At 44.0% G+C, this 144,179-nt stretch overlaps 2 protein-coding genes across 2 annotated transcripts in view; one reads left to right on the top strand and one right to left on the bottom strand.

The window, feature by feature from the left end:
• ADCY10 (adenylate cyclase 10) overlaps positions 1 to 69,482 on the top strand; it is a 73,637-nt gene extending 4,155 nt beyond the window's left edge. The window contains exons 6-32 of the mRNA XM_036076754.2: positions 1,085 to 1,181; positions 5,278 to 5,366; positions 7,770 to 7,961; positions 10,090 to 10,208; positions 11,244 to 11,320; positions 13,278 to 13,467; positions 16,140 to 16,195; positions 19,793 to 19,946; positions 22,060 to 22,252; positions 22,790 to 22,876; positions 26,578 to 26,852; positions 28,234 to 28,370; positions 42,194 to 42,319; positions 43,727 to 44,005; positions 44,125 to 44,415; positions 50,323 to 50,392; positions 50,656 to 50,887; positions 52,821 to 52,928; positions 53,432 to 53,607; positions 57,071 to 57,227; positions 60,777 to 60,981; positions 61,061 to 61,157; positions 61,816 to 61,931; positions 62,788 to 62,905; positions 64,656 to 64,851; positions 68,209 to 68,397; positions 68,961 to 69,482. Coding sequence (XP_035932647.1) covers positions 1,085 to 1,181; positions 5,278 to 5,366; positions 7,770 to 7,961; positions 10,090 to 10,208; positions 11,244 to 11,320; positions 13,278 to 13,467; positions 16,140 to 16,195; positions 19,793 to 19,946; positions 22,060 to 22,252; positions 22,790 to 22,876; positions 26,578 to 26,852; positions 28,234 to 28,370; positions 42,194 to 42,319; positions 43,727 to 44,005; positions 44,125 to 44,415; positions 50,323 to 50,392; positions 50,656 to 50,887; positions 52,821 to 52,928; positions 53,432 to 53,607; positions 57,071 to 57,227; positions 60,777 to 60,981; positions 61,061 to 61,157; positions 61,816 to 61,931; positions 62,788 to 62,905; positions 64,656 to 64,851; positions 68,209 to 68,397; positions 68,961 to 69,122 — 4,188 coding nt within the window. The 3' untranslated portion in view covers positions 69,123 to 69,482. The remainder of the gene's footprint in view (positions 1 to 1,084; positions 1,182 to 5,277; positions 5,367 to 7,769; positions 7,962 to 10,089; positions 10,209 to 11,243; positions 11,321 to 13,277; positions 13,468 to 16,139; positions 16,196 to 19,792; positions 19,947 to 22,059; positions 22,253 to 22,789; positions 22,877 to 26,577; positions 26,853 to 28,233; positions 28,371 to 42,193; positions 42,320 to 43,726; positions 44,006 to 44,124; positions 44,416 to 50,322; positions 50,393 to 50,655; positions 50,888 to 52,820; positions 52,929 to 53,431; positions 53,608 to 57,070; positions 57,228 to 60,776; positions 60,982 to 61,060; positions 61,158 to 61,815; positions 61,932 to 62,787; positions 62,906 to 64,655; positions 64,852 to 68,208; positions 68,398 to 68,960) is intronic.
• Positions 69,483 to 80,384: 10,902 nt separating this feature from the next.
• Positions 80,385 to 143,668, bottom strand: MPZL1 (myelin protein zero like 1). Its single transcript, XM_036076759.2, has 6 exons — positions 143,445 to 143,668; positions 102,407 to 102,573; positions 97,426 to 97,639; positions 96,564 to 96,696; positions 93,712 to 93,814; positions 80,385 to 82,816 (listed from the first exon to the last, which is right to left on the bottom strand). The coding sequence occupies exons 1-6, from the start codon at positions 143,533 to 143,535 to the stop codon at positions 82,715 to 82,717; spliced, it is 810 nt and encodes a 269-aa protein (XP_035932652.1). The 5' UTR covers positions 143,536 to 143,668; the 3' UTR covers positions 80,385 to 82,714.
• Positions 143,669 to 144,179: the final 511 nt, after the last annotated feature.

Raw genomic sequence — 144,179 nt, 5'->3', positions numbered from 1 at the left:
GTGGAGATCTGGGTAGCCGCTGGTGGAGGCCAGAGGCCCTCCCACATTGTGCCTCAGTCTACAACCCTCACACTCACCCACCACTCTCCCTGCAATGCTGCCCAGGCTACATGATATAGCTGGCTAACAATTCCCTGTTCCCCATCTTCTTCAATCATTCCTTATAACTTTAGAAACTGTTTTAATTCTAATTAATTTTAGACTCACAGACAAGTTCAAAATTAATACAGAGTCTCCATATATCCCTTACTCAGCTTCCCCGAATGTTAACATTTTTCATAACCAGAGTGCAGTAGTCAAAAGCAGAAAATTAACATCGGTATGATACCATTCACTAATTAAAGGCCTTCTTTGGACTTCACCAGTTTCCTACTCAATATCCTCAGTGGAATGTTCCAGGATTCTATCCATGATCTCACACTGCATTTTGTTCTTATTTTTACTTAGTCTCCTGCAATCAATAGCAATTCTTGAGTTTTTCCTTGTCTTATTTGACCTTGATACTTAATAAGAGTATTGACCATTTTGATGAATGTCCCTCCATTTGGTTTTGCCTGATACTTTCTCATTATTGGACTAAGGTTACTCATATGGGGTGGGAGGCAAGAACACCACAGAACTGAGGTTGTATCATTCTGTGTGTCATACCATGGGGTTCCTGATCTTGGTATGAATCTTATTGCTGGTGATGCTCCGCCAACATTTTTGGGCATCATTCCCCTTTGTCCTTTTATCCTTATAATATAAGAAGGAAATGATATATAGTTTAACCAGGTTTTATTTACATTAAAATGTTATGAAGGAAAGAAAGAAGAAAGTTCTGAGTGGAAAAGTATGCAGGTAAGCCCCCTGGTGTGGCCTTGTGTGTACACACTGAAGTTTGAGATCTTAAGGACTAATCAGAAAGTTTTAATGTGATCACATCCAAATGAAAGATCTTTGTTGTCTAAGTATGCCAGTCTCTGTTTACCATGTCCTGGACATGCAAAAACATACTCCCTGCCCTTTCTGCTGAGAAATTCTATTCAAAGGACTGGTCAACCCTCAGAATAACCGAAAACTTCTCTTTTTTTTCTTTATTTAGGTTAATTTTTTAAAACCACCTTCTACTTTTAACTTTGATGAATTTTTCACAAAGTGTATGACTTTCATGAATTATTACCCTTCTGGTGACCACAAAAGTAAGTACACTCCATTGACAAGAGCCTTTGCCTCTACCAGTGGTCAGTAGGGTCTTACCAACACCAAGGGCTCTATTATAAGTGGCAGGCCTCCTCAATACAGCTCCCAGTCCTCAGCAGCACACAAAGGGGACCTCCTTCCCATTCCTCACGACAGTGATTCCAAGCACAACCCTCCCCAGGCCCTCCATCTCTGCTCTGGCAATGACTCTTCCCCCTTACCATGTGCAAGTCTGCCCCATGATGAAAGGAAAAATAAAACTTCTATTTTCCCCTCCAAATTTTCACCACCAGAGTTCTCAGAAGAGTAATCTGTATGTCTGTGCCTCCTTCTTCTATCTTCTCATTTATTTATTCACCCAATAAACTTGGGTGAAAATTGCATGTGCATTGGGGGGCATGTGTTCACCTACTCTTCAGTCTTGAGCCCCTGACATCTAGCTTCTAGCCATTTCTCCTGTCTACTGAAACTGTTGAGGTCAAGGCCACCAATGACCATCAACTTGCCAAAGCAGGTGACCTCTCTTCAGGCCTCATCCTAGCTGGTTGGCCTTAGATTACTCTCTTTTTATGGACACAAGCTTCTCCTCTTTCCTTGGGTTCATGAATATTCTTTCTTAGTTTTGCTTTTACCTTAAGCCACCTGTTTCCACTTAGTCTCCTTCTCGTTCCTTAAATGTTGGTAATTCTAGGGATCTGTTCTTGACCCCTCTAGTCTTTCCTACTGACCTCTTGGAGATCCATTCCATTCATCCATGCTTGACATTCCTAGGACTCCCAGCAGACTGGGACTAGGATGAGGAAAGGAGGAGCCTAGGGCATGGAATTTAAGGAGGCACTTACTCCTCGTCTTGCAAGTTGCTTCCTTCACATAAGATCCAGCCCTACTTGCCAGAATTCAGCCCAGACTTTTGTCATGATTTCTAGATTCATAAAAAAACTGCCCACGGGTCATCTCTACTGGATGTCAAACAGGTACTCCAACATTAACGTGTTGTTAAAAAATTGTTAAAGACAATTTAGGTGATGCAAACAAACTCAAATGCTTCAAGAAGTGGACAGTCTCCTTTAAGAGACCTGCAAAATGAGGCAGAAGACAAGCAGCTTTTATAAGACGTACAATAAAGAACAAGGAAGCAGCAAATAGAAAATATCCAACTGCCTGGGGCCACACAGTCAACCTTGTTTGGGCTGAGAAGATGGAGAGTTGGCTTGGCATTTGGGGATTGGCTGGCTAGATATACCGCATTTCTGGTCAAGTGGGGCATTTCCAGGGACATGACAGTTCCCGAAGTTTCGGTTTGCTGACATGGCACCTCAGGCGTGGGCCTAGAAATTGATTTCAGCAATGTCTAAACTCAGCTACTTGCCTTTCTCCTGCAATTGTTTCTTCCTCCACACTAGAAACTTCAGAAGCATCTTTGAATCATTCTTCTTCCTTGTCATCTACATACAGGTCTTACGTATTTTGAACATTACAAAGAGTAGATTATACGTTTACTAAGCTGTAGTATGTAATGGGGCAGGAGGTGGAGCAGGGGGGAAACTGTTGTAGAATTGATCAGGAAAGGCCAAGAACCAAAAAGCTCCAGAGATGGAGAAGGTCCAGTGACACCCCTTGGGCTCTACCTGATCCCATCCCCTAGACTTTACTGGTGCCTTCAGTATAGGGCCTCTTCACACTTTGTTTTGGGCACTGCAGTATCACAATGCAATCCTGATGCTAAGTACCTGGAGTTAGCACAGATTTCATAGGTTAAATTCTCTCCAAGACACACCACCCACCCCCCCACCCACCCCGCCGCAACTTCAGACACCAGCAACAAGCTCTGGGATCGCCAGGCCACCTGTACTTCTGACCAACTGTCTATAAATCTAGGGGTTGCCCCAGTGCTCCCAATAATTTACTAGAATGACTCACAGATCTTCAGGAGATGCTGTGTTCATGCTTTTAGTTTTATTGTAAAGGATACAAATCAAGAGACACTTAGGGTAAAGTGTGGAGAGTCTCAAACATGAAGCTTCTGTGTCCTCAGGGCACATCCCCCTTCCTGCACATCGTTGTATAATTACCAACCAAAAACAGTTCATCCTGGCTTTGGGGTGTTCAGTTTTTATTGGGGTTTTATTTTATTTTATTTTAAGATTTTATTTATTTGAGAGAGAAAGTGAGAACACAAGTGCAGAGGAGAGAGAAGCAGACTCCTTACTGAGCAGAGAGCCGGATGTGGGGCTTGTTCCCAGGACTCTGGGATCATAACCTGAACTGAAGGCAGCCACCCAACTGACTGAGCCACCCAGGCGCCCCTTATTGGGGTTTTATTAAGTAGGCATGATTAATTGAATCATTGGCCATGTGATTAAATTCAATCTTCAGCCCCCTTGCCTTCCTCAGAGGTCGGAAGTCAGGCTCATATCACATGGCTCAAAGCCCCAACCCTCTAATCACAGGGTTGGGGTTTTTCAGCACAAGCGGCCCCATCCTGAGACCTCATTAGCATAAATTCAGCTGTGGTCCAAAGGGCCTACCATGAAGAACAAAGACAATCCCATTATTTGAGAAATTCCAAAGATTTAGAAGTTACTTCCCAGGTACCAGGAACAAGGACCAGCCAGATGCTTTATTTTACTATAGGCACACATACGTCTCCATAATATTGCCACTACAGTAGCCTAGACCTTTATAATTCCTGCTCCCTTGCCTCTCCAGTCTGTTCCATATCATTTCTTCTTCCTGTTTTTTAAAGATTTATTTATTTATTTGAGAGAGTGGTAGGGGGAGGGGCAGAGGGAGAGAATCTTCAAGCAGACTCCCTGCTGAGCACAGAGCCCTGCGCAGGGCTTGATCTCCCAACCCAGGAGATCACGACCTGAGCTGAAAACCAAGAGTAGGACGCTTATCTGACTGAGCCACCCAGGCGCCCCCATATCATTTCTTCTTAATCTCCAGTACTCATACGGGATTCCAGCCAGGCTAGCATCTTCACCAGTCCTTTAACACACTGTGCTCATTCTTGACTTTCACTGACATGGTCCCTCTGCTAGGCATGCCCTCCTCAATCCTTCTAGAAATATGCCAGAAGTCATTCAAGATCCGGTAAAATTCTCTAGTTCTCCTGTGAACCCCTTTCTTATTAAACCATCTCATATTGATCACTTCTTCCTCTTTATAATCTATTAGCCCATTTGAGCTTTTCTTTTTCTATTTAACTTTTCCATGCATAGTACATTTGGAAGTCCAATGAGTAAGTGCCTCCAGGAAAAAGCCCAAGCTTCCTAATTACTTTTTTATTCCCATGTAGTGCATGGTATTTTGAACATACTAGCCTTTGAATATACTCAATAAATGGTTTAAATTGAATTCGCTTCTTAATTTATATCCTTTTCAGACTCCATTTTTATTTTTCTTCTCATCTTTTTTTGCACTGTTATTATTCTATTCCGTGCTGAAAACCTATCGCCACTTTTTCTCCCTTGTTTTTTTATTTTTTCGAGCTCATTCCTTCCACCTCCTATTAGTCTATTCTAGAGTGTGGAACTGTCAACCATCATAGTGAAGGGATCCATAGAAGACTATGAAACCCCACTGAGTTTTTTTTTCCAGATGAGGAAATGGGGGACCACCAGGGCAGTGAGGTGACTTGTCCAGGGTCACACAATGAGTTGGTATCAAACCGGGGATGAAAAGCCCGGAGATCAGAAGTCTCCTGAATCTTACCCATGCTGCTCTTTCACCTCTGTCGTCCGCTTCATTCTGTCTTCCTTTTCTGTTGTCATCCTCGCATCTGTCCATTCACATCCCCTGTGGCAACTGCTTTAGCTCAAATCTGGAAGTAAAAGTCTCCCCAAGTTCTGAAGTGTGATGACAAGTATAACAGGGTTTTGATCTCCATGCCACTGAATTCTGAAACCTGCAACTTCATAGAACTTCTCATTGGACTTCCTTTGGTTCTCTTTGGCCACGAGATGTCCCAGAGTCCCCTGACTGGACTGCGAAGACCACCACCTAAGGGAACGGGGACTGGGAGACTCCTATCTCTAGCTCTGCAAAACCATGCTTCCTTTTCTGATCCTGCGCCTCCTTCTGCTCTCTTAGACCTCCTGAGGCTTGCATGCATGCTGGAGTCTGACCCTGAGCTAGAGTTGTCCCTACAAAAGTATGTGATGGAAAGCATATTGAAGCAGGTATTTGCACAGTTTGATTTATTAGCTTTTATTATCAGGGATCTTGGACATCAGGAAAGATCGAGAAAACCAGTAGCTAGTAAAATGTTTCATTGAACTAAAAAGAGATGGGGCTGACGTTCTCCATGTGTAGGTGACTACAAAATGTGTTCTTCAAATCAGGATATTTTTAAGAGTTAAAAGAGGCATTATTCATAATTACACTCTGACAACAGGCATAAACCATGACTGTGTGTTTTATACAACTGGGCAAATGGGAACTTTTTTCCCCAAGCAAACAAGAACATGTGGTCACCCTTTGTATACCCCACATAGTCAAAAGATCGCAAGTGAATTAACATCGCTACACTGTTTCTCTAAGTCACTCACCTTAGATCTGGAGCTTTGGGAGTTAACAATAAAGATAATTAGAATGCCCCGAACTACCTCCTCCAGCCCCTAAAATTTTCCCTTTTTATTCGCTTAGATCTAGGCTTTCTTAAATTGTATTAATTCATGTGAATCTCAGCACTCACCATATGCCAGGCATTCTGCTCTCATGTATTTATTCTTCACAATTCTTGCTAGATAGCTTTATCCCCATTTTATATGTGAGAAAACAAAGACCCAGAAGGATACCAGGAACTTTTCTAAGGTTATAAAGTAAGAGATGTAGCTAGGATTTGAACCTTGTTCTGTCTGAATCCTACATTTTTTTTGCACAGACTGAACACCTTCCTAATATATGCATGTTTTAATCTTTAATTCCATCAAAATACAGTTGTGTCCTGGAGGACATCTTAGGCAAGCCTGAACAGTGGGCAGCTGCCTTCCCAGTGTGAGTTGAAGTGAAATCAGAACACATCCCTCCATCTTCAGCCCAATTTAGAAGCCCTACCTCCAGTATCTGCAATTGTTTGACCCCTCAAGATATGACACATTATGCTGCTTCAGCTGCAACCAGCCAAGAGCAAGATTTACAGGAAGGGAAGGCAAGATAGACTCCATGAGCCACCAAGAAAATTGTGGGTAGGAATGATGAACACCGGGTAAAGAGATACAGCTAAGGGGGCAGAAAGGAAGCAAAAGACAAACCTTTCACACAGTACCAAGACTGCACCTAAAGAATAGAGATCCTCAGAGATGCAGTGATTGCATTTTTCCAATCAAAGCTCAGGCCACACAGTCCAGTGGAATAATTTTTAACTCATTTCTTTGCTAGATTTAATCTTTATTATTTATTTAATATTAATTTCTTATTTAGTGATTTATTGGGGAAGTCAAAGAAAGTCGTCACATCGATTAGTTAGAGATTACTAAATCATCTTTTTTTAAAAAAGATTTTAATTCATTTATTTGAGAGAGAGAGAGAGCACAAGGCAGGGGAGGGGGAGAGGGAGAAGCAGACTCCCAGCTGAGCAAGGAGCCCGACATGGGGCTCGATCCCAAGACCCTGGGATCATGACCCAAGCTGAAGGCAGATGCTTAACCAACTGAGCCACCCAGCCGCCCCTATTAAATCATCTTTTATGGAAAGAATAAAATTACCTGAAACCAGGACTGTCCCAGTCAGTTAGGAAGCATGACTGCAGGATTCCCTATGCACAATTCCCTCCTTTGTCTAGAAGATATGTTCTATATTGTCAATGGAGAATCTGATACTTTTGTGCTATTTGGAGAGAAAATGAAATGATTTTCCCCCATTGGTTTGCTTTGCACTTAATTTAACAAAATTCAAGAATGATGAGAGGCAGGCATGATTTGGGAACGTGCTTCTTTCCTTTCCCTGGGCCTGTTGTGGGCGGGGTGGAGAGAAGAGGGGAGCAGAATGAAAATATACCGCCTGGGGACGCAGGTGCGAGTCCTAAATGGAATATTGGCCTAGGAGCCTGGAGATCTGGGTTCTGTGTGACCCTGGGAAACTTGTGTAATTGCTCTGTGTCTCAGTTACCTAATCCGTGAAGTGGGAATAATAATGCTGATTTTATTTCATTTGAAGACAAAGTAGGATAGAATGTGAGAGTATTCCGGACGGTCCCGGGCTGTGAAAATATCAGGTTGGATTATGTAACATGCTGTCCTTATCCCTAACTTGTAAGAGAATCAAAAGGAACAGTACTTCTTTCTGTTATTGTGATGGCTCCCACTGGCACTAGGGAGCCAGCAGCTGGGGCAAGGGTGTGGTGGTCATGAGCAAGTCTGGATGTTCACACTGGAAGAGATTTTGATAGTGCATTCCATTTCCATCTGCTCGGCTTTGGGCTGCCTCTGCCATGTTGCACCTCGTACATTCTGATAACTTCGGCTTTCTGGAGAACCTCAGAAGGTTAGCTGCCTCCAGGGATAATGTCATGGAGGTGGGGTTGTGACAAAGAATCCACTGCCAAGGACACACACTAAGGAAAGCTGCTCTCGACTCCACAGATTGATGACAAACAGCTTCGGGGTTATTTGTCTGAGCTTCGCCCAGTGACAATTGTGTTCGTGAACCTGATGTTTAAGGACCAAGACAAAGCAGAAGTCATAGGCTCGGCCATCCAGGATGCCTGTGTGCACATCAATTCTGTCCTGAGGGTCTTCCGAGGCCAAATCAATAAAGTCTTCATGTTTGACAAGGTAAATATGAGCTCAGGGGTGGGAACCTACCGAGAATTTAAGGTTGGCACTCCCACCTATGGACATTGGTGAGAGGAAGAGAAGAGACACTTTTAACCTAAAAATATCCGTCTTTATTTGTAGTTATAGAAACAGCTTATATGGTGGATTTGGCACTTACTATGTGCCTGGAATTGTTCTCAACCTTTTACACATATTAACTCATTTCACCCTCAGAACTCCTCTAAGAGGTAGGTGCTGAGACACTGAGACACTGAGACAGGTGAAATTAAGTTTTGCTCGTGATCATCCAGTTAGTGGATAGTGGGCTGGATTCAAACCCCGCTAGGCTGCCTTCCCAGGCTCTGCCCTTCAGCCCTATGCTTGACTAGCTCTCCCTGTAGGCACATCTGCAGCCCCACATCTCCCGGAGATTTTAGGTCAGGTGTCTAGTAACCTTCACACCCCAGAAGCCTGTTTCTAATAATCCCCACCTGCCATATCTACACCTCCTTCCCCTTCCAGCTTCGTGGGGTGGGGGTAGGGAGGGAGGCCAAAGCAGGGAGGGAGGCAGGGGGCGGGGGGTGGGGGTGAGGGTTGGCACCTCTAGCTCTGGGTGTTTTTAATCTGCTCTTAATCAGTTCAGAGAAGAACAGTGTAACTGGCACATTACCACAGAAGTGATAGTGAGCATGGATTCCCCATCTCAAGTGTTTTTGCATCTTTTTGCACTAAATTACTGCCCCACACTCATTCATTTATTGGGCATTCTATAGAAAGGGGTTACCCTCTAGTCTTTACACAGACCTGAATCAGGGCTTCCTTTCTCCCATCAAGACAGAGCCCGGCACCAACTAGGATCTGACCCTTAGACTCTTTTTGGAGAGGGTTGAAGAAATCAAGGCATTCTTTTTTGCATGTCATCAGGCTATAACATATACAGACTGAAATTTGTAGTCCATTGTCCTTTAATTATTAGGCTCTTTCCTTATAGACAACAGCATCTGACTGAGGTAATTTTTTAAGTGATTGATACTAAGAATGCCAAGCTTCAGAGTTTAATCTCTGCTCGGAACAGTTAAAGTCATGCCAAGAAAAACCACTCTCAGTTTAAGTCTTTCTCCCTACGAATAATAACAATATCTAAAAAGAACATTATAGTTTACAAAGTGTTACTGTATATCAAGTTTATATTATATATGTATATAATGTTATATTATGTTTACAAATATAACATCGTTACAAAAATATATATATACACTATAAAGTATGTATTCTATATAAAATATGGAATATATGTAATATACTATGAGAAGTGTATATATACTATAAATTAGTTTATAGTTTATATATATATACATATATATGTAATATACTATGAGAAGTGTATATATACTATAAAGTAGTTTACAAACTTTGTATATATATATATATATATATATATATATATATATATATATATATACACACACAAAGTAGCAAAAGCAACCTTGGCAGGTCTATGTTATATCCACTTGCAGACTGAGAAACTGAAGTTCACAGAGTGTAGTTGACTTATTCAAGTTTCCACACTTGAGTTTTTTTTGTTTAATTTTTAAAAAATTTTTATTATGTTCAGTTAGCCACTGTACAGTACATCATTAGTTTTTGATGTAGTGTTCGATGATTCATTAGTTGCGTGTAACACCCAGTGCTCATCACAACACGTGCCTTCCTTAATACCCATCACCCGGTTACCCCATCCCCCCACCCAAGTTTCCACACTTGTGAAGGGGCCTGAGAACACAGATTTTCGGATTGCAGAGCGGTACCTTTTCCACTGCTCTGTGCTGCCTCTCAGATCTACACTTAGCACCATGTAGCAGAAGATCTTGACTGAGAGGGAAGAGACAGGTGGGGGCACACATAGCCCCGTACAACCCATTATCTCTAGAGAAAAACAAGCCCTCCTCAGGCTCGAGCCCTACTGCTGCTGATGCACTTAGGAGTTAGATGAAGTTTACTAAACATAAAATAGGTAGGAGAGAAATCACGATGAAATGTGATCCAGACAGGGAAAGTTGCTACCCACCTTCCACTGGGCCGTCTGGCTGGTCCACTTCAAACATCGCCATGCACCAGCTGTGTTTGCTGACTCTCTCCCTCACAGGGCTGCTCCTTCCTCTGTGTCTTTGGTTTCCCCGGGGAAAAGGCTCCTGATGAGGTCACTCATGCCTTGGAGAGTGCTGTGGATATATTTGACTTCTGCTCTCAGGTTCACAAAATTCAGTGAGTGTTGCCCTTGATCCCATCTGGTGATCCCTGAGCTTTTTGTAATATCTGGGGAGAGAAGACAGGGTCAGGGAACAGGAAGTAAGGAGAGGACTGTCTGGAAGCCCTTCTGTTTGTATTCATTATTCAGGGCCGAACCAGCCCCGGTGCAGTGATAAAGGGACCGTAGAGGCCAAGTGCAGAAAGGACACCCTTACAAAGTTAAAATGTAGCAGGTTTGCAAGAAAACCTAATTGGGTTGTCTCTCGATCCTCCAGCTTATTTTTTGGTAGAGGTTGAACCACCAACACCATGCTGGAGACCTGCGTTGATTTTTGATAACCAGGAGATACAATGAGTCCTTGGGCTGGAAATGTATATATTGATCTGGCCTCAAGATGTTCTACTCACAGTAAAACTGTTAAGATAAGTAAGGTTTACCATCCCCAGCCCTGGCTGCCTGAGAGCCCAGGCCCCCAGGTTCATCTAACCTGAGCACCCCAGTGACCCAACACTTAGCTCTACTTAGCTACAAACAGGTATCACCCCCTTGCTCTAAATATTTCCACCATGTCAGCCCCTAGTCATCTATATATTCAGTTATCCTCATGTACTAACGAAGTTAGCTTTTGATGCCACATACTACATCTGAGTTACTTCCATTCAAAATAATGACTTTATTCTTTCTAGCAATAACAAAGATAAGTTAAATTGTTTAGAACCACAGCTGCTCTTCATTGAGAGTCCGCTTAGGGTGATGAGAGGTTCTTTTCTAGAAAAGTGCCTCAGATGAATACTTAAAAATAGGAGAAAAGCGAACTGATTTATCACTTCTAAGAACTTAGTTCTGCGTCTCAAACTGTCCCTCCTTCACAGCTCTAGGCCCTGTACAATGGCCCTAAACTCCCCACCGCAGAATACAGTTACTTGTTGAAAATCCTTTCCCTCCCTCCCTGCCCCGTTCATCGTCATGCCCCCACCCTCCCCACATTCTCCCTGCTCATTATCTTTCCCTTTCACCTTACAACTCTCTTGCTTTCTTCCGGGCACCAGTACCGTCTCCATCGGCGTGGCCAGTGGGATTGTCTTCTGTGGCATCGTTGGACACTCTGTGAGACATGAGTACACAGGTGTGCTGAGCTAGCTCATCTCGCTGCGCCCTGCCACCCAGCTTTGTGGGAGGAAGGGCAAAACTGAGTGAGACGTGGGCCCTGCCCTCTAAACCTAGAGTCTTCCAGGAGGAACCAAGCCATGTAGCTTTGCGCATTGGCATCTTGATGCTGGCAAAGTGCGTGTTTCTGGGGCTCTGCCTGAGTATCACATATGTAGTCATTCGAGGGGAGCAACGGAGGCTCTAAGCTCATGGAATGAGGCGGGGGCAGGGCCTTTGTAATAATTGCCTGTTATCATTAGACAGTTACACCTCTTAATTCCCATTAAAAAATCCTAAAGAAAATTAAGAATATTGGCATTCCTGATAAATAATACTAATCTCAAAAGAAAAGAGAAAGAAATGCTATCTCAAGATTTTGCTGCTTTGACTTCCCTCCTCAACCCTATTACAGTTTAAGATATTCAGAAACAATACATCTGGAATACTGAAATTGTTATGTCTGAAATGATTGGATGTCTGAGATTTTCTTCAAAATAATACAGGGTGGAGAGTAGATGGGAGTGAGAGTGGGGCAGGATTGGCCACGCGTTTGTGGCTTTTGGGACTAGGTGACAGGTATATGGAGATTCATGATACTATGCTTTATTGCATGGTCAAATTTGAATAATAAGCAGTTTTTAAAAAGAATATCTTGATCAAAAGAAGATGTTAGTTGAAAAAAAAAGAATATCTTGATCAGAAGTGCTTAAGTTTGTGTTAAAGTACTATATTTAAAACCTAGCTAGTTGTAATATTAATTGAGGGCTTACTCGCATCCAGGCACTGTTGAAAGTGATGTGCATGAATTGACTCATTAATCTTTATATTTTTTTTTTAAAAAGACTTTATTTATTTGACAGAGAGAGAGAGAGCACAAGCAGGGCGAGCAGGAGAGGGAGAAGCAGGCTCCCCGCTGAGCAGGAAGCCCGACATGGGAGGTAGGGCTCTATCCCAGGACCCTGGGATCATGACCTGAGCCAAAGGCAGACGCTTAATGACTGAGCCACTGAGGCACCCTGACTCATTAATCTTTATAAACTGTCCCCTGAAAGGGATACTCTTATCATCCCCATTCACAGATCAGGAAACGGAAGCATGGGAGTGAAAGTACTAATTTGCCCAAGTAATTTGGTAACATAGTTAGAGGTAGGGCTGGGGAATCGAACCTGCCCAGCTTCCTTCAGACGCTGTGCACTACAGTGTATTACCCTTTAAAATACCCCCTGAGTCTGTCTCACACACACACACCCCTTCCAGCCCTATTTACTCACTCTTAAGAAATCGTCAGTGGGGCGCCTGGGTGGCTCAGTCAGTTAAGCATCTGTCTTCGGCTCAGGTCATGACCTCAGTGTCCTGGCATTGGGCTCCCTGCTCAGTGGGGAGTCTGCTTCTCCCTCTTCCTCTGCCCCTCCCCCTGCTCATGCTCGCTCTCTCTCTCTCTCAAATGAATAAATAAAATCTTAAAAAAAAAAAAAAGAAATTGCCAAATGAAGGTGATTCATTTTGAAAATGAAAAGAAAAGTTGCTATTTTGTGCCTCACTTGAGGGTCAGTGTCCCCCGCCCAAGCTTGTGCTTGTCTGTCTTGTAGCAGAAGACCAGCTACACCTCATCTGCGAGCCCTCAGGCTTATGGTCACCACCAGTACAGAACCCTCTCCATACACCAGACCCTTTTATCTCCAAGCACATCGTCCCCGTCGCCTCCCAGGAGAGGTAGAAACGGTGCAGATAGCTAATCAGGTTCACTCCCTTATAGTTTGAAATAACCATTGGCAGAATAAGGGTAGTCAAAGGCGGGACTTCTGTGTCATTCATGAGAGATGAAAGCAGTAAGGAGTGAAAATGCCCCTTGGGGACAGTATGTCTCCGATTATGTTCTGCTAGTTCAATGGCTGTTTTCTCCCCGATCTTTGCCTTTCTCCCTTCTGTTTTAGTAATTGGTCAAAAAGTCAACATAGCTGCCAGGATGATGATGTACTACCCAGGGATCGTGACATGTGACTCTGTCACCTACAATGGTAGCAACCTACCAGCCTACTTTTTCAAAGAGCTTCCAAAGAAGGTCATGAAGGGTGTTGCAGATTCTGGACCGGTCTATCAGTGTTTGGGACTTAATGAGAAAGTGTGAGTGTGGGGCATTGATTTTGTGGTATTTTTTAGTAAAGAAGTGGGAAAATTATGATAGCAAAAACCATCGGTCACCATGTCAGATCTGAATCCAACTTACGAAATTAAAATCTATTCCTTCCCCAGAACAAGGCCCAGATTTCAAAATCCTTCATCTTTCTCTATCCTACTGATACTATAGATGGTGCAAGATCCCATTCTGCCCTCATTACTGATAATCTGAGGGTGATTCTTCACAGGTTGTGCAAACAGAACAGAGTCCCTTCATTTGAGTATCTATTTGGACCCAGCTGATCACAGTGACCAACCATTAAGTATTTAGTGATCATACCAACTGTGTGCCAGGCATCAATAGGGCTAAAAGAGGATAAGATAATTATTCCTCCTGTAGGTCTGTAGTGAAATATATTCCTCCAAAGACCAGTTGAGATGTATGGGTATCACCTTGGAACTTAAAATCCTTCAGTGCCTTCCAATCACCTTCATAATGTGCAAATTCCTTGAAATGACATACAAAGTAACCACCTGCCTTTCCAACTTCATCTCCTCCTATGCCCCCTCCTCTGGGCTGTCTAAATAGATTGCCCTCTCCATCACCCACCCACCCCCAGTCTACTGGGAAAATCACAGTCAACTTTTGACATCTATTTCAAGGGATCTTGAATTTATTTCAGGGATCTATTCCTGCACAAGGCCGGCTCTGGAACTACCCAGTCAAGCTCAGACAGCTTAGCTTTTTCCTCCTCTGTGTACCTTTTCCTCCTCTCTGTACCTCTCTGGTACATACCCATCACAATTACTGACCTGATAGGCTTTTCGCTTACTACGTTATGAGCTCTTTGACGGGAGTGGCTATTTCTTGCTTGTTTTTATATTCCCAGTGCTTAGCACATAGTGGGCACTCAATAATAATGAATACATGAATGAGTAAATGGAAAGTGGATGGTATTATTCTTAATATTAGCAAGCTAGAATCTAGGTCTTAAAGGTCAGATAAAAGAATCAGGGCTGCAGTTGGTTCAAGGAGTCTTTATCATTCACCTTTGTATTCCCAGGGTGCAGCACTGTACTTGGCATGCGTAGACCATCAATAAAATGCTGTTTGGATATATGAGTGAATAATACTAATTTTTTTGTGGGCCCTTATTAAGTACTAGGCACTCTATCTCAAAACATGTAATTTACTCTAGTATCAACCATATCAGGTAGAATCTATTATTATCTCCAGTTTATAAATTTAAAAGCTGAGATTCAGAGATGTTAAATGACTTGTCCACGGTCATAAATCTGGTAAACAATAAAGCCAAGTTTCAAAATGCCACAATAATGCTGCATTATAGACAGCCACAAAACCTTAGTGGCTTAGTATATACCACAATAAACATTTGTTTATCCCACAAATGTGGGATTCAGTTGATCTTGGCTGGATTTGGCTGATCTTGACTAGGCTTGTTCACCTGCCTGGGGCTCTGCAGGTTGTTGGCTGATCCAGGACGATGTCAGGTGGGATACCTGGGAAGTCTGGCTGACATAACGGGGACAGTTTGGCTCTGTGTGTCTCATCCTCCATCAGACTGGCCCAGGCATGTAGTCATGGCAATATCAGAAGAGCAAGAGAGAGCAAGCCCAATGCCCAAGCGTTTTTCAAGCCTCTGTGTCATGTTTGGTAACATCCCATTGGCAAAGTATTCACAAGGCTGAGCCCAGAGTGACATAGCACAGGGCACAGATACCGGTAGGGGTGAAGAAGAGGGGCCATTAATGCAGTCAGTCTACCACAGGAACCCAGGACTACCCGATCCCAAAGGGTGGCCTCCTCATAGTTTTTCTATACCGTTTCTGCAAATATGAGAGTGTAGAAATCACAAATATGAACAGGGTCTGGTTCCTGCCCTGAAAAGTCACAACTTCATAGGGAAGGCCAACATATACAATATACAAAATTAGCTGTATATTACATGGGAGAGTTGGCATGTCCTGTAACAGAGACATAATAAAACAGTATATTAGTGCAGGCAAGGAAATGATCCATTTGACTAAAAAGGCTCCTTCAAGAATAATATTATGCAGTGGGCAAGCGTACGTACCCTGGCCTGGTTATAGATACTGATTCTGTCGGTATCCTCTGTCACTGTCCCCACTACCCGTGGGATCTTGGGCAAGTTAAACTCTCTGCACCTCAGTTTTCTCATTTGTAAAATGGACATAATAGTACTTTCTTAATGAGGTTTTTGTCAGGAGTAAAGGATGATATATGTAGAGCACGTGGAACTATGCCAGGCACGCTGCATGTGCTCACCAGAGGGGGGCCATTGTTGTTTGAGCACGTGGTGGAACCTTTCCAGGATGTGATGCAATATGCCACATCCAAGTCCATGGGTCCCATCATGGTGTCTGGTTTCCCTAGAAAGGGGTTCAGTTCCACCAATGCAGACTCAACAAGCATTTAGTGAACACTCTACCAGGCACTACATAAGTTGTTTGGACTCTCTATTACCAGGTAAGAACTTCTCTTTTCTCCTCCCCCTGGCATCTGCAACCCTTGAGTCAGGGGATAGATTCTTGTTAGAGATCGAAAAAGGAGACTTTCTGGGAACTAAGAATGAAACACTCTTGCTCTCGATATTTCCCTGTTCTGACTCTAACATCTTTTCTTTTCTTCTCTTCAGCATGTTTGGTATGGCATACCTCATCTGCAACAGAAATGAGGGCTACCCTTTGCTGGGTAGGTAGTGGGCCTTGATTTTTAAACTTCTTTATTGAACTATAACAAAACATACAGAAAAATACACCAACGTTACATCTGCATCTTACTGAATTATCACAAAATGAGCATACAACCACCATCCAGGCAAAGAAATAGAAAAATAGAAGTCCTCCGGGAACCCTCACATACTTTATCCCTCACCCTCTCCCCAAGATGTCTAACACCTTAGATGACTCAGGCCTGTTTGTGATATTCCTATAAGAGAAATTGTACAATGTGTAATTACATATGCCTTCTTTTAATCAACTTTATGTTATGAAATTCCTCCATGGTGCTAGGCGTAGTGGTAATTCATTCATTTTCATCACTATGCAGTATTCCATTTTGTAAACGTACAACAATTTATTCATTCTGTCATTGTACAACATTGGAGTTGTTTCCAGTTCTTGGTTTTTACGAATAATACTGCCATAAAGATTCTTGTACATGTCTCTTGGTGAACACATGTACGTGTTTCTGTTGAGCATATATGTAGGAGAGAAACTGTCAGGACAAAGGGCACAGCTTTGGTAGGTAATGCCAAATAATTGTCCAAAATGGTTGTATTTATTTATATTCTGACTAACAGTGTTATGAGAGTTCCAGTCACTCTTCACCCTTACCAACAACTTAGTTTTAACAGTCTCTATAATTTTAATAACTCTGTTGGGTATATAGTCGTGTCTCATTGTGATTTCCATTTGAATTCCCCTGATATGGTTGAGCTCCTTTTTCATATATTTATTGGCCCTTTGGACATCATCTTTTATAAAGCGTCTCTACAAATCTGTGCCTATTTTTCAGTTGGGTTGTATGTTTATTATAGATCTGTTGGGATTTTTTATATATCCTAAAATGGGTACACTCTTGTTTTTCCAGTATGTAACTTTTCCCATTCTGTGCTTGCCTTTTTACTGTTTTTTTTTTTAATTTTATTTATTTGTCAGAGAGAGAGAGAGAGAACACAAGCAGGGGGAGCAGCAGAGAGAGAGAGGGAGAAGCAGGCTCCCCACTGAGCAGGGAGCCTGATGCGGGGATCGATCCCAGGACCCTGGGATCACGACCTGAGCCGAAAGCAGATGCTTAACCAACTGAGCCACCCAGGCGCCCCAACCTTTTTACTCTGTTAATGATGTATTTAATGAACAGAATATTTTATTCTAATGTAATCCAGCTTATCAGTCTTTTATAGCTAGTGCTTTTGTATACTATTTAGAAATTTTTCTTCACCCAAAAGTCATGAAATTTTTTTTTAGATTCTCTTCCAGAAATTTTGTTTGACCTTTTACATTTAGATCTGTGATCTAAATCTGGCAGTGGCTGTGATGTTTTTGTGATTCGTGGTGACAGGGACCCTATCATAAGAAAGCTAACTCGAGACTAGACTAGACAGGGAAGTGGACATAAAACGAGGGAGGGATATACCCTCAGGGGGAAGAGATCCTCATGAAGATAAGCCTGTGGATTCTGAAGGCAGCCATTTCTAAGAACACTTGAAATTTCCTTCTGTTAGACTTGAACATCCCTAAAAGCAGCATCATAAGTTAAATCCTGGTCCTAACTGTGTTAGGACAGTTAGGAGGAGGCTCTGTCCCACACCCTGGGGGCATGTCGGGACAGAATCCTGATTTCAGCAGAGCCTAAAAGAAGGCAGCTCTTCCAGAACTGTAGAGGGTCGGCAGCTGTGCCCACTTTCACTGTGTTCAGGTGTTTTTCAGAGTCTAACCACTTTTTGTAAATCCAGACCCCCAGACTCCTGAAGGCTGGAAAGGAGAAGGAATGCTCACTCTCCCCCTCCTCTGAGGCTTTACCTCCCAGCCTAGGATATGCTTGTTGTGATAGTGATTGACAGCAAACAGAAGTCCTAACCCCCCTCTACAAGATCAAGGACTTAATATGGCAGTCATATGAAAACACATTGGTCACAATAGGCATATATTCTAGTTGCCTTTTTCCCTGATTCCCCGATTCCATCAGGTAAAGATCAAGCCCACATATCTTTTCCTTAAACTCTAGTCAAAAAAGAGACTGTCACAAGTTGGGACTATAGCAAGTGCCCTTCTTTTACAAGAGTTCCTGTGAATGAAATTATGTGCTAACCAACCGCATAGATGTCAACAAAACTATAATCAAAAAAGTGTTTTTTTAAGATCAAAAATACATGCAACAGTCCCAGATCTTAGGGCCTTGTTTAGATAGAAACAAGGTGCATGTACTTCAAGTCAAGACAACTAGGCTTTATTTTAGAATACAGCTGAAAGACAATCCATAAGGTCTTACCTGTATGGGCTCCTTGTGAATAGGACACAGAGAGCTAGAAGACGTGGCTCTGTGGCCGCCTGGGCTCTGTCTTCTGAGTTACCTACTGAGCCTCGGGCCAAAGAAGAGCATGACACATCTCACAATATTGAAGTTCAAATGCATTTTCAGAAAGGGAATGTTTCACCCAGAAGAAGTCACATAGTCTGCAGGTTAGTTCTCCCTAAATCGTGCCCAGAAATTTACATCACCAAGTAAACACTCAGCTTCTTTGTATAGAGCATCTAAGCTTAAAAGAATGGTCCTGGTTTTCAACAGACGTTGGATCACACCTGTGTATGTGTTTACTCCATGAATGGACACCTAACTCTCTCAGCAGTGACCAATCCAGCAAAGGAGGAGGAAACCAGCCCTGAAGGGCTCTCCACCTCCTTCCATAGAAATTGCTCACTCCTCTGAAATGACAGCTCTGTCCGCTCCTTCTTGTCCATGCAGGTTTCAAAGACTGTGGGCTGAGTTTCAGATTTCAGTCAGGGCATCCTGTTACATATATTTAAAAACACTTAAGAAAAATAACAGCATCAGGGTTGTAACCACGGTGATGTTTATTTGCTCCTAAGTTTTCCATATTTTGCACAGTGAGCATGTGTTAGTTTTATAATCAGAAAAAGACTATAATTTATTTTTACTAAGAATGTAGGTTGTTCCTAGGAAAGAAATAATCTACACGTGATTTCTGAGAGCAAATTGAATGTTCTTATCCCTGATCATGTTTCTAGTGGCCCTGAGAGAAGTATAATTTCTCATTTATAAAGAGCAAGTTTCTTTCACAGAATTAGAAATAAAAATACTTTATAGGAACCCTAACTTTAATACATTTATTTTCCAATGTAATAATCTACAGATTACTTCTAGTGTGTTATAGAAAGCAAGAAAAAGGAAAGGAACACAAGGGCCAGGGACAGATAATGCTGGTTTTGTTCTTGGTTGTGTAATCTAAGCAGTTGGCTACACTAAATTTTGGTTTTCTATGCTAAAATTAAATGGACATTATAATGAACATTATAAGAATACTTGCCCTCACAGCTTGTGGGGATCAAATAAAATTGTAAAACTACATTGTTAACTGGAAAGCTCCAGAGAAAGATTTAAAAAATTTTTTAAAGGGCACAGGATCTCAAGAAAGTTAATGAACAATTCCATGGAAATTCCAGAGGTATTTTTAGAAGTGGTATCACTGTGTGCTTTTTTTTTTGTATCTCTAGATTATTTTATGTTGATTAGGTTTGCTCCCTTTTTAAAAAATAAAAACAACAGGACGTGATAAGGAGATCAAATACTTCATGTGTACTATGAAGGAATTTTTGATGTCCAACTGCAGCCGAGTCCTAATGTACGAAGGATTATCAGGATATGGAAAAAGCCAGATACTTATGGAAATTGAGTATCTGGCCCAAGGTGAGAACCACAGGTGAGTGTCTTGCAATGATCACTTCTTGGAAACCCGGAGAAATGTCTTTAAGAGTTTCATTTATTTTAATGCTCCTCTCCTTTATATTATTTATCATATGCAAACCACCCACAATCTGTCAGTTATTGGGTGTCATGCCCTCTGTACTAAATAAATAATTAATGATAAACATATTGAGCTGAGAAATGAGAAGCTGGGCTGACCCCTGGAGATCCTAATTTAATGCCAGGTGGGGCTTGGATATCAATATTGTAAAGCTTCCTAAGTAATCCCAATGTGCAGTTTGAGAATGCCTGCACGGATATTGAGAGCAAGGCTAGATGGGGTCTGCAGAACAAACACAGAAATATATCCAGCTCACAGACAGAGAATCACTAGTTCAAACCATTTAGCCCTGGAGTGGGGCTGGAGAATGATAGGCCTCTGGATTTTCCTTCGGAAGGCAGAGCTAAGGTACTTCTCTCACACCATTCTTCTGTTTTCATATGAGAAATGTCACGAGGGCACTCTGGGACAGCCCATGTGGCACCCTCGTGGCAGTGGGCAGGATGGTATTCAATAACAGTGACCAGTGACGGTGACTTAGATGAGGACGATGGTGTCCCATATCCTTTCACGATCGAACCTCAAGGCTTTAAGGGGAAAATGCTTATAAACCATATATTATTGTTACCTGTTTTTCTATTCCTTTTTAATGTCAAGCCTAGGAAAGGCTGGTTCATAAATATCTTTAACATTGCTTAGGAAATAATTAATAACCAGAAGACATTTATTCATTCATTCATCCTGTCACTTATCGAGTACATACTATGTTCCAGGAACTGTTGAGGGCTATATTGGTTTGCTAGAGATGCTGTAACAAAGTACCACGAACTGGGTGGCTCCATGAACAGAAATTTGTTATCTCCGAGTTCTGGAGGCTAGGAGTCTGAGATCAAGGTGCCAGCTGGGTTGGCTCCTTCTGATGGCTGTGAGGGACGGTCTGTTCCATGCCTTTTCCCCTAGCTTCCTGTGGCTGGCTAGCAATCGTTGGTGCTCCTTGGGTTGAAGAAGCATCACCCAATCTCTGCCTTTATCTTTATATAGTGTTCTCCCTGTGCCTTGTCTGTGTCCAAATTTCCCTTTCTTATGAAAACACTAGTGATTTTGGATGAGGGACCCCCTCTACGCCAGTATGACCTCATCTTAACCTACGTAATTACATCTATAGTGACCCTATTCCCAAATAAGATCACATTCTGAGGTACTGGGGGCTAAGACTTCAACATATGAATCTGGGGGGGACATGAGTCAACCCATGACAAGTGCCAATGCCCGGAAGATGAATAATATCTGATCCCTGCCCTCAAAGAGCTCTTATGGAAGAGAAGGAGAAAGAGGGAATAAAAATAGGATGCGATGAGGACAGTGATGGAGGTGTGCAATCGAGTATTGGGAAGCTATGACAAAGAGGGGTCTGTAACCCAACCTCAGGGCACCAGGGAAGATTTCCAGGAGGCTGCACCTGAGCTGAGATTTGCAGATAAGCAGGAGATGAGGGATTAGACAGCGCTGGGAGGAGCGGTAAGCTGCCAGGCTGGGGCGACAGCTCTGGGTGTGCAGGGAACTCTCACTAGTTTGTTGGTGGAGGGTAGATGGCTGGGCAGAGTGGCTAGATATGATATAATGAGACCTGGGAAAGTCTGGTATGGCCCGTAAAAGAAGTCTAGACCTTTTGGCAGTGGGAGCCACTAAAAACTTGTAAATAGGAGAGAGGATTTGCATCTATCCAGATACATCAGGCCTCTGTAAAAGCAATGCACTGAATCATGGTGCTAGGCAGGGGGAGTAGCATGTTCCTCAGCAGTGTGGGTGAGAGTCTGAGGGCTTGGGGCAAGGTGGTAGGGGTGGGACTACAGAAGACGACATAGCGAGGGTCAATTAGGAGGGCTCAGGGACATAGAGGAATGAGGGAGTGTATCTGAAGCAGGAGTAAAGAACAGCTTCCAGATAGTTTGGGAAATAGCTGTTGTAACAACTGAATAGGAAGAGCCAGAGCTTTCCTTCAGCCTTTATTATTTTCAGAAAATATATTTAAGAACTCTTTTCTGCTTCTCGGCTTTCTTATAAACAGGACTATTGCTATCGCGTTGACTAAGATCAGCTTCCATCAGAATTTCTATACCATCCAGATACTCATGGCCAATGTCCTGGGTCTGGATACTTGTAAACATTATAAAGAACGACAGACCAACCTTCAAAATAAAGTCAAGACTCTGTTGGATGAGAAGTTCCACTGTCTCCTGAATGACATCTTCCACGTCCAGGTGAGTAGCTAGATTGTGCCTCTGCAGGGAAGAGTGACGGGGTACCTGCAGCAACTCCTGCCTGAGGTTGGATGACTTAGCATCTCTTTGCCATTTATTATCTTTCTCTTTTCTCATGTGGAGATGATGTGGGTGATGAGGAAGTGGCTCCCAATCCTCCTTGAATGAGCTTCCACCTTCCTGAGACATTGGAGGTATCTAGAAATACCATACTGGAGAAAATCCAGACAGCCACCTGCTGATTCATTTTTTTCTCACCTTTCCATCAGAGCTATCCTGTAGTAGCTGGTGCCAGGCACAGAGTCCCTCTGCTCCTGCAGGTGACTGCCCGGGCAAAGACAGAGTATGCCCCCAGGACGTCCTGTATCTAGTAGGTTCACTGACATAGGGTGGCACAGCTGGAAGGGATGTTATGAACCATCTAACACATGAGGATTTGAAGGCACAGAATGGTAAAGTGATTTGCCCAAAGTCACACAGCTAGTAGCTCCCTTTGCTATTTCCCCAGACTCAATATTCTCATAATTCTTTATACAGTTCCCTATTTCACGAGAGGTTTCCAAGATGACCACCTTAAAAAAGCAAAAGCAGTTGGAAGCATTGTTTATGAAGATCTTGGAGCAAGTAAGAGCATCTGTGGGTCTAAAGTAATGGGGGAGGGAAAAGGGAGGTAGCCTGAGGGGTTCAGACGCCACTGGCAAGAAGCTTTGAAATGTGTGAAAGCTTTATCTTAACACCCCTCGCATCTCCTTCTTCCTTCCTTCCAAACCTCAAGTCAAGAGTCTGTTCAGAATTTAGCTGTGCTTGAAAGGAGTCCCTTTAACATTACTCCTGGGGGTTTGGCCTCTCCTTAAAATCAGCCCTCCCTCCTTCTCCCTCTGCCTGAGAGGCAGTATATCCAAATGGTTATGGATGTAGGCTCCGTAGTCAGACTACCAACATCTGAACCCTTAGGCCTATCACTTGCTACCTGGGTTACTTTGAGCAAGTGACTTAACTTGTCTATGCTTTTGTTTTGTCATCCATAAAACAGGGAAATAGTAGTGCCTGGCTCCCAGGGTTGTGTAAAACACTTAGAACAGTGCCTCTTTATCAGAAACACTCCCCCTAGCTTACTTCTCTCTCTGAGTAATCTCATGACAATCCACTATATGTTGACAATCACCATATTTATATTCACCTCCCTCATAAGCACCAGAACCATATTTCCAAGAACCTTCCATATATAACACGTGGATGTAGTAACTCACATTCAGGTCGGTGTCTAATACTAAATTTTCTTTTTCCTACTGCAGTGGACCCTTCTTCCTCATTCTGGTCCTTGATTTAGTTAATGGCAGATTCATTCAAGCTTCATTTAAAGTTGTCTTTGTTCCCCATCCTCATCGGTTGCCACTTGTACCGCATCTACTGAGTTGTCAAGTCCTACCATTTCTCCTGTGGGTGGCCTCTGTCGTGTCTCCGGCCTCTCTTCCTTGCTGTACTTCTCTCTCTCCTGGACTATTTCCATGGCTTCCCGATGAATCTCTGTGCCTCATACCTCTCCACTCCAGCTCATCCTCCATATAACTGCCAGAGCACAGGCAGATTGCACCAACCCATGCTTTCTACTATCCAAATAATTCCCAGGGCTAATGACATAAAAGCCAAAAGCTTTTGTTGTTGTTGTTGTTGTTAACCTGGAGAAGTGCTATTCATCCTTCAGTGTCACTTCTTTGGTGAAAGCTCCCCAAAGCACTAGGTATGACTAGTTCTTCTTCCAGTCTGTTTCTGTAGCACTTTGAACATCTTTCTTATGATATTTACCACACACTATGACAATTTGTTCCTTATATGTGTGTCTCTCCCTTTAGGAGATGGTGAGTTTCTTAAGGGCAGGGAGCCTGATTCATTTTTATATTACCATTGAGCAGCTCAGCGTCTGGTACATTATAAATGATCAATTCAAGTTTGTGGCATTGTCTTAAGTTTATGATATGACTTTCTCCTTCTCCACTTGGCAAGGCAATATGAGTAATTTCAAAATGTCAGACTTTGGACTGTTTGTGTTACAAGTATCCAGAAAGCTTCTTAAAAAAACATGGATTTACAAACAGAAAAACAGACTCTTAAATATGGAGAACAAAATGATGGTTGGCAGAGGGCAGGTGGATGGGGGCTGGGAGAAATAGATAAGGGGATTAAGAGTACACTTATCTTGATGAACACTAAGAAATGTATGGAATTGCTGGATCATTAGATTGTATACCTGAAACTAATATAACACTGTATGTTAATTATAGTTGGATTAAAAAAAAAAAAACTTCTGTAGAAAATGAAAACAACAAAAAACCATCGGGGCGCCTGGGTGGCTCAGTCATCAAGCATCTGCCTTCGGCTCAGGTCATGACCCAGGGTCCTGGGATCAAGTCCCGCATCGGGCTCCCTGTTTGGCGGGAAGCCTGCTTCTCCCTCTCCCTCTCCCCCTGCTTGTGTTCCCTCTCTCGCTGTGTCTCTCTCTGTCAAATAAATAAATAAAATCTTAAAAAAAAAAAAAAGAACAAAAAACCATGAATTTATGAATTCTACCCCCTAAAGATTCAAAGAGGCTTAGGTTGGGCTTAGGAATTTGTTTAGTTGTTGGTCTTTGTTTTAAATTCCTCAGTTGGTTCTGATGCACAATCTAGTTTGGAAATCACCACTAAAGCTATGCTTTAACTAAATGCTATGACAGTAATCTTCAGAACATTTACTATCTGTGTGACCTTGGCAAGTTACTTAACTGATATTTTCTCAGTAAATAGATTCAATAGGACCACTTCCTGTGAATGTTATGAGGAGTAAATGAGTTAATTTATGTAAAGAGCATCACACAGTGCTTGGAACATAGTAAGTGCAATGTAGACGACTTTTAGTCACATTAGAGAGAATCCAATTCAGTCTTCTCATTTTATTTATTTATTTATTTATTTATTTATAAAGTTTTTATTTATTTATTTATTTTAAAGATTTTATTTATTTATTTGACAGAGAGAGACACAGAGAGAGAGGGAACACAAGCAGGGGGAGTGGGAGAGGGAGAAGAAGGCTTCCCACCGAGCAGGGAGCCTGATGCGGAGCTCGATCCCAGGACCCCAGGATCATGACCTGAGCCGAAGGCAGACACTTAATGACAGAGCCACCCAGGTGCCCCCAGTCTTCTCATTTTAAATATGAAGAAACCAAGGCCTATGATATATTATAGAACTCATGCTTTTTTGGTTCCTGCTTGACTCTCCTCAGTTTACAAAGATTCACTGACAAGGCCATCATATAGCAAAAACTCACATTTCTATCTGCCCCATATTTTTAAAGGTATCAGCCAAAAACAAAACAAATGTAACGCTAACCTCCCCATTAATCAAAACATCCTCAAGAAGAGTTAAATAGCTAGTAACAGAATGGAGCTGCAGGGGTAGATTTATTATGTATATGTAATCAAACAGGTTATAATACTTTATAATGATTGTCTTATGAAATCTGAAATTTTAAAGTAGCCTTTGCTGCTTTAGATGGTAAAAACATGGAGGGGAAGAATGGGTTAACTGTCTTCCCAGAAGGAGCCAAAAGAAGCCAAGAGCAGTGTGGAGCCCTGAGAGGGGAGAAGGCCTTCTCCATTTAGACACTTCACACAGTGCAATGCAGGCCCCACTCTGCAAGGGGCTGACTCTACCATGTAAGCTCTTATTTTGTTCAATACTGTATCCCCAGCACCTAGAACAATATCTGACCCTGATGAGTGCACAATAAATGCTTAAGAATAAATAATTCAGACTAGGGAGGGCAAAGGTAGCCCACACCTGGAAAGGGACCCGTGATCTGTTTTCAAGTGTGACATATACCACAGTTCGGGCTAGAATAGCATCAACTGCTTCTTTCAGCACTGCGTATGTAGCATCTAGCCCAGTATGTGCTCAGTTAGTGTGTGTTGAATACATACATGTTGGTTGAACAAATGTCAATTAGATAAACCCAGGAGATCTTCATTTGTCAGTAGATTAAAATGACGTGTGGTGAAGATATCAGTTCTTTTTATGTAGCGGGTGCTTTTACTGGGCTACAACCCCATTTACCCTACAAATCTGCATTATCTTTACACAGGGATTTGACGAAGTAAGAATCCATTCCAGTCAGCTCTGTCCAAATTGCCACACATTCCAAGTTAGTGGAATCTAAATTAATACAAATTTATTGGAAAGAAGATTTTAATTTAGCACCACAATATCAGTGCATACACATGCATACCCATACACGTGAATAAAAATCCAAAGTCCTCCAGCATTTTTCTGTTTCTCTACTTTGTCCAGACAGTGAAAGAGGAAAGGATTATTTTCATCATCGATGAGGGCCAGTTTATTGACTCAGCCTCCTGGGCCTTTATGGAGAAGCTGATCCGGACGGTTCCTATCTTCATCATCATGTCCCTGTCTCCCTTCACTGACATACCCTGTGCAGCGGCTAGGACCATAATGAAGAACAGGAACACCACCTACGTCACCCTTGGAGCCGTGCAGCCTAAGGACATCCGCAACAAGGTCTGCCTAGACCTCAACGTCAGGGGCATCCCCAAAGAACTGGACACGTGGGTATCCTGTTTCTCCCCTGCGGTCTTCACATCCGTGTCCATTCCCCAGATCCAGACTTCATCAGATTTCTTAAGATACATCTGAAAGCACCCGTTTCGGTATTTTCACTGGTCCTACCTTTCAAAAGAGCCATTTATCATCCTTTTCCTTGTTATCGCTCCTGTTACGCCTCCTTAAACTTGGCTCAGTGACATCAGTTTGGCTTCCCTTTCATCGTGCTGGGTATAGACATGCTCGGTTTAATCAACAGTGATAGAGGGCGTCATCATGGGCAAGTGTCACAAAAGGCAAACTGGTAAGCTTTAAAGACACAACCTGCAAATAAGCAAGGTCTCACTCGGCTGTCGGTAATGTAGGCTGGACTTGCTGTTCCGTCTGTGGCAGGTGTTGAAGGCAGGCTCTTTAGTCACTGCTCTCTGAGCCTCTCAGTGACTCCCCCACTGGGGTCCAGACAGTGGTCACCTTAACAACGTGGACAGTGCCCCTTCTTTAGCTGGCTGCTTACAACCCACCTTGGTATCTGCATCCATTCTTTCTGATGAGTTTGCTTTGCTTCTGGAAGAAAGATGTCTGGAACAAAGTCCCATTTAAAAGAACTCCAGGCACGAATTTGGCATGCTCTTTCCCCTTGTCTCTCGCTCTTTCTCTTTCTATGTGTATGTGTGTATTTCGTGTGTATGTGTATCTATACATGTACATTTACCTTTTGATCTAGCAGCCCCAATTCTAGGACTCTATCTCAAAGATTTATTAACAAAGCTATAAAGAGACATATGGACAAAGTTTTATCGAAGCATTATTTGTATTAGCAAAAAACTGAAAACAATCCAGATGTCCATCTCTGAGAGGATAAGTAGGATAAAATAGGATGCATGCACACAGTGCAGCACTACATAGCATTAAAAAGAATGAGAAAGATCTACTGATATGGAGGGATGGGCAGGATATATTCTTGAGTGAAAAAACAAGGTGTAGCCAAGCGTGCAGTAGGGGTAACATGCTGTCTTTTAGGTAAAAAAAAAGGGGGGGGGATGAAATACGTCTGTGTGCTTTTGTTTATATGTTTAAAAACAAACATTGAGAAGATAAGCCAGAAACTAACTGACATGGTTATTTAGAAGGTGAGCAAGGGAGGCAACACCGAGGATGTACCTGATTATATAGTTTGGGCTTTGAAAAAAATGTAAATATTTTATGTAATTTTAAAAAATGAAAGAAAAAGAAAAAAAGCAACCCTAAAAAAGGAAAACAAGTGGAAACAGAGAATATTGTTATTTTCAAATAATGAGTTTTTTCAAATAATTAGATGCGTCAAATATTTTTCCTTCCTAAAAGATGGTTGTTTGGTGTAAACAGGTCGCCTTGTTTCTACTGCAGGTACCTGGTGGAGGGAAGCTGTGGGATTCCGTTTTACTGTGAAGAGTTGCTAAAAAACCTTGACCATCACAGGGTACTTGTTTTCCAACCGATGGAGTCTGAGGAAAAGACCAATATGACCTGGAATAACCTGTTCAGTAAGTACCCCGTTAAGACTCTTTCTCTTTCTCCTTCTGCAGGGAGGGCGGGAATGGGCTTTTCCACTGACTGCATCCTATAGCGTCAGGGGGTTTGGGGAGGCAAGGAGTGGCGACCCGATATCCGAGATTACGAGAGAAGTTAACATTTCCTGTGGGGACTCACTGAACTGGGAGGAAGAATGTGTGCCTTGGAAAGAACACGGAAGAACACTGGGGAATCTTAAAGCCCAGAACCAACACTGAACGGGGAGTTAGACGTTAAGTAAGGGGAGAAAATTCCTTGATTTTCTTTGGCAGGCAGCGATTATAAAATGGGGGTAAAGGAACTCAAATCCTTTTTTTTTTTTTTTAATATTTTATTTATTTATTTGACAGAGAGAGACACAGCGAGAGAGGGAACACAAGCAGGGGGAGTGGGAGAGGGAGAAGCAGGCTTCCCACGGAGCAGGGAGCCCAATGTGGGGCTTGATCCCAGGACCCTGGGACCATGACCTGAGCTGAAGGGAGATGCTTAACAACTGAGCCACCCAGGTGCCCCTCAAATCCTTTTTCATTTATTCATTCAACTGAGCACCTTCTCTGTGTCTGACACCCCAGGAGGTACTCTGGGAACCTCCTGGAGTATAAATGAAGTACCTGAATCAATATACTTTGCTACCTCTTTTTTTAAAACAAATAATACAGAGAGATTTCGTGCACCCTCTACCCAGTTTTCCCAGTAGTAACATCATGCAAAGTGGCCGTATAATAGCATAGCCGGGATACTGACACTGAGGCAGTCAAGACCCAGGTTTCCATCTCCACAAGGACCCCCCTTGTTGCCCGTTTTATAGCCACGCCCACTTCTGTCCCCCCACCCCACCTGCCCCCTCCACCCCCGGCAACCTCTAATCCACTCCCCATTTCTGTAATTTTGTCATTTTAAGAATGGGATCTAACTGGACTCATACGATATGTGTAATGTCTTGGGGTTGTTTTTTGTTTTACTCCTCATGACTCTCTGGGGGTCCTCCAGGTTGTCAGTGTATCGGTGGGTTGTTGCGGTTACTTGCTGGGCGGTGTCCCATGGTATGGACGCCCCAACAGCTTGCTATCCCATCCGCCTGTTGCAGAATCTGGGCTGTTTACAGCTTTTGGCTATTACAAACAAAGCTCCTACAAGCATCGTGTACAGGCTTTTGCATGAATCTAAGTTTTCATTTCTCTAGAATAAATACCCAGGCATGCAATGGCTGGGTCGTATGGTAGTTAACACTGTGAGTTTTTCGTTCTTTTTTTTAAACTGCCAAATTATTTATTTTATTTTTTTAAAATATTTTATTTATTTATTTGACAGAGAGAGATAGCGAGTGCAGGAACACAAGCAGGGGGAGTGGGAGAGGGAGAAGCAGGCTTCCCGCCGAGCAGGGAGCCCGATGTGTGGCTCAATCCCAGGGTCCTGGGATCACGACCCAAGCCGAAGGCAGACGCCTAAAGACTGAGCCACCCAGGCGCCCTTTATTTTATATTTTTAAAGATTTTATTTATTTATTTGAGAGAGGGAGAGAGAGAGAGCGCACAAGCAGGGGGAGTGGCAGAGGGAGAGGGAGAAGCAGGCTCCCCGTTGAGCAGGGAGCGCAATGCGGAGCTCCATCCTAGGACCCTGAGATCATGACCTGAGCAGAAGTCAGATGCTTAACTGACTGAGCCACCCAGGAGCCCCTAAACTGCCAAACTATTTTCAAAGTGGCTGTATCATTTTACATTCCCATTAACAGTGTATGGAGGGAGATGGAATTTTCTGCCATCCTTGCCAACAATTGATGTCACTATGTTTTTTATTGTAGCCATTCTGATAGGTGTTTGGTGATATCTAACTGTGGTTTTAATTTGCATCCCCCCAATTGCTAATGATGTTGAATATCTTTTCGTGTGCTTTTTTTTTTTTTGCCATCTCTACATCTTCTTTGGTAACTATCTCTTCATGTTTTTTGCCCATTTTCTAATTGGATCGCTTGGGTTTTTTTTTTTTAATGTTGAGTTTTGAGAGTTTCTTTTTCTTTTTTTTTTAAGATTTTATTTTATTTTTTTTTGACAGAGAGACACAGCGAGAGAGGGAACACAAGCAGGGGGACTGGGAGAGGGAGAGAGAGAAGCAGGCTTCCCGCTGAGCAGGGAGCCCGGTGCAGGGCTCGATCCCAGGACCCTGGGATCATGACCTGAGCCGAAAGCAGATGCTTAACGACTGAGCCACCCAGGTGCCCCGAGTTTTGAGAGTTTCTAATCTATTCTAAATAAGGTCTTTTGTCAGATGTAGGTTTGCAAATATTTTCTCTCTGTAGCTTGTCTTCATTTTCTGCAAAGGATCAAAGTGTTTTAATTTTGACAAAATTCAATTATCAATTTTTCCTTTTATGAGTCATGTTAAATCCAAGAACTCTTTTTTTTTTTTTAAGATTGTATGTATTTATTTATTTCAGAGAGGGAAAGAGCACACAAGTGGTGGGGGGAGAGGCAGAGGGAGAGGAAGAAGCAGACTCCTCACTGAGTAGGGAGCCCGATGCAGGGCTCAATCCCAAGACCCTGGGATCATGACCTGAGCCGAAGGCAGATGCTTAAGTGACAGAGCCACCCAGGTGCTCCAAATCCAAGAATTCTTTGCTTATCCTTAAATGTCAAAGGTTTTTCCCTATGTGTTTTCCTTTTTTTTTCTCAAAGTTTTACATCTTACATATAAGTTTGTGATCCATTTTGAGTTAATTTTCTTTTTTTTAATATTTTATTTATTTATTTATTTATTTATTTGACACAGAGAGAGAGAGAGAGGGAGGGAGAGCAGGAATACAAGCAGGGGGAGTGGGAGAGCAAGAAGCAGACTCCCCGCTGAGCAGGGAGCCCAATGTGGGGCTTGATCCCAGGACCCTGGGATCATGACCTGAGCCGAAGGCAGACGCTTAACTGACTGAGCCACCCAGACGCCTCTGAGTTAATTTTCATTTAAAGTGTGAGACTTGGGCTCCTGGGTGGCTCAGTTGGTTAAGCGACTGCCTTCGGCTCAAGTTATGATCCTGGAGTCCTGGGATCGAGTCCCACATCGGGCTCCCTGCTCAGCAGGGAGTCTGCTTCTCCCTCTGACCCTCCTCCCTCTCATGCTCTCTGTCTCTCATTCTCTCTGTCGCAAATAAATAAAATCTTTTTTTTTAAATTTTTTTATTGTTATGTTAATCCCCATACATTACATCATTAGTTTTAGATATAGTGTTCCATGATTCATTGTTTGTGCATAACACCCAGTGCTCCATGCAGAACGTGCCCTCCTCAATACCCATCACCAGGCTAACCCATCCTCCCAACCCCCTCCCCTCTAGAACCCTCAGTTTGTTTTTCAGAGTCCATCGTCTCTCATGGTTCTTCTCCCCCTCCGATTTCCCCCCCTTCATTCTTCCCCTCCTGCTACATTCTTCTTCTTCTTTTTTTCTTTCTTAACATCTATTGCATTATTTGTTTCAGAGGTACAGATCTGAGATTCAACAGTCTTGCACAATTCACAGCGTTTACCAGAACACATACCCTCCCCAGTGTCCATCACCCAGTCACCCCATCCCTCCCACCCCACCCCCCACTCCAGCAACCCTCAGTTTGTTTCCTGAGATAAAGAATTCCTCATATCAGTGAGGTCATATGATACATGTCTTTCTCTGTTTGACTTATTTCGGTCAGCATAATACCCTAAATAAAATCTTAAAAAAAAAAAAATTTAAAGTGTGAGACTTAGGTTGAGGCCCTTCTTTTCCCCTTCCTACCCCCCATGCATGTCCTTTTGCCCCAGCACCATTTATTAAAAGGCTGTATTTTCTTCCTTGAATTGCTTTGGCACCTTTGTCAAAAATCAGTTGGACGTATTTGTGTGGGTATATTTTTGGTTTCCTATTCTGTTCCATTGATCTATGTGTCTATCCCTTTGCCAATATCATTCAGTTTTTATTACTATAGCTATCTAGTCTTGAAAAAGTCATGTAAAACTGATTCCTTCCACTTTCTTCTTCTTTTTTCAAAATTGTGTTAGCTATTCTGGTTCCTTTGCCTTTCCATATGAACTTTAGAATAATCTTGTCTGGGGGTGCCTGGGTGGCTCAGTTGGTTGAGTGTTCGACTTTTGGTTTCAGTTCAGATCATGATCTCGGGGTCATGAGATAGAGCCCCAAGTCAGCTCTGCACTCAACAGGGAATCTGCTTGAGATTATGTCCCTCTTCCCCACTCCCTCAAATAAATAAATAAATCTTTAGAATAATCTTGTGTATATCTACAAAAATCTTTGAGGGTTTTTTGTTTTTGTTTTGTTTTTTTAAGATTTGTTTAGAGAGAGAGAGAAAGAGAATGAACAGGGGAAGGGGCAGAAGGAGAGAGAGAATCCTGAAGCAAACTCCTTGCTGAGTGTGGAGCGTGGAGCCAGGCATGGGGTTCAATCCCAGGACTCTGAGATCATGACCTGAGCCAAAACCAAGAGTCGGCTGCTTAACTGACTGAGCCACCCAGGCTCCCCCTTGGAGAGATTTTGATAGGAATTTCAATATATATGCATTGCATTGTATATCAATTTGGGGCAAATTGACATCTTTTCTATCTTGTCTTCCAGTCCATGAACACAGTACATCTCTTCCATTTATTTAGATTTTCTTTGATTTCTTTCATGAGTCTTGTAGTTTTCAAGCATACAAATCCTGTGCATGTTTTATTAGATTGACACATAAATATTTCTTTTTAAAAAAATATCGTAGGGGTGCCTGGGTGGCGGAGTCGGTTGAGCATTACACTTGGTTTCAGCTCAGTTCGTGATTTCGGAGTCGTGGGATTGAGCCCTAAGTCAGGCTCCATGCACAGTGCAAAGTCTGCTTGGGATTCTCTCTCCCTCTCCTTCTGCCCCTCCCCACTGCACATGTGCTCTCTCTCCCTCTCTCTTAAATAAATAAATCTTTAAAAAATATATATATATATTGTAGGGCACCCGGGTGGCTCAGTCGGTTGAGCTGCTGCCTTCGGCTCGGGTCATGATCCTGGGGTGCTGGGATTGAGCCCTGCGTTGGGCTCCCTGCTCAGTGGGAGCCTGCTTCTCCCTCTCCCTCTTCCACTCTCCTCTGCTTGCGATCTCTCTCTTCCTTTGTCAAATGGATAAAATCGTAAAAAAATAATAAAATAAAAAAATATATATATTGTAAATGTTATATGTTTTTAATTTTGGTGTTCACATGTTCATTGCTAGTATGTAGAAATGCAACTGAATTGTGTGTATTTATCTTGTTTCTGTGTCCTTGCTGAACTCATTTATTAATTCTAGGAGATTTTTATTTTGTAGAGTCTTTGGGATTTTCTATGTACAAAATCATGTCGTCTGCAAATAGGAACAATTTTATTATTTCCCTTCCAATCTGTATACTTTTCATTTCCTTTTCTGGCCTTTTCAACTGGCTAGAACTTCCAGCGCTATGTTGAATAAGAGTGCTATGAGTAGCCATCCTTGCCTTATTCCTGATCTTAGGGGAAAGCGTTCAATCTTTAAGCATTAAGTATGCTGTTAGCTGTAGGGTTTTTGTAGATGCTCTTTTTCAGGTTGAGAAAGTTCCCCTTTATTCCTATTTTTCTGAGAGTTTTTATCATAAATGAGCTTTGAACCTTATCAAATTATTTTCTGCATTAATTGGTATGATTATGTTAATTTTGTTTTCTGTTAATATGATAGATTACATTGATTGACCTTCAAATATTGAACCAGCCTTGCATCCCTGGAATGAACTCCATTTAGGCATGTTCTATTATTATTTCTGCATATTGCTGAATTCTATTTGCTTAATCTGGTGTTAAAGATTGTTGCATCTATATTCATGTGGGATATTGTTCTGTAGTTTTCTCCCCCTCTTTCTCTTTGTTGTTTTGTCTGGTTTTGGCTTCATGGTAATACTAGCTTTGTAGAGTGAAATGGGAACTGTTCCCTCCTATTTCCTAGAAGAAATTGTGTAGGATTGGAGATAATTCTTCCCTAAATGTTTGGTAGAATTCTCCAATGAAACTATCCCATCCTGGAGATTTCTTTTTGGGGAGTTTTTGTTTATTTATTTGGTGGTTGAAAATGTATTTATTTTTCTTCAAATGATCTTTTCAAGCAATAAATAAAAACAGGCATGTTGACTTTTCTAGAAAATAAAACCAAACAAAAAAAATCCCCTAAACTATATACATCCTACATAAATACAAGCATATCAAATGTAAAAATGACATCACTTTGAAAGATGGGTCTATTAACAAAAGTTACAAGTATTGCATTGCTCTGTCTTCAAGAAGCCTCTTCCCCATATGACTCATAAGCTCTAAGGATGGGTAGGGTGCTCCTGGGGGACAGGGGTATCTTCAAGGGGTGAAACTCCTCCATCTTGCTTTCTAGACAAGGAAAATTTAAGGGAAAACCTCAACATCTTTTTGGGGAGTTTTTAAATTAAAATTTCAATTTCCTTAATAGTTATGGGGCTATTCAAATGATCTATTTTATATTATATTAATTGTGATAGGTTTTCTTTTGAGAAACTGGTCCATTTCATCTAAGTTCTCAGATTTATGTGTCTGGAGTTGTTCAGAGTATTCATTTAATATCTTTTTGATGTCTGCAGGGTCTGTAGTGATATCCCCTGTTTCATTCCTGATATTGGTAATTTGTATTTTCTTTCTTTCTTGTTAGTCTTTACTACAGATTTGTCAATTTTCTTGATCTTTCAAAAGACTCAGCTCTTTGTTTTGTTGATTTCTGCTCTTCTTATTTCCTTCGTCCTGCTTGCTTTGAGTTTAATTTGCTCCTCTTCATTGTTGGAGGTTTAGATTATCAGTTTGAGATATTTCTTATTTCTTATGTATGCATTTTTAGTGCTATAAATTTTCCTCATGGTACTGCGTTAGCTATGTCTCACAAATTTTAATATATTGTATTTTTATTTTTATTTGATTGAATATCTTTTTAAATTTACCTTGAGTTTTCCTCTTTAGTCATGGATTATTGAAAAGAATGCTGTTTCCAAGTGTTTGGAGACCTTTTTGTTATCATTCTGTTATTGGTTTCTGGTTTAATTCCATTATATTTAGAGAACATGCTCTGTACAATTTCAATTTATTTTAAATTTGTTGAAGTTTGTTCACAAGATATGGGCTATTTTGGTCAGTGTTCCGTAGGCACTTGAAAAGAATGTATATTCTTGCTTTTGTTGGTAGAATGCTGTATAAATGTTGGTTAGATCCTGATGATTAATGGTTGTCAAATTCATCTATATGCTGGCCTGATTTTCTGTCTAATTGTTCTACCAATTGCTGAGGGAAGAATGTTGAAGTCTCCAGCTGTAATTGTGGATTTGTCTATCAGTTTTCGCTTCACTTATTTTGCAGCTTTTTTGTTTGGTGTATAAACATTTAGGATTGCTATTTGTCTTGGTGGATTGACCCTTTTATCATTATATGATATCCCTCTCTGTCTCTGGGAACTTTTTTTTCCAAATGTTTATTTAAATTCTAATTAATTAACATACAGTACAATATTGGTTTCAGGAGTAGAATTCAGTCATTCATCACTTACATACAACACCCAGTGCTCATCATAACAAGTGCCTTCCTTAATACCCACTACTCATCTAGCCCAACCCCTACCCTCTGGTAACTTTCTTTGCTCCAAAGTCTGCTCTGCCTGATATTAATATAACTATTCTTGTTTTCTTTTGATTAACATTTGCATGTTATTCATGCTATTCTTTTACTTCCAGCCTGTGTATATCATATCATATCATATTATATTTGAAGTGAATTCTGTGTAGAGAGCAGGTAGTTATGTTTTAAATATACTCAGGAAATTTAACTTTCAATTGTTATATTTAGACCATTTACATTTAATGCAATAATTGTTATGTCAGAGCTTAAGTCTGCCATTTTATCTTTTGTTTCCCTTTCTTCTCCCCATGTCACTGTTTTCATTTTCCTGTCTCCCATGGCTGTTTGAGCATTCTTTAGAATTCTGTCTTCATTTATCTACAGTATTTGTGAGGCTATCTCTTTGTATAGCTTTTTTAGTGATTGCTCTAGCTATTGCATAATATATGCATATGTTATCACAGTCCACTGGTGTCACTGTTTTAACAGTTTGAGTAAAGATTAGAAACCTTACTCCTTTTTACATTCCATTACCATCTACTATTTGTAATTATTTTAAATATTTTCTCTGGGGCGCCTGGGTGGCTCAGTTGTTAAGCGTCTGCCTTCAGCTCAGGTCATGATCTCAGGGTCCTGGGATCGAGCCCCGCATCGGGCTCCCTGCTCAGCGGGAAGCCTGCTTCTCCATCTCCCACTCGCCCTGCTTGTGTTCCTGCTCTCACTATCTCTCTTTCTCTGTCAAATAAATAAATAAAATCTTAAAAAAAAAAAAAAAAAGAATTCTATCTTCATTTATCTATCATATTTGTGAGGCTATCTCTCTGTATAGCTTTTTCAGTGATTGCTCTAGCTATTACATAATATATGCATATGTTATCACAGTCCACTGGTGTCACTGTTTTAACAGTCTGAGTAAAGATTAGAAACCTTACCCCTTTTTACATTCCTTTACCATCTACTATTTATAATTATTTTAAATATTTTCTCTGGGGTGCCTGGGTGGCTCAGTCATTCAGTGTCTGCCTTCGGCTCAGGTCATGATCCAAGGGTCCTGGGATCGAGCCCCACATGGGGCTCCTTGCTCAGGAGGGAGCCTGCTTCTCCCTCTCTGTCTCCCCCTGCTAGTGTTCCTTCTCTTGCTTTTTCTCTCTCTGTCAAATAAATAAATAAGGGGCGCCTGGGTGGCTCAGTCGGTTAAGCGTCTGCCTTCAGCTCAGGTCATGATCCCAGGGTCCTGGGATCAAGCCCCACGTCCAGCTCCCTGCTCAGCGGGGAGCCTGCTTCTCCCTCTCTCACTCCCCCTGCTTGTGTTCCCTCTCTCGCTGTGTCTCTCTCTGTCAAATAAATAAATAAAATATTAAAAAAAAAAAAAGGGGGCGCCTGGATGGCTCAGTCGTTAAGTGTCTGCCTTCGGCTCAGGTCATGATCTCAGGGTCCTGGGATCGAGCCCCGCATCGGGCTCCCTGCTCAGTGTGAAGCCTGCTTCTCCCTCTCCCACTCCAGCTGCTTGTGTTCCCTCTCTCGCTGTGTCTCTCTCTGTCAAATAAATAAATAAAATCTTTAAAAAAATAATAATTAAAATAATAAAATAAGTAAACATTTTCTCTGCATACATTTAGAACCACATAAGGTGGTTGTTATAATTTTTGCTTGAACTGCAAATATAATTTAGAAAACTTAAGAGGAGAAGGGAAATCTATTGTATTTACCCATATTTTTGCTTATCCTGTTCTTTATTCTTTTTTGATGTTCTGTTTCTTCTTTTATTGTTTCTTTTCTGTTTAGAGAATGTCTTTTAGTCATTCTTTCAGGGTAGGTCTGCTGGCTACCAATTGTCTTAGTTTCCCATTATCTGAGAATACCTTGATTTCCCCTTCATTCCTGAAGGATATTTTTGTTGATATAGGATTCTGGGTTGACAGTATTCTCTCTCAGCTTTTGGGATGGAAGCCAAGGCTCCTCCCTCAGCCTTTGCTGGTGGGAGCAGGTATGGGCTACAGTTACTTGTTTTTGTTTTTTGTTTGTTTGGTTAGCTGGAGTAAAGTGGTTTTTGTCAAAATTTTCTATCTCGCTAGCTGCCCCTTTGCTGGTCCTTTGGCAGAAAGTGCAGGCTATTGTTTGCAACCCTTGCTGTTTCTAGGTTGTTAAGATTCTTCGCTCCACATCTGGGATATAAGGCAAAAAGAAAACTCAGGAAAATCACTGCTATGTTGTTCCTTGGGTCCCAATGTCCCTAGCCAGTCTGACTTCTCTCCACCTTCAGTGTCTTCTTATATTTGCTTTATATATAATGACACGGTTTTTAGTTGTAGTTAACAGGAGGAATAGACAAAAACATGTCTACTCCAGCTTTCTAAGGAATGGAAGTTCTCAAATAAGTGATGGGGGTTTTACAGCTATAAGCACTGTGCACATTAATATTGCTAAGCTTGCAGAATAACAACTCCTTCCTCTGAGACAAATTTAAGGGTGAGCTTGTAGATGGAAAATCAGTGCCATGCTTAGATGAATATTTGTATTAAAGGAGCTTTTGGTGCTGGTTTTCTACATATAGCAGGATAGAAAATTATCACCTAAAGGTGATAATAAGGGAAATTTCACAAAAAAATTCCTCTTGCTTCCTGAAACTCCCCATGTCTCCTGCATGATTGAATGAAGCGCAGAGGCCCCGTGTCCCTCCATGAACTGTGTTTCAGTCTGTGGCTTCATCTGCTGCCTCTCATTCTGTGTATAATGACAGGCCCACAGGACCACATGGCCAGAGTGGCCACATCTAGAGGAGAAACGAGACAGACATAGGTTTGCTTTTTAAAAGAAAGCTATTATTTTTTCTGGGTAATCATGATTAAAAAACAGTCAGATAAGGCTTTTCTTGGCTAAATTAGTTTTAAGGAGGGTAATGAATCATCAGATGGACAATGCGTGCTAAGATCATTATTTTTAGATAAGTCCCTTACAGTAATATATTAGCCAATGAATTAACAAAAGGAAATTTGTAAATATAAATACTACTGAACAATACTGTTCTTACATTTTACATGTTTATTTGTTCCACAAACATTTATTCAGTGTCTGTTAAGAGCTCTTTTCAAAACAGGTGACTCCTTTAAAACCGTTCAGTATCTTCTGGGGTGATTGAAAAATTCTGAAACTTGGGGCACCTGGGTGGCTCAGATGGTTAAGTGTCTGCCTTTGGCTCAGGTTGTGATCTCCAGGTCCTGGGATCGAGCCCCACGTCGGGCTCCTGGCTCAGCGAGGAGCCTGCTTCTCCCTCTGCCTCTCCCCACTGCTCATGCTCTTTCTCTCTTTCTCCCTCTGTCTCTCTCTCTCTCCCTAATGAATAAATAAAATCTTTTAAAAAAATAAAGAAAAAAAATTAAAAAAGAAAAAAAAGAAAGAAAAATTTTGAAACTAGAGAGAGGTTTTGGTTGCAAACAATGTGAATGCACCAAATGCCACTGAATTATAAACATTAAAATGGTTAATTGTACATGAATTTCACCTAAATTTTAAAAAAAACAACAACTATATACAATACATGATCCTAGACTGGATCCTATATTGGAAGAAAAAAATGCTAAAGGACATTATTGAGTCGGTTGACAAAACTGGAATATGGACGGTAAATTTCTATTTCAATGTGAAATATTCTGAAGCTGAAGAGTGCACTCTAGTTATGTAAGAGAATCTCATTCTTAGGAAATACAGAGTAAAGTATTTGGGGTAAAGGGGCATGAATTGTGCAACTTGCATTCAAATGCTTCAGAAGAAATATGTACATATAGAGAAAACAAAGGTTATGGCAAATGTGGCAAAATGTTAACAACAGGTGAACTTGAATAAAGAGTACACAGTTTTATTCTTACAACTTTTGGTAAGTTTGAAACTTTTCAAATAAAAAGATTTTTTAAAAACATACAACATTTACTAACATAATATAATAAAATTAAATTAAATTTAAAAAAACCCAAACGTACAACATTCAGTGGTTTCCCACTGAGCTTATGACGAAATCCAGCCTCCCACCTGGGACTGGAAACCCCTTCAGGACCCGACTTTCACACCTGTGTGGTCTCATCAGTGTTCTGAAATGTGCTTCAGCCACACCAGCTGCATTTCTGGCATTTCCACTGCCGGGACACACGCCGCGCTCCTTTCTGCTTCAGACCACTGTCCTCTCTCCTCAGGCGCCTCACACACACTGTTGGCTCCTCTCTCCCTCAGCTCAGGTGTTGCCTGCTCAGGGTGACTTTCTCTACCTCAGTCTAGCTGAAGAAAGCCTCCCTGACCCTGCACCTCTTGTGAGTCTCTGTTCCTTCATACAACTAAGTCACATTATGATATTATCCTATTAATTTATCTATCTGTTGTTCCTTGTCTCTCTGCCACTGTTGGAATTTAAACTTTGTGAGGCAGGAAATCTTGTACATTTTGGAATCTTTAACCCCAGAACAATGCCCAGTACCTAGGGGCACTCAGCTGACACTGGTTGAGTGATTGAAAGAAGGGTCATCCCAGTTGCTAGGTCCTAGAAAGGGAAATGAAAAAGCATAAAAGAACATGGACCAAGTCGTGCCCTTGAACCTCACTTTCCTACCCCTTACGCACTCATACACACTCACACCGGGCCCCTTTTTGGGTATTCCACCCTGCCTTGGCCTCCCTCATTCTGAATTCTTCCTGTCCCCGCACCTCACCTCTCTGACCAGTCAGCCCTCAGCTTGGCTCCCTGGGTCTACTCTTCCAATGACAGCTTTCTTCAAGTTCCATCCTTAGCCCCCTTCTTTGCTAGCTTGGTTCTCTCTCCCCAGGCGTTATTCATCTGTTCTCCAGCCTTTGTGTGTGTGTGTGTGTGTGTGTGTGTGTGTGTGTATGCATGTGTGTAATCTTCAACCATAACCTCATTCTTAATTCTAGATGGTATATTCCCAATTGCCCATTGGATGGTCTTCTAGACCCCCCTCAAACTCAACCTACTTAAACCTTAATGCATCGCCCTCCCTCCCATACTATAGCTCCTCCTCTATCTCCCAGCTTGATTCTTGGCAACACTCGTGTCTCAGCTCCATCACCAGACCCGTTTCCTCAGTAGGCCACGCAGTACCACTACCTAGTCCTACCCACCATCACTTCTTCATATTCCATTGTTGCTGTTTGTTACACTCTGGCATGATGACTAATTACTTCAGTATCTGTCCCTAAGATTTTAAGCTCCTTGGGGTTGGAAGCATGCACTATTCACGTTTATAGCCTTCACAGGCTATGGTGAAAAAAAGGTCTGTACTGTATCGACATCGAACTCTCTGACACTGTGCCACTCACATGGGGCTTGTTTACTGCCTGGAAGGGTAGCCCTTTGTGTACATATCTTATCTCTCCAGGAGATTAGAAACTTAGCTGTGTTCACCTTCATATTTCCACATCACATATCATGCTGTTACATGAATGACTGGAGGAATAAGGAAGTAATGCATTTTGGAGTACCAGGAGACAGTTACCAGGCAAGTGTACTATCCAACCTCACCATTTTATTTTTTTTATTTTTATTTTTTAAAGATTTTTTTTTTCTTTTATTTGACAGAGAGAGACACAGCGAGAGAGGGAACACAAGCAGGGGGAGTGGGAGAGGGAGAAGCAGGCTTCCTACTGAGCAGGGACCCTGATGCGGGGCTCAATCCCAGGACCCTGGGATCATGACCTGAGCCGAAGGCAGACGCTTAACGACTGAGCCACCCAGGTGCCCCATCAACCTCACCATTTTAAATATCTCTTTCTGATAACCATGTTGTAAGTTGAGTACAATCTCCCACAGAACGTGTTTGCATCTGAGTGTGGATATTTGAATGTGCATACAAATATATGTTACTACATACTATAAGATACACACTGATAATCTTTGAATCAAATTTCTATAAAACTGCATATACTCCGGAAGACTTCCAATAGTTATTCCCAATACTTTTGGGGGTGGCAGAACATTTTTGCATACATTTAGGTTTTCATATATTAGTTTACTTAAAATGCTATTCCAAAATACTCGGTGAGCCAACACACATCTCTACCTGCTCTTTCTCTCGCAAGATCCATCTTGAAGTTTATTGGAAAATCAGGATAGTGATAGCACAATGACTCTCAATTGTTCTTCCTTTTCATCTCCCTACAGAGAATTTTAGTAGGCCAACCGAGGAATTAAAAATATTTACTCCTAATAATGAGGAGGGAATTGAAGTCTGTAATCTCGCCAGTGGTGTCAGATTGAAAAACCTGTCACCGCCAGCATCATTAAAAGGTAAGGAAGATTTGACCCCATGTTCCAGGACCTAGACTCCCCTTTTCCTTTCTCTAGGATGATTATTGAAAAGGGAGAGAGGAAGGTAGTAGCAGACTGTGTCAGTTGTCTGTGTTATGTTACCCCAGGCAGTCGAAGTCTCCATGGAAGGCTTAGCTTTTCTGCTTCTGAGTTGGAACCACCTGCTCCCCTGGGCATACTCTGGAGTCTGATTTGAACCAAGTTCAGTTCAACTGCATAAACAAATGAGGTGTAGTACATTTTTCATTAAATCAAAGCCAAATAATGAGAGAGAAAATCAAATACTGACCCTTTTTCTGTCATTTATTTTTATAAGAAATGACGAGCATGGAATTTATATCCGAGCTGTATTTTTTTTTTTTTTTTTTAAGATTTTATTTACTTATTTGACAGAGAGAGACACAGCAAGAGAAGGAACACAAGCAGGGGGAGTGGCAGACAGAGGGAGAAGCAGGCTTCCCGCTGAGCGGGGAGCCCGATGCGAGGCTCGATCCCAGGACCCTGGGATCATGACCTGAGCTGAAGGCAGACGCTTAACGACTGAGCCACCCAGGCGCCCCATATATCCGAGCTGTATTATTATTCCTTTAGAAAAAATGACTTGCAAGCAATGTTCTAGTATGAATTCAGCTCCAAGCCATGCCATCTAGAATAACTGAACATGTTTGAAGGATGACCTAGGGACACCTCGAGGTTCTCAGACTTCGGAAAAGCATCATTTGTTTCATTCACTATGTCTATGAAAGTAGGAAGGTGGGCTAGCTTGGCTTCTGCAGGGTTCTGCGGGCAAGCGGAGAAATTCGGATTTTGTCCTGACGCAGGTGATGGCACAGAAGGACATCCTGGTCCAGGTGTCCAGGGAGCCACGTGACTATGACAGCCACACATAGGTGAGAAGTTGGAATTGGAGCTTGAAGCTCTCTGGCACTTTGTCATGAGCACAGAGACGGTAGTAGACTGTCACAAGAACGAGTAAGTCTCAGGCAAGGTCGAGAAGAGGCTTGTTGCTAGGAGGAGGCAGTCAGTGAGGGGGGCAGACAAGGGCCAGCTGGCGAAGTCAACATAGCAGGTGGATGGCAGGCACTCTCCGACTACCGTGGCCCACCATGACCTCCCCTGTCCTCACAAACCCTGTCACACTCTAGCACAAAACCCAAACACCTTGCAGTCAGTCTTGTTCTGGGCTGGCCATCGTGCCGTGCGCGTCTCAGATAGCAGCACCATGCCCTCTCCGTGAAGGAGGTCCTAAGCAAATAATCTCTTTTGGTTTAGCGTGGCCGGGTTCCTGTGAAACAAGCAGTGTAGAGAAGGACAGTTGTCCGTCTCTAGAATGTATTTGCTAGAGACAGGTGACCAGTTTCCTATTGTGTGGCTTTTCACCTGCAGAAATCTCTCTGGTTCAGCTGGATAGCATGAGCCTTTCCCACCAGATGTTGGTGAGATGTGCTGCCATTATCGGCCTGACCTTCACCACGGAATTGTTGTTCGAGGTTCTGCCTTGTTGGAACATGAAGATGATGATCAAGGCCCTGGCAACTCTAGTGGAATCCAACGTCTTTGATTGTTTCCGGAATGGCAAGGAGCTCCGAACGGCCCTAAAACAGAATGCGGCCTCGTTTGAGGTGAATTATCGCTCGCTGTCTCTGAAGCCCAGTGAGGGAATGGGTGAGTAGAACCTGGAAGTGACTCACATTTCCTCTTAGTTAAAGGCGTACCTGGTCAAGGAACCGATGTGCATGGGGCAGCAGGGGCTGACCCGGTCATTGCCTTTCTGTTCTCCCTAGCTCATGGTGAGGAGGAAGAGCTCCACGAGCTGGAAAGCGAGGTCATCGAGTGCCACATCATTCGATTTTGCAGGCCTATGATGCAGAAAACAGCCTATGAACTGTGGCTGAAGGACCAGAAGAAAGCCATGCACTTGAAATGTGCCCGCTTTTTAGAGGAAAATGCACACAGATGTGACCATTGCCAAAGTGGGGACTTTATCCCCTACCACCACTTCACAGTGAACATTCGCCTCAACAGTTTGGACATGGATACCATTAAGAAGATGGCTAAGTCCCACGGATTTAAAAGTAAACATAACTCATCCCTCGTTAGTCCTAACTATTCCTGGGGAATGGAGTAGATTTGGACCTTGAGGGCTTCAAGTCCCTCAAGGCGTGGGTTCCGCAAAAGGCTGGAGACTTGAGTAGCGTAGGTCACTGGAGTGGGAAAGGGGGATATGTGAGCAGCTGAGTCCGGCAGAAACACCCTTGCTGTGAGACTCAGAGAGGGTTTGAAGTTCAGGACTCTGGCAAAATGGGGTGCAGCCAGAGCTCAAAGGAAAATATCCAGAGGGATAAAATGGACCCAGCTTAATTCACACCAAGGGATGGAATCCAAGGGGGGCGGGGGGGCAGGGGTCTCACACGTTGAAGCAGAAACAAGAGCAAGAGGGAGTACTGTTTCTTGGCAGGTAAGAGTGTTGTTGCTCTGGCAGTCGGGTTTGAAACAAGGTTCCATCAGAGAAAGAATGTGAGAGGGGGAGAATTATGCAGGGCTAAGGAGGTCAAGGCCCCAGAAAAGGGGGCTCAGGCTCAGGGCCGGGGTTCCAGACATCCGTGAAGCAAAAGTGAGAAAGTTACAGTCTGATAGCACAAATCAGCTACACAATCTGGGAAAACACAGGAGAGGATTCAAGGGGTATCAGGGACCAGGGACTCCGTTACCATAGGCATGGTGGATGTGAGGCTAGGGGCAGTAACCCCAACTTCAGCCCTCCCTCATGGGGGTGACCAAGGAGCATCAGGGGGCTACATGCTCTAGCCGAAGGCCTTGGTGATTATGGCTAAATCTGGTTGGGAAAACAGAGGCTATAAGGACAGGATTCCTATATTATATGGATATTAAAAATTGGGAAGAAATGTATGTAAAGTGCCTAGCACATAGTAGGTACGAAAATAATTTTTTAAAGATTTTAATTATTTATTTGAGAGAGTGCGAGAGCTAGAGAATGCCAGCAGGGAGAGGAGCAGAGGAAGAGGGAGAAGCAGACTCCCCACTGAGCAGGGAGCCCGATGTGGGGCTTGATCCCAGGACTCCAGGATCATGACCTGAGCCAAAGGCAGATGCTTCACTGACTGAGCCACCCAGGTGCCCCCCAAAATAAATATTTATTCTCATTCACTCTTTATTTCACATGCATTCTCATTTGATCTTCATGTTAACCTTTCAAGGTGGAGGGCTATTTTCATTTTATACATGAGAAAACTGAGGTTCTGGAAGATTGAATAACTTGTCCAGTGCCACAGAATGAGTGATAGACTATTCAATCACAGGACAGTCTCATTCCCAAACTCATGCTGTGCCCAGTACACCTGAGTTTCCCAAAGTACAGGGTGGGACCTTTGCGCAAGACTGGCAGGGGAGATTTAGAAGAGGTTCCTGGATGTGGCAGTCAATGGAGTCAGAGAGTGAGGAAGGCGATGCCCTCTCAGTCCTCAATCAGGAAGAAAGCAGCTTTGCACTGTGGCGTTAAGTCTCCTTTTGACCCGGTACTAACACTTGCCCATCTCCCTTTTCAAAAAAGAGAAGTCAGGCTTTAGGTTCAGAGCCTTAGAGTCTGGATTCTCATGGATCGGATGGAAGAAAAAGCCAGCCTGGAGCCATTTTAAGTACTTCCCAAGTACTTTTGGGAGTATGAGAAGAGCCCTAGATGCTGGAACGGAAGACACAAAAAAATAACAACTTTTAAGAAGGACTTGAGGACCAAGAGAGGGCACACCCCTACAACAAAAAAAACAGGTGCCCAGAGGGCAGAAAATGAGGGCTGACAAGGATGCATGTGCAAATCCAAGAAGCTTCAGGGATGATCCCAACATAGGGCCATGTTCAAGGAACCAGTGAAAATACCAGTAGGAGAGAGTTGGCTGAGGCCGATAAGAGAAAGGGGAAGCAAGGGGCAGCCTGGTGACTCAGTCATCTAAGCATCTGACTCTTTTTTTTTTTTTTTAAAGATTTTATTTACTTATTTGACAGAGAGATACACAGTGAGAGAGGGAACACAAGCAGGGGGAGAGGGAGAGGGAGAAGCAGGCTTCCTGCCGAGCAGGGAGCCCGATGTGGGGCTCGATCCCAGGACCCCGGGACCATGACCTGAGCCGAAGGCAGATGCTTAACCATCTGAGCCACCCAGCTGCCCCAGCATCTGACTCTTGATCTCAGCCCAGGTCTTAATCTCAGGGCTGTGAGTTCAAGCCCTGTGTTGGGCTCCATGCTGGGTGTGGAGCCTACTTTAAAAATAAATAAATAAAAATGAATGAATGAATGAATGAATAAATAAATAAATAAATAAATAAAAGAGAAAGGGGAAGGAAGATTCCAGACTATGTGGAACCAGGGAGTCTCTCTATGTATGTAATTATATATATATATATATTTTGTGGCAGTGGGGGGTAAAATCACAGTTGATTTTTGTTTAAGATTTGTTTATTTATTTTAGAGAAGGGGGAGGGACAGAGGGAGAGAATCCCAAACAGACTCCCCGCTGACCACAGACACGGGGCTCGGTCACACAACCTTGAGATCATGACCTGAGTCAAAATCAAGAGTCAGACGCCCAACCGACTGAGCCACCCAGGCTCCCCACCTCCCCCCAAATGGTTTTAAGCAGGCTGGCTAGGGCTGTCAAAGAAAGCAACTTCAGTTATTTTTGGATTCTCCAATATACCTTAGCAGTTTCACTCGGGTGCTTCTGTGCCCTCCTGTGTCTCTGAGTAATATCTGCGCTTCTGTCAGCCCCTCCACCTGCCTGAGGCCAAAGCTCTACTATTTCTCCTATCAGAACTTTTCACCTGTTTAAAAGCCTATCAACTAGACATCTTTAAATAAGGACTTTAAAATTTTCCCTAAAAGTTTTACAATAGAAACAATAATCTCAAACCCTACTGCCCCAGACACTTTCAGTACATCTCAGGGGCGAACATCTTAACTGTTCTTTCTGGTCATTGCCTCCATAACAAAATGATGTGTTCATACAGTTTTCTTTTTTAAAAAAACAAATTGACATTGTGCTCGCTTCGGCAGCACATATACTAAAAAAACAAATTGACATTATCTGTTTTCTTCTTACTTTGGTGAACAGATACAGCATGCCCAGGTGAGGACTTACCCCTGTCACACTACTCCTCAGGACCTCTCCCCCAGTATTGTTAATGACCATCATTTGATAAATCGTTACAAAGATCATGTAGATGCTATGCATTACAGAACCAAGTAATATACTGTGAAAAGAGTTCTTTTTTTAAAGATTTTATTTATTTGTCAGAGAGAGAGAGCTCATAAGCAGGAGGAGCAGCAGAGAGAGAGGGAGAAGCAGGCTCCTCGCTGAGCAGGAAGCCCAGTGTGGGGCCTGATCCCAGGACCCTGGGATCATGACCTGAGCCAAAGGCAGACGTTTAACTGACTGAGCCACTCAGGTGTCCCTTGAGTTCTTACAAAAGTTTATTTTTCCTCGAGTTTCTAGGATAATTTTCTTTTTTGCAATGTCTTCTTTATAATATCCTGTCTTGGTTGGAGACTCTGTCCATTATCCCTGAACCTTGTGCCTGTAGGTAATACTGGTGAAGGACATACAGGTGACCCTTGAATAACACAGGTCTGAACTGTGCAGATTCACTTATATGCACATTTTTTTCAATAAATAAGTATAGTACTATGAACATATTTTCTCTTACGATTTTCTTAATAACATTTTCTTTTCTCTAGCTTCCTTTATTGTAAAGATAGAGTATATAATACATAAAACAGAAAATATGGGTTGGGGCACCTGGGTGGCTCAGTTGTTAAAGCGTCTGCCTTCGGCTCAGGTCATGATCCCAGGACCCTGGGATCGAGCCTCACATCGGGCTCCCTGCTCCGCGGGAAGCCTGCTTCTCCCTCTCCCACTCTCCCTGCTTGTGTTCCCTCTCTCGCTGTGTCTCTCTCTGTCAAATAAATGAATAAAATCTTAAAAAAAAAAAGAAAATATGGGTTAATTAACTTTATGTTATCAGTAAAGCTTCTGGTCAGCCGTAGGCTGTTAAGTAGTTAAGTTTTTAGGGAGTCAAAAGTTATATGTGAATTTTCAACTGCTGGGGAGGCGAAGGGGTTGGTGTCCCTAAACCCCTGTGTTGTTCAAGAGTCAGCTGGAATTGGAAGAGTTTCAAAGACATTAGGTGTAAATTAGATAATGAGGAATTTGATTCTCTTTTCAATTCTCTCTCAATCCTCAAGTCCTTCTCAAGTTATTTTCTTAAGTCTTGATCCCCAAAGATCTGCAGTTCATAGGCTTCCTCCTGGGCTCTGTCCTTCAGCTCGCTCTACCTACTTCATCAGAGACCACTCCTCTCACTCCTTTGCCTTCTGAACATGTATTGAAACCCCACCTCACATTTCATTTACTCATTCAACAAATACTGAGTTCCTACTATGTGCCAGACCCTTGCTGCAGGCACGTGGTATACATCAGTGAACAAAAGAGCATTCATTCTATTGTGGAGAAGCAATGGAGGAAAAAACATAATGAAGAAGTAAAAAATCTACAGTATGTAATGGGGGGTAAATCCCACTCCAAGGAAGGAAACTGAAAAGCTTGTTTGCTAGGGCAAGTGGGATTAGGAATGCAGAGCCATTAGGGGGGCCCTCACTAAGTCTATTCTAGACTTAGAATAGAAGGCTTTCAAAAGAAGGTGATCACTAGGTGCCTAAACTGCATTTTTAGAAATTAAAAGATCTGTGGAGTAATGCATTGGCCTTGGAGCTGGGAGACCTAGGTTCTAGTCCTACCTCTATCCCTAACAGATGATCTGAGACAAGTCCCTTCCCCTGTCGAGGGTTCTTCCTTCCTTCTGCATGGGGAAATGGCTAGATCCGACCATCCTCATTTGTTTCTGGAATTTTCTAACCTATTGGAGTCTGGATAGACTGAAGGTTTTAAGTTCAAGTTTCTCTGCCCTTTAGTTAGCCTTTGGGGTATATATTTAAATGTCTATATTTCTCCACTAGAAACAGATCATTTATTCGTAGTTTTAGTTGCTGCAGTGTAAATTAGTGAGGATAATGTGATCCTCTATAACCAACCCCAATGTTTCAGTGGCTTAACACTGTAGGAGCCACTGCAAGTCACTCCAAGACGGGCCATTTTGCATGAACATTATTTTGAATTAAAAGCAATCCAAATCCAGCAGATTCAGAAAAAGCTCTTCACCTGCCCCTCAACTGCCTGCTATTAAACAGAGATTCCTCTTTACCCAAGAAACTTCTCTGCATAATAAGGCAACCTTTGTTTTCCAAACATCTCCTCTCACCTTCCTGCTAATGGTCTTTCTTCCCTTTGTATCCTCAGATCCCCTCCCCTTCTCCTTAGCTCTTCTAAGCTCCATGTTTCCTCACTGTCTTTGGAATTTCCATGTCTGTGCGGATTCCCCTTATTGACATGTATTAAATTTGATTTTCCCCTGTTAATCTGTCTCATATCAATTTGATTCTTAGTTCAGCTATAAGGACCTCTGAACGGCAGGGGAAATTCTTCCTCCCCAATGGAGGAAGAACTGGGGACACAACAGAATAATTTTTTTTCCTGCCCATGTAATGATCCAGTGAAAGTTCTGACAAATGGTCTTGAACACAGTAAGTCAGGGACACAGGCTCCTTCCATTCTGTCCTTTTGCCATCCCTTAGATTCTCCCAATTATTTGCTCTCTGGCGGAAGGAAAGTGTGGAAAAGATACCAAACCATCTCAGCTCAGAGATGCCATATATTACTTCTGATAGAATTCCATTTTAAACGAATCATGTGGGTTCACCTGAGACGCAGTGGAGACTGGGAAATGGAGAGTCTGGCTGGGCAGCAGGCACTGTGTCGGGAAAGGGGGAACAAGAGTCTTTGGTGGACACCAGACATTTCTGCCACATGGAACATTTTGTGACTCATACAACTCTTTTGTTTGTTTATTTTCTAGCTGAAGAAGAGACCACCTTTTCCAAAATAGAGACTCATAAGAAATCTGAGATATTTCCTGAAAATCTCAGGTACAGGCGTACATGACTGTTTAGGCATAAACAACTGTCATTAAGCTCAGAATACTGTTAAAATCTTCTGTCAGGTCAGTTCTTTTCGGCCTCTTTGGTACGAGTGGGGAAATGTTGGGGTGTGTGCATGGTGAGTTCTGTCAGTAGCGTCTACATCAGGTTTGATTATCTTGCTCTTTTATTAGTTTTTTAAAGATATTTTCATATCGAAAGCTAAGTGTAGCTACAAGTTATTCCTCCTCTTTATTTCCGCATTTGGACAGTCCTGAAGAAATAAGAGAAAAGATCTTGAGTTTCTTTGATGTCATTATAACAAAAATGAGGACATCTGAGGAAGACATCATTCCTCTGGAATCTTGCCAGTGTGAGGAGATCGTAGAGATGGTCATCATGCCTCTGGCCCACCATTTTCTGGCTTTGGGAGAAAACAACAAAGCCTTATATTACTTCCTAGAAATTACATCTGCTTATCTCATCTTGGGCGATAATTATATGGTAAGGTGTTTCTGCCCCGCCCCCCCACCCACCCTTGAGACAAGTTAGAGACCACCGTGCCCGAAGGGAAGCTCTAGGGTGCTTTTTTTATTACTTCATGTTCTTGATTCCTGCCAGCACCACTTTCCCCTGAAAATCAAATTGCTGAGAAGGGAAATGACCCGAGATTGAGAAATGAAAGTTAGAACAAATTGAAACTAGCATTATACATCATTTAAAATAGTGCCACCTTTAGAAACTTGCCATGAACTGTCTACCTATATGGGAAGGGGGTGGATGTCCTATCTCATTCCCAAAATGATGCAGAAAGGACTCTTGGTATCAATGTTGCCGTTTCAGCAGAGTCTTCCTCAGTAATGTCCTTTTGGCATTTGCCTTCTGTCCTCCCTAATTACCTGTGAGCACAAATACCTGTAGGTCTTTGGATAAGTACAAATCTGGCTTTCATCTTGTGATTCCCCAAAAGGAGCTCACTCACTTTGGTCTTCATGTAATTTGTGCTAAATTATCATACACTTCCTTTAGGCCACCAAAACACTAGTGTTTCTCCGGGATAATTGTAAATAACATTCCAGGGCTATCTGCCCCTAGAAATGTGGGGATTCGATGTATGTATAATGAAATAAAAAGGATTAATTCTTAAGTAAGTTGGGAAGCACTGAGCTGAATAAAGCTAAATAGGTTTCTTTACTGCAAATATTTCATGGCCTTAATATGCTAAGATACAGGTAAATCTTCCAGAGGGTCGGGCTAGTTCTGGGGCATACTGTGTTTCTCAAACTTACTTGACCTTAGACCACTTTTCGTAGAGCAGCTGACTAGACTAACATTGCTTGAACTCACTTTAGGAAATGCTCCTCTGGCCCTTGCCTCATCTGACTCACATTTCTGAATAGGCATGCCTATACTTCATGTCCATACTGGTGGTCTCTTCCATATTTACAATTGCTTTTGATCACAGCAGCCTAATCGACCCTCATACCTTAGATTTTTATAAAATTTAAAAATTAAATCATTAAAAATGTTGGTAAGCCCCAGTTCTCTCAGTATTTATGTGAAAGATGAAAGTCGCCCATGTATATTATATATATGAATATATATGTGTGTATATATGTATACACACACACACACACACACATATGGAAAAGGGGGATATGATCAGTGAGTCCCAAGAAGAGAAGGTTTAAGTAGCCTTGGGGACCAACTTGCTAAGCACCCCCATCTCAATTAGCAGGGAATGGGGGATGGTCAGGAAAGACAATGATTGGAAGCAGAGCCCTGGTGCTAGTTACCCAGAATGTGCCATTTGCATCCTCTGTCCCACCAAAAATAATTTAGTAGGTCCAGGTCAACTCATGTCTCCCTCTTCTGCCTCCCACTCATATCCCTTTGGCTGAATGAAATTTGAGGATATCACCTTGCCTTATTTTACTCTTCAAGTCTGACCTTGCCTTGGTACTCATGTGTACCAAGGCTGTCCTGTCTAATGATGTCATAGTTTTAAAATGAAGTGGGGAGAGTTGCTCAGGGCCTTACCTTCCTAAAGATGGCCCTAGCAAAGGAAATGGGAGCAGTCCATAACTCATTCCAAAAATCAAGACCAGCTTCTCATAGATGTGGGGATACTGTCAGGGGCAGTGGGTACATTGTTGGAAATAGGGGCCATCGGGGGTGGAATTACTCAGAGGAAGAAATTGCCCTGGATCCATCCTCTCGAGCGAGTGATCCAGTGGACAAAGACAGGCCTGCAGGTGGCCAGGATCTTCACCAGGAACTTGACCTACCCAGTGCTGCCTAGAGTTTGGAGGCCCTTACTAATCCAGAGCCAGGGACGGGGGTGGAAGTGGGTCCTGCGGTGGCAGGTGCTTCTCCCTGCTCAGTAGAGGCCGGACCCCCGCTGACTCAACACAATGTGCCCCTCTGCTGGCTGCAGGCATACATATATTTGAACGAGGGAGAGAGGTTGCTGAAAATGCTCAAGGACGACAAATCCTGGAGTCATACTTTTGAGTCTGCTACCTTTTACAGCCTCAAAGGTCAGGTAAGAAACCATTAAAAACATGATCATGTGTTACCGGTCACTGGGGCGTTATATAGAAGAAGCAGAAGCCGTCCCTGTCCTTCCTGCAACCCCTCCCATCCTCTGCCACAAATCCTTGCCAAGACCACAGAACATCAAGCCCCGCTACTCAAACCTCCTTGCCCTCACTTACCAGCAGCAAGATCTTCCTTGTCCTCGTGGCTGACGTCATTATGAAAGGTTTTTTAACAACCGTCAAACATGGACCTGCTCGGGGAAACATTTTCTCGGAGGTAGAAGATGCACAATAAAGATTCGACGCAAAATCCTCATCAGTCAGCCATCCTTCCAGGCATTCGTCTGCAAACATTTACTGTTATGCCAGGCCCACGGGGATTTTGTTCCTGGGGCTTAAGTTACCCTTTTGATAAGAATCCCAGGAATATGTGTTGTTGGAACACACCGATTAAGTCCAGAATCACTGCTTTTCCTCTCTCCTTTCTCCCCCTCCTTTCTCCCTGTAGGTCTGTTTCAACATGGGCCAGATGGTGCTTGCCAAGAAAATGCTGCGGAAGGCACTGAAGCTGCTCAACAGAATCTTTCCTTACAACTTAATCTCCCTGTTTCTTCACACCCACGTTGAGAAAAACAGACACTTTTACTATGTGAATCAACAGGCCCAAGAGAGCTCACCTCCAGGGTAAGGGAAGGAGCTGGGCAGAGCTGGAGGTCTCACTCCTAAGAGAGAGAGACCTACACAGACTCCATCAGCCCCCAAAGCCTGGGCCTCTAGGGGGCGCAAGAAGGCCTGGTGGCTCTGCCCTGAGGCTCACTGGTGCTGGAGGGGGCTGGAGGCGGCTAGAGGGGGCTGGTGGGGAAGGCTCCCAGGCGAGGTGGGGGTTGCCCAAGAACACCTCATAGCAGCTTTTGCAAAAGGTGAGTTCAGGTGACAAAAACATCAGGGAGCCCTTCGCAAGCTGAGCTCCAGTGCCCTGCCCTAGTCCGCCCCTTCAATCCCTGTGACCCTCCATGTTCCACTGGAAGCTAGCTGTACCAGTGCTCCTGGGGCCTCAGTCACAAGCCCTTTTCCATCCAGGGCTACAACGCTGGGTATCGTCCCTGGCCCAAACCGAAATACAAGGTTCCAAAGACCTCTGCCAGAGGGCAGACTGCCCACCCATCTATGTACCTGGATGGGAATGTGCGTTACATGGGAGTATCCATCAGTCATGATTAAACCACTAAGATTTATACATCTCAATGTATGTAAATTTTGCCTATAAAAAAACTATAAAAAATACTGGGGGGGGGGACCACCTGTGTGGCTCAGTTGGTTAAGCATCGGACTCTTGATCTCAGCTCAGGCCTTGATCTCAGTGTTGTGAGTTCAAGCCCTGCGTTGGTAGTTGTTGAAGCTGGGTGTTCAATGCATGTAGTTCATGATATTTTTCTGCTTTACTGTGTGTATGTTTGAAATGTTCCACAATAAAAGTTTCTGGATATATTCCCCCTATCCAATCGGTGCCAAGGAAAATGCCACCTAGCTGGGGATCTAGAGAGCTGACAGAGGACATCTCTCCCATGCTGGCAGAGGCCAGTAGTGGTTTCGCTACAGGTTCTGCCTGAGATGCAAACAGCTATTTCTAGGAGCCAGTTGCTACAGCTCTTTCCCCAAGCCCACTGCCTTCCCCCAAAAGTGTTCCCTTAAATGTGGGGGAGTCTGGGGTGGGAATGAGCTGGAGCTGAGCTCCTTTGCAGGTTAGGGGCAGGCTCCTGGGAATGGTGCCTGTGGTCTCAGGAGACACCAAGAGGGAGGGGGCAGGGAGAGGTCAGCAGAGATCTCTCTGAGAGGTAGGAGGGAATCAGAGTTTGGGTCATGTGTAGAGTTGCCGATCAAATACAGCATGCCTAGTTCACTTTGAAGTTCAGATGAACAATGAATCATTTTTTTACTTTCTTTTTTTTTTTTTTTAAAGAGAGAGAGTGCGTGTGAATGGGGAGGGGCAGAGGGAGAAGAGAAAGAGAATCTTAAGCAGGCTCCAGGCTCTCAGCACAGGGCCCAGCCCAACGTGGGGCCTGATCCCACCACCCCGAGATCACTACCTGAATCGAAATCAAGAGTCGGACACTCCACTGACTGAGCCACCCAGGTGCCCCGAGTCATTTTTTTTGGATACATATATGTCACACAAATATTTAGGACATGTGCATTCTAAACAAATTATTTATTGTTTTGAAATGCAAATTTAACTGGGCATCCCACGTTTGCATTCCCTAAATCTGACAAGCCTAGTTAACAGCCACATTTTATGAAAGGAATAAGAAGTTACCTGCATGAAGGTAAAGGGGGGAAGTACTGCTGAGGAAGAAACTGCAGAGCTGTGGGTTTCCAACACCGTCTGGTCAAAGGGTTCTGATCTCAAAAATGAGGACAAGGAACAACTTTAAAGTCAGAGTTTCTACGGCCCTCATGAATGTCTTACGCTGTAAGGGATTTTACGCTGTTTCCTAAGAGGCTTTAAAAAATAATTTCCACAACAGAATCAATGTCATTAATGTCTAAATTGAAAGTACCTGGAATTCTTCTTTAAAAATCTCCAGGATCTCTCTCTCTCTTTTTTTTTTTTTTAAAGATTTTATTTATTTGAGAGTGAGAGAGAGAGAGCATGAGCCGGTGGTGAGGGGCAGAGGGAGAGAGAGAAGGAGACTCCCCTGCTGAGCAGGGAGCCTGATATGGGGCTTGATCCCAGGACCCTGAGATCATGACCTGAGCTGAAGGTAGATGCTTAACAGACCGAGCCCCCCAGGCGCCCCCCAGGATATCTCTTTCTTCCTCCTTTCTCGTCTTTATTTAAAATCTGCTTTTTGATAAATATTTCTAATTATATTTTGTTTTCTTGGTTTTGTTAAATCACTAATATCGCAGCCAACTTGCTTATCATAAAGATAAGGTTCCCATTTTTAAATGGCTTGTTGAAGCCAAGACTGAGAACCTGAACATTCTTTGTAGCTGGTCGTCCTTCCTCGCCTTGAGTACCTTCAGCACAGGAGGTCCACCAGCTCCTGTGACCTTCCTTTACATTGTTGGAATGTTCTTAGTCTGCTCAGGCTGTTTTAACAAAATACCATAGACTGGGTGGCTTATAAATAGCAGAAATTTATTGCTGAAGTCTGAGATCAGAGTCCTAGCATGGTCGGGGAGGGGCCTCTTCAGGGTCACAGACTTTTTTTTATCTTCATATGGTGGGAAGGGGCTGGAGAGCTCCGGGGTCTCTTTTATAAGAGCCTTACCCCCATTTATGAGGGCTCTACCCTCACGACCTAATTACCTCCCAAAGCGCCCACCTATTGTTACCATTAATTTCGGGGGTTAGGATTCAACATGTGAATTTGGTGGAGATGCATTCAGATCACAGCAGAACGTAATTGTTAAAATGTTCATTTCCTTTGTTAAGCTGAGGCCTAGCTCCTGATAGCCTGCTCAGTGGAGGACATGACATATAGGAACGGCTGGGCTGGAAGCGGACAGAGCCTGAGCCCCGGCCCCACCACATTCTAGCTGTGTGACTTCCGGTTAGTCACTTAACCTGTCTGAGTCTCACCTGCTTGCATAAAATGGGGTTCATTATTTCTTCCTTTCTTCCAGGCTTGTTATCAGAATCAAATGTGATGAATTAAATAAATGGGCTTTTTAAAATAACTTCATTTAAATAGCGATGACCTGGGGCGCCTGGGTGGCTCAGTTGGTTAAGCGATGGCTTTCGGCTCAGGTCATGATCCTGGAGTCCCGCATCGGGCTCCCCGCTCAGCGAGGAGCCTGCTTCTCCCTCTAACCCTCCCCCCTCTCATGTACTCTCTCTCTCTCTCTCTCTCTCATTCTTGCTCTCTCAAATAAATAAATAAATAGCGATGACCTGACAGGGGACAAGTGATTTGCATAAATTATCTTAATTAATCATCACAAAGTAGGTATTATGCTCCCCATTGGGTGGGGGAGAAAATGTGCTTCATAAAAATTGATGTGCCTGCGCTTTACCATCTTGTAAAGGAGGCAGGACTCAGGCTCACACCTGCTTTGACCTCCCAGCGGGGAGCGAGGCTTCTGTACCTGCGTTCCTCTCTAGCATTCTTTCTCCGTCCCGTGTGTGTATTTTCTCTAATAGGAAGAGGAGGCTGGCGCAACTCTACAGGCAAATCGCGTGCTTCTCCTTGCTGTGGCAGATCTATAGCTTAAATTATTTTTTCCACTACAAGTATTACGGCCACCTAGCAGCTATGATGCAAGTGAATACGGCCCTGGAAACTCAAGATGATTTTCAGGTAGGCTGTTGTTGTAGCTGCTTTTAAATTTCTGCATCTCATTTAGAGGGAAACTCCTACTGGGAGCCAACAGGGATGCAGAATCGCGAGGGTAGAACAAAGCCCTTCTGGGCTGGGTTGTTTTGCCAAGGCCAGCATCTCAAACACTTTGGTCCCAGAATCACTTTAGACTCAGTAATTCCTGAGGACCTCAAAGCTTTTCGTTTTTATGGGTTGCATCTACCGAAATTATAAGAAACAAAGACTGAGGTATTTAAAAGAAAAATAAAGCTCTTACATGTTAACGTAATTAACATTTTAATTGGAAGAACAAAAGACCAATTCCCCCAGACAAAAAATTGAGCGAGAAGAGTGGCACGTATTAAATTTCTGCAAATATCTTAATGTCCGACTTCATAGAAGATAGGTGGATTCTCGGTCTGTTTCTAATTTCACTCCGTTGCAACATGGGATGTTGCCCCTGGAAAACTGCGCTATATACCAGTAGAGAATGAGGGTAAAAAAGGAAAATGTTAAAGGATAATTTTTTTAAAAAAAGATAAAATCATGACTCATAGAAATACAAAAAGAACCCATATCAAAGATCCTATTAAACACATTAATTATAAACACAGAAATTAGTGAGATGTTACAACTGGTTCCAAGGAGAACTCAATTTATGACTGGACGCAAAACTAGTCTAGTTATGGGGGCAATAATCACATGGATTCCCCTGAACACTTACATTTCTATGCAAGAGGCTAATTTACATTATCAGTTTTCTGCCTCATACAGAGCTATAAAATAGCCCAAAGACAATGAAAGGCAGAGATAACCTTAATGAGTGAACTAGACAGGACAATCCACTGAGTTTTTTTGTTTGTTTTGATCTTGCACCATTTTTCCTCACACAAATAATGCCTTGATATCCTGAAAGCAGCTTTGACTTCTTTGTGCACTCCCTGAGATGGTCTCAGGACCCACTGGCAGAACTGCGTGTCTAAGTTTTTGGGGAGGAAGATTTTTTCTTCTACCCTTTAGGGTCCTTCTAACTGGACTAAGAATCAAGTTGATATGAGACAGATTAATAGGAGAAAATCAAATTTAATAGTGTATGTATGGGGAATCCATGGAGACATGAAATTCCAAAGACAATGAGGCAACATGAGGCTTATATGAGCTAGGGAGAGGGGTAGGGGCCTGAGGGCACGAAGGGGAGGAAGACTGTTAGCAGGAAGGTGAGGAGATGTTTGGAAAACAAAGGTGTTGCCCTATTATGCAGAGAAATTCCTTAGGTAAAGAGGAATCTCTGTTAATACCTCTTTTCCTAGTAAAGCAGGCAGTTGAGAGACAAAGAGCTCTTCCTTGAAACTAATATAACATGAATGTTAATTTTATTTCGGCTTAAAAAAATAAAACAAATAAATTTGTTTAGCCTTTAAAAAAAAAAAGCTTTTCCTGAATCTGCTGGGTTTTGATTGCCTTTGACTCAAAATAATGTTCATGCCAAAGTGGCCCATTTTGGGGCAGCCTGCCCTTGGCCCCTACAAAGTCATAAGCTGGGAAAACTTTGGTTAGATGTGGAAAACTCCAGAAGACAAAATAAGGAATTATTAAGCTAAATCCAATTCATCTAATGAATGATCTGTTTCCTTTATAAAAAAGCACATCAAGTCTAGATTTCTTCTGGGGCAGTAGCTTCCTCTTGGAGTGATTAATTATCAGGAATTAAGGGAAATGGTCAAGTAGCACTGAATGCTGGAGGGGCTTAAATTCCTAGCCAGGAGTCTGTCCCCAGCATTAGTGCCTTCCAATAGCCCAGGATACAGAAATATTTACAAAGCCCATCAAATATAGCCCTCTGCCCATCCTCCTGTAGCTCCCTGGGCCACTAAACCCGGCCATATTAGACCTCTTTCGGTTCCTCAAACATTAAGTTCAGTCCCCTTGTAGGGTCTTTGCAGTGGACATTTCCTCTGCCTGGAGCGCTCATCCCCTGACCTTTACTGGGCTCTGTGCTCATTAGCTTGAAGGTCACCTCCTTCATAGGCCTTTCTGGACTGCCTCGCCCACTGACTCTTTAACCTGTCCCTCTGTTGTAGTAGCTCTTGTTACCATCTGACGTTTCCTTGTTTGCTCCTTTGTTAGTGTGTAGCCTGCGTCCGCTACTAGCCTGTAAAGTCCATAAGAGCAGGGATCTTGTCTGTTACCGTTCTCACATCCTGAGCTTCAGTAACAGTGTCTGGGACATAGTGGGCACTCAGCAAATATTTAGTGAATGAAATCCTTTCATTCCCCTCCCTATTTGGGGTCTATCTCTTAAAAACATGGTGGCATTGGGGGACAGGAGACTATAATGGAGAAGCCAAAATTGGAAAGTGAATCGAAAGAGGCTGGTTAACAATATGGCCATGACCAAAGGCAGAGCAGCCTGGCAAGAGCTCCCCTGGGTGCTCAAAAGCAGATGACACACTCATTGTTGGATAACAGAAAGAACCAGAATGAGCCCCGAGAGAGTAGTTTCCGGAACTTCACCCATCTGTGGCGTGACCACTGGCAAGCCACATAACCTCCGAGCTTCATATTTTCTGCATAAAATAAAGCAGTTGGACTCTGTGCTCTTGATCCAAATCCAAGAAGTCCTGGGCTCTGTTACAGCGTTGGACATTTCATTCGCCCGGCAGTCCTCTCCTGATCCACAATTTCCAGCTGCCCTTCCCTTCTGGTAGCACCATCTGAAACACAACTCAGATCAGGAATACAGGAAGCCCCTCAGATTGACTTTGTGGCTTAACAAATGCCCACAGAACTGTCTGTTAACACAGAATTTGTAGCCTGCTTATTTTGTGTGAGTTGAAGAATTCTAGGAAAAAAGTCCCCTTCTCCTAAATGCCTCCCCACTGACTGTGCTCAGTGGGAGACACTTGTATCATTAGGAACCTTCTTTAGCAGGAACTGCTTTCTCTTCACCTGTCCCTAAGCATTTATATTCTGGAGCAACTTGACCATTTGAAAGAGTTGTTTATGGAGTAACCAACTTCTCAGAGGTCTCTCAATTCAGTTTACAACCACGCTTTCCTCTTTTTAAGAGCAAACAAACCAAACCCGCCTTTCTTTTTCGTTAATCAACAGAATAGACATACTTGTTATAAAAATTAAACATCACAGAATTGTATAAAGTAAAAAGTAAAGTCCCTCCTGTCCCTCAGATTCCTCCCCAAGTATGCACCATGGAGTGAATCCTTCCCGTCTTTTTGCTCTGCAATCATATATTCACATATATATAAGCCACCGCTTTTATTTTTCACAAAAATTAAAATTCTTATATTTTGCTTAAGGACTCTGTGGGCAAGAGGAGCCATCGAGCGTGTCCGGGATGATCCAATAAACAGGTGGCAGAGACCCAGTTTAATATCTGCACCTAAGCCCATGCCTTGGCCAAATGACCAGCTCCGTTCTCAAGCTTAATAAACCCATGTTCACTGGCCAACACTGGGCGATGTCCCCGGGCTTCCTGCCTTGGTTCCACCTTCGTTTTGCCACTTCTCTTCTCCACTGCTGCCATTTCAGATCATCAAGGCCTACCTGGACTATTCACTGCACCACCAGCTGGCCGGCTACCAGGGCGTGTGGTTCAAATATGAAATCATGGCCATGGAACAGATCTTCAACCTCCCCCTGAAAGGCGCGGGCATTGAAATCGTGTCATATGCGGCTGATACACTGGGCTATACCAAGCTTTTAATGGGTCACTTGGACTTGGCCATTGACTTAGGTAAGGTTTTTCTGGGCAAGAAGGGGCATGCAGAATACAAGTAACACCCTGAAATATACTGGAATTGTTTTCTTCCCAGGCTATCGAGCCCACAGGATGTGGGCTCTGCTCCGGAATCCCAACAGACACTACATGGTCCTCTGCTGGCTTAGTAAATCTTTCTTCTTGAAAAACAGGTATTTAGCTGAAAGCATTTTCAAAATTAGAGGGAGGAAGCCATAGTAATTGAGCGTTCTGGGCTCGCTTTACTCTGGCCACTGGGTGGCAAAGGAGCAGGATTTACAGTAAGATGTGACTGATAATCATAGTCTTTGGGATACCACTGTTCTTTGCACAGCATTCTTTTTTTTTAAGATTTTATTACTTTTTAAAGTAATCTTCACATCCAACGTGGGGCTTGAACTTACAACCCTGAGGTCAAGAGTCGCACGCTCCACTGACTGAGCCAGCCAGGTGCCCCTGCACAGCATTTTTTCACATACATCATCCCTAGTCTGTTTGCTCTGGCCAGTGACTGGAGGAGAGTCAGTCAATCATCCTGCCGTGGGCATCAGGCTTTCCCTAGAGGGAAAGGGAAGAGTTTCACAGGAGAGGCAAATGCCCAGAGAAGAAGAGCACCCAGGACCAGAAGCTCCAGCCTCTGGTCGCCGTGATACAGAGGTCTGTGACAACAGTTTGAGCAAAGAGCCAATTTGAGATTTGGGAGTGGGTTTGAAATCTGCGTAAGGGCCATATTTGGTCTGGAATTGTGGGTACCATGGAAACAAGACCAGCACTCAACTCCATCCTCTCCTCCCCAGCACTTCCTAACCTTACTACCTTCCTTTGCCTCAGAAACAAGCAATTGATCCAGGTGTTGGGGTGGCTGTGGGACCTTTCTATAACAGAAGAGCACATCTTCAGCAAGGCATTCTTCTATTTTGTCTGCCTGGACATCATGCTTTATTCTGGTAAATGTGGCTTGGGGATTTACAAGCAATTGGGGGCATGGTATGTGTGTTGGTGTGGTGCGGCAGCTGTCGGGGCTGAGGTCTTGAGACCACTAGGATTCTGGCTGGGAAGACCTCTAGGACAGGGAAGGGGAGAGCGTGGTCAGCTGAGGGGCCATCTGGAAGGTGCAAGGATTGTGAAGGACCAGCAAGGAGGAGAGTTTAGTCCAGAGGAAACTGTTGGGTGTAAGCTGCCAGTTTAAGGGTGAGATCACACACCGGTGTAGGGACTGACAGTGTCTTATATGTGCCTTTTACTAGAGGACTTGTTAGCAGAATATACTTAGAGACCTCATGCTTTAGGACAAAGGGTGGAATTGCTAATGGGTCCAGGCATTGGTTGCTGTTGGAGATTTGGAAAACAAGTTCTGTCCGGATAGTCCTGGTTACACCAAGGAGGCAGCCTTCAGTGTCCATAGTAACCAGAAGGGCCAAGCTGGGCATTCATTCCCCACCATGTGATTTTTGGAAAGGGATACAGATACTGCCGCCAATGAGGGAAGCACGGGTGGGGGGATGGGGAGGTCCCAGGCCACACTAAGGCCAACTCCAGCAGGGCTCCCAGGGCAGGGTTGGTTTAAACTCCAACCCTGGAGTTTGTACCCTGTGTGCATATACTTGCACAGAAGCTGGGGCTCTGCAAACACAGGGCAGCATGGTCATGAGGCTGTTGCCCTCCCCAGGACCCTTTGGCTTCATAAAGTAAACAGAGATTATGGCCTCTCCCCACAGGAGGAAATTCTCCCGGGGAGCTACTAGGCTAGAACAGGACCACCCCGATCCACCACCAAAGCTCTCCTGCTTCTCTCTATTTTAGGCTTTGTTTATAAGACATTTGAAGAATGTTTGGAATTCATATACCAAAATGAAGACAACAGAATCCTCAAATTCCAAAGTGGAATCCTCCTGGGACTCTATTCCTGTGTAGCTATCTGGTAACAATGTGTTGCATATCACTAAACTCCCAAATTTGAAAAGGTTGACTCCTGAAGAAGAGTTCTAGGAGATTAAAAAAAGAAAAGAAAAAGAATTTATAATTTATACGTGAGACAGATTGAAGGCGTCAGAGTGGATTTACATTGAAAGGCGCCTTGGGGGTCGCCTAGTTCATCCCCCTTAGGCAAGACCACCTCAGTCGTATTCAGTGCGACAAGCATTTATTACAGACACACCACGGTGGGATAATACAGAAAGGAAGAAGAGTACTTGCTTCTGAGGAGTGTTTGGGGTTTGAGGGAGACACATAAATAGTACCACTTGCCCACCCACCCCCACCAAGATGGAATTCTATTGAAAAACATTGTTGACAGAAGTGATGTTGGAGGATGTGGCTTGTGTCTGCAGGTGGGTGGGCTTCCTAATTTTGAACCCCAACATTAGGCTTGCCCCCTCAAGCAGCAGGCCGTGCTGGAAAACTGCTGTTCTCCTCCGTCAAGACAGGTCTTTTTCCAACGCGTGACAGAGAGGAGAGCCGTACGAAGCTCCCTGTGGGCCTCAGCCCTCTCAGGATGGAGAGGGCCAGGTCCTGGGCTACACCTGCCTACCTCCTTTCCCACAGTCACCAACAACCCGTCCCTCCGGACCACTGGAGCAGGAAGGGAAGCAGGGGAAGAGAGGCCATGCTTTGCACAGCGGAGCTCCCTCACACGAAAGGAAACCGTGAGGGGAAGCAGCACCCTTCTGTACCCCGTTAACCCATCAAGCCTGGGGCTTAATGCCTTTAACTCATCGAGTTTTTGACTCAGTAAAGCTGCAGCTATGGTCTTACCTTCAAGGAAGTAGATCAACAGCAAGGTTCCAGAACATTCGTTAAATTACTTCCACAGCATCATTCCCTAGTCTACTTCCCATCTCGTATATGCAGCCATGTTGTCCAATATTTCAATTTTGTGACGAGATTAAATGACAGTATGAAGACATTCCTATACAAAGGGCCACAAACTAGAGCAGTTCCAAAATTGAATAGAAATCTACTATAAAATTCCTTGGGAGAAATTGAACTCTAAAAATGAATTACGCTTACCAGTAAAAGTCCAAAGAAGTTAAAGTCCAAAGTTAAATTAACTTGCCCATGTGAATTAAAATTCAAGGAATCTAAAGTCCAAAAGTCATCCTAATTTTTTATTCTACTGTTTCCTTTCAAAGGCTGTGGCCCAGGCCAGTGCTTGTCACACTTTAATGGGCACAGGAATCACCTGGAGAGCCCGTTAACACTTGTTAACGCGGATTCCTGGCCCCATCCCCAGAGGGTCTGATTCAACAGATGTGGGTTGGACCAGCAAGCCTGCGTTTCTAAGGAGCATCCAGGTGACACTGGTGATCCCAGTCTGTAGCCCACACTTTGAGTAGCAGCACTGGCCTAAGCCATCTCTCTCTGGACTTGGAGCAATGTCTTCAAGCCCTAGAATTTATAGCTCCAAGCGTCCAATATCCTTCACTTTTTTAGAGTTCAAAGAGTTAAATAACTGGTTGCTAATATTACCTGAGCATTCCCGAGGATTCTGTTTGCCTCAAACCAACCAAAAAATTCTATTCTTGCCCGGCTCCCTATCCCATCATTCCCACTGGGGAGCCGACGGCAGACTTCCAGGCTCAGGTCCTGGGAGCTGTTACTTGCAGACCCACTTCAGAGCCTCAGCCCATTCCAAGGGCAACCCTGATTTGTGTTCTTCTGTGGTGACGCAGGTATGCCAGGCTTCAGGAATGGGACAACTTCCACATATTTTCCAGTAGAGCTAAAAACCTAGTGCCCAGAAGAACGCCGACAGCTCTCTACTATGAAGGAATCTGTAGGTACATGGAGGGAGAAGTTCTCTACCTTCAGAAGCAGATCGAGGGTCAATCTGAGAACGCTCAAGACAGTGGAGTCGAGCTACTCAAGGTGAGCCCAGGCTAACCCACCCCATAAGTGGATTTCTGTCTTCTACCTCCTTGTGATAATAATTTCCTCGGATTCCAGAAGTTATCTGTTCATAGTACAAATTTTTAAGGTTAACGCCTTCCTCCCAAATTCGAAGAGAACACAAATTGCCCACAACCTTACTGCTCAGGGAGAACCGCTTTTTACCTATTGAGACAGCACCGTTCGGATTTTTTTACGATGTGTACATGCGCACGTTTCCATTTTTAAAACGTGCTCTCAAATAAAATATATTGTGAATGATTTCCTGTCAATACATTGTTTTCTACACCACGAGTTAAAAGGAAGCATAGTATTTTCTCTTACAGATAAAATCTCAAAGATCTTGTGAGACAATAGGCCAAAACTGTTCTGGGACAGGAATTTTTCTGTAGCATTTTACTGCTGTTCCTGTGATAAACATCTTGGTGGCTAAGTCTTTGCACGTGGAAGTTTAAAATATTCAGCTGATCCTGAATGTGTCTTTTAAGTTAACTTCTTAAAAAAAAAAAAACTTACAAATGAGTGTTCAAGCACTTCAATAAAAGCAACACAGAACGTGCATATCTTCCACTCACTGAACAAAATTGTGCTGAGTGCCAAAATACATACATAAGTAAAATACTCAGCTGATCTGTAGTAACCACCAGGTACAGCTGCGGGGATACAAGGGGGAGCAAATTACACGTGGTACCCGCCTCTAGGTTTACAGCCTAGACTGGGCAAGCCCTCCATGGGAGGGTAGGGTTGAAGCTCCGGTGTCAGCTTGACACTTGTTTGCCTTGTTCTCTTAAAAACTGAGCACAGGTATATTCGTTTTCTATTGCTGGGTCCCCAGTTACCACAAACCTAACAGCTTAAATAACACAAAATTCTTTTTTTAAAAATATTTTTATTTATTTATTTGACGGAGAGAGAGAAAGAGACAGTGAGAGAGCACAAGCAGGGGGAATGGGAGAGGGAGAAGCAGGCTCCCCACTGAGCAGGGAGCCCGACGTGGGGTTCAATCCCAGGACCCTGGGATCATGACCTGAGCCAAAGGCAGACGCTTAACAACTGAGCCACCCAGGCGCCCCAATGATACGAACTTGTAATCTCACAGTTTGGCAGGTTAGAAGTCTGGACAGGCTTGTCTGGGTTCTCCGCTTAGGGTCTTAGAAGGCTTTAAAATCAAGATGTTGACCAAACTACCTTCTCGTGATCTAGGGAAGAATCTGCTGGCAGGGTCCTTAAGGGTGTAAGCAGAACCCAGATGCTGAAACTTAGGAATGTCCCTGTTTCAGAGATGTCAAAATGTTCCAAAACAAGGCATCCTGGGACTTCAAGGCATCTCAAAGTAGAATAGCTCGTTTCATCCTTGGAACGTTGTTAGGAGGCAGGTCCTTTCACTCCTGCTGTAGGGAGGAGAGTCTTTAGTTTGCCCCGGTGGGAGCCGTGCACCACCAATTCTCACAGGACACCCAGGCCCAGCGTCTCTTCCTGCACTTTGTTCACATCGCTTACTAATCACTGCCTGAAACACAGAAAAGGTCATTGTCATCGCTGCTTAGAGGTACGTGCTCTTTGACATAGAGCATGTATTTATTTTTTCTGATGATAAAGCATTCTACTGGCTCTCACTCAGGGTATGGACTTGCTTGGTTATAGAAAACGTTATTTTGTTTTACGTAATTATTATGTATTGGGTAATTTCATGTAGTTTGATAGAGTAATTAAATGTCTTTCCTTAAGTTGAAAGAATGACTTATGAGGGATTTGAGACATGCTTAACTCCATGTTGGTCAGGAAAAATAGGTTTTTGTTTTTTTAACCGTCTTACACATGCTCTATTCCAACTTTCTCTCTTTTTTTTTTTTCAAGTACCAGGCACATTACATATGACAAGTGAATTGGCTGTCATTATCACTTCTAACTATTGATTAATAATAAAGGTGTACCATACTTTCGGCCAAACTGATATATGAAAATCCAGATAGACAAATTAGCAGGTGCCGAAAAGAAAGCACATCTTTATTTAGTGAGTAGTAAAGTGATAAAACTCACCTATCCCAAAGCCAGTACAGGTTAAAAATATAGTAGGTGCTACCGGGGTTACAATAAAGATGAGAGAAACACTGTCTCTCTACTCGAGGAGTTTGTGATTTATCTGATTTGGAGAAGCAGGTAGGGGAGGGGGCCCGGGGCTGGGAAGGCGTGACGGAGGGAGCGGAGAGAACACAGGACCACAAAAGAGGGGCAAAGTGTGTATCTCCCACAGTACACAAAACAATGCCTTGTTCGCAGTAGATGTTTCATTTCTTAAATAATCAATGGACTAAATAGACATGGAATAGATCAGTCTGGAAAACTCAAAGGTTTGAGTCCATTTCTATAATATTGAAGTAAATGCAACAAAACAAAAAGACATTATTTCATTGACCATCAAATTAGCAAAGACATGAAAGAAGACACATTTATACTCTGAAAGACTCCCATAAACTTGCCAGAGAGCATTCTGGCAAAATATCTTTTAAATACACACATCGGTTAATTCTCTCCCTGGGAATTTTTTTAAGGAAATAACCAGATGGCAAACAAAAACAAAAAAATCAATATAAAGATATTGATCTCAGGTTGATAGCATTAAAAAACTAGGAGAAAATAAAACCTATATGTATTTCATAAAGGAGATTTGGTTAAGTCAGACACAGTGCATTTAAACATTGTGATATTTGACATAAAATTCTGAATTTCTGACTCTTCTTTTAAAAGCTGGAGGAACTGGTGACTCTAGGCCCACATTCCTAAAGGGCAGCCATTGGCTGGAACTGAAAGGTGACACGTCTATAGACCACATCTTCCATCTTCTCTAGCATGACATAAGAAGCATAGCTCTGCTCCTTCTCATGCTACATCCAGCCTGCTTATTTTTTTGCTTGGTTTTTTTAGAGAAGGGGGAGGGCAGAGAAATAAGTGGGAAAGCATATACCCAAATGTCAAGCATATTTCTTTCTGGGTGCTAGGCTTATGGGTAATTCTTATTCTATACTTTTCCCCCGAAATTTTGAACAATAACTTATGATGCCTTAGTAATCAAAAGAAAAGATATTTTTTTAAAAATGTGGTTGCAGAGAAGGGTTAGTGAGCACCGCCCCCATTGCGTTCTTGGTCCGGGTGGACCGCTGAGGCTACGCCACTTGATGCGTGTCACCTTATGTCCGCTGCTTCCTATATATGTCTCTGTAATGCGCTTTTTCATTTGATGGCTTGAAGCTTTGAAATGGTCCCAAATCATCTGTGGAGGAACAATCTTTGCAGCAAGGACCCCTTTCTGATTCGAATATGCTGTTTTTCCTTCAGAACTTGGAGAGTCTGGTGGCTCAGAATACCACTGGCCCTGTCTTCTACCCGAGGCTCTACCACCTGATGGCCTATGTCTGCATACTAATGGGAGATGGGCAGAACTGTGACCTCTTCCTGAACACAGCCTTACAGTTCTCCGAAACACAGGGGAATGTGCTGGAGAAATGCTGGCTGAACATGAGCAAAGTATGTACCATCAACCAGCAAGCTGGGATGGGGATGCCCACCTTTCTAAGGAAGCCTCAGAAGCTTACTGCCTGGTTAGGCTTCCCCAAGCATGGAAGGCCTTTCTGGACTCTTCCTGTAACGGGGTGATAGATCTGTAGTTCAGGTGTGTGTGCCTCTTCCCCTTTGAGTTCCCACAGAATCTCGCTCACATTCACATCTGCTTCAGCAAGATCTCTGCCCCTTCATTGTAGCCCTCACCGCTTTCCGGTCTGTGTTAGTTTGCTAGGCATGTCCCTCCTCCCCATGAGAATGTGAACGCTTGGAAGGCAAAACCACACGTAGCATCCAGCATGGCGCCTTGTACCCAGTATTTGTTGAATATGTGAATGGACGTATACTTCTATGGGTTTATTTAAAATCATGTGTCAGTATCTGAGTTTGGGCAGCAAAATTCATCATTTGTCTGTGGGTTCACACGGTTTTGAAAGCTCAAGGACACTGGACCATTTCTGTACAAGCCCAGCCTTGGTCACACAAGTGGAGGAGCGCTGGTTAATTCTTGGCCCTCTCCCTCTTCTCAGGAATGGTGGTACTCAAGCTCTGAGTTAACAGAAGACCAATGGCTTCAAACCATCTCGAGTCTCCCATCATGGGAAACAGTTGTATCCGGCAAGGTAAACATGCAGGATATTCAAAAAAACAAATTCCTGATGAGAGTTAATATCCTGGACAATCCTTTCTAACATTTCATGAAAGAGAACAAAGATTTCAGGAAGACTCCTCCTCTTGCAATTACCCATTATTACCCTTTCTCTGTAGCCGGCACCCTCCAGGTTCCCGCATATTCTCTTCCCTTCCAGACACACAACCAACCACGTTGGTTTCTTCCCTCCCTTTCTGGAGGGTCAGAAAGGGTCAGCGGGGTCATGCGTACTCTCTCCTCACTTCACATAAACTCCCTTGCCTCTCATTTTCAGCTTGACCTGTTCATTTCGGCCCATGCACAATGTGTGTCCTGGGGAAAAATATCAATATCAAAATGGTACAATTTGTGGCAGATACAATTTCTAGTGAATCTATTAAACCAAAAATTTTTACGTTTATTTTTACATGTCCAGTTGTCCCACCTTTTGTACATAGCACAGCATTGCAAAGAGCAAGTTCTTTTCACGGTCTGTGAGGGCAAGATTTGAAAAGACACAGTTTTGTGGTGCCTGACTGTGGCTTCCACATGCATCGAATGTCTGTGGAAATAGATTTTTTTTTAAAGTTGAAATACTAGTAATTCTGATGCGGGTTCATGTACATGCTTAGTGTTTGTTTGCTTATTTGATTTAAGAAAGTAATAGCATGGAGCACCTGGGTGGCTCAGTCGTTGGGCATCTGCCTTCGGCTTAGGTCATGATCCCAGGGTCCTGAGATCGAGCCCCGCATGGGGCTCCCTGCTCGGCGGGAAGCCTGCTTCTCCCTCTCCCACTCCCCCTGCTTGTGTTCCCTCTCTCGCTGTCCCTCTCTGTCAAGTAAATAAATAAAATCTTAAAAAAGAAAGAAAGAAAGGAATAGCACTCAACTTCATTTCCCAGACGCTGGAGAATGTGCCCCAGGGCCACCTGCAGTCACTGCCTCTCTTTGTTGGCAGACAGAACAGTTGTGGTGTTTTTTTTTTAAGATTTTATTTATTTGACAGAGAGAGAGAGAGAGCACAAGCAGGGGGAGCGGGAGAACCAGACTCGGGGCTCGATCCCAGGAGCCTGGGGTCACGGGATCATGACCTGAGCCCAAGGCAGACGCTTAACCGACTGAGCCACCCAGGCGCCCCCAGACAGAACAGTTCTTAGTGGCGTTTTGTGCCTCTGAGGGTACAAGTGGAATCCATGTAGCTTCAGCCCACCTCTGCACTGCCACAGCCCCCTTGTGCTGGCTCATTCCATGGAGCCAGGTGGCCCTCTCAAGCAGGTGCACCAGGATTTCCATTTGTTGATTCCAGTCCTCTCCTGGTCCCGGGAGGAGGTTCTCCTGATGGGCCTCGCCATGTCCTGCTTTAATGCACACCTGGATTTCTCACAGTGATTTCCACAGGCGGTGCCACCAGACAGGTGTCTCTTTAGTAGGCCAGTATTTCCTTGTCCTGCAAAAAGCGGAGGTGTGCGTACTTTTCATCCTGGTAACATAACCGTGCCCCACAGAGGCCTGGTGGCCTGGGACGTGGGAAGAACAGCTGCCTGGGAAATTACAGCATTACGTTCCAACACGAGCTCTGCCACACACATACTTTATTCCTGTGGCTCGTCACCTAACCTCCCTGTTTCAGTGCATGGGTGTGAGGATCACAGATGACAGAGGTGAAAAGGTGTTGGAAATGACAACGTGCCATACAAGTAAAAAAATTATTAGACCGATGACTGATTTTAAAATAAACACGTCAAATAGTAACCTGCGTGTAAGTATCATCCCCTTCAAAGTTGTTCTTCTAGAAGTTGGGTACTCGTCTCATGGTTCTACGTAAAAGTTACTTGCTTTCTAACTGCCCTCATTATTTCATATATCATTCATCTTATTCATTCACTTATTTATTCATCCGACTAACATGTCTTGACTAATCACCACCTACCAGGAACTGATTAAGGAGTGGAGGTTATGCTACAAAGACATAAAAGACCAGTCCTTGACCTTGGCAAGCTCATAAATCCATTAGCGGAAGCAGGTGCACCAGTAAAGCTCGCTTAGCCCCCTGTGCCGTGGTAAGAATAGAGTGGTGGACAGTAGCACCCACAAAAGCTGGACAGCTCAGAAGACTTAGCTGAACTGCCTCAGCAACAAGTTATTTGGGTTACATTGTCCCTTCCTGGAGTGGGTGGCGGGCAAGTGGGGGGAAGATGGGTGAGTGTGTAGGACAGCCTGGGCGTGCACATTAGAGGACAGCTGTGAGCACGGCTTGGCCAACAGAAAAGAGGTGTTTGGAGCTTATAGGAGATGTGGGCCGAGCGTCTGGGGGCCCATTCCACAGAGGCTGCGCTGTGCCGGAGGTGAGTGTGCCCTCCTCCCTACGCACCCCCACCCCCATCTCCCCCGGCCTGGGGCAGGGCCTGCCATTAAATGACTAGAACTAAAGCGTCCGGCGAGGAGCTGGGATGTGAGGGTGCCCACAATCCTTCCTTCCCCCAAACTTCAAAAGCTTCTTTCCCTTTATCTGACTGGCTTCTGAGCAAGCCCAAACAAAGCCCGGGCGAGGCTGGAGAAGGCGACGGGGAGAAGGCAGGCAGGTCGGCGGTTACTGCAAGGGCAGCTCGGCAACTCCCACACTGCATTGCGAAGGTCTGCCCTGGCCCGCGCCCGAGTCCAGAGGAGAGAGCATCAGGTTTGCAGGAGCCCTGCACTTGGTTTCCGGCCCCGACCATGCCGCAGACCAGTTATGTGACCTTCCTGTCACTTTCCTCGCGTCCAGAATAAACACACGGCGGCACCGACCCGGCTCTGCGTCCGGCTCAGGCTGGGCGCGGGCGCGTCCCCTCTCCGGCCAGCAGATGGCAGCACCCCTCCTGGCTGTGGCCGCCGCCGCCGCAGGGACAGAAGTTCTGGTCCAGCTCCGGGCTCGCGTCTTGAGACCCTTAAAACCACTTCCGCTTCCACAGCGGCGGCCCTGGCCACCTCCCGCAGCATCGCTGGAGAAGGGAGATTCGGCGGAGAATTCCTTTAAGAGAAGGCACCTAATCCATGAAGGCTTCAGGAGCCCAGAGGAATGGAGAAGAGATGGTATCTCTCTCTCTCTCTTTTTTTTTTTTTTTTTTAACATGAGCCCTTGACCCCTCCTCTGGCAAGTCCCTGAACTCCTGGAGGGCAGGGGCTCTGTCCTCATTCTCTACCTCCAGGCCTGGGCAGTCAGGATGTGCTCAGAAAGTGCTTGCAAATTGATGAACGTATTAACATTTTCATTTGATCATCTCAAGTTCACTCTTACAGGCACCCTGAGAAGTAGGAACCTATTATTTACTGAATGAGTAAACTGTGTGGACCCTCAGGGAGATGAACAAAAGTTATTTAGCATCGGCAGCAGTGGTCGGGATCTGTGCTGGGGCTGAAAGGACGGAAAAGGACCCGTCTACATGGTGGTGACACGTGTGGGTCCGGGACTTCACTGGATGGATCTCCATACTGCCAGTTGCTAGCTTTGTGTCCTTGGGCAAGTTAACCTCTTCGTGGAGGCAGTTCCTTTGTTTTAAAATGGGGATGATAATAGTATCCACCTTAAAAGGTTGATACGAGTTAATTCAGGTAAGGCACTCAATTCTGCAGAGGGAACAAACAGGCAATTAAAATTCAGGGTCCCGGGGAGCCTGGGGTGGCTCAGCCGGTTAAGTGACCACCTTCGGCTTTCTAGGAAGCTTCCTGGAAGAAGAAAGAGGACTCAGCCAGGGGAAGACGTGCCAGGCTGGGACCTGGTATTCAGTGCTGGAGAAGTTGTGGAGGCCACGGAGAGCCTGGGCCTCCCACGTGGTCTGAACGGAGCTCCACTGAGCCTGGCGGGGTATGATGAGGACGTGGGAGGTGGGTGGGATCGGCATCGCTAAAGGCCTGGTGGTCTGGGCGGCTTAGGGGTTGGGCCCTTATCCTGCCGGCCCCACGGGAGGCACTGACTTTACTGAGGAAGTGCGTGGACCACATTTCTGATTTTAGAAAGACCACCCCTTTGTGGACCATGGGATGGAAGGGAGCTGGGCCCACACGAAGGCTGGGAGGTAGTTGCTGTCTGTAGGCTTGGAATTAGGATGGTGGGCAGTAGAGAAGGGGCAGTGGGGACAGAAGTCGGGTCTTTGATTTGAGAGATACTGGAAGAGGCAGAACATTTAGAAATCTTAGATTGGCTTTTCAAGGAGGATGCTCACAAGTAACAAATATGTAGGGAGAAGCCCAGTCAAGCAGGGACTGGGGAAGTTTCGAGCACTTGTGTCTTCCCAGGACTTGCTGAGCAGACTATTACATCACTCCTTCTCGCCTCCGCCCCAGCGCCCTCAGGATCACCTGTTGGTGAGCCGGCTTCCCATCTCTTAGTGGTGCTGGTCACTGTTCATCTCCAGTCTTCTCTCTCCAGCCGCCCCCCCCCTCCCCGTCACTATATTCTGCCAAAGCCCTTTCCCATTCTCCCTAACCCTCCTCAGACCCTCCTGGCCATCTTCATTCCCACTGCTGCGGAAAATCCAGTTGGTGTGTGACTGAGCTCTGCAACAACCACATAATGAATTGCTCTGATGAATTCAGATTGCCACCCCCCACCAACTGGCAGGGTGAGCTTGCTCACCTGCAAATCCCTGTTTACTACTCCTCTGCCTAAAACCCTTTGCCTTCAGGACAACATCCCAGTTTCTTAGCCTGGACTGCAAGGCTTTTGAGGCTTGGCTCCCTGCCAAGTCCGATGCAATCACATTGGCCTCTCTCTCTCTCTTTCTCCCAGCCTGAACCTTTGGGCTGTCCCCTCCAGCTGGAACGGCCTTCACCAGTCTTGTGAGCGTGCGGGCGGTGCAGCTCTTGAAAAGGCTGCCCGCCCCTGCACGGTCTTCGCCAGCGCTGTCCGGCCGAACTTCCTGTGACGAAGGGAAGGTTCTGTCTCTGCCCTTGTCCAGTACGCTCCAATACCACATGTAGCTCCTGAGCACTTGAAATGTGGCTAGTGTGACTGAGGATCTGAATTTTAAGTTCTATTTAATTTAATTTTTTTTTATTATTTTTTTAAATTTTATTATGTTATGTTAGTCACCGTACAATACATCATTGGTTTTTGATGTGGTGATCCATGATCCATTGTTTTTGTATAACACCCAGTGCTCCATGCAGTAAGTGCCCTCCTTAATACCCATCACCGGGCTAACCAATCCCCCCTCCCCCCTCCCCTCTAAAACCCTGTTTGTTTCTCAGAGTCCATATTCTCTCATGGTTCATTTCTCCCTCCAATTCCCCCCCACCTCATTTTTCCCTTCCTTCTCCTAATGTCCTCCATGCTATTCCATATGTTCCACAAATAAGTGAAACCATATAATTGACTTTCTCTGCTTGACTTATTTCACTTAGCATAATCTCTTCCAGTCCCATCCATGTTGATGTAAAAGTTGGGTATTCATCCTTTATGATGGCTGAGTCATATTCCATTGTATATATGGACCACATCTTCTTTATCCATTCATCTGTTGAAGGGCATCTCGGCTCTTTCCACAGTTTGGCTATTGTGGACATTGCTGCTATGAACATCGGGGTGCATATGGCCCTTCTTTTCACTACATCTGTGTCTTTGGGGTAAATACCCAGGAGTGCAATTGTTGGGTCATAGGGTAGCTCTATTTTTAAATTTTTGAGGAACCTCCACACTGTTTTCCAAAGTGGCTGTACCAACTTGCATTCCCACCAACAGTGTAAGAGGGGTCCCCTTTCTCCACAACCTCTCCAACATTTGTTGTTTCTTTCCCTGTCCATTTTTGCCATTCTAACTGGTGTAAGGTGGTATCTCAATGGTGGTTTTGATTTGGATTTCCCTGATGGCTAATGATGATGAACATTTTTTCATGTGTCTGTTAGCCATTTGTATGTCTTCTTAGGAGAAGTGTCTGTTCATGCCTTCTGCCCACTTTTTGACTTGATTATTTGTTTTTTGGGTGTTGAGTTTGAGAAGTTCTTTATAGATCTTGGATACCAGCCCTTTATCTGTAGTGTCATTTGCAAATATCTTCTCCCATTCTGTGGGCTGCCTCTTTGTTTTGCTGACTGTTTCCTTTGCTGTGCAGAAGCTTTTTATCTTGATGAAGTCCCAAAAGTTCATTTTTGCTTTTGGAGATGTATCTTGAAAGAAGTTGCTGTGGGCGATGTCAAAGAGGTTACTGCCTATGTTCTCCTCTAGGATTTGGATGGATTCCTGTCTCACACTGAGGTCTTTCATCCACTTTGAGTTTATCTTTGTGAATGGTGTTAGAGAATGGTCGAGTTTCATTCTTCTGCATGTGGCTGTCCAATTTTCCCAGCACCATTTATTGAAGAGACTCTTTTTTCCATTGCATGTTTTTTCCTACTTTGTCAAAGATTATTTGACCATAGAGTTGAGGGTCCATATCTGGGTTCTCTATTCTGTTCCATTGATCTATGTGTCTGTTTTTGTGCCAGTACCATGCTGTCTTGATGATGACAGCTTTGTAATATAGCTTGAAATCGGGCAACGTGATGCCCCCACCTTTGTTTTTCTTTTTCAACATTTCCTTGGCGATTCGGGGTCTTTTCTGATTCCGTACAAATTTTAGGATTGTCTGTTCCAGCACTTTGAAAAATGTCATTGGAATTTTGATCAGGATGGCACTGAAGGTATAGATTGCTCTGGGTAGCATAGACATTTTAACAATGTTTATTCTTCCGATCCATGAGCATGGAATATTTTTCCATCTTTTTGTGTCTTCTTCAATTTCTTTCATGAGTGTTTTGTGGTTCCTAGAGTATAGATCCTTTACCTCTTTGTCTATTTAATTTTAAATAATTTCAATGTTAATGGCCACATGTGGCCACTGGCTACCATATAGGACAGTGTAGTAACTTCATTAACCTTAAAATGCCAAGGCAGAACCACCGAAAATTGATCGGGAACATCTGTATAGCAAGGAATAATACCAGCTTGGATCAGAGGGGAGTTATTAATATTTAAGAGAAAATGTATCATGCTGGGTAGGCTAAACCTCTTATCAAGAGGTATTTCTCCATCTAATGGGATTCCAGGATGCCAGACGAGTGCTTGACAACAGCTCTGATGTTCATCTAATGCCCGGGTAATACATCCGCTAGGCTGCTTTATACTTCTATCCTCCTCCCTATCTGCCCTTGGCCTCCAGGGGAAGGGATTGCATTTTGCAACGAGTCGAATGCATGCCTGCTGACCTGCAGGAGGAGGCACGCGGGGGAACCCTGGAACAGTCCTCGTCTAAAAGCCCGGAATGAATTGCAATAGACAAAATGCTCAATAGGAAGCCAAGTCTTGCACTTTCTCTCATGGGAAGGAGGCCAGTTATTTCCAGCCAGGTGTGAGCTCTCCTGCTTGCTTCCCTCCCGTGGGCTTTCTTCGCTCTTGCTCAACCTCACTTAGCCAACATTAAGTCATTTAGCTCGGCCTGCTCTCCCCGCGCCGGCCTGTCCTGAGGCGCGTGCATGTGTCAGAGGGATTCACGCCTCACCTCTGCGTGCGCTCCTTTCCCGGGGCGCAGTGCCGTTTCACGGGCTTGAACCCCGGAGCTCGGCGTGGCCTGTGCTGGCCACCAGCACCCACGTGGCCCGCAGATATTTTACCTTCTTTGGGACCAAAATCCCCAGGGCAAGCTTTTCAGAAACACGTCTCCCTCTGGCAAAGCAACCAGCTTCAGGAACGGCTTAGGCGCAGAAAAGGCCGGGGCTTTTACTCAGCTGGAAACGTCCAGACACGTTAGAAACACACCCTCTGGGGCTCGGGGCCCGCGAGAGCCAGGGCGGGGCTTCTCTGCGCCACGCTCCACATTCCTCTGGGTCTCTTGTACATTTTAAGAGATGCCCTACAAAATAAATTAAACATTTATGTTTCTTTTATCGAGTTGAAAGACACTCTGTCGTTAAAAAAAGAACCCCATTCAGAGCCAGAGAAAGAACCGAGAATGGATCTAGAGTCAAAGCTCAGTGTCCTTGGAGTCCGTGGCAGGGGAGGGCAAACCTCAGGCCCTCAGCAAGCCGGCCTTAGCTCGCCCCTGTCCGCCATTCCCTCGGCAGAGCAGTGACTTGGGCGCAGGAGGGCAAAGTGAGCCCCAAATGTGTCAGCCACGCAGCACTGGAGGGCAGGGCTCCAAAGCCAATGTGGGAATATTAAACCTGCCAGACTTCCTCTTCCCAATTGTGGAGATTAAAAGAAAAGAAAAGAAAAGAACCCAGCCCTTGCTTATGTTTGGGAGCACTGCAGGCAGGGGCCACGAGGCTCCCAGCGAAGGAACGGGTGGACAATCAAACCCGAACCTGAGCCGAGAGGGGACAAAGTTGAACATCCTGTTTGCAGGAGGAAAGGGAAGCTGGAAGCGGCAGCTGGTCCAGGACTCTGGGGGCTAGAAAGGTTTGCGTTTCCTTCCTTGTAAACACAGCCAGGTCCCCTGTAGGTGCTAGAGCTCCCGCCTGCCTCCTGCCCCCAACTCTTGTCCTTACAGCCCCGTCAGTGGCCCTTGGGCCAGCCCCGGTGGCGTTAGGAAGGATGTGACGGGGAGTGAGCTGGAGGGCCACCACCGTCACTCCCATATCCCCTTTCCAGGGGCCAGGAGGACTCGTCTCATCCTGTTCTGCTGCTCCGGAACTGCAAATAATTTACATTTGCCTTTCTTCTTTACTAGTTCATGAGAACGAGTGACAATTACAGGACTGCTTGGGATGGACAAAAACAAGACAACTAGAAGCAAATATCCAGGAAGTCAGAAATGGTTTAAAATATGGTGCATCTACCCAAGAGAAGGCCCCCTGGGTGTAGTTAATGGCCAATGGCCTAGTTTTCCTGCGCTCGCACGGAAGCTTCTCAGACACAATGCTGAGGGAAGACAGCGAACTGCAGGGTACTACGGTCCCGTCTTTGTTTCCGGAACAGGCACGACATCGTTACTGGGGCCATGTCTGGATCCTGATTTCAAGAAACCATTTGTAAAATGCCATTTTTGAGATAAGGGGAAGTTTGAGTATGAACTAGGTTTTAGATGAAATCAAGGAATCATTATTTTTTTAAAGATTTTATTTGAGAGAGAGCGAGAGAGAGAGCACGAGCAGAGGGAGAGGGACAAGCAGACTCCCCGAGGAGCAGGGAGCCCCACGCGGGGCTCCATCCCAGGACGCTGAGATCATGACCCGAGCCGAAGGCAGATGCTCAACCGACTGAGCCACCCATGCGCCCTGTAGTCAAGGAATTTGTTTAAATGTGTTTTTTTTTTTTTTAATTCAATTAACATGATGTATTAGTTTCAGGGGTACAGGTCTGTGATTCATCAGTCCTATATAACACCAGTGCTCATTACATCACATGCCCCCCTTAATGTCCATCACCCAGTTACCCCATCCCTCCACCCCTCTCCCCTCCAGCAACCCTCAGTTTGTTTCCTATGATTAAGTGTCTCTTATGGTTTGTCTCCCCTCTCTGGTTTCATCTCGATTTATTTTTTCCTCTCTTCCCCTATGATCTGCTGTTCTGTTTCTTAAATTCCACATATGAGTGAGATCATATAATTGTCTTTCTCTGATTGACTTATTTCACTTAGCATAACACTCTAGTGCCATCCATGTCATTGCAAATGGCAAGATTTCTTTTTTTTTTTTAAATGTGTGGTTTTTCTTTAAACGTTTCTGTTAGGGGCGCCTGGGTGGCTTTGTCAGTTGAGCATCGGCCTCTTGGTTTCCGCTCGGGTCTTGATCTCTGGGTCATGGGATCAAGCCCATGTCTGGCTCAGAGCTCTTCCTCTAGCCCTCCCCCTGCGTGCGCACACTCTCTCATAAATAAATAAACCTTAAAAAAAAAAGTTTGTTACATGTGACATTATGGTTATGGAAGAAAATTTACATATTTTTAAAGATGCCCAAAGAATGTCAGGTGAACTGACATGTTTTGGGATTTGTCTTCAAATAATTCAGAAAAGAGGAAAAAGAACAAAGGAGTGGATGAAGCAATCATTGAGAACGGATATGTGGAAGTGGGTTTTACTATTCTCTTTCGTGCCTGTTTGAAATTCTCCATAATAAGAGATCTCGAATATACAGGAACAATGCGTACATGTGGGAACCTGCCATAAAATCAGAGGTCGGTTCCTTGCACCACCTCCACCAACTACAAAAGCCACTTGCCTCCTCTAAGAGAATGCTCCCTCAACCGTCACAGGCAGTTGGGAGGGTTAAGTCATCGGGCCCTAAACCCAACCTGGTTAGCACTGGAATCATCCGGAAGGATCGGGGGGAGCGTTCAGCTTTAAGCGGGGAAGAGAGTGTCTGAGGTTTCCTCTGAAATACTGCAGAACCAGCCCGCCTGGGGCAGTGGCTGCCCTCGGAAATAACGAGTGCGTATTTGGTTGGCATGTTCCCCATGCAGCTTGGAAACCAAAGCCCAAGCCGGAGGCAACTCCCCAGTACTCTGCCTCCGCGCCCTGAGGGAGGCGTCTCTCCTCTTTTTGCCACATCACATGTGATGGACGTGGCTCACGGGAGATCCGCTCCCACAGGCGATCCCGCCGGCCCTACCTTTTCCTCTCCCACTCCCCCTGCTTGTGTTCCCTCTCTCGCTGTGTCTCTTTCTGTCAAATAAAGAAAATCTTAAAACTAACTAACTAACTAAAAGTGGGGTTAAGATTAGGACTAGCGCACCGTCATCATGCTGTGCAGAGTGCCTGCCACACGGCAAGTACTTAGTAGCTATTAGTTATTACTGTTACGTCCCCTGTTACCCCTACTCTGTGGCAAGGTCCTTGAGGAGCTCTGTCCTGTTCATTTTACTTTCTCATGCTTGGCACACCGCCTGGGGCAGGACAGTTCTCGATATAAATGTGTTGAATGAATAACATCCATCACCCAATCGGTCAACACTTGTTGAGCCCCTGCCGAGTGCCAGGCACTAGTCCATGCGCTGAAGATGGAGCAGCGAACAGAACAGCAAAGCTCTGGGGCTTGTGCTCCAACAGACAAGCACATGTACGGCTGGACAGAAGGAGAAACACAGAGTGAGCCTGAGGGGGCTGGGGAGCCAGCGGAGGGGGTGAGGCTGCTCTTTTATATATGGCAGAAGGTCTCTCTGAGGTGAGTGGAGACTTACAGGAAGGGAGGGAGCAAACCACCCAAATAGGTGCCGAACGCAAGCTCCAGGCAGAGGGGACAGCAGGTGCAAAGGGCCTGAAGCTGGCAATGCGTGGTGTTCCTGAAGAATGAGGAGGCCAGTGGGACCCGAGGGGCATGAATGAAAAGGCTTTCATCTCTTTTTCTACTTGGTTAAAAATGAGCACATGACACAATTCAGTAATTGAAAAAGATGTATTAAAATATCCACAAAAGTACAACAATCTTGAAGAAGGAAAAAAAACAAAAAATAACGAACTCGATGGGTTTTTCCCTAGCTGGATACATTTCCACTGAAAACCTATAGGTGGTTTGGGATTTTCACCTCTTAAGTAATCGCTTCTAGGTGGCCCCTGATCACACGGAACGTTAAAAGGTCTCCTTCTGCCACTAATTAGACATGGGAAGGGCAGCCCTGCTACCCGACTGTTGTCATCTATGGCCAGGCACGGGGACACTGGGTCGCAAGAGAAAGGGCCAAAAAATCCAGAGGTGGTTAGGAGAAAGCCCCGGGGCGGAGGAGGCAGCTGTCAGCACCAGGTGTCGCTGCACTGGGTGCCCCTTGCATCCCAAGTCCCTGTCCCCACAAGGAAAGGAGGAACCGGGACTGTCGCTTTCAGGAGGTATTAGGAACGTCTATTTTATTTGCAGGACCTGTGGAGAAAAAGGACAATGCACCTTTTCTCTGTAAAAAAGGACTCAAGGAAACATTACACAGACGAATTGGTCTCTCAACAATTTATGTCCTTTCTACCTCACGGCGGTCTTGGTCAGCTGTCCGCTCCTCGGGTGGCAAAGGCTCACCAAGAACATCATCATCATCAGCTGGAAGAAGGGTGACGATCCCAGCACCCCACCCCCCCAAACACACACGCACACACAGGGCTTCAGAGGCTCCTGTGGTTCTCAGAATGGATGCAGGGAAGTTCCCGGAGGCACGGCGAAGTCGCCCACTTCGCAGAAACGTGTCGGGCAAGCCCTGGGTGCCCCCGTACCAGCTCGCACCCCTTTGCGCCCGGCGCCCTTCGGGAGCCTCTGCAAAGTCGGCTTCGGGGTCATCGCCCGGAGGTGACAGCAGGCGGGCAGGCAGAGCGAGCCGCTCCGGGCGCGCCGGGACCCCGCGGCAGGAAAACTAGCCCGGGCCGAATGTGCTCTGCGCCCGGCTAGCCGGGGTCCTGCCCGACTGGGGGGCTCGCCCATCATTTTAAGTGGCAAAGAAATTCTGTTAAAATCATCCAGAAAAAAGGAGGGGGATGACAATAAAAACAAGTGTTCGCTGACCTTCCCCATGTTTTTCATTCCCAGTAAAAGATAAAAACTCATCGGCTCGAGACGGGGGAAGGAGAGTAGTCAGTGAAGACAATGAATTCTTGGAAAGGATACCCCCATTTCCCCTCATCTCCTTATTTATCAATTCCACATAATGGGAAAAAGTAGGGGGGGAAAAAAAGTAAAAACAAAAAAAGAAAAACCAAAAAACCCCACCCCAAACGCCCAAACAGTAACAGAGAAGAGACTTCCAGAGCAGAAGTGCTAATAACCCTACTGATTTAAAAAATCTAGACTATCTTTAACCTTTGAGGCCCCGTGAAGCTATTACAGAGCCGTGACCAATGCCACCTCTCGCCGGAATCATGACAGAAGCTTTTAGAAAGACGGTTCTCTAGAGACAGCTCCGGGATGCCAGAGACTGGCTTTGTAATTATCCCAATTTGTGCCTACTTAAAAGGAAATGAAACTCCTCTCCGTCGGCTGTACGGGGACCCTTATTTCAAGCAGGAAGGACTCTCCAAATGGCACCATACTCCTCAAGCAAGACCTGGGGTTCCTACTTCAATTACGTGTATGATATTGATCTAAAAGTACCTAGAAAGAGGTGACCTTGGCATTTATCCTTTGCTGGTCTTGCTATGACAAATCCACCAACTGATATGATCAAGGATGTAACATTAAGGTCGGTCTCAACATATAAAGCAAAAAACCAAAACACCAACAAAAACTTCCCGAACTGTGTTCAAGGGGCACGGCTAACGGAGGTTTTCTGTTAGAGGCCACCCTGGGCATGACGCCAGGATAGTGTCTCCACTCTCCAACCACGATAAATGCAAAGACTGGTTAAGCCCTGAGACAGAAGGGCCATGTCTACTGGAATACTAAAGATCTGCTACCATCTCCAGGAAGGCCAACCACATCTAAATGACAGCGACAGGAATGTTTCTGACTTTTCCCAACTGTAAAGGACTCTGAAAGAAAGTACAAAACAGCAAGAAAATTTATACATACATAGAATCATACCATCTTTTTATCATGCAACATTGGTTCCCCGTATCAGATTAAATAGAATATTTATACATATCCTTTATACACATCTTTTTCTCCTTCCATGAATGAACATGTGCTTGTCCTTGCCCAGCTCTCCAAGGCCACACGTGGTTATGGGCTACATTTTCTGCATAAGTGTCCCCTTTCATTGGTTTCTTGCTTAGGATATGTTCTGGGTCTTCTCTTAATTTTTCCGGATGTCCGCATACACCACAGACTCTGACTTGTTAATCTTGTCACTGTGATGTCCACCAGAGTGGTCTAACTGCGCATATATGACTGGGCCCTGGAAAAGAGAAGGACAATTAGGGGTTTGGGAAAACCGGTGGTCCATTCAGGGGCAGGGGCAGAAGCAATCATTAAAGTGTATGTAATATTAGGGTTCCAGCGTCATGAGTTCCTTCTTCTGAATGTCTTCAAGAAGACCTCTTAGGAACAGTATGTCCAGGGCTGACTTTAAAACAAGGTTGGGGATGCTCCGGTGATTGTTAAAGCTGGTGCACGGAGGCATATTACATTATTCCGTCTACTTCTGTATCCGGGAATTTCTATACAATATAATATTCCTCCTCAGGAAGTACCCTTATCTTCGTACCTGCCACAGAATTCCTCAACCCTTGTAACTGGGATCAGAGTTTTAAGGACTAAGATGGGCACCTGAGACCCACCGAAATTGTGAGCACCTAAGAAACCAGCATGTTGGGTATCACCCAAAGATATGATCAATTGTGAACTGATCACTTTGTACAAACAGGTGCTTAAAAACATTTCAAATATTCTCTCATGTACCTACTGAGAGTGTAATTCTTTTGGCCTGATCCTATCATAACTAATAAGGGTATTGCTTCTTTGATATCTAAGACCAGGTAACTATTTTTCCTGTTTTAAAATAAAAAACCAAAAAGCTATGATCTGGAGCAATGTGAAGAAAACTCTGGACGGACTAGTATGGAGGCCCTTTGGCCTCAGCAGTGAGTAAGGGGGCTCCAGGGCTCCAGCCAGGACAGCCAGGGAAGGCGGGCTGCTGGGAGGCACAGTGAGCCCTCTGGCTCCTGGGGAAGGCGGCCTGAGCAGACACTGGTGTTTCAAGTATCAGGTGGGTGCTCGCACTTCACAACCCTTATTGTCCCTCCCTTCCAATCCAGAGATTCTAAAGTTAGAAACAACAATAACACAATAGCCCCGATTGCAAAAGACAGGTTCAATATAACCCAAAGTCAACTTTTCTCCCAATCCAGGAAACTCTCCTTGAGAAGTCAAATATTGTGCTTAAGCTTTCAACTTTGGAATCGTAAGCTCAGTAGCCAGAAGCCTGTAGTTTCAACTAAACATCCTTATTCCTACCTGGGGGCCCCAGAACTTGCATCCCCTAATGTGTCGTGGGGGATCCGGAGGAGTGCAGGTCCTCCAACTTCTCCAGAAGGGACATGCCGGCTGTCAGGGCCACACGATATGCACCTGAAGTGGTTAGAAAACAATATCCCAGGGCTGCCTCTCAGGCCAACCACCTGTCCACTAACAGACTATGATTGAGACCACTGTAGACAGTCCAGCCAACTGCAGGTGCAGAGATCGGCTGGACTCTCCTGGCCAGATCTGTCCAACCAACCTACAGAATTGGGAGCCAAATAAATATGGTGGCTGTTTTAAGCCATTATGTTTTGGGGTGGTTTGTTACACAGCAATAGCTAACTGATACACTAGGTGAATGGAAAAGAAAGAGAACATAGAAAACAAAGACGAAAAAGAACACAGAATAAGTGGAGAATCAGTCAGTAAATGTTAAAATACCAGTAAGGTCTCTCATGTGAGACAGTGTTGTCTTCCATGGCAAGAGGACACAACAATTTGTCAAAAGCAACTGGGAAAACACTGAAAGATAAAAGAAATTCCCTCCTGTTGATGGATTTGTGTGTGTGGTTTGTTTGTTCGTTTTCAAACTGCTTACCACTATCCCATGTCCTCATTCCCTTTCCCTCTTAGAATGGGGTCGCGAGGTCAGGGATTTTGTTAGTTAAGTGCCTAGAGCAGAACTGGGCAGACCCAGTAGGTGCCGGTGAAGGGGTGTATGATGTAATGGATCCAAAGGAATTCTGGGATGTGGGTCAAGATCAGGCATCTGCTGATAGATCTAGCTCAATCTAGAACAGCTCTTTGAAGCTGGGTTCTGAAGGTTATTTGGAAGCTGAAAGTATCCTGGGTCTCTGTGGAACATGGAGGATCCAGGGAACGAAGATAGTCACTTTTGGGTATTCGAGAATTAAAACAGTACCAAGAACAGCACCTATGCTAAGCTAGATGTTTTTACTGTACGTCTTGGCACTCACCCCCTCTACCCTCCACTTTTTTTTGCAGGGTGGGGGTGGGGGGGTACTTTACCACAAAGAATTACAACAATCGAGAGAAAAATTGATCTGGATACATTTCCCCCCCAACTATTTACTGCATAAATTGTCCTTAACTACTGAAAATGTTTCAAGAAACAAATCGCTTGACCCAGGTCTAGAGATAAAATCACTCCTGAAGTCCATGTGTATGAAGTGTATTCCAATATAAAAACATACTGGTGAAGGTGGGGGGAGAGGGATCATGAGAAAAGGGTTATGGAAGAGTAAGGAGGCCCACCTCCAAACATGCAGTGATTACGCAGAAGCCAGCGTGTTCTGTCCTGCTGTCCACTTTCCATAGTCTCTGCAGCCCTTTCTAATCTCAATCACGCCCGATCCCCTAGCACAGGTACCACCAAGAGAGAACATCTGCTTTTACCACATGCTCAGTGACTGTTCATAAAACACCTTTTTCAGTATTTATGTCACTGCCAAAAATAGGTGTGAAACACAGCTACGTATTAGGACTCTGAGATAAATGAGATGGAGTATCAGAACGGACTTGAAAAGAACTGGACAGGCAGGAGACAATAAGCACCTGCCTTTGAGCCAGACAGATCTGGATCTAACACCAGTTCTGCCACTAACTAGTAACTTTGAGCAAGTGACTCAACAAAGCTTCAGTCTCTTCATGTGGAACATAGGGACGATAAAAGAACGTGCCTCGTAGGGCCGCTGTGAGAACGAGATGAGGCAATGAGCGTGCGTACTTCAAACATTACCGCATCCTTGTGCCCCAGCTGATAGGTACCTAACTAGTCCACTCCATCGCTGCCCCCCACCAATCCCTGCCTTTTGCATTCAAAACATTAACCATTTCTAGAAAAGGATTCAGGAGAGACCCACAAAAATTATTTTAAACTAAACTTCACAAAGAACGAGTTTTGCTTCTCATCCCTAATGCCAGAATACTCTAAGTAGTGCCTACCTAACACCCTTCCCAACCCAACCTTCTACTTCCACTTCACTGAAGAACCCTAATTCGGGTTTGGTGTTCCCCATCCCTTTGCTCAGGTACATGACCCCACCCTTCCCTGCCCCCAGGGGTGAAGCCCGTCATCATCCCTGTCCCCTTGCCGATGACTGGAAGAGACATCAGCATGTGACCCACTCCCAGTGGGGACTCAGAGAAGTCTGCTGGGGGGCTTCTGGTAAAGGAAATCCATAATAAAAACCGCATGGGAGGAGCTTCAGCTCTTCTCCCAGCTGCCTTTTCTCGGGTGCTGCCGGAAACCATGGTGGCCATCTGGAGGCTGCAGGAAGGAGCCCAAGAACAAAGACAATATGCAGAGGATGAAAGAAGAAGGCGGAAAGAACTATGTCATCGATGACACTGTGGGGCCACTGAACTAAAGAACATAGAAGTACCTTGCGTTGGGACCGCTTGTGAGTTAATAAACCTCTGACTGTTAAGGCTACTTTTACTCAAGCCTTCCAATTATAACAAAAATAGTGACCAAAAACAGACAAATAATACAGCAAACTTCATGTCCTGGTTGGGTGTTATGTCTCATCTTTTGTAAATTTCCTCCTTAGTGCGCTCCTGTTATTTCTCTTCTTCTGACAAAATAACATGGAGTTATTTATTCCTCCAAGTAGTAAGTACTAATGCTATTAGATTCTCGGATGGTGCCTGTGGGTAGGAAATGGAAGGTTTTGCTGATCAGGGAATATGTCATGATAAAAGCCCTGGAAGAAAGTACCAAGGGATAGCTTGCAAGTATTCCTATCCACGCCCCCACTTCACCAATCTGATTGCTAGCAGGGCCAGCAACCGCCTTTAGCCGTCCTTATAAAGCACAGTGCACCACCGGCCCTTATAATTAAAAACAGAAAAATGAGAAGATCGATTTGCCCCAACCCATCATTTCAGAGATGAGAAACAGATGCTGAGGTGAAATAATTCTCCCCAAGTTAACACCACTGGCTGGATCCCAGAGTCAGTGCCAGTCTGTGACACATTACTAATTCTTAAAACACTACCCTGCAGTTCATCTAAGTATGAAGATTTCCTCAAGGCTGTCAGGGTATTTAAAAAAAAAAAAATCTGTTCATTAGGATATTAAAAAAAAATTTGGGACGCCTGGGTGGCTCACTTGGTTAAGCGGCTGCCTTCGGCCCAGGTCATGATCCCAGGGTCCTGGGATCGAGTCCCACATCGGGCTCCCTGCTCAGCGGGGAGCCTACTTCTCCCTCACTCTCCCTCTGCTTGTGCACTCTCTGTCAAATAAATAAAATCTTAAAAAAAAAAAAATTTCAGGCCATCACAGAAAAGCCTAAAAATGATCTTAACAACCCAGAAGACTCTAAGGTTTTTGAGGGCAGGGTCTGGGTGCTCATCATCCCTGCATTTCCCGAGTTCAGCCACACTACCCGTATAGTAAGCACCCACATGTGTGTGGAAGTGATCAAAACAAAACATACAGAGGAATGATTAGATTTTTTTTTTTAATTTTATTGTTAGTCACCGTACAGTACATCATTGGTTTTTGATGTGGTGATCCATGATCCATTGTTTTCATATAACACCCAGTGCTCCCTGCAGTACGTGCCCTCCTTAATACCCATCACCAGGCTAACCCATCCCCCCACCCCCCTCCCCTCTAAAACCCTGTTTGTTTCTCAGAGTCCATAGTCTCTCATGGTTCATCTCTCCCTCCAATTCCCCCCCCATTTTTCCCTTCCTTCTCCTAACGTCCTCCATGCTATTCCGTATGTTCCACAAATAAGTGAAACCATATGATAATTGACTTTCTCTGCTTGACTTATTTCACTTAGCATAATCTCCACCAGTCCCATCCATGTTGATGTAAAAGTTGGGTATTCATCCTTTATGATGGCTGAGTCATATTCCATTGTATATATGGACCACATCTTCTTTATCCATTCATCTGTTGAAGGGCATCTCGGCTCTTTCCACAGTTTGGCTATTGCGGACATTGTTGCTATGAACATTGGGGTGCATATGGCCTTCTTTTCACTACATCTGTGTCTTTGGGGTAAATACCCAGGAGTGCAATTGTTGGGTCATAGGGTAGCTCTATTTTTAAATTTTTGAGGAACCGCCACACTGTTTTCCAAAGTGGCTGTACCAACTTGCATTCCCACCAACAGTGTAAGAGGGGTCCCCTTTCTCCACAACCTCTCCAACATTGTTTCTTTCCCTGTCCATTTTTGCCATTCTAACTGGTGTAAGGTGGTATCTCAGTGTGGTTTTGATTTGGATTTCCCTGATGGCTAATGATGATGAACATTTTTTCATGTGTCTGTTAGCCATTTGTATGTCTTCTTCAGAGAAGTGTCCTTTCATATCTTCTGCCCACTTTTTGACTTGATTATTTGTTTTTTGGGTGTTGAGTTTGAGAAGTTCTTTATAGATCTTGCATACCAGCCCTTTATCTGTAGTGTCACTTGCAAATATCTTCTCCCATTCTGTGGGTTGCCTCTTTGTTTTGTTGACTGTTTCCTTTGCTGTGCAGAAGCTTTTTATCTTGATGAAGTCCCAAAAGTTCATTTTTGCTTTTGTTTCACTAGCTTTTGGAGATGTCTCTTGAAAGAAGCTGCTGTGGGTGATGTCAAAGAGGTTACTGCCTCTGTTCTCCTCTAGGATTTGGATGGATTCCTGTCTCACATTGAGGTCTTTCATCCACTTTGAGTTTATCTTTGTGTGTGGTGTGAGAGAAAGGTCCAGTTTCATTCTTCTGCATGTGGCTGTCCAATTTTCCCAGCACCATTTATTGAAGAGACTGTTTTTCTATTGCATATTTTTTCCTGCTTTGTCAAAGATTATTTGACCATAGAGTTGAGGGTCCATACCTGGGTTCTCTATTCTGTTCCATTGGTCTGTATGTCTGTTTTTGTGCCAGTACCATGCTGTCTTGATGATCACAGCCTTGTAATATAGCTTGAAATCGGGCAACGTGATGCCCCCACCTTTGTTTTTCTTTTTCAACATTTCCTTGGTGATTCGGGGTCTTTTCTGATTCCATACAAATTTTAGGATTGTTTTTTCCAGCACTTTGAAAAATGTCATTGGAATTTTGATCGGGATGGCATTGAAGGTATAGATTGCTCTGGGTAGCATAGACATTTTAACAATGTTTATTCTTCTGATCCATGAGCATGGAATGTTTTTCCATCTTTTTGTGTCTTCTTCAATTTCTTTCATGAGTGTTTTGTAGTTCCTAGAGTATAGATCCTTTACCTCTTTGGTTAGGTTTAAGGAATGATTAGATTCTTAAGAGAATCCTTATGTTTGGTTGCATTCAATTTACAAAGGGCAATGAATCTCATAAATTCCCTAATAAGATGAACATAGGAGGTCAAGTAAGTTTTCCTAAACCGTGAAAACCTTTGCAGCCTCCGTTAAACTGAAGAGAGAGTATAGCATAAGGATTCTGGCGACGACAACGTCCATCCAGTACTCCGGTGCTCGGCCAGAGGGGCGTCGCTATGCAAACTGATGATGGCATGTGAGTGGCGGTGAATAAATGCACTCACCAGGGGCTCCTGGGTGGCTCAGTCAACTGAGCATCACGTTTGATTTTAGCTCAGGTCATGATCTCGGGGTTGTGAGCTCGAGCCCCGCATTAGGCTCTGCGATCAGCGGGGAGTCTGGCTGGAGATTCTCTCCCTCTGGGCACCCCCCCCCACCCCCCTGCTCACTCTCTCTCTCTAAAATGAATAAATAAATCTTTAAGAAAAAAAAAAAGCACACACTAGGATCACCTGCTCATGCTCTACAGCGTTTGGGAATTTTATGGTGTGAATGAAGCGAATGTTTTAACCTTAGGAGAGCAGTCCGTGTTTTAAGTTGACATGGCCACTAAATGCAAAGCCAAATAAAACAAAAGCGAGAAGAGAAGTCTGCTAGGAAATCACATGATCTACTTCTAAGCCTTGCGTTAACTGGCAAAGGATTTGTAAGTTCCAGAAACAGGTAAGGCAGAAACGAGTTTTAACAAGTACAACTGTAAAATAAAAGGTACTGTATGACTTGATAAGAGTAACTGAGTCAGACAAAAGTACTCAGGTACATGCCACCCGAACAGAAACCCTGATTTACAACCTGATGGAGACGGAAGAGGCCTTCAGGGGTCTGCCCTGAGCAAAAAGGAAATCACCCAGGAACCAACTGTGAGGAACGCCACAATTTTACTCCCAAAGCTAATCTCGTGTTATCTTGCGGATGCTGAAAAATGCCAATACAGATCAACACAATGGCTGGATTACTTCTCACCAACCTCTAGAAAATGCCATTGAGTTCGGCCTGGGCAGAACCCTGGGGGTTCACTCGCAGCAAGTGAGCCATCACTGACTCAGGGATAGCAGGCATGGCAGGGGAAGGTGTCGGCACTCCAAACGGGGTGGGCAAGTCTGCTTCTAGAACAGTGAGCCTTCAGCTCTCCTTCCTCTGCTCAGCTCCCAAGCAGGGGTTTCTTTCTGGACAAAGTGACGAACCCAAGAAAAAAAGACTCTCAGCAACTGATACTTAGAGGTCCCCCAATGGAAGACAGCCAGCACTTCATACCAACTGTGAAGCCCACTACCCAGGAAGCTCTATCTGTGCACAAAGAGCTTCTGAGCAGATTTGAGTACCTTACATATCAAGGGTCATTATAAGAGAAAAAGGTAATTGAAAAGAAACAGCAAAATCAAGTGACAGAAGAAAACATTAAATAAAAAAATCACATAAAACCTAAGAAAAAATTATATGCTCAGCGAGAAGAAAAACACATTCATGAAAACAAGTACAGGATATTATAATTAGAGAGTAAGAAATAGCTTTTTGAAAATTATTAAAAAAGGGGCACCTGGGTGGCTCAATCAAAGCGTCTGCCTTCGGCTCAGGTCATGATCAGGTCTTGGGACTGAGCCCCGCATTGAGCTCCCTGCTCAGTGGGGAGCCTGCTTCTCCCTCTCCCTCTGCCTCTCCCCCTGTCCGTGCTCTCTCTCTCTCAAATAAATAAATAAAATCTTTTAAATAAACAAATAAGTACTATGTAATAAAAAAACAAGGCAAATGTTGGCTCCATGAAAAACAAAAAATTACAAAAGGAAACAAATATATGTGGTACAATGGTGGGAAAAAAAAAGCTACACACAACTTTGAAATATACCTAAATCCAGTGACATAAGCACATTGGGAAGAGGCCTGTGTGTATGTATGTGTACAGAATGTGTGTTGGGAAGAAAGGCTGGAAGAAAAAGAAACGTATATTCTCATTTTCCATACTATGGAGTTGGTAGATAATATCTAAAACTGAAGTATCTAGAAGTAGTAATATAATAAAGTTGTTTAGAAACATGAAGATAAATACCAGAAGAAATAGTTAAAAGAATGTAAAGCGTTTGGCTCTTATTTCTTTAATTTTTTTTTCTTACTCCCTTCTTTTCCTTCCCTTTTCCGACTCTAATCAGATATTGCCCATCTTCTCTAGTCTGCCCTTCTCTTCGTGCTTCATTTTGGGTAGTTTCTATTGCTGTGTCTTTGAGCTTACTGATATTTTCTTCTGTGGATTATGCCATCCAATGTTGTCCACCACCACCCCCCGCATTCTGGTCTTTTTTATATGTGTCTCATTATGTCAAGGTTCCCTTTAAGGTAACTTAAAAAGTTTTCATACTTGTTTAAAAGTCCTGGTTCTATGTCCATTGTCTGTCATTTCTGGGTTTCTATTGATTGACTTTTCTCCTGGTTTTGTTATTATTTTCCTGCTTTTCTGTATGTGTGGTAATTTTTGATTGGTGCTAGACATTGTAAACTTTACATTGTTGGGTGCTGGATTTTGTTGTATTCTTATAAAGAGTGTTGGATTTTGTTCTGGCATGCAGCTAAAATGCTTTCAGTTTAGTCTGATTCTTTAAAGGCCTCCTTTTAAGCTTTGTTATGGTGGGTCCACGGTGTCCATATCCTGGTGCTAATTAGCCCTACTACTGAGGCATGACCATTCTCAGGACTGCAACCAATACTCTGTGTATCACGAGGTCTATGTACTCTGGCCTTTAGGAACACAAACAATTCCCAGCCCTGACTGGTATCATATAACCTACTGCTTTTCAGGTGATTCTTTCTCTGGTTGGAGGGTGTTTTCTCCCATGCGTGCAAAAATCTCTACTCAGAAAAGGCTCAAGGGAGCCCCATCACTGCACATCTCTTTTTTTCTGTGTAGTTTCTTCTTCTCTGGTACTTTGCCTCATAAATCCTAGACACCTTGATCTCCCCAAACACTGACTTCTGCCCCTCAATTCAGTGGGACAACTGAGCTCCGTCTGTGCTGCCCCTCCCAGCACTGCAGTCTGGAAACTGCCTCAAGGCAGTAAGCTCAGACAGTCACAGGGCTCCTCTTATTTGTGTCCTTTCTCTCAGGGATCACAGTACCACACTGTGCTGTTTCATTTTCCAGTGTCCAAAAACCATTCTATCTTTTTATCCCCCTCCTTATCTGTTTTCAACAGGTGAGCAACTCCCATAGCGCTTCAAAGCAGAAGAAAAACTTTCCAAGCCTTCTTCAGATTCACGTTATGCCTAACTCTCAAGCCTTTATTTATAACCCTATTCCCATTTGCAACCCGAATTAGTGAACTGAGGTATCTGAGATACACTATGTTATCTGAGAGAGACAGATAGACTAGGAATTAGTCATGAGGACTAGGAATTAGTTATGAGCCCTGATGCTATGACAGGACAGAGAATGTGCTAGAACTTGAGTTCTAGACCCAATTCTGCGATTTGCTGGGTGTGTGCTTTTAGTGATTTTATATCACAATGCCTCCACATCCTCACTCCATATTAACAGCTGTGGAATAAGGCCCTGAGTACCACTTCCACAGGTCACTGTTATTCTTTTCTTTCTTCCTTTTAAATCTATGTGAGCTCCAAAACACCTCAGGGAAAAGCTGTCATTGGCCAAATTCCTTAGAATGCTTTCTACCCCAGAAGGACAGAGTCGGTACTAAGCTCTGGAATTTCTGCCATGCCACAATTAGAGTTCCAACAACACAGCGGAAACACAGTATTAACCACGATGCTAGATCCTATGCTGAGTTCCAAATAAAAGTTATTTCTCTTCTGTACTTTCTATGAGAAGTAGAAATCAATGCCCTTCCTCATTCATCAAGCCTACCAATTATTCGGATACGTGTTTACTTTCAAATTCTTCTAAAGAACTCATACAAAATATTTTTTCTACTTTATTTTCAATACCAAGAATATCAACTTTTTCCTGCCAATTCCTTGTCTTACAGAGCACCTCAAAACATAATCTAGGGGTGCCTGGGTGGCTCAGTTGGTTAAGCGACTGCCTTCGGCTCAGGTCATGATCCTGGAGTTCTGGGATCGAGTCCCGCATCGGGCTCCCTGCTCGGCGGGGAGTCTGCTTCTCCCTCTGACCCTCCTCCCTCTCATGCTCTCTGTCTCTCATTCTGTCTCTCTCAAATAAATAAATAAAATCTTTAAAAAAAAAAAACAACATAATCTAGTTCCCTAGATTTATTTCCTTAAGCAATTAAGGAATTACATCAGACAAGGCCATTTCCTAATTTCATTTGGCCGAGAGGAGCGGCATTATTAGTAAACAATCCGTTAGCGGTGCTTTGGTGGAAACCTTTACTCGGGTCGGATTCTTCTCCACATATTTTCTTGTGGCCCTCCTAAGCCAGCTCTTATTCCCCCTCTTCCTCTCTCGCTCTCTTTCCTGTCTCATGGCTCAGTATTGTTTCCTGCATCAGGAAAGTGACAGAGCACCAAACTACAGAGTACAGAACAGTGGGCAGAACTGCAATCAGCCGTTACCTGGTGGGATCCAGAAGGCAGGCTCTTTACTAGACCCTCTGTGTCGGAGGGGGACTTCCGTGGGGCCTGCTTAACTGGTGACACACTCTCTGATGTACTGCAGCTGATGAGTTGGCAGTTTGGAGAACAAATGTAAAAAAAAAATAAAATAAAATTAATGGAAAAAAAATACAGATATGGAAGTGATGACAAGATGAAGAAGCAGATAAAACAAAACACAACAGAACAATGAGTATCAAAATGGTCACAGATCTTGAGGCTATTTTTCATCCCTGACACTATTTCTTTCAAGTCAATGAACCTACTGTGTGTGGATAGAAACCAATGTAGTGCAACCTTGGTTTGCTGCTTTGTGTTTTCCCCCTGCTACCACTCCTCCTCTGGGATTAATGCTTAAAGAAGCTAAGCCTTCATAATATCAATCCAAGGCAAACCTCTGCTGAATGTATTTCAAAAATTACAGATCCACATCCAGGCTTGTCGCCTTGGCTCATCGCATCCCTTCCATTCCTTAGCTCCCCATATTCAGTTTCCCCACTGATACTACAACCCAACCAAAGAAAGCCCAGGAAGTGACGAATGATAAGAAACTGTGGAATGTCACATCACAAACGCTGAACTTTGTCAGGGCTCTGGGCATCTTTCACAACAAGCATTATCTCATAAATAAAGAAGGAAAGTGAATGCCAGGAGGTAACTCTTTGGGGATTCTCTAATGGTACTTGTCAGAGCTTAAATCCTTTATGATGCATTTTTAAAGAAAATCTTAGAGGTTTGGGGAGGTCCACATTCAAGTGTGGTCACTAAGAACAAAGCAAACTGTGTGTTCTGTGAACTGTGTCTTCTCTGAAACAGGAAGCTCTATGAGCTCTGTATCCCAAACCAAAATGGTCTGAGTAACACAAAGAGGGTCTCAACCACCAATAACATAATTCACATATGAAAGAACACAAGAACACTAAAACACACACACACACACAAAGCCACTCTACGTGAAGAACATATATATTCAGATGATCATAAAACCTCCAGGGAACCTGACAACCCAATTTCCCTGGGATGGTATGCTCAACAAGTTGCCAATGCAAACACAGGACGTATTTATGGACAAACTATAATAACTGTTGGGTTAGCTCAGAGCTAGCTGGTTAGTTGTCGACAAGGAGGATGGGCTGAATACATACACATCAATGTTAACAGCAATGGGATTAGTTACCATGTGTCTAGTGGGAGTGGAAGAGGACCCCAGCCCTGTTACAGTCCCAGTGTGTCCTCTATGTCAGCCTTCCTTAAGAAGTGGAAGATAAGCAGGATCTGATCCCGGCACACCAAGGTAGAAAAAGCAGGGGAGGGGGAAAAAAAACCACAGTAAGAAGAGAAGCAGCAGTCATGATGCCATGCAGGATTCCAAGGCACACTTTTCTGCCCCCTTCTGACCCCCAAAGCAAGAACTACGGACCCTGGCGGGTCACCACCCTGGATTAGTCTCATGTTGAAAACCAACGCTCCAGTTACAGTTCATCGTAAAGCACTCACCATGCAAAGGGGAAGACAGAGTCAGCAGGACAGAAGCATTCCAAGCAAACAAGATCTGAATTTGAACACTCAAACGTGTTAGAACACGGCACTCCTAAAGACCGGAGCAGCACGGGGGCCAGGGCTCCCACCGCCCAGCAGCACAGGGGGACCCGGGGTCCCACCGCCCAGCAGCACGGGGGGCCCGGGCTCCCACCGCCCAGCAGCACGGGGGGCCCGGGCTCCCACCGCCCAGCAGCACGGGGGTCCAGGGCTCCCACCGCCCAGCAGCACGGGGGTCCAGGGCTCCCACCGCCCAGCAGCACGGGGGGCCCGGGCTCCCACCGCCCAGCAGCACGGGGGTCCAGGGCTCCCACCGCCCAGCAGCACGGGGGTCCAGGGCTCCCACCGCCCAGCAGCACGGGGGGGGCCAGGGCTCCCACCGCCCAGCAGCACGGGGGGGGCCAGGGCTCCCACCGCCCAGCAGCACGGGGGTCCAGGGCTCCCACCGCCCAGCAGCACGGGGGGGGCCAGGGCTCCCACCGCCCAGCAGCACAGGGGTCCAGGGCATGCAATTTCTCAGAGCACACTCCCTTCAGGCTGCTGACGGCGAGCCCGTGCACAGGGGGCCTGGCTCGTGCTGCAGCCCGAATGCGGCCTCCGCTCGGTCTTACCCCGGGAGTCCTACAGAGCTTACATGGGCTAGCTGTCCAGCTGCAGCGGGGGAGAGAGAAGGTCCTTCAGTTAGACACGCACCCTCTGCTCCGAGGTGCTCTCTTTGAGAAGCCATAAACAGAAAGAAAATCTACTTCTCTTTATTGCTGGTACACTGTGGTGTTCAACTCTTGTTATCCCAGTTTGGAGGAGTCCAGCCATGCATTCGAGAATGATCAAAGCAATAAAACTGCTTACAAAACAACAGAAGGGAAAAGCCCTCATCATCACATCTGCTGGAGTTGTTTATTAGCACCAGGCTTTGGGACTAGCGCTTTATATTCACCCAACTGAAAAGAAGAACCTTGTGCGATTACTACCAAGAGATTCAAACCACAGATAGTGGGAAAGGGACGTCTGTGGCTTCGTGGTCCTAACTGTGGTCCGTCCATGGCACCAAACCCCAGACAGGCACTCTGGAGCAAGCAGAGTGCCACAGTCCACGCTTACCCACAGGCCACCGCTCTCTGCTGCCCCCCAAGGACACACTCCCCGATTCCGATGTGAAAGCGAAAAGTAGCTCATACTTCACCCTTCTTTTTCCACAAAAAATACACCAGTTTTTTTATTCCTTTCCTCCCATTTTCTCCCCCACTTCCCCCCCCCCAAGCACTGTTTCTTACCCAGTATAATCCGGTTTAGAGTTTCTCCTTCTATAGAGGACAGCCAGGATCATGCTGATGAGCAGAGTGAGACCTAGGACCACAGCAGTAACTATACCCACCACCACCCAAACTGGAAACACGGGCAAGATCTCTAGAGAGAAAGAACAAAATCGTTTTAAGGTACTTTCCTACCAAGAGAAGAAGTGGGATTTTATTAAATTAATAATAAAGTGCTTTAGCAGTTTCCACTTCCTCTTTTATTGTCCACATTACAAATTCCTAGTGTCTAAATGATGAAATACAAATATTAACGGATGAAGAATGAGCTACAGAGCGAAGCATTTCTATGCACACAATCCCTCCCTCTCAATGCTCTAAGGTCAGAGAAATTCCAGGGGTGTGAATTTACCTCAATTGGCTCTCCAACAAAGCAGACTTTGTCTCAAAAGGAGACACCAGAACCTGCATTTCCTGCTTACTTTCCAAAAAAGGGAAGAAAAAAACTGTCCTGCTTCTGCAGATGTGAAAACTTTCTCTCGGGGAATATGGAAGCAGTATTAATCTTCTTTCCCACTGCCCACCCCACCCAACCACCGTGAATTTGGTCTGACTCCTAATTAATACTAAAGAATGCACACTGCTGAATTTGGATCAGCGGGCTCCAGGGACACGGATGAAGAACCTGGCTAGTCCAGCTGGAGAAGCAGGGGCGCCCTGAACGTGCTCGTGTGAGCGAGCCACAGGTCCACGGGGGCAGGGGACTCAACTGCAGTACAAACACACTCCTTCCCAGCACACCCGGAAATGTAAGTCCTGCTCTCCACCTAAAGCTGAGATAAAAGGGACTGTGTCACCACTGCCAAAATACTCAAGGAAGTACCTTTCTCTACGACATAGAGCCTAATGTGTCCTGGCTGGGCAACAATGTCAGGAGGGTTTTTGACATCACAAATATAGGTGCCATTGTGTATAAACTGCATGTTTTCTATGTTGATTGACGCATCTTTCTTGTCGAGGTCTCCAGCCCAGCTGATTCTGTCCTTAAATGGTGGGTAATTCCCAGGATACGCTTGCCCTTGGGAGTAGTGGAAAAACTGCAGTTAGAAAAAAAGAACACATGAGCTCTTCTCAGTGGCAGGCACTCTAAACTCTGTAACAGGCATGCTGTGGAAGGTTCTTTTCAAAAGACTTCACAGAGAAATACAACTTCATATGACAAGTGAGCTATGGAATAGAAGCCAGACCAGAGTTTAGAAATCACAGGGTTCGACCCTATTTCAGTTGAAGAAATAAACTCGTGTATCATCTCAAATCCTCTCAATATGCCACTGATGAAGTGATTACTCCCCATTTTTCATACATAAGGAAAAGGAGACTGAAGGAAGCCATTTGCTCAACGTCACAGTGATAACGGGGTGGATCCAAAGTCAAAGTCAGGACCATCTGACCCTTCAGAGCCAGTGACCACACCATGACTGAGCCTGTAAATCCAAATGTTTCGGTCTGAATTCACGAAGTTTACCATTTAGTTCTACAAAGACCTGAAGTAAGCAAAGCCTAAAGTTCACAGATCAGTTAGTTAATCTGATGGGCTTCTCCCTCTTATGTATTGGTTTCCTAGGAAAATGTTACGGGTGTGTGAGAGGAAGCCCAGACACCCCAATGTCCTCGCTTCTCTTTGAAGATTCCGCCTTCAGCTAACTTTCCTCACACCTGCTTTTAGCAAAGGAACTCATTTCTCAAAGAAATCTTGTCAAGCCCAGCACCTTGGAAGCTAGGTATGGTCTAATGGGTGGGGCATCTATCCTGATACTTGGCTTCAATCCCAGCAGCTCTGCAGGGGGCTTGATGCCTTTCTTCTTATTCACAGGTGCGATGATAGTGGGCCAGGGGAAGAAATCAGCATTAGTCAAACACAAGCTCCGTGGTAACTCAAACAGAACATTTTTAGAACCCTCTGAGCACAGTAAATCCTCTGTGTAATTTAAGGACATTGATATTTTGGTAACTCCCCAACCCCTCTCTCCACCTGTGGTGTTCCCCTGAGCTCTGAATCCTCACCCAGCTGCCTACTCACTTTACAACCCAGCTGCCCCACCTCCAAGTTTGTCACCTTCACCTTCCATCTGTGTGTCCCATCTCAACTGGTGGATGACTGCAGTCTCCCAAACTATAAATCCTGGAGTAATCCTTGATTCCTCTACCTTCCTTCCCATCCAGTTAACCTACTAATCCTGTCAATTCTACCTCTTAGTTTTTCTCTTCTCTCTATTGAAGTTCCACTGATAATACATCATTTCGTGCTCTCATCATCTTGGACTGTGGCCTCTTAACTGCTCTCAACCTTCTCTAATCCACCCTCCATGATGCCTAAATGATCACTGGAAAATATTAATAGTAATAATTATATTATTATTATTACCATTTATCAAGCATATACCCTGTGCTTAATATAACTTATATGCTTGTTAAGAACAGCAAGCATTCTTATTTCCTGGGGTGGAAAAGAAGTGGGAGCAGATAGGGAAGGATAGGACCAAAAAACCCCCACAAGATTCAAGATTTAAAAATTGGGTCCTTAGACAAACACAACTACCCAAAAGAACTAGCAAAGAAGGTAAACAAAGGGGAGAGAAGATGAGTTCCAGTTTAGACATGGGGACCCTGATTCCACAGACCAGAAAAGCCATCTATGGTATGTCAGGCTTGAATTTTCCTGGAAATCTGTAAAAACCAAAGCATCCAGCTCATCTTATTAAATATATTCTGATACTTTCGAGTTAAAAGATCTTATATCAATAGCTAAGCATTCTGGAATTACCTGTAATCAGGTTGGTATGTAAGTATAAATTGATTAGCCTAATATGCTCATGAAAAATACAGCATGTTCTTTATATTAAGTCTTATAGACTTGCCTCAACCCACTTGACAAGAATGTTTTGAAAAAAAAAAAAAAAAGAATGTTTTGAGCATAAATGGAGCCAACTATTTGAGAGAGAGTTATTACCACTGGGTGTCTTCCTGGTGATGTTTTATTTCCTATAGACTAAACAATGCCCCTCACATCCACTCTTACCGAAGACTTCAGTTGGGAAACCTTCACAGGTTTGGACTCTCTCTCTCTCTTTTTAAAGATTTTATTTATTTATTTATTTGACAGAGAGACACAGCGTGAGAGGGAACACAAGCAGGGGGGAGTGGGAGAGGGAGAAGTAGGCTTCCCGCGGAGCAGGGAGCCCGGTGCGGGGCTCGATCCCAGGACCCTGGGATCATGACCTGAGCCGAAGGCAGACGCTTAACGACTGAGCCACTCAGGCGCCCCGGTTTGGACTCTCTTGAGTAAACTTATGTGCGCTTGATTTTGCGTCTATAGGAAGCAGGTTCTGCACCGGGGCCACGTCCACATGAAGCAGCAGACTGTTTCCCCATGACATTTGCATGATTCCTGCTCTCACTCACTCCTGTGCTACCTTATACAGAATCACACCCAGCTGTACCCAGTGAGTAAGTCATCTAAATCTACACTCCTGGACTTGATCCCAGCCTTCCTTCCTTCTCAGGCATAACACGCAGGGCATCTTCCTTTTTTATGCACATCCTGGGGGACACAGGTCCACTTAAGAATTTGGAAGTCAGGGGGCGCCTGGGTGGCTCAGTTGGTTAAGCAACTGCCTTCGGCTCAGGTCATGATCCCGGAGTCCTGGGATCAGGTCCCACATTGGGCTCCCTGCTCAGTGGGGAGCCTGCTTCTCCCTCTGACCCTCTCCCCTCTCACGCTGTTTCTCACTCTCTCTCTCAAATAAATATATATACCTGACTTAAAATCTTAAAAAAAAAAAAAAAGACTTTGGAAGTCAGGTATATATATTCCAACCCAGTGCAACAGAGATTTTCTTTTGGAGACTTATTTCAACAGAAAATATGTAGCTTTGATGACATCGCATATGAAAATGAAGCCACTTAGGCTCAACATAAAAATGGTTTTATTCCAGGGGCTACAGTCATCTCTATACACACCCCAAGTTCTCCCAAAGGAGACCCTCAGGAACTCATGATGTAGAAATAATGGACAGGTAGTCACTCTGTTCTTTCAGCAAAGGCATCAAGGGGAAATTCTTAGCACAAAGACTCTCAGCAAAAAAAGACACTCAAAACTTCCACAGATGAACAAACAGCAGCTTCTAGAGTTTCTAGACCATGCATTCTCAACAGGGGTGACATCTCTCACAGTGGGGGCAAATATTGGCTCTAAGGGTAAAGAAGGATTTAAAAAAATCTTACTCTTTTTACAAAATAAAGCACAAATGAAGATGTAACAGTATATCTGTGGTCTTAAAATTTCATAGAAGGGGGACAGAAATTTGGAAAGCATGTTTCAAAAAGATTCCTTAGGAAGGTGATAATGAATAAAAAGACTGAGAAACACTGCTTTAAGCTATCCCTAAAGCCTAGAGACAGTAAATATTATTAACAAATTTTTCCATCTGAGATAGAAAGGATATATAAGGGAAATAACAGCAACTGGAGGGAAACAAAACAGGGTTTGAACAATTCCAGCTTGTATGGTGTGACCTTGGGTAGGTCATGACCCTCTGAGCAGTTTCCCATGCCCCCCAAATCTGTAGTGGGGAAAACACTTGTTCCTCGTGAGGGTGAGGAGGCGATGTGACAGAGGCATGTGGGGGGCTCAGCAACCAGACGATGCTTAACAATGTAACTCGTCATCATGCAGAAGAATTTATCTCAAAGAGAAGTGGCAGACTCTGTCCCTGACGCGGACCGACACCCTGAAATGTGAGACCCTGCTAAAGCACGTCCACGTGCAGATGGAACAACAGAAACAGGATAAACTGTGCAAGTTAGCACTGCAGGAGCCAGACGTGGTCCTGAGCACTTGAACAATCCTCCGTGACCCTCATAGCAGCCCCAGGGGGAGGTCTGCTCATCCCCATCTTCCAGACAAGAATCAGGATGGTTGGGGCGCCTGGGTGGCTCAGTCATTAAGTGTCTGCCTTCAGCTGGGGTCATGATCCCAGGGTCCTGGGATCGAGCCCCGCGTCGGGCTCCCTGCTCCACGGGGAACCTGTTTCTCCCTCTCCCTCTGCTCCTCCCCCTGCTTGTGCTCTCTTGCATGTTCTCTCTCTAATAAATAAACAAAATCTTTTAAAAGTAAGTTAAAAAAAAAAAAAGAATCAGGATGGTCAGTCCACGTGGAAGCACCCCACTGCTCAGCTAGCACTCAGCTACTGACTGACTAATCTTCCTGTCAGCTCTCTGGGGCTCGTCTTTGTTCTGCCCCTCACCTTAGTCTGAAGTCCCCCACATACCATTCCTACCCCTAATTGTTCCCAGGGGAGGACACACCGTTCTGAGGACCCTACATAGCCCCTGCACAGTAAGTTTCCAGGACTACTGCTGAATCAGATGGACTACAAATCAAAAAACTTCATACTTAAATCAGAAAGGAGTGTGTGTGTGTATAAAATAGGAATACTTCAAAGAAATACAAATAAAAATGGGACAAATGAAAGCTGAAATGTGGAGGATAAACCGTGAATAGTCAGCCAGGTCAACTAGAAGCTACTCCGTGGAAGAGAAATTCCATAAGGGGATTTGATGGAGAAGAACAGGGGGCTGGAAAGAGGAGAGTGCCATCCATGTAAAGCCAAGGAAATAACTGCATTTAAGGGATGCTGAACTTATTTTCTTCCTGGAGAGTTTGAAGCTAGAGAAGGGCCCTGGAATCTACGTGTCAACACACTCATTTGGGAAGTGAACCATCAGAAGAATGGATATTCATTATACCACAGCAGTGAAGAACCCAGGAGGAAGGCTCAGCAGGAGGAAGTGAGCATTCTTACCGACACAGTGGTGTCGGTCCCCTCTGGCTGGAAGCTCCAGGAGACTGAGGTCAACGTGCCGGTGGTGTTAGTGGACTTGAACTTGCATGTCAGCTTCCCTTGTGTCCCATTTGCCACGAAGATTTCTTTTGGTGTATATACCTCCAAGGCTGATGCATCAGTGGTCACTGGAGAGAGAAGAACAAGGAAAGCTTGAGTAGGATTTAGCATAAATACCACAGTGCATATCTATTAGAGAAGACAACAAAGATAATGAGAAAGTTATTTGATATATACAGTATATCTGTCGCCATTGTGTACCATTGTGTACCATTGTGTACCATTGTGTACCATTGTGTACTACACATTTCTGGCCGAAGAGTCCACAGCCAGGTACTTCCAGCAAGCAGGATAAACTGCTGACCGTCTGGGATTCTGTTTTTGTTTTTCAGTAGGAAGATATTTTCACTAGTTCAGCTATACCTAATGTTTGTTTTCTTTTAAATTAACAGATTTTATTTCTTAGAGTAGTTTTAGGGTGACAGAAACACTGAGCAGGAAGCAGAGGGTTCCCATCTATTCCCTCACTCCCCGCCCCCACCAAGTTTCCCCTATTAGTAACATCTTTTGTTAGTGTAGTACGTGTTGCAATTGATGAATCAATATCGTTACATTATTGTTAACGAAAGCCCATCACTCACATTAGGGCTCACTCTGTTACACATTTCACAGGTTTTGACAGTGTATCCACTATTATAGTAAAATACAGAATCATTTCACTGTTCTAAACATCCCCTGTGCTCCACCTATTCACTCCTCTCCACCCTCCCCCTCAATCCCTGGCAACCACTGATCTTTGTACTGTTTCTTTATGTTCGCCTTTTCCAGACCACTATATAGTTGGAACCATACACCAAATGTAGCCTTTTCAGATTAGCTGCTATCACTTAGCAATATTTATTTAAGTTTCCTCCATGTCGTTTTATAGCAAGACAGTTCATTTCTTTTTACTGTTGAATAATGTCCATTTTATGGATATCCACCTCTCGGAGGACATCTTGGTTGCTTCCCTGATGGTCTATTTTTAATAATGCAGAGGGCCTATTTTTTTTCACTTCTTTAAATAGTTCTATTTACCTGTTAAATTTCAACTGCTAGCACACTGAACTTTTCTCATCTTCCATATTTATTGCAATTAAAGCTATTCTAGGTAAGGTATCGCTTCACTTAAAGCTGTATTTAGGGGCGTCTGGGTGGCTCAGTCATTAAGCATTGGACTCTGGAGTTCAGCTCAGGTCATGATGTCGGGGTCTTGCGATCAGTGGGGAGTCTGCTTGAGATTTTTTTCCCTCTCCCTCTGCCCCCCACCCCGCTCTAAATAAATAAATCTTAAAAAGAAAAGAAAAAGAAAAAAGCCAAGGGCGCCTGGGTAGCTCAGTTGATGAAGCCAGTCCAGTCGGGCTCCCTGCTCAGTGGGGAGTCTGCTTTTCCCTTGGCCCCTCCCTGCACCCCGCCCCCCACTTGTGTGCACGCGCGCACACGCTTGCACTCTCTCTCGGGCAAAAATAAATAAAATATTTTTTTTTTTTAAAGATTTCACTTATTTATTTGAGAGAGAGAGACAGTGAGAGAGGGAACACAAGCAGGGGGAGTGGGAGAGGGAGAAGCAGGCCTCCCGCGGAGCAGGGAGCCCGATGTGGGGCTCGATCCCAGGACCCCGGGATCATGACCCGAGCCGAAGGCAGACGCTTAACCGACTGAGCCACCCAGGCGCCCCAAAAATAAATAAAATCTTAAAAAAAAAAGCCATGTTTATTGTTTAACTGACCCTTTTCCTATATGGGATTTAAGGCAAAAAACATGCACAACATATTTTGCTTTCCTTAATGAAATGGTATCTACTGTTACATTTCAGCGTGCTTGATACATATGTATTCAAGAACTAGCTGACCACGCTGGGTCACATTTTCACTTCACCCATTGAGTTTATTCAGTTAGCCTAAGCCCAGAAATAGTCATTAAAATGTCTATCACTTATAATATAAAAATAGCTCCTTTTTTCAAATCTGTAAGCAGAGCCAACTGTAAGAATTTTAAGGATTGCTGCTAAAATAAAATAATCTTCACTCAAAAAAGACACTTTCATGGATTAAATGAAGGTTAGAAAAAAAATTATTTAGCCTAAAAATGAAACCAATTAAAGCTAACGTAGAAAAGATTATCTTCCAAATAAGATATTTTTTTATTTTTTATTTATTTATTTATTTTAAGATTTTATTTATTTGACAGAGACACAGCGAGAGAGGGAACACAAGCAGGAGGAGTGGGAGAGGGAGAAGCAGGCTTCGCGCGGAGCAGGGAGCCCGATGTGGGGCTTGATCCCAGGACCCTGGGATCATGACCTGAGCCAAGGCAGACGCTTAACGACTGAGCTACCCAGGTGCCCCTAAGATATTTTTTTAAAGGCATAGTTTGGAAAGAATCCATGTCTGCAGTGTCCCAATTATTCCTAGAATGTAACAGATGAGCAGAATAAGGAAGGGTACTGTCTGTCACCCAGGACTGATGATCATATTCAGAATTTTTTCTTCCTGAGATCTTAACCATGACTCTAGGCCAAGGAGAACAAGAGTACTCCCCCAGTCCTCCCAACCATCTTCCAAATGTTTATTCTCAGGACACAATGGGCACTTTTGGCTATTCTTTTAAATAAACTGATAGCCACACTGCAACAAGCAGATTTTTTCTGCTAAAGAGGGTGGATTATTATTATAGAGAACAATGGATTATTATTTGTGGTCCAAACCTCAAAACAAGCCCTTCTTTCAAACAAGAAGCAAACAAAAGACGTTCCTTGCCATTGTGGGTAGGCAGAAAAGCAGCCCCAAGGCATCTGAGTTCAAAATGAGGGACAAAGCAGAAGAACAGGCGATCTGACCAGCTTATTCCAGGAAGTAGCACTGGTTTTTAATCCTTATTTACTCCGTGTCATTTTGACTAGTTTTCTCCACGGTGGTGAGCACTGCAAGGGAAGCCAGCCTACAAAGTCAATAAATAAAAGTCTCCTCAAGGGTTTTCTTAAACCAGATCCCTGCCTCAAGGCTGGCTTGCAAAATCTGACACCTGAGAGGTTATTTAAAGACGGAACTAGGCCAAGTGTCCAAGTTTACAGTCACTGAATTTTGACCATAAAGACTAACCAAATCCCTAAATGGCTTTTAGACAATCTATCTGAGACAGACTCAATTATATGAGAGCTGGTTAATGAACAAGTGACTTAAAAAAAAGGGGGGGGGGGCGCCTGGGTGGCTCAGTCATTAATCATCTGCCTTTGGCTCAGGTCATGATCCCAGTGTCCTGGGATCGAGCCCCGCATCGGGCTCCCTGCTCCGCGGGAAGCCTGCTTCTCCCTCTCCCACTCTCGTTTGTGTTCCCTCTCTCGCTGCGTCTCTCTCTGTCAAATAAATAAAATCTTAAAAAAAAAAAAGTCACTCTTTGGCTAATTAGGACATGCAGCTCTTATTGCCAGGATTATGAATTCCAACTCTGGCCAATCAACAGTTCCAAAAAAAATAAAATGGCTCCATACATAGCTAGTTAACATCTTCTCATCCCTGGCTCTCTCTTTCTCACCAGCACTACTCTTGTCCCAGTTCTTGGGAGATCCCATTAGTCTTAAAATGAACCTTCCAAAGCCCTAGTCTCTTTGTTTATCTTCTCTTTTCCTATAATATCATCCTCAGGCCTATCCCAGCCACCCATTCCCACATCCTACCCGAGGCCAGGGCTTCTCAACCTCCGCACTGTTGAAAACTGGGCGGCACTGTTCTCTGCTCAGGGGCTGACTTATGCATGACAGGATGTTTAGCACAGTCCCTGGCCTCTACTAGAGGTCAGTGGTATCTGACCCCTTCCAGTTGTGGTAACCAAAAATGTCCCCAGACACCGAAACATCTTCTCAGGGCCAAACTGCCCATGGTTGAGAACCATGGCCTGAGACGCTATTATTAATACGAGCACCCTCTCCACATCTCAGGCTTCTCTACTCCCTGACTCCACCTCCTGTCTTTCCAGAGCACTTCCCCCAATACCCTGAGACTTTGTTGATCCTTCAGCCGCAGCAGAACCTAAAATCCATCAACCCTCCAGTCTCTACGGTCTCTCATGCTCAGCACGTCTTCATTTTGTCCTACTCAGACTGGTTCCACGGCGCATGACCGGACTCATCCCCTGACTCTCTCCCCTCCGTGCACACTCCTGGCCAGACCTCAACCCAATCCTCTACCCCCTCTGCATCCCCACCAAGGGAGTGGACTATAGATGGAGAAAAGCACACAATCCCACTGACTGGTCTCACCTGAAATTCAGGACCAGTAACTTCAAAGGGGGCTCTTAATGCTGCCCAGCAATCCTTCCCCATTTCCCTAGTCCATCTACTTGCCACTCTCTGAGAGGACTATTTCATACCTTCCTCTCGAACCTCGACTTTCCACCCAAGACTGTGCTTCCTATTTCACTGAGAAAACAGAAGCAATCAGAAGAGAACATCCCTGGTTCCCCAACTCCCCGCGGCTGCGCCCACAAGCTCTTCCCTTCCGCCACCACAGGGAAACATCTGCGCTCCTCTCCAGGGCCGCCCCACTGTGCACAGGACCTCATCTTCTCTTGCCTAACTAAGGATGTCAATCCAGCAATTCTCCCTCTTTCTCTGGAATTTTTTACTCTCTCCTGAGTTACTGCCATCAGCCACATAACTGCCCATATTTATATTTATATCCCAGCTTTAAGGGAAAAAATCTTGACCCTGCATCTCCCCACCTCGATGGCTGTTTTGTCCTCTTCTATTTTACAAATCTTGAAAGGATAGTCCATGCTCACTGTGCCCAATTTCTCTCCTTCCATATTCTCTTATATAAACCCAACTGAGGCTTTTATTCCCAGTACTCCACTAAAACTCTTCTGGTTAAACAATCCAATGACTCCATGTGGCTAAATCAATAGTCAATTCTCAAACCTCAACATCTGACACAGTTGATCGCTCCCCACTTGGAACAACTGTTTTTTCTCAGTTTGACTTCTGAAACATCACTCTTTGGTTCTCTTCTTATCTCATTGCCTGCTCCTTTTCTAGTTCTCCTGACCTCCATATGCTGGAGAGTTCCAGACCCTTCCGCAGACCTCTTATCTCTTCTCTTGATGGTCTCATCTAGTTTTAAGGCTGTAATTATCTCCTAAATGCTGATGACCCCTGTATGTACACACACACACACAAATGTCTATGAACAACCTCACTTGGATCTAACTGGCATCTCAAATTTAATATGTCCAAATTGAATTCCCGATTCCCACTCTCAAACCCACCGGTCCATGGCCTCTTCCATTTCAGTAAATGTCAGCACCAGCCTTCCAGGGGCTGAGGCTTCCTGACACCTCTCTCTCTCACGACTCACCTCCATGCTATCACAAAACATGTTGTGTCTACTTAGAAACATCTCTCAAAAGTGATCTCTCCCTGCCTTGCCCCATGCCGCCATCTTGGTCCAAGCCATATCATCTTTCACTTGGGCTATTTCAGTGGCTGCCTAAACTGGTGTCTCTGCTACCACCTTCACCCACTTAACTGCAGCCAATCCATGGGGAGGCCAGAGAGATCTTTTTAAAATACGTATCAGACCGTATCACTCCTCTGCTCAAAATACTCCAAGGGTTCTCCACATTTGCCAGGACCAGGCTCACAGGCCCACAACTCTAGCCCAACTAGGAGCCCAACTCGTCTAGCCTCCGCTCAGACCTCGCCTCTCCGTCTTCTCCCTCAGCCACGCCGCAGCGCACCCTGGTCACTTTGTTGCTCCTCTGCCCGCGATGAGTGCCCCCAAGTACAGAGAACACGAAGGACAAAGAGATGTGAGGTATCCCGGGGAGTTGTGATGCCGTGAGACAAGGGCAGAGGAAGCCCCCGTCGGGAGGGCCGAGGCCGGCGCTCTGCCCAGCTGCGCAGTGGCCTCCCTTGCTTAGAGGCCCGCGGTTGGCCAAGCACAGCGCAGCCCCTTCTGAGCACCTGCGATGAGCAGGAATGGGCTGCGCCCTGTGGGCAACGGCAGGCACGGCGTGGGTAAAGGACAGGTTTCTCTCCCGCCGCATGCCCTGAGGCTCAGCCAGGGATGAGCTCACTGGTTTCTTAAACAACTCGGAATGGTTTGCTCTGTCCAGCCTCTCCCCACCCCCACCCCCCAGTCACTAGGAGTATTATGGAAATACATAGTAAAATCATTGTGGAATTCAGATGGCTTGTCTTCACAGTCATGAAAGAGAGTTAGCTAAAACGGCTAAAAACGCAATTGTACACGGAGATGTGGAGAAACTGGTGTTGTAAACCCCATCGCTCCACGCCACTGGGGCCTGGAATCCCAGTCTGAATGAGATATTAAGTAGGGATCTTTTAGCCCTAAGATTTAGGTTAGTGGCAAATATTGCTGTGAGAATTATTAAAGCTTTAATTCAAAATTCAGATGGGGAAAAGTCTCCTGTTGAATCCTGGAAAAACCAACTGCCTCAGGAATAAAAACACAGAAGTGAAATGAAATGAAATAAAAAGAGTAAGTGACATATAAACGTTTTTTATATCCTGCCGACTTTGGATTCTGAATTATATATTAACTCACATGTAAATTTCAAAATGGTTTAACGGGCGCTGAGCTTACTTTCTTCCTGGAGGAAGGAATCCTGCTAAGTTACACTCGCATTCAAAGGGCAAGAAATGGAACGAGGATAACCCTTCTTGTAGATCAATTCAAATGAAAAGCCTGAAAAATCATTTGATGAGGAATCAAAAAGTTTGTAGAATCGACTCACCAGGGGTCATTCTACAGTAATCAAATATGATACCCAAAATTTGATATTCTTCTTTTTTGGATGGAGAGCCACAACAGCTTAGGAAAAAACAAAGCAACAAAACAACATCCATCGCAACCACAAAGAAAAAAGCAAATTCAAGAATAGTTTGGCCAAGAGTCTATTTCTCGACATGATCGATTTCTTTTATTTTTAATTATTTTTTTTAAGATTTTTTTTTTTTTTGACAGAGGGGGATAGAGAGAGAGCACAAGCAGGGGGAGCGGCAGGAAGAGGGAGAGGGAGAAGCAGGCTCCCTACCGAGTAGGGAGCCCGACGTGGGGCTTGATCCCAGGAACTAGGGATCATGACCTGAGCTGAAGGCAGACGCTTAACCCACTGAGCCACCCAGGCTGGCACCCCGACATGTCCTATTTCAGTATTTTGAATTACTGAAGTAATGCAATGTCAATAATGCCTCCTAATTAACATGCCCAATTTACGCCAAGTAAATTCAAATTCTCATACCATAGAATCATTTGAAATACACTGGAATAGCATTATTATGAATGAATAAACACTTCCAAGGCCTAGACAGGGCCCCCAAACTTAACGATGGATGCAGTTCCTTGTCATATCACTGCTGGCCCGTCTGCAGCACCCCGGTTTGTAAAAACCTCACCCTTTCAACAACCCCCCCTACATTTTTCCTTGAAATTGAAAGAAGGCTTTTGTTTTGAAATTTTTTTTGAAACACTTTGATGTTATCAGTATATTCTCCTGCCTAAAAGAGTACAATCAAGCAATTTATTTAAATAGCTTTCTAGCCTATCTCTTGTTGGCTGTTGGTACACAGTGTTAATCTGGTATCATAATATCTCCTAACACAAGCCTAAATATGACCTTTTAAAACATACTAAAAGAGAAAAACAAAAGAACACGGAACACGATTCAGATGGTGGGTGTTAGTGGAAGAGGGTGGAGGGGGCAAGATGAAAAAGGCACCGACTATTGGTAATATTTGATTTCCTAGGGTAGGTCGTGAGGGCATGGGAGCTCGTTTTAACATTAGCTCTGTAAACTGTACACACACACACTCCTTTGTATATATTTTATTTTTCATAATAAAAATTGTGTTTTTAAAGAAAGGAAGACATCAGTAAGCTGATGAGACTTGCTTTTTAAATTCCAGAATGTTCCAGAGAAAGCATTCAGCACAGGATTCCTTCACAGTATCAACTGTGACTCCTACAATCAGGCTGGATAAAGTACAGCCAACGGATGATGTGTGTCAGTGGAAATCATACAGATGCTGGGCCAGAGGCCTCCCATCCTCAGAACAGGGCCACTCTGCCGCCGAAGTGGGCTCCTTTCTTCTATGAACCAGGCTCTCTATTTTGGACCTCTCTCAGCTGGATAGCACAAAGTAAGTGAGACTATTAAAAACATAACTCTATTCAATGAACCCTAAATATTAATAAATGGAGCTTTTCGGGGCACCTGGGTGGCTCAGTTCATTAAGCGTCTGCCTTTGGTTCAGTCATGGTCCCAGGGTCCTGGGATCTAGTCCTGCATCAGGCTCCCTGCTCAGCAGGGAGTCTGCTTCTCCCTCTTCCTCTGCCCCTCCCCCTGCTTGTGCATGCTCTCTCTCTCTCTCTCAAATAAATAAACAAAATCTTTAAAAAAATAAATTAAGCGGGCGCCTGGGTGGCTCAGATGGTTGAGGTCTGCCTTTGGCTCGGGTCATGATCCCAGGGTCCTGGGATTGAGTCCCACACTGGGCTCCCTGCTCAGTGGGGAGCCTGCTTCTCCCTCTGCCTCTGTCTCTGATGAATAAATAAATAAAATCTTTAAAAAAATTAATTAATTGGGCGCCTGGGTGGCTCAGTCGTTAAGCGTCTGCCTTCGGCTCAGGTCATGATCCTGGGGTCCTGGGATCGAGGCCTGCATCGGGCTCCCTGCTCCGCGGGAAGCCTGCTTCTCCCTCTCCCACTCCCCCGGCTTGTGTTCCCTCTCTCACTATCTCTCTCTCTGTCAAATAAATAAATTTAAAAAAAAAAAAAAAAATTAATTAATTAAGCTTTTCACTTGTCATGAACACACTCCTCTACACTCTGTCTGCAGTTATGCTCCGGGCCTCAATCTAAAAGTGACTTCCTCACGGCCTTTGCCCAAACTCCCCACCCTGTGCTTCCCCCACCCCCACCCCCACATCCTGCCCTGCCCAGCTTGGCCCTGTGAAGGCCCCCCCTTACAGTCTGCTGGAATGACCGGCTGTCTGTAACCAGGAGAGAGTAGGGACTGTGTCCACCTTGTTCATCATCATATTCTCATTACCTCACAAATGCCTTTTGTCAATGTGTTCAACAAACATTTGTTTGAAAGTTGGAACAAAGGAAGGAAGGAAAGAAAGAAAGAAAAATAAAACATACCAACTAAACTCAGATAAGCTCAGCCATAAAAAAATATATTTGCTTCACAACAAATGCCCTTAGGATAATGCCCCAAACACTGTTTGCAGACATTACTCAGGGCCTAGTTAGGATGCTGACAACTATCTTGGAGGAAGTTTAGATAGGTTTCAAGAGTCTTCTTCCAATCTAGATGAGAGAGTCCCAAAGGAGACTCATCTTTTGAAATGTTCAATAAGAAAGGTGCATGTACTACTTTAAGACCCAGAATAGATAAGACAATCTTGAAAAAGAAAAACAGAACTGGAGGCATCACACTTCTAAACTTCAATTTATTACAAAGCTGTAGTGATCAAGCCAGTATGGTAGTGACATAAAAAGACACACAGATCGATGGAACACAATAGAGAACTCAGAAAAAAGCCCCACAATCACATGGTCAGTTAATCTGCAACAAAGGAGGCAAGGATATGCAGTGGGGAAAAAGACAGTCTCTTCAACAAATAGTGTTGGGAAAACTAGGTAAGCGGCATGCAAAAGAATGAAACTGGACCACTTTCTCATACCACACCCAAAAATAAACTCAAAATGGATTAAAGACCTAAATATAAGACCTGAAACCCTAAAAATCCTAGAAGAGAACCCAGGCAGTAATTTCTCTGACATCAGCTGTAACAACACTCTTCTAGATATGTCTCCTGAGGCAAGGGGAACAAAGCAAAATAAACTATTGGAAGTACATCAAAATAAAAAGCTTTTGCACAGCAAAGGAAACAACCAACAAAACGAAAAGACAACCTATTGACTGTCATTTGCAAATGACATATCTGATAAAGGGTTAGTGTCCAAAATATATAAAGAACTGTAACAACTCAACACCAAAAAACCCCAAAAACAATCCAATTAAAAATGGGCAGAAGACATGAACAGACATCTCTTCAAAGAAGACATCAGATGGCCAACAGACACATGAAAAGATGCTCCACATCACTCATCATCAGGTAAACGCAAATCAAAACTACAATGAGATATCACCTCACACCTGTCAGAACGGCTAAAATAAAAAACACAAGAAACAAGTGTTGGTGAGGATGTAGACAAATAGGAAGCCCTGTGCACTGTTGGTGGGAATGCAAACTGTGGAAAACAGTATGGAGGTTCCTCAAAAAAATTAAAAATTAAACTACCATATATTCCAGTAACTCCATTACTGGGTATTTACCCCAAAAATATAAAAACACCAATTCCAAGGGATACATGCACCCCTATGTTTACTGCAGCTTTATTTACAATAACCAAATTATGGAAGCAACCTAAGTATCCATCAATAGATGAATGGATAAAGAAGATGTAGTATATATAATACAATGGAGTATTATTTGGCCATAAAAAATGAAATCTTGCCATTTGTAACAACATGAATAGATCTAGAGAGTATAATGCTAAGTGAAATAAGCCAGCGAGAGAAATTCTCGACAAATACCCTATGATTTCACTCATATGTGGAATTTAAGAAACAAAACAAACTAACGATGGGGAAAAAAAGAGAGAGACAAACCAAGAAACAGACTGTTAACTATAGAGAACAAACTGATGGTCACCAGAGGGGGGGGGTGGGTGAGGGGATGGAGGAAATAGGTGAAGGGGATTAAGAGTCCACTTATCAATGATGAGCACTGAGTAATATATGGAATTGTTGAATCACTATATTGTACACCTGAAACTAATATAACACAGGATGTTAAGTACACTGGAATTAAAATTAAAAAAAAAAAAAACCCTTTATCTTGAAAAAGAATAATAAAAGAGAAGTCTAAAAAAAAACCCTTTATCTTGAAAAAAAAAAAATAGTAAAAGAGAAGTCTGTGTACTTCCACTAAGACACAGCATTACTAAACTCCTCTCAGAGTCAATTCCTTCCACTCACGATCAGCGTCCAGCCGGCCACATCTCTATCTTTAACCTTTTTTGCACCAACAAAGGTCTTTCTGTTTCTCAAATGAGAGACATTCAAAAGGTCCTGAATCAGGCCAGTCATTAACTGATCATTTGACTCCTTAAAGCCGTGGTATTTCTTCTTTGCCCTCCTCTATGTATGTACTGTTCATCTTTCTTTCCTGCTACCGCTTTTCTTTTTTTCAAGCAACAATTCATTCTTTCAAACCACACTGGGACTCAGCCTCTGCCCTTAATGGACTGACCGTCTCATGGAGACAAACAAATTTCTACAGTGTGGTGAGAGAGGCACGGTGCCTGACCCCCCCGATGCACATGGTGCTAGCGCAGACTTTACACAGGCTAAAATGGGGCCCCTGGGTGGCTCAGTTGGTTAGGTGACTGCCTTCGGCTCAGGTCATGATCCTGGAGTCCCAAGATCGAGTCCTGCATCGGGCTCCCCACTCAGTTGGGAGTCTGCTTCTTCCTTTGACCCTACCTCCTCTCGTGCACTCTCTCTCTCAAATAAATAAATAAAATCTTTTTAAAAATAAAAATTAATCAATTAATTAATTTTAATAAGGCCAAAATGTGCAAACGGTCAAGCAGTCAACACAAATGCCATGGTTGTAGCCAACCTGAACTATGTCATCTACACCAGGTGTCCTAGCATTTCTCAGTTCTTAGCAAACAGATGAAAGTAAAAAATCAGATCATTTTACTTCTGAAAGATTCCAGTGGACTAAAAATGCTCAGTGTAAAGAACATGTTGAGACCTCTGTGGGGCACATCTTATAGATTAAAAAATAACACTCTCACATAGTTTATACTTCTCACATGCTGAAATGGCTTACAAATTTCATTCAAGCAAAAGACCACTGTACTTAAATCTATCTTTCTGAGCTCTCAAATCTTATCAGAAGGTCTACAGTATGTTAGAAGATACTTGAACCACAATTTAATCCAAATCAGAAAAAAACAATACAAAATATTAGAGCCAACAACAGACCATGTGATTGGAAAAGAATATGCCTATGGTCAATGACAAGAAGGGTATTCCTCACCTCCAAATTAAGGCAAAAAGGGTGCAATGGAAAAACCACCACTTACTGAGTGGTCATTATGGGTAAAGCATTACTGAACTAGGGAACATTTCTTATTTTTCCACAACACTGTTGGGTGTTATCTACTGAACAGAAGCTCAGAGAGGCTAAGAAACTTGCCCGAATCACTTATCCGGCAAATGTGGACCCAAAAGTTGAATCTAGGACATTCCGACCCCAAAGCCCAGCTCTTTTCACTATGCTGATTATCATGCTTTAACTGAATCTTTTATTCAAATAAAATATGGGTTCTCATGGGGAAAGAAGACAGAGGTAGTTTTCACATACAAGTCAGATAAGAAGTACTCAAAACTCACAATAATAAATAAGGCCCAGAACTCCAATACAGCACAGTGGTTCTCGACCTTGGTTGCACATTGGAATCACCTAGAGAGCTTTAAGAAATACTGATGCCTACTGAAACCACTCAAATACTCCGCATGGTAATGATGGATGCATACGCACAGAATGTACAACATTAGAGTGAGCCCTAATGTAAATCACGGGATACAGGTGGTCATGATCTATCAGTGCAAGTTCATCGACTGTAACAAATGCACCACTCTGGTGGGGAGGTTGGTAATGAGGGAGGCTACGCATGCCTGGGAGAATATGGGTATATGGCATATGGATATATAACCGTTCTCTCAATTTTGCTGTGAAAAATAGTCTATTAAAGGCAAATATTGATGTCTGAGTCCCAACTCTAGCCCCAGGAACTCCGCTTAATTGGTGTGAGGTGTGGCCTGGGCATCAGGATTTTTAAAAAGCCCTCAGGTGATTCTAAACTTGTAACCACTGAGCTATCAGCTCCACGTGCACCTGAAGCCTATGAGCCAAGCCTTGCCTGGCATTTGGTTGAGTGTAGGTACCGGTATGTTCCCTTGTAAAACCACATTAGTGCACACACACAGACGTGAGTTTCTTAAAAGACTGGGGCAGTGCGCTACTACCATCTTAATCACACACGAGTATACACAGAAATGCGTACACAGAAATTACAATAATCTGCTTTATCCTGAAGAATGCATTAGCTGCCGGAATTAACATGGCAGTGGTCTCAACGTCCCCAAATTATGCCTCTGACTTCGTATCTATGTATGTTGTTCTTCGTTATTATCTTAATAATTGTTAAAAAATAAACTTTAGGGAAAAAAAAGAAATGCACATCAAACATTTGGAAGCTCTAAGGCACAGGTGCCAGAATTCCCCAGGAATCTACTGAAGAGAGCTTGAAAACTACTGTTCTGCTTGGTTTTTGAAAGTTTACTACGGAGGTGTAAGACCACAGTCTTCTCCCACCGCAATCGAAAGCTGGACAAACAGACTAACCATAGTTTAACCACACAGGGGAAGTGAATCGAATGGGGAAGGAAATACCAAATCCTTTTTAGAGCTATAGGTACTCTCACAGCTGTTGTCTAATCCCTGGTTATCCTTTGGGCAGATTCTTAATTAAAATGCAAATTTATCCATGCCAATTTTTAAAATTTAAAACCCAGTTTCAAAGCTGCCCCATTACGTCGCCAAGCCCACAGTCCTCGGCATGGCACACTAGACTTCTCAAAGTAACACGGCCCTTTTCGGCTCTACGTTGGCGAGGGCTGTTCCTGGTGAGCTGTATCAGCTTGCTCTCACTTCCCCCAGCAGGCCGGGCAGATGGCCCAGCTTCGGGCACATGGCGCGCAGATGCACTGTGAGCTTGGAATGAGGCCCGTGTCTAAAATCGTACAGAATCTCAAGGCTCCACCCAAACGTGACTTTAGTAAACTCCTCCCTGATCTGACTACCTCTTCTGCCCTGCCTCTCAATATTTCCTGTACATCTCTCTCTGACTGCCGATTACTGAAGCCACACCGTCAAGTGAGAGGCAAAATCTTTTCGGGACTAGTACAGCAATGAACTGGAGCACCCTTCCTAGACTCAAGAATCCTTGAGGGGTGGAGTTACCTCTTACTTGGCCTTCGTGTGCCCAACACACAGGATACTTCCTGGTGGTCACAAAGCCCTCAAAGAACATGTCAGGAGTAAACAAACTGATAACAGCTGAATTTTTAGGATTCCTATAATGTGAAGTTATTGTTAATCAAACATATAAGCATTTTTTCCCCTAAAGTAAATTAAAGAAACCAACTTGCCCTTAAATGGATGCTTAACCTCAGTCAACAAGATTAATCAGCACCAACTTAACACTGCCAGAAAGAGTTCAAAGTGTAAATGCTCACCCTTGGACAGAAAATAAAATATGAGAGAGAATTGAAAACATTTGCCACCCCCTCAATCCTGTTGAGATGCTGGCTTTGTTAGAATAAAATAACAAAAAAGATAAAAAAGATTAGTATCAATCAAACAACTAATTTCCTGAATAGCAAATGAAGGGCTAGCTAGTTCTGTGGGGGATGCAGTCTCACTGGATACTCTGCATGAACATACACATCCGTATGAACGTGTACAAGCGACACCGAGCGCCAGCAACCTGCGGGGTCGGGCACAAGGCAGGACACAGGAAAACGGTCCTCCAAACAGGGATCACAGGCTACCAGGTCTGTACTTGACTTGTTTATTTCACTTCATCTTCCCTAAAAAGTTCCTATGGAAGCCTCTCCTTAAAGTAGCAAATAGACTATCTGTGGTTATTTAAAGTTGAAGTTCGAAAAATGGAGAGGTCAGGGATGTTTCATGGAGAATGCACTTGAAGTTCAGCTGGAAGTTTGAGAAGAACCAAGATAGATGGATAGACAAAGAAGACATCCAAATGGCCAACAGACACATGAAAAAGTGCCCAACATTGCTCGACATCAGGGAAATCCAAATCAAAACCTCAATGAGATACCACCTCACACCAGTCAGAATGGTTAAAATTAACAAATCAGGAAATGACAGATGTTGGTGGGGATGCGGAGAAAGGGGAACCCTCCTACACTGTTGGTGGGAATGCAAGCTGGTGCAGCCACTCTGGAAAACAGTATAGAGGTTCCTCAAAAAGTTGAAAATAGAGCTACCATACGATCCAGCAATTGCATTACTGGGTATTTACCCCAAAGATACAAATGTAGGGATCCGAAGGGGTACGTGCACCCCGATGTTTATAGCAGCAATGTCCACAATAGCCAAACTGTGGAAAGAGCCAAGATGTCCATCGACAGATGAATGGATAAAGAAGATGTGGTATATATATACAATGGGATAGTATGCAGCCATCAAAAGGAATGAGATCTTGCCATTTGCAACGACGTGGATGAACTGGAGGGTATTATGCTGAGCTAAATAAGTCAAACAGAGAAAGACATGTATCATATGACCTCACTGATATGAGGAATTCTTAATCTCAGGAAACAAACTGAGGGTTGCTGGAGTGGGGGTTGGGGTGGGAGGGATGGGGTGACTGGGTGATAAGACACTGGGGAGGGTATGTGCTCTGGTAAGCGCTGTGAATTGTGCAAGACTGTTGAATCTCAGATCTGCACCTCTGAAACAAATAATGCAATATATGTTAAGAAAAAAAAAAGAAGATAGGAGGGGAAGAATGAAGGGGGGGAAATCAGAGTGGGAGACGAACCATGAGAGACGATGGACTCTGAAAAACAAACTGAGGGTTCTAGAGGGGAGGGGGCTGGGAGGATGGGTTAGCCTGGTGATGGGTATTAAAGAGGGCACGTTCTGCATGGAGCACTGGTTGTTATGCACAAACAATGAATCATGGAACACTACATCTAAAACTAATGATGTAATGTATGGTGATTAACATAACAATAAAAAATTTAAAAAAAAGATGGATAGGAAGGGCATTTTGCAGAGAGAGAAAAAGGAGATGATGTTTACAAATGAACTGTGTAGGTTAATTTGGCTGGAATAGACAAAAGCCTTCAAGTTGAAAAGGCACACTGAGAAGTTGGAACTTGATCCCGTGGGAAGTGGGCACCACCGAGTGTATTTAAGAAGGGCAATATAGTAAAAGTGGACTTTTTGGTGGAGATGTGAAAGAAACAGAAAAAGGAGGGAAGGAAGAGGTACATCCCCTCAAAGGATTTTTGTTTGTTTCATTCTACCCCCAACCCTGGACAAAACAAAAACTCCCAGGTGTGACTCATTTCTAAATCTTTCAAAAGTAACAATGCTACTAACAGACCAAATTATTTGTACATTTATAAGCCTACAAATTGACTTTAGGTATGTGAGGAATATTTTTAAAAAACTAAGTAGTGTATATATCTAATTTCTTTGAAAGAATTTAGAATTCTGCATGGCTATATTTGTCCTATGGCTGCCACAAACTCCTTGAAGTGGTTTTGTTTTGTTTTTACAGATTTTTATTTATTTGAGAGAAAGTGAGAGAGAGCACAAGCGGGGAGAGGGGCAGAGCGAGAAGGAGAAGCAGACTCCCTGCTGAGCAGGGAGTCCAATGCGGGGCTTGATCCCAGGACCCCAGGATCATGACCTGGGCCGATCATGACCTGATGCTTAACTGACTGAGCCACCCAGACGCCCCTCCTTGAAGTTGTTTTGTAACACCACAAGCATTTTGATGGAAATATTGCTAAAATGTATTATCTTTTTTCTGTCTTCATAAAAAGATAATAGAGTGAGGGTTTGCAGAAAAACAATACTTACACACTTTCAAAGTATTCCTCCACAAGATAGTTATTAAATACAAAGGGAAAAAATAGTTACTTTACAGTGCAAAAATACGGCAGACACCATCTTAACTAGGGATCAAAGGTGACATCATTAGTAATGGAAAAAATTGGTAGGACATGCCTCCCTGCATCATGCACTGAGAACAGAACGCCAAACATGCATAACCGGAATCATCAGACAAATGTGATGGAGGGGCATCCTGCTATATAATTGGCCTGTACTGTTCAAAAATGTTAATGTAAACGCAAGAAAAAAAGACTCAGGCAGACTGAGGTGACAGAAGGGATCTGACAACTCAAAGAAACTCATGATTCTCTACTATAATGGACATTATTGGGACAACTGGCAACATCTGAATAACACCAGTATATTAGGGAACTGTACTGTATCAATATTAATTTCCTGATTTTCATAATTACATTGTGGTTATGTAAGATAATGCCCTTAGTCTTCAGGAAACATTAAATTACTTAAGGATAGGGGCACCTGGGTGGCGCAGTCGGTTAAGCGTCCGACTCTCAGTTTCAGCTCAGGTCATGATCTTAGGGTTGTGGGATTGAGCCCCGCATTGGGCTCCACGCTGGGTGTGGAGTCTGCTCGAGATTCTCTCTCCCTCTCCCTGCTCCTCACATTTCTGCTCTTTCTCTCTAAAATGGATAAATAAATCTATAAATAAACAAATAAATAATAAAGTACTGAACGATAATGGTCACACACACACAAAGTATTTAAGGATAAAGGACTGGCATTTCTGCTGCTTTCATATAGTTGAGAAACACACACATGAGGGAGAGGGATTAAGAAAATGTAATAAAATGTTAACATTTGAGAAACACAGCTGAAGGGTAAATGGTATTCTTTGGATTCTTTTGCACTTTTTTGTCTGTCTGAAATTACATCAAAATAAAAATGGGAAAAAAAAGAATGTAATATTTCATTTAACTGGTTTTTTTGCTATTTGGTAATAGGATTTGTATGAACGTCAGGAACATAATATAATTTAGTGATGTTTCTGGGGCCACTTGGATATGCAGGGCTATTTGCCCCCATCTAGATGTCCCCAGCATGATTATTTTCGAACTTTGGTAAATGCTTTTAATTATTTACTATCTGCTCCATCCCAATCAAGTCATCAGCTAACAGCAGCTTGCCTTCAGGGGCCCTTCCTGTACCTCCTAATTAATTGCTCTGACCTATTTATAGGCTTGGAAAAACTCACCTAGTTCAGAGTTCATTTTACAGATAAAAGAACTCTGGCCCAGAGAGGGTAAGCAACTGATCCATATTATCAAGAACAGAAAAAGGATTTGAACAACTCCTTTGTTCTTTTTATGACATCATGCTAGTTTGATCAGTGTATAAAATAAGAGGAAATTGTTTCTTTATGAAGAACTGTGTTATGAGTAAAGCTCAAGAACTTGAAGGAACAGACTTTGTCATATTAATCTTAGCTGTCCATCGCCCCCCCCCTTTTTTTTTGCTTACTTTCAAGTAGACAGATAAGCCTCTGCAGATTAGTCAAGTGTTGGTGTATTCCAAGATTTCCCCCCAAGCTTACTTTCTTTAAAAAAGAAACCCACATTTCATAGTCTCCAGACATTCTATAGCCTATGGAGTGCCTGGCTGAATTGCCCAAAGTTCAGATTATTACTCACTTAGATTTATAGACGTGAGACACAACCATGCAGCAAAAAAGCAAAAGGATGACACATGCTACGAAGTCATCTGCAACCAAATATAGTTAAAAATGTACAACAAAATTTTTGAGCACCTTATTCCTCCAAAAGTATTTTTCCAAATATTTTCAGATAACTAAATATTCTGCCTCCTGACTTATTATAAACATTTAATGGAATGAAATCTCCTGAAACCATTCTTTGGAGTCTTACTCCCCAGAGGACTGGCATTTACTCAAAGGCTTCTCTAGATGGCAAGAAATGCTTAAAACAATAAAGTCTGTCAAATGGTTGAAACTGCCATTTTGAGGAGGCTGATATGAAATAACTTTTCGAGCCATTTGATATTTCAAATAATTTCCAAATCCAAATGTTTATGTATGGGTGGACTGTTCAAATAAATTTGGTATATCTATAAAAGGGAATACCGTGGTATCATAAGAAAGAATGAGGAAGTTCCTCAGTGTTGATATGAAATGATCTCCGAGACATATTATTAAATGAAAAAACCAAAACATAGACACACCATATACAAAAATTAACTCAAAATGGATCACAGACTTAAATGTGAGAACTAAAACTATAGAACTCTTAAAACATAGTAAATCGGGGCACCTGGGTGGCTCAGTCATTAAGTGTCTGCCTTCGGCTCAGGTAATGATCCCAGGGTCCTGGGATCGAGCCCCACATCAGACTCCCTGTTCCACAAGAAGCCTGCCTCTCCCTTTCCCACCCTCCACCCCCGGCTTGTGTTCCCTCTCTTGCTGTCTCTGTCAAAATAAATAAATAAAATCTTAAAAAAACAACAACAACATAGTAAATCTTTGTGATCTTGTATTAGGCAATGGTTCCTTTTTTTTTTTTTTTTTTTTTATTCATTTGAGAGAGAAAGAGCGCGCACAAGCAGGGGGAGCAGCGGACTCCCCACTGAGCTGGGAGCCAGACATGGGGCTCAATCCCATGACCTGGAGATCATGACCTGAGCCAAAGAGAGATGCTTAACCATCTGAGCCACCCAGGCACCCCACAGGCAATGGTTTCTAAGATACGACACCAAAAGCACAAGCAATAAAAGAAAAACTAGGTAAACTGGACTTAAATCAAAATTAAAACTTTTGCGCTTCAAAGGATACCATCAAGAAAGTCAACCTACAGAAAGAGAGAAAATATTTGCAAATTGGGGCGCCTGGGTGGCTCAGTCGTTAAGCATCTGCCTTCGGCTCAGGTCATGATCCCAGGGTCCTGGGATCGAGCCCCACATCGGGCTCCCTGCTCCATGGGGAGCCTGCTTCTCCCTCTCCCACTCCCCCTGCTTGTGTTCCCTCTCTCGCTGTGTCTCTGTCAAATAAATAAATAAAATCTTTAAAAAAAAAAAAATTTGCAAATTTATATCTGATAAGGGGCTTGTATCCAAAATATACAAAGAAGATTTAAACTCAACAATAAAAAGACAAACCAATTAAAAAATGAGCAAGGACTGCAATAGATATTTCTCCAAAAAAGATACACAAATAACCCAATAAGTAAACAAAAAGATGCTGCAACATCACTTATCATCAGAGAGATGTAAATGAAAACCACAGGAGATGCCACTGCCTACTAGGATAATGATCATCGAAAAGATATTAACAAGTATTGGTGAGGATGAGGCGAAATTTAAACTCTATGTTGCTGGTGGGAATGTAAAATGGTGTGGGCCTTGGAAAACAGTTTGGCAGTTGCTCAAATGATTAAACACAGAGTTACTATATGACTTAGCAATTCTACTAAGTATACATCCAAGAAAACTGAAAACATGCCCATCAGCTGGTAAACAGGTAAACAAAGTAAGGTATATCCATACAATGGAATATTTTTCAGCCATAAAAAGAACTGAAATATTGATACATGCTACATCACGGATGTACCTGGAAAACATAATCCTAAGGAAAACTAGATGCAAAAGGTCACATATCAGCGATTCCATTTACAAGAAATTTCCAGAATAGGCAAACCCACAGAAACAAACAAAAGATTAGTGCAGGTTGTAGGTAGAGAGGAATGGGGAGTGATCACTAAAGAGTACGGGATTTTTTTTTTTAAGATTTTATTTATTTGAGAGAAAGGGAGCAAGCGAGAGAGAGAGAAAGAGAACGAGAGTGAGAGAGCGCACATGCACATGAGCAGGGGGAGGGGCCGAGGGAGAGGGAGAAGCAGACTCCCCGCTAAGCAGGTCCAGGACCCTGGCATCATGACCTGAGCCTAAAGCAGATGCTAAACCCACTGAGCCATTCAGGTGCCCAGAGTACTGGATTTCTTTATGGGGTAATGGCAGTGTTCTAAAACTAGGTAGTAATGATGGTCACACTATGTGAATATACTAAAAACCACTGAATTTTAACCTTTAAAGGGGTGAATTCTATAGTAGGTGAATTATATCTCAATAAAACCACTGCTTAAAAAAAGAGCAAGCTGCTGAACGTGTATGGGATGCTGTCAACTTACAGGTTTGCTCATGTCTCAATAAAATATCTCTGGAATGATACACAGGAAACTAACGTTAGCCTCCTCAGCAAGGACTCTGGAGAGATTTTCTACCATGTACTCTCATTTTTAACTTTGAACGATGCCAATACAGCAGTATTCAATTCTTTTTATTAGAAGTGAAATGAAATTAGAAAATGTTTTTAATAGACTAGTCCCTTCCACTAGTTTAACAATGCAAAATTCTGCGTAAAACAATACATTCAGGGGCTGCAGATGGTATAATGAATGTTACAATTAGCTGGAAGGAACAGAAAAATTAGCAGTTCTCTATACTGTTTAATTCTGGTTCCATTAACTTTTCCTCATTGGTCTTCTAACTCTCTATCTCAGTGGCTCTCTGATGAACAAATCTTCTGTGCCTCTTTTATTTGGAGACCCAAACTGAACAAGTATCTCCTATAATGGATCAAATTCCCAAACTTGAAAAAAAAACACAAACCAAGGGACGCCCGGGTGGCTCAGTTGATTAAGCGTCTGCCTTGGGCTCAGGTCATGATCCTAGGGTTTGGGGATCAAGTCCTGCATGGGGCTCTCTGCTCAGCGGGGAGCCTGCTTCTCCCTCTGCCTGCAGCTCTCCCTGCTTGTGCGCTCTCTCTCTCCGACAAATAAATAAAATCTTTAAAAAAAAAAACAAAAACACAAACCAAAAACCTATTTTTAAAAAATTCTGTGATAAAATCTTCCTCTACCAGATGTTATATTTTAGAGGAAAGTAAGAATAAATAGCTCTTAATTTAGGAATAAATTTCAGAATAAATGACCCTTAGGAGAAAGCCAAACACAGCTTAGAAACAACACTTCCTACAGGCTTCCCCCCAAATTTCCATCCAGTTAGATGAAAACTGCCTGCCCTATGAAAGCCATTCTCTATTTTTCACCAGCAGTCGTAGAGGTAGTCCAGAAACAGGCTTCCAGAATAGGCCACCAAACCCCAACTCCACTCTCAACTGGGGCAGAAGGAACAGCCCCAGTCAGTGAAGTTCTTCCTTCCAGTTAATTCCACAGCATCCAGCTAGCTCCTTCCATTTGGGAGAGCTCTGTACTACTGATTTTATTTGACATACTGCATTACCTACAATCTTCTGTTAACTATGTCAATGCTGCCCACCCCCTCGCTGACGTGAACAGGGGCCGGCTGCTTTACGAGGCTACAGGGGTTTATCAATACAGCTCAACTCCCCTGCCTGCCACATCAAGTCCTTCCAAGGCAGGCTCCAGGTTACCATTCTGCCAGTTTATCCGTCTCCCCATCTCGCCCCAGCTCCAACATCTCTGCCACACCAAACTCCTAACCCTTTCTCCAACACAATACACTCCATAACAACAACGTGCTTTGTGCACACTCTTCTCTTTGTCTGGAATGCCATCTCTACCAACCCACTCGCTCAAACTGGGCCAACGCCTACTTTTTTTTTTTTTAAAGATTTTATTTATTTATTTGAGGTAGAGAGAGTAAGAGAGCACGAGCAGGGGGGCAGAGGGTGAGGGAGAAGCAGACTCCCCACTGAGCAGGGAGCCTGATGTGGGGCTCGACCCCAGGATCCTAGGATCATGACCTGAGCCGAAGGCAGACGCTTAACTGACTGAGCCACCCAGGCGCCCCTTTTTTCTGAAGTTTAAATGAAATTATGCTGAAAAGACATAAAGTTATAAAAATTAGCATATTTCATCAATTCTAAGATGCCATTGATGGTTAAGACACATTATTTTATGTGCCATCGGCAACTAAAAATGCTGGTTCTAACTCACCAACAATTGTAAGGCATATCCCAATGTCAGAGATATTCAAATGTGACAAACTGTCTTAAAGTTAAAGATATGCAGTAAACCACAAATCTTAAAGGTAAAGATGTTGTTTTCTGTTTACTTATAACACATCTCTTGATAATTGTTTCCCAGTCTCTCCCAGGCCTTCGGCATCTAAAAGTCTGAATTTTATTCACATTTGCCGCCTCCCAACAGTTAGCCCAGAACCTAAAATCCAAGAAATGCACAATAAAATAAGAGTCCCATTTATTAAATTTAAAAATAAGAAAATTAAGCATCTGCTTAATAAAGTACAAAAAGAATGTCATAAAACTTAAAAATCCTTAATGCCATAAAAATAAGACTTAAAAAAAAAAAGCTTCTTTGCCTATTAATGATCAAGGGAATACCAAATATTTCAGCATCAGGATTAACCCAAACATATAAGACATGTTAAATATTTTCAATGTTTTTAAAAGATACACAGGACATGGCCTTGTATGACGGTTCCAAAAACATTCTTGACATTGGAGTTTGCAGAACCTCCCATTTGCAATATTAGATTAATGTGACACGGTATTTACTTCAGTCCATGGACAACATTTCTGCCCCATAATGTACCTAATGATAAGCACTTAAAAATATATTTGTAATAAAGAGTCTGAAGTTTGCTGACAGCTTCCAAGCTGTCCCACTCCCCTGTCCCTAGGCAGGGTGATAAGAAAGTCCAGGTGATTCCTCCTGTGGATCAGGCAGGAGGTTACAACCAACCACCACTCAGCAGCACGATGGGAGCCCGTGCCCCAGCCCCACCATCTCATCACAGTAAAAGGAAAGCCAGTCCCCTTTCCCTGTTCTTTGAAGCCACTTTTGAACCTGCCTGGGAAGCCTGCCCTGCTCTTCTCAGAGAGCGTCATGACAGGCTGAGCAGACCTCTTCATACCCTCTGGGTGCGTACATGTGTGACATCTTTGTTCCCACACCTGAACCAGATACTGTGGGGACGGGAGGGGGCCCATCGCACCTCTGCGGTGCCCACAACAATACTGGCTCTGATTTCACTCCCAATTAAAAGGAAACATTTAATGAAACCAGCAGATCGAACGATGTTCACTCGCTGCTGTAAAGGGTCCATGAAAAGGACTGTTACTAAGGCCTGTGAGCTTGTTTCAGAGGGAGGGGGTAGGTGTACATCTGTCTACTTGCAGGTTCCTACAGGACTCTTAGACTTCATTTAGTCACACTTTCTAATGGATCTTATCTGTTTTACATGTCAAAAGTTGTCCCCCTTGTAAGGTACATTTTTTAACAAGCTATCACAATTTTTCCTGAAAACCTACCAGCGTGGTTATGTGGTCTGTCACCGTGGAAGCCAGAGGGCTACGTGAAATCGCAATGATGTGTAACCTGGGGCAAAGACCCCTTTGTGCCTCAGTTCTGTCTTCTTTTTTTTTTAAATTTTTAAAAAGATTTTATTTATGTGAGAGAGAGAGAGAGAGCATGAATGGGGGAGAGGCAAAGGGGGAGGGAGAAGCAGACTCCCTGCTGAGCTGGGAGCCCAACGTGGGACTTGATACCAGGACCCTGGAATCATGACCTGAGCCAAAGGCAGATGCTTAATGGACTGAGCCACCCAGGAGCCCCTCAGTTTCTTCTACTGTAAATGTGTTCTTTTTTTTTTTTTTTTTTAAAGATTTTATTTATTTATTTGAGACAGAGAGAATGAGAGAGAGAGAGCACATGAGAGGGGTGAGGGTCATAGGGAGAAGCAGGCTCCCTGCCGAGCAGGGAGCCCGATGCGGGACTCGATCCAGGGACTCCAGGATCATGACCTGAGCCGAAGGCAGTCGCTTAACCAACTGAGCCACCCAGGCGCCCCTACTGTAAATGTGTTCTAATAATAGTTTCTACTTCACAGGGTTATTACAAGAGTGAAATGAGTTAATATCCCACTTAAGGGTTGTAAGCAGCTTAAAGGAACGCCTGGCCTATGGTCAGCTCCACACGTGCCTCTGACAAATAAATAAGCAGTTGCAATAACACTTAGGAATATTTGTGCAACGTGATGCTTCTGGGCTCTAAAAGGTACCCTCAAAATAGACAACAGCCCCTCCCTTCTCTGAAAAACTGCTGCATCAGTAAGGAGTCCAAAAGTGTTGGTCCCATTTATTTCATGCATATTTGTTATCTCTCCAAATGGACTCTAAGCACCTTGAATGCAGGGGCGCTTGGGTGGCTCCCGTCAGTTAAGCGTCTGCCTTTGGCTCAGGTCCTGATTCCAGGGTCCTGGGATCGAGTCCCACATCGGGCTCCCTGCTCATCAAGGAGCCTGCTTCTCCCTCTGTCCCCTGCTCCTGCTATCTCTCTCTCTCTCTCTCTCTCAAATAAATAAAATCTAAAAATAATCACCTTGAGTACAGACAGAGGCCACTCCCACCACCTTTCACTGTACCTGCCACAGGTGAAGTGTCAGCCTCCTCAGTTGTAGACAGTAATGCGAGTGGGCTGGCTGGCTTTGGCGATGGCGTAACAGCGCTAGAAGGAGAGGCTAGAAAGGCTGCCCAGCCCACCCCAGTGAGATCTATCTATTTTTCTCGAAATGGAAGGTGTTCTAAAGTAATCTGTAAGTAAAGACCGTTCAGCAATTGTTCATGCAGAGTCCAGAGACAGAGGCTAAGTTAACCAGGACCGGAGCACTGGAAAATAAAACAGTATGATCCACCGACAGAAAACAAGAGGCATCATTACGTTTATTTACTTAAACTCTGCCCACTTATATGAAGGAGTTGATGTTGCTTACTATAAATACATATAAATATAAATATTGAATAAAATACAGAAATCAGGAAAAATGTAAGTTAAAATAAAAGGCCGATATTGGGGGTAGGAGAATAGAACACAGATATGCAGGAGATATGGTCCATTACTGGCTAAAACAAAGCTTTTCCTGGCCAGTGTCCAGGAGAGATTTCTCATGTACATTATTAGGTAGGGCACTCTGAGTAATGCAAGGGGCATGTCCCCAGGAACAACCTATAGTAGTAAATAGTGAGTTTTCTTTTTTTTTAATATTTTATTTATTTATTTGACAGAGAGAGACACAGCGAGGGAGGGAACACAAGCAGGGGGAGTGGGGGGGGGAGAAGCAGGCTTCCTGCGGAGGAGGGAGCCTGATGCGGGGCTCGATCCCAGGACCCTGGGATCATGACCCGAGCCAAAGGCAGACGCTTAACTACTGAGCCACCCAGGCGCCCCAGTAGTGAGTTTTATAAAGCAAGCTATCCTGACACCCTTTAAAAAAAAAAAAAAAAGCTAACAACATGACACCACAACAAATTCAAAGAAAGCAATTGTGTAAGGGGCCAAAGCGCAAGTGTCCAAGCACAAAGCCTAACCAAGGACGAAATGTGGAACCGCTACAGAAATAAACGGACTGCGTATCACTTCAACAATCCTGTACAAATATCACTTCCCTTAACTGGGCTCCTGACAAAAGTTGTTTGGTGAAACATTTCCGTTATATTCTTCGCCAGTATGGTCTGTGTTGATTATCAAAGGCAGACCCACATTCTTAACAGATCAAAGAACAGAGCAGGTTGAAAAAACTACGGTGCCAAATCAAAGCTGTGTGTGGCCCGGCTCTGTGGCCATCTCACCCACAGGTCGGAGGTGAGCGATGGGTAGGCCCCTTGAAAGCAATGACAGCACTTTTCTTAGTAACTCTGGGAATGCTCCAGAATAAATTACAAATGACGGGTCACACTGCCAACTCTAGAACACAGAGCACAGGCACGATCCTAGTCCAGAAACTTCCCACAGTACTTGCTGCCATCGGCCACATAGTCTGTAGGGCCCAAGCCAGGAGTGGGGAAAGGCTTGGTACCTGGATCAGGAGGGTGAAGGTCCACAAAACTCTGAGTAGATGAAAAGAGATGGTAGGGTTTCCCCAAAGCGGTAGTCCTCGCTGCATACAGTGAAGGGACAGAAGGGCAAGGAAAGTAGGAGCATTTGCAAGGGAGTGGTTCTAACAATGGACCAGAGACTCTAGGCTGGAGAGGGAGAGAGGAGCAGCCAGGAAGTGACTAATGTAAGTAAGAGAGTGGGGAGGCATCGGAAGTAATGAGTTCCAGAAAGTACCACAGTCAGACTCTAAGAAGGAGGTGGTGCTCGAATAGGGTGAGATTTGGGAGTTGGTGCATTTTCTGGTAATGACGAGGTTCAGAAAGACAAGGGGGTAGGAGAGATGGTTGGTGTAGCAGATGTTCAGAGCACTAAGAAACAACTCCTCAAGAGAGATCGCACACCCGGGGACTCCCTGCAGGTGACTGTGCTCACCAGGGATATGACAAATGAAGGGTAAATCCAGACGTTCCCTGAGAGTGAAGTACAAAACAAACTCTGGCTGCATTCCCCAGGTACCAGCTGCTCAGTGGGTTCCCCCCTACAGGCTTTGCGGGGAGGAGGGGTGCCATGGCAATGCGTATGGGAAGGCAGCACCTACTGCAAATTTCAGAGCTCAACTTCCACACTTTTAGAAGGTACATTAATACCTTAAAATTCTAGAAAGTTTTAATTTTTATTTTAAAAATTCAGAAAGCTCCTCTATTTCAAAACTTTAAACTAATAAACTTTAATAAATAGCAACACTTTGCTAATGGTGACCAACAAATACATTCAACAGACATCTACTGGATTCCTGCTGTGTTTTAGGTACTTTTCTGGGCCTTGGTGTAGATTCACACTCTAGTGGGAGAGCCAAGAAAGAAGAGACAAAAGGAAAAAAATACTATATTTTCAGCTATAAATAGTAGGGAGAATACCAACAGGAGCAATGGAGATCAGCAATAACGCTCAGTTTTACTTTGGGCCACACTTGTGTTCACTTTTGTGCACCCTGACTCCTAAGTCATCCAATGCATCCATCAGTTATATTCCTACTGATGTGGGAAACACAGGCAGAAGGAAATGTAGATAAAATTTAAATTCCTTATAACCTGCAGCCCATTGACAAATACTTGAGATAGGCAGAGTATAACTTTCCTCCAGGAACTCCCAACTGTCTCATGCTTTGCTAGAGGGGAAAACAATCTTAGCTTGACAATAGCCAGGCCTCCAGGGTCCTGTGAGTCTTCTTTAGCATATGAAAGTCCTTTTTGGAAACCTCCCTCGGTCTTTACCTCCCCCAACTCCAAAGTTTATATAATCAGCCATTCCTCACAACCACGTGCAGCTCTTCTGCCCAACGGTCTCGTCCCCATGCTTTAATAAAACCACCCTCTTACACCAAAGATGTCTCAAGAATTCTTTCTTGGCCGTGGGCTCTGAACCCCACCACTTCCAACCACATCACTGCCATGGACAGAAAGTTGTTTCAGACTATCTTGGCTTCCACTGAGCTGATCCCATTTTCCCTGGGCAATCTTGGGAGGACAGTCTATCTTTGCACAGGGAGAAAAATGCACTACCAACCCCACCCACTTAACTACTCTAGCCCCCCAGCATTTATAATGCTCACTGTAAGTTAATAAGCTAACATTATGTTCTTGCTGGGTATCACGCCCTTGAGAACTTGGTTAGACAGCTTCCCCCTGAGCCCTATCACTGTCAAATCCATGTCTGGACTCCCTGGATTTTGAAGTCCCAAGTTCTAGAAGGACCTGCCTCCTTATTTTCACTCAGTCTCTGCTCTAATGCTTACAGTTCCCACCTGGGGTTCAGTTTAACAGTTCACCTCCTATCTACTGAACACTTAACTATGTTCTAGGTATAGTGCTAAGTGCTGGAGACCTAGAGAGAATAAGACACAGCTTCTGCATGTGGAGAGGCAATCTTATAAAAAGATAATTTTAGGGGTGCCTGGGTGGCTCAGTTGGTTAAGTGTCTGCCTTTGGCTCAGGTCATAATCTCAGGGTCCTGGGATTGAGTCCCGTAGGGCTCCCTGCTCAGTGGGGAGTCTGCTTCTCCCCCACCCTACTCGTGCTCTTTCTCTCAAATAAAATCTTAAAAAAAAAAAATAAACAAACAAAAAGATAATTTTATATTAAGTGACAGAGAGGAAGCTTAGAGGTAGGGTGCTTGGCCTTACCTGGGGAATATCTGCTAGATGACACTGCACTGGAGACAGAAAGGCTAAACAGGAGTTAGGCAGGTAAATAAATACAAAGGATAATCAGGAGGGACAGTGAATATATCATACACAAATTCAAGCAGACAAAACGAGTATCATGCAGAAATGTTGTAAACAATCAATGAAGTGCAAGGAAGGGGATGGCAGGGGATGAGGGCAGGACATATGAATCAAGCTAAGGACCTGAGCTCATCCTGGAGATAACAGGGATGGAGGGTCTTAGCACAGGAGTAGCACGATTACACCTGCCCATTAAAGATCCCTCTGGCAACGGTCGGAGGGTAGTCCTGAGGGGAACATGTCGCACTGGGAGACCAATTAGGAGCCTCTCACAGTAACCTGGACTTCCAATGACTGGCGCTTGTCCTGGTACAATGAAAAGGAAGGGGTGGATTCAGAAATAGGTTACCACTGGCAAGACTCTGATTTAAATCCATGGTGTGTGAGGGAAAGGGAAGATTCTGAGATGATGCTCAAGTGTCTGTCTTGGGTGACTGAGGGAAAGGCAAAGAGGACAGTGAGAACAATGGGGGGGTAGATTGGAGGCTCAGTGTGGGAAACAAGAGATACACGGAGTTGAGTTTTCAACATACAAAGTTTGGGGTGCCTCTGGTCAATCTAATGGATATGGGCAGTGGGTAAGAGTCTGCAGTTCAGAGTGATGGAGACCTATTTGGGAGTCATCATTTACAAATCGTTACTGAATGCCTAGATCTACCGAATATGGGTTGTAGTAAAAAGAACAGAAGTGGAAAAGATCACCGAAGATGAGCACATGGTGAGACTATCAAGAGGGCTGAGAGCAGAACCTAAGGAAAATCAACAGTGGGGCTTGGAGCAGACAGGGAAAAGCGATGAGAATCAAAAGTAATGTCACAGAGACAAAGGCAATTAAGATCAGAGCAGTTAACAATGTCAAGGAAAGCAAAGAAGTCCAGAAGGAGAAGGCCTGGAACAGGTCACTGATTCGGCGTATCAGGTGGCCGTTATCAAAATATCACATAGGTGTTTGGAGGCCAAAGTCAGACATCACTGACTTGAGGTGTGAATCGGAAGCGCTAAAATGGAGCAAAGAACAGAACTGTTTACCATCAGGGGAAGTCAACAATTGGAGGTATGGCTTATCTTTTATAATTCATTACTGGTGTGATGGTTAATTTTATGTATCATCTTGGCTGGGTCACCAGCTGGACCAAGGGTCACCAAGTACATAATACCTTGACCATTCATCAAACTAATGAATATAATGATACTGGCTGGTTGTTCCTAATGTCACTAGATAAGGTGGGGAAAAGGGAGAGATAAGCTCAGGGATTCAAATTCCAAATTCAAGTGCTGAATAAATGATCAGAAAACTTCTCTGTCTATCCTGAAGAGACCCTTATCTCCTTTATTTTTTTTTTAAAGATTTTATTTTTTATTTGACAGAGAGAGAGAGAGAGAGCGAGAGCAGGAACACAAGTAGGGGGAGTGGGAGAGGGAGAGGCAGGCTTCCCGCCGAGCAGGGAGCCCGATGTGGGGCTCGATCCCAGGACCCCGGGGTCATGACCTGAGCCGAAGGCAGACGCTTAACGACTGAGCCACCCAGCCCATCCCCACCCCCCCACCCCCCCCACCCCCCCCCACCCCCCTGTCTCCTTTAGCCACAGAGCTGAAACTGCTGAAACCAAAGCCAGAATCTCATCCTGAGAGTGGCTGAATTACAAAGCACATTGAGTTCCCAACCTCAGGGGATGTCTACTATTACAGTGAGGGCACTGATTGGGAAGGAACAGACCCTGAACACTGGGGACCCTGATGAAGCTGGAGACATCGAACCCTAAGTACTGATGAGTCTTCTCTGCCAGTAGAAACAACTGCTCCACCCCTGTCTGAGGAGACTGAGTGCTTTGCCCGAGGGACCGGGAAAGCTCTCCCCTGAGGCAGCTGCCCTGAAAAACACGGCTGATTCTCCTCAGGACCCACCCCACCACTCCTCTTTGCTTCAAGATTCGTAACTGGACGTAAATCACAGAAGGCCCCTATAGGTACAGAGGACGACCCACAAGGAGACCCACTACATTCCAAATCACTACTTGATTTTTCTAATTTATACAGACAGAAATCCAGGGAATGTGTGTGGGTAACAGTAAAAGAAACAAAGTTGGATCCGACCAAATTTACAGATACGGGCCCACTAAACAGATAATTCTGCATTTCATGTTGCAACTCGGGAGAGTTAGAGCTCTAATAGTTTGTTTCAGTTCCGTGGCTGAAATGTGGACCATATAAGGGGCCCACAGTAAATGACCTTGAAGCACCAGACCCGTCTTGATTTAATATAGAGGAAGGGATTCAAAGGCTTAGGGAGATTGGAATGTTAGAGTGGATTTGTCATTTAAGACCTACTCACGCACCCTTGGAGGGTCCAGAAGACACACCTTTCACCATGACTGTGAGAAATAAATTTGTGAGAGGAGACCCAGCATCTTTGAAGAGTTCTGTGATCGCTCTGCTCTGGAGGCCAGACCTTCAGTGGGAGGCAATGCTTCCTAAATACAACGGAAGTGACTGCATCCTGGGGGAGCAGGGGCCAAGTGGTGGCACTCAATAGCCAGCGGGGGGTATGGCAACCATAACAGACCGCGAATGAGCAGCCACCAGAACAGTCTGACTCACAGAGACCTGCATGCAGCATTAGCTGGACGATCATGGTATTCCTAGAAGAGATACAGATGGGCAGCCTACTAAATTCCTACTTGATCTTTATAGGCAGAAAAGTTCTAGGTCAAATGAACCAAAGTCTAAGTTGAGTCATGGGGCACCTGGGTGGCTCAGTCAGTTGAGCATCTGCCTTCGGCTCCACTCATGGTCCCGGGGTCCTTGGATCGAGCCCCACCTGGGGCTCCCTGCTCAGCGGAAGTCTGCTTCTTCCTCTCCCTTTGCCTGGCGCTCCCCCTGCTTGTGCTCTCTCTCTCTGACAAATAAGTAAATAAAACCTTACAAATAAATAGAGTCATAAACACAGAAAGTTACATCCCGTCAATCAACTTCCAGACTTGAGCTTGTTTACAGACCCAGAACCCCTCAATAATGGGGAGGCCAGGCCCAAACTAGCATAAATGAAGAAAGGAATTTGAATGAAGGCATTTCAGTGGCAACCATCACCCTGATGTACCAAAACATTTAAAGAACTAAAAATGTGTTTTGTAGTTCTTAGTATTTACAAGAGTAGAAGAAAATGTCAGAGATGCAATACTGCACAGGCCCACGAGCTCTAACAGAAAACCCTTGGGGCCAGATGTGTTTCAGACGTAAAATTTTTCAGATTTAAAAAAATGAACTTAATGCGTACACTCTATATCATCTACTAGCCTCAGCGGGGTCCAAGGCAGCATCCCATAATAAAACGCATTAGTATTTCTGTAGTGAAACACATGATTAGTCATACCAAGTGGGATCAAGGCTAAAAATAGTCTCTCATTAGTACAGGTCAAATCTTGCAGCCACAAGAGTTTGTATCAAACGTAGGGAAAAAGTTTCCATTTTCAGAGATCTGGGGGTTTGAAATTGCTGATAAGAGATTGTGGACCTACAATCTGAAATGAGAACGAGAAACTGCCCCTCGGCATGTTCTGTTCTTAACCCCACATACTGGAGCCTGATTATAGTCGGAATCACCTCTGCTTACTATCAATACATTCTCTAGGGGCTCCTGGGTGGCTCAGTCGGTTAAGCGTCTGCCTTTGGCTCAGGTCGTGATCCTGGGGTCCTGGGATCTAGTCCTGCATCGGGCTCCCTGCTCAGCGGGGAGTCTGCTTCTCCCCCTCCCTCTGCTGCTCCCCCTGCTTGTGCGCACTCCTGCTCTCTCTCTCTCTGTCTGTCAAGTAAATAAGTAAAAATCTTTAAAAAAAAATACAAGGGGCGCCTGGGTGGCTCAGTTTGTTGGGCGGCTGCCTTCGGCTCGGGTCATGATCCTGGACTCCCGGGATCGAGTCCCGCATCAGGCTCCCTGCTCGGTGGGGAGTCTGCTTCTCCCTCTGACCCTACCCCCTCTTGTGCTCTCTTTCACTCTCTCTCTCTCTCAAATAAAATAAAATTTAAAATAAATAAATAAATAAATAAAAATAAAAAATAAAAAAAAATACATTCTCTAATTTCTCTAGTGTGTAAAATTCAGCAAGCCTCACTGAGGTTCTTCAGCAAGGCAGCAGAACTACGTTGGAACCTCTGTCACTGGGGTGGAGGGGCTGGGCAAAGGCGCCAGTCAGCGCCTCTGGTGCGAAGACCCAGAGCCTGTTTGCACATCTTGCGGGGCAAGCCTGCCAGAAGTCTTAACTGTAGACGGATTTGCACAGCCTCCAGGGAAGAACTCAACCCAAGCAGGAAGGTAAGGCTCAGTGGCTTGGTCCATACGTAGTGCCTCCTGATGAGGGGCAAGGGACCTTTCTGACGTGGTGTCAGACACTTCATTAAATGGATCCACGCTGTGTCCTAGCCAGAAGAATCAGTATAAGAGTGAGAAGAACCTACAAAAACCACACCATTACAAATCCCTGCGGAGTAGTCTGAGCACTGGGTGGCTCAGATTCTGCTGTTAGTAAGGATGCTTTCCACATATCAGCTCTGTCCCTCCAAGCAGAGTCAGCAGTAATCCAGCCATCACGATTCTTGTACAAACATTACCACGAAGAGAAGGAAACTGGATACCCTGGGACAGAGTAAAGACACTCTGTAAACATTTCAGATATGCCAAAAGCCTCCTAAAAAAATGGTTAGACTTTGAAGGAGAAATTCTATAATACAGCAGAGAGGCTGCAAATATATGCTTTGAGTCCCAACTCTATCATATATTAGCTTTCTGGGACCTTGGACAAGTGACACAACCTACCGGATTCTTAGTTTCCTCATCTATAAAATTCAGAAGAAGAGTAATTATCACACAGAATTGTCGATGAGATAATGCATGCAAGTTGCTCAGTAGAGGCTTAGCATATAGTAAGCACTTAGTCAATGAGGGCAGAGCAAAAGAATAACATGAAACCAGTTGTACAGCCAAATTTCTAAGGGCTAAGAAACAGGAACTATACTTGACAGAAGACACACATAGGATCTGCATTTGTATCTATATAGACAGATATAATAACAATGAATTAATTCAAAATTTCTCCCTAACTACTCACTCACTCTCTCTGCCATTCTTAGCCATTTAGGAGATCTCAAATATTTCCATTTTAATACATTTTTCTCTTAGGAAACGGAGTCCTTTACTGGTGTTTCTGAGCAACACCCTTTGAAGAAGGATATATAGCAAATATAACCTGGATATGACTGGAGAGTAACTATAAGACACCGTCTGGTACAGGGTCATATAAAGTTCTCACTGAAGCTTAGTCTACAACATAGCACCTTTTTTAGGTGCTATCTGGAAAAAGCACAAGATTATATTAAAGTGACATAACTCCACACTGTGTTCCTTAATGTCTGAAGAGAAAAGAATACATTTCTTAATTTTGATAAAAGCATTTTTTTAATGTTTTTAAATTGCACATAATAAATTTCCCAGATTCCACAGTAGAGTATCAGGGTCCTAGTATAAACAATGTTCATTGCAAATTCATCAAAGTTTGTTCAGTTGGTTACAGCATGATACTAACAAAGCTCAAGTCATGGATTTCAATCTATGCAGCAATTACTACAATAATAAATAACTCAGGCTCAACAAAGACACAGTACATTTCTAAATTCAATTAGCTAAACCTAATAACTGGGTACAGTGTATCACAGTTGCTAGACAACTACAGTGGAGTCTTGAACAGTACCAGTTTGAACTGCATAGGTCCACTTACACATGGATTTTTTTTTTAATACAGTACAGTACTGTAAATGTATTTTCCTTATGATTTTCTTAACATTTTCTTTTCTCTAGCTTACTTTATTGTAAGAATACTGTATATAATACATATGACATACAAAATATGTGTTAATCTACTGTTTATGTTCTTGGTAAGGCTTCCAGTCAACAGTAACCTCTTAGCAGTTTTCAGGAGTCAAAAGCTATACTTGAATTTTCGACTGTGTGGGGGTCAGCACTCCTAACCCCAGTGTTGTTCAAGGGCCAAGTGTATTCCAACTATGTGCCCAGACGGTCAATCAGAGGTATTACAAAGTTCACAATTTCTAAAGAGTCTGAGTTTGAAAGATAAGATAAATAAAGTTACTGAAGGAGAATTTATTAATGAAAGCATCCTTCTTTTCTTGATAAAGACTTAATGGGACCAATGGAAATTTTTAAGTGACTAAAAATTACAGCAGCCACATGCATTCAAAAAGATACTGAATAGGGGCGCCTGGGTGGCTCAGTCGTTGGGCGTCTGCCTTCGCTCGGGTCATGATCCCGGGGTGGTGGGATCGAGCCCCGCGTTGGGCTTCATGCTCGGCAGGGAGCTTGCTTCTCCCTCTCCCACTCCCCCTGCTTGTGTTCCTGCTCTCGCTGTCTCTCTCTCTGTCAAATAAATGAATAAATAAAATCTTTAAAAAAAAAAAAAAGATACTGAATAAAGAGGTTTAAGGGCAAAGATATAAAGGTCCCAAGAGACAATTAAATTTCTCAACTTAGGCACTATGAATGGTCCCAAAGCCAACTGCCCTCTGCCCTCTTATGGCAGTCAAAATCCCAAGGACTGTGGTCTGGACTCTAGGGCATTGCTAATATCAAGCACTTGGCAAAATGAGTGGAAAAGGAAGAAAGGGGAAAATCACTCAAGATACATGAAAGCTTCGTATCTCATCAGCCGTAGGGACCAAGACCTGGAGCCATGATACTTGAGACCTCAGGAGATAGTTCTAGTTTTTCTAATAATTAAATTCCCTTTGATGGAGCCTAAAGACCAAACTAATCTAGAATAAATTCTGTCAGAGCAAATCCTTTATTGTCTCATTTCAAACGATGCCAGTGTTCGTAGAGAACAAGATTAAAATCTTTGCAAGGTTTAGGTACACGTGAGATGCATGTCTTACACAGAGAATTCAAATTCTCAGATAAAAGATACAACTTAAATAAAAACACCCTTGGGGCCCTGCAGAAGATTCTAATCATCCAGGAAAAATGTGACCACGGAATCACATAAATCAGCCTCAGTGGGAAGAGAAAGGAATGTGAGAAATATTTAACAGGTAGGTCAGCATTTTCTAGATGGAGGGCATGCAACAATATTTTTGAAAAACTGCATATATCAAGTTTTTCCCAATCAAAGCACATTTTAAAAGCTCAGTAGGAAAGATCAGCCATTAATGAAATCCCACAACGTATCCTTTGTACGTTTAAAAAAGATCTACTTTGTAATACAAATAAGTGTTCTATAGTTTTTTTAATTCCGCAAATTTTCATAACAGGTGAATCATATTTTCTTTAATAGGTGAATTATTTTCTTAAAAGTGGTGACTGTCAGGAATTTAATCTGTCCTTTATTATTCATTTTCAGTATGGGCACCCTGTGTAGGATCCAGTCTCCCTGCCGTATCCCCAGGAACTAAAAATAGCACCGCGCACCCAGTAGGTGTTCATTTAGTGCCTTTGCTTTGTAAAAACACAAATTTTTATTTCATGTACTTTTCACATATACCTCTCTTTCACTTAAGATTTGTTTTTATTTCTTCTTTTGGCAGTCTCTGAGCCTAGTGACTATCCTAGAGTTAGGGTAAAAACAAGTGGTAGAATTTTTTTTTTAAGGACTAAGTTTTGTTCTTTTTTTTTAGATTTTATTTATTTATTAGAGAGAGAGAGAGAGAGAGAGAACGGGCGGGGAGAGGGACAGCAGGAGAGGGAGAAGCCGGCTCCCCTGGGATCATGACCTGAGCCGAAGGCAGATGCTTAACAACTGAGCCACCCAGGCGTCCCCGGACTAAGTTTTGTTTTATTATCCTAACTAGTAAATAAGTAAAAGGCTGAGGGAATAGTAGTGAAATTTGTGGCCTTTTGACTGAAGAGTTAGTATCTCAAGTCTGAATTTTGTCAACAAGCATCAAATGAAAGTCCTACTGATAAAACACTTTAGGGCTACAACAAACATGATAAAATAATTTAAATATATAATAACCAGAAATTCCAAAACGACAGTGTTTAAAGTAGTGGAAGAATGTTAATTCACTGCATACATTTCTAAAGAAATATGAAATGGTACTTAAAGAGTGAAAATAACCAGATAATACATAAAATCACACTTGGAAAAAATATTCCTTTTTTCAAGGGACATGTATTGGGCACCCACCATATGCCAAGCTAAATCCTGTTTATTACAAACTACTAACAAACTGTTCTCGAGACATACCTATGCCTTATTGCCCTTAAATAAACATTACTGTCTATCATATCCACTGTGCTAAGCACTAGGAATATTTCTTTAATAAGTTTTTTTTTTTTTTTTAAGATTTTATCTATTTATTTGTCAGAGAGAGAGAGAGAGAGAGCACAAGCAGGGGGAGTGACAGGCAGAGGGAGAAGCAGGCTCCCTGCTGAGCAGGGAGCCCGATGCGGGACTCCATCCCAGGACCCTGGGATAGTGACCTGAGCCGAAGGCAGAAGCTTAACCTGAGCCACCCAGGCGCCCCAGCGCTAGGAATATTTCTATAAACAAGACAAACACTATCTCTGTCCTGGATTCTCAGAGAGAAAAAAAGAAAAACCAAGTAGTCAGAAATTACAACAAAGAAATAAACAGAGGACCAGGAAATGATAACGGGGAACTCCTCTGGATAGGGTGGTTGGATAAAGGCCTCTGAAAAAGTGACATCTATACCCTCACTGATGAAAAGGAGACAACTCTGGGCAGATCTGGGGAAAGGGCAGGAAGAGGCAGCAGGAACAGCAAGTGCAAAGGACCTGAGGTGGGAATGAATGTCAAAGAGCTAAAGATGGCAGTGTGGCTTGAATATAGTGAGCAAGGGTGCGTATGGCACAAGCTGAGGTCAGAGAGGCAGAAACTAGATCACACAGAGCACTGCAGGCCATGGGGAGAAGTCGCTATGTCATTCAGAGTATAAGGGGAAGCCATTAAGACTTTTAAAGAAGAAAGCAAGATGATCTGAATACATTTTCATAAAAATCATTCTTGCATTTGGGTGAAGAATGGATTAAAAAGAGGCAGGATGGAGGAACGGGGAGACCAGCTGAGTGATTTTGACTAAAATGCTAAGAGTGGACTGCTGACAGAAACCTGGTGAATTCCAAACACATTTTGCAGATGGCAGATGAGGTTGGATGTGGGGCTTGATGAAGGACAGGGAGGAATCGAGGGTGGATCCTAGACCTGGGTTGAGCAATTAGATGAATGGTGGTACCATTTACTGAAGTGGGTGGTGCAAATTACTGAGATTTATTCTTCATATACTGTGTGCTCATTCCTCCTGATGGCGGACCAAAGACATGACAATCGCCAAATCCGATGAATCCTCATCATATTTAATCTCCTCTTCTGACATTGTTAACCACACCCTCTTACTTAAAACTTCATTCCCTCTTGGCTTCTAAGACACCTCATTCTTCCAGTTCTTCACTTACTCATCAGACATCCTTCTCAGGTTCCATATACCCGAGGGCTCTGTCCCTGGCCCTCTGCTATTTCCTTCAACACACTCTCTGTTGGTGACCTCATCCAATCCATAACTTTAACTACTATCTACATGATGCCTTCCAAATCTGTATCTCCAACCAGAACTTTCTCATCTCCAGAACCATCTATCCAACTGTCCTCTGCCCACTTCTATTAGGATGTCTCATCTGCATCAGAAACTCAACATACCCAAAAGTAACTTCATCATCACTGTTCCCTCAACCCCACATTCATCTGTGCAAAGCCCCACTTGCCAAAAATGGGCCCAGCTTCCCAAACCCCAAACCTTAGAATCATCTTTCACTCCCCTTTCAAGTCCACAGCAAATCAATTTGCAAGCCCTATCAAATTTACTTTCTAACTAGCTCACAAGTGTCCTCTCTTCATATCTCACTGCTTTAATTCAGCTCTTCATCTTCCTCTGGATTATTACAATAGCCCTCTGGTTTCTTCAATCTCACATCGCTCCAACCCATTCTTCACGTCTCCAGAGAGAAAGAAATCCTTCACCAGCTTCCCACAGGATAAAAATCCAGCCTTACAAATGGCAAATGAGGTCCTTTGTGAGTTAATGCCTCTGCCTGGCTCTCCTGCCTCAAGTGCCCCCCATCTCTCTCCCACCATACACTCCTACCTCCCACACCAACCTACCAACGCATCTATTCCTCCAGTGGCCTGGACTCCAGTCTAAGATGACGGCCCTCCTTAGTGCTCTCAGGGCACCCCACTGTCAAAGAGAACTTCTCATATTACTTATTGCACTGTGCTTCTCCCTGTAAATTATGGGAGGGCAGGGACTGTCCTTCTTAGGGTATTTTTGGTGCTTAATTCTTACAAGGTGCTTAATAAATGTTTGCTGAATAACTGTATCTGGATCAAATTCAGGAAGGTTTTCTATAAAACTGGACTGCTATCCATGGACACCATCCATGACCAGGAAAAGACGACTTGGCAAGGAGAAACATTCGATGGTTTTCCAAAATTAAGCAGTAACGTTAGTGGCTGATTTTCACATACCAACATTCATCTTTCCTTACTGAAGAGCTGGGCACATCCAAGGTGTATGCAGCTATTATTCTGATGATCTTTTCATATTAATATCCATTAATACTTAGTTTTTCAGTTCTGCTTTTAGTACCTTGAGTCTAATTAAGATCGCCCTCCCCGCTTTGTCCTCAGTGGCAATGTCTGACCTCTCCTGTGTAATTATTCTGTCTGAAGCACACAAGATTTCTGATCAACCTCATTTTTAGGCTATTTCCTACCTGTTTACTTAAAACACAAATATTGTCACCATCACCAACAAAACCCACCCCCCACACTTTTAACCTTTTTTTTCCTCAAAGGAGACATTTACACAGAACCTGTCAACCTCCAGAGGATGAGGAGACTTTGACCTTTATACGTTACCACCCTTGGAATCATTGGTTAAATGATAGCTTTCCTGGTTCCAAAGATCACATGAAGGACTTTTCCACGAAAGAAATTACTGAGTAAACTTGTATTCAGACACTGTGATGCAACTGACATTTTGTGAAACAAAAGAAACGAAAAAGTCGACGTGGTTTCTTAGGAGTTGGCCTTCTTTAGAACCATTACTTAACCACGTTCTGAGGCAGCAACAAGTCCTTTGCTTTGAACAACACCACAAAAAAGTCCTATGACCGACACTACTTCAGATGTCCATAAAACAACTCATCCAGTGCAATAAATCGAGCCTGAGGTTTACCTTAAGTTGACCCATGAAATTTGGCAAGAAAAAAAGGTCATTAAAAAAAAAGAAGAAGAAGAAAAAAGGGAAAATGAGCTTTTTAATGTCCTGTGTCTTGTCAAACTGTGGTGACTCTGCCTGGCGTTATTACGGATTTGACCAAATTCCTTTAAGCCAGGTCATTTCAGTGGTATTCCCAGTCTTTGCCTCCTAACCCAGAAGTAATGTAAATGTCCCCGCGGTGGGTGCTCGGCAGACTGGAGAAGAGACCCAGGAGACTCCAGGGCTCCTTTATCACGGAGGCTTAAAAAACGGATTGGAGGGCATTCGAAATGGAACTCACAAGGTAAAACAAGACATTCGTCTAAAACAAGGAAATAAACCAACAAAGAAAAGCCTGCAACCTTCCGCCACCTCCTAAAGGTGGAGAACGCCAGAACCCCGGGTTCCCCGAACCGGAATCCCAGGCGGGAGTGCCGGGGCGACCCCGGGTCACACGCGGGGAAGGCGGGCGACCCCGCGCCAGCGCGAAGCAGCCGCCCGCCGGCCCTCGGCCCCCGCGGCCCCCCCAGGAGGGAGCAAGGTGGGGAGCTCGCCCCTCCTCCCGCACACGCAGGGACCGGGAAGAAGGAAGGCTCGGCGCTCCCCACCCGCGCGGCTCCCGCGGCTCCGGAGCGCGCAGGCCGCGCCCCCTCCCCACCTCGGCGCCCGCCGCCCCGGCCCCCGGCCCCCGGCCCCCGCCGCCCCGGCTCCGGCATCACTCACACAGCCCGAGCGCCGCCGCCAGCACCGACCACAGCCAGCGCCTGCGGGCTGGGGCTGCTGGCACTGCCGCGGCTCCCGCGGGCGCTGCCATCGTTCTCCCCACGCCGCCGCGCCCCGGGCCCCCGTCCCCACTGCGCTCCGCTCGGCTAGCCGCAGGAACTCTGGCCTCGACGCCGCCCGCGCCCGCTGGCACCTCCACGCCGCGCTCCCCGCTGCCGGCCCCAGCCGCAACCCCCGCCCCGCGCCGGCCCCCGTGGTCTGCTCATTGGCCTGCCCCGCGTCCTCGGGAGGACGCCATTGGAGGACACCGACCGTCCATCAACCCCTCTCGTCCGGAGGGCCCGCCCCCCGGTCCCACCCAGGCTCCTTCTCCCCGCGTTGGAGGCCGGGGTCTCCGGAGGTGCTGGGCTCCCGCCGCCCGGCCCTCCGCCCGCCTGGGTGTCCGTGTGTGTCCCGCCTGCCGACCGCCTGCCGCCGTCTCCTCTGTCTCTCGGAGGTCCAGTCCCGCAGATCTCTTCACAGTCTCTCCTGGCCGCGGGTCCGTGCCGGGTCTGTGCTCGCCTCGGGGTCAGCCCTTCTAGGTTTTTCTGGGCCTCACCTACAGGAAAAAGCACTCTATTTACAAAGGAAAAAAAAAAGAGGGGACGATGGGATGATTCAGTCGGCCGCTTGGAACACATCTCCCGCCTTGCCTTTTGCAAGGCCTGTCCTTCGCCTCGACTGGGTGATTTATGT

This window comes from Halichoerus grypus, chromosome 7 (assembly GCF_964656455.1).
Source record: "Halichoerus grypus chromosome 7, mHalGry1.hap1.1, whole genome shotgun sequence".
NCBI classification, from domain to species: domain Eukaryota; kingdom Metazoa; phylum Chordata; class Mammalia; order Carnivora; family Phocidae; genus Halichoerus; species Halichoerus grypus.
Note: the sequence above shows the minus strand (reverse complement) of the source record. Positions and strands in the feature narration are given on the sequence as shown.

Excerpts from the sequence above, each read along its gene's own strand:
- MPZL1 (XM_036076759.2), bottom strand. The coding sequence starts at position 143,535 with ATGGCAGCGCCCGCGGGAGCCGCGGCAGTGCCAGCAGCCCCAGCCCGC. Across the intron at positions 102,574-143,444 it reads GGCGGCGGCGCTCGGGCTGT|TGACCACTGATGCATCAGCC; the intron begins GTGAGTGATGCC and ends TTCTCTCTCCAG. Across the intron at positions 93,815-96,563 it reads TCTAAACCGGATTATACTGG|CTGCAGTACATCAGAGAGTG; the intron begins GTAAGAAACAGT and ends CCAACTCATCAG.